The 135,885-nt window shown below is 56.6% G+C and overlaps 5 protein-coding genes and 3 long non-coding RNA genes across 34 annotated transcripts; 3 read left to right on the forward strand and 5 right to left on the reverse strand.

Moving 5' to 3' along the window:
- Window positions 1–507: 507 nt before the first annotated feature.
- Sec14l5 (SEC14 like lipid binding 5) lies at window positions 508–36,791 on the forward strand. Of its 3 annotated transcripts, XM_078024564.1 has the most exons (16): window positions 511–804; window positions 1,500–1,604; window positions 18,970–19,119; window positions 19,365–19,496; window positions 21,339–21,467; window positions 21,999–22,176; window positions 24,872–24,984; window positions 25,754–25,943; window positions 28,100–28,188; window positions 28,275–28,345; window positions 29,510–29,681; window positions 30,635–30,769; window positions 31,722–31,856; window positions 32,265–32,492; window positions 33,148–33,320; window positions 34,532–36,791. In XM_078024564.1, the coding sequence occupies exons 2-16, from the start codon at window positions 1,542–1,544 to the stop codon at window positions 34,641–34,643; spliced, it is 2,070 nt and encodes a 689-aa protein (XP_077880690.1). In that variant the 5' UTR covers window positions 511–804; window positions 1,500–1,541; the 3' UTR covers window positions 34,644–36,791. The 3 variants fall into 3 exon arrangements, with proteins under 3 accessions (XP_077880691.1, XP_077880689.1, XP_077880690.1); XM_078024563.1 differs by having other exon boundaries at window positions 509–804; window positions 33,148–36,791; XM_078024565.1 differs by lacking the exons at window positions 24,872–24,984; window positions 25,754–25,943 and having other exon boundaries at window positions 508–804; window positions 33,148–36,791.
- Window positions 16,453–22,157, reverse strand: LOC144367581 (uncharacterized). Of its 2 annotated transcripts, none has more exons than XR_013427119.1 (2): window positions 22,023–22,157; window positions 16,453–20,844 (listed from the first exon to the last, which is right to left on the reverse strand). It is a non-coding gene; the product is annotated as an uncharacterized LOC144367581 (long non-coding RNA). The 2 variants fall into 2 exon arrangements; XR_013427118.1 differs by lacking the exon at window positions 16,453–20,844 and adding an exon at window positions 20,952–21,435 and having other exon boundaries at window positions 22,023–22,120.
- On the reverse strand, window positions 26,833–33,253 carry LOC144367580 (uncharacterized). The gene is made up of 2 exons (XR_013427117.1): window positions 33,181–33,253; window positions 26,833–32,608 (listed from the first exon to the last, which is right to left on the reverse strand). It is a non-coding gene; the product is annotated as an uncharacterized LOC144367580 (long non-coding RNA).
- A 4,725-nt stretch (window positions 36,792–41,516) lies between the features above and the next one.
- On the reverse strand, window positions 41,517–49,802 carry Nagpa (N-acetylglucosamine-1-phosphodiester alpha-N-acetylglucosaminidase). 2 transcript variants are annotated; one of them, XM_078024566.1, is made up of 11 exons: window positions 49,669–49,802; window positions 49,138–49,593; window positions 48,058–48,197; window positions 47,033–47,141; window positions 45,926–46,054; window positions 45,348–45,553; window positions 45,211–45,258; window positions 44,542–44,643; window positions 44,397–44,460; window positions 42,530–42,561; window positions 41,517–42,294 (listed from the first exon to the last, which is right to left on the reverse strand). In XM_078024566.1, exons 1-11 carry the CDS (start codon window positions 49,752–49,754, stop codon window positions 42,080–42,082), a joined length of 1,587 nt encoding a protein of 528 aa, XP_077880692.1. In that variant the 5' UTR covers window positions 49,755–49,802; the 3' UTR covers window positions 41,517–42,079. The 2 variants fall into 2 exon arrangements, with proteins under 2 accessions (XP_077880692.1, XP_005327208.1); XM_005327151.5 differs by lacking the exon at window positions 42,530–42,561 and having other exon boundaries at window positions 41,517–42,290.
- C10H16orf89 (chromosome 10 C16orf89 homolog) lies at window positions 49,781–68,772 on the reverse strand. 20 transcript variants are annotated; one of them, XM_078024571.1, is made up of 10 exons: window positions 68,622–68,666; window positions 66,859–67,825; window positions 65,233–65,382; window positions 63,355–63,505; window positions 62,210–62,324; window positions 60,581–60,716; window positions 59,666–59,770; window positions 58,542–58,625; window positions 51,732–51,890; window positions 49,781–49,916 (listed from the first exon to the last, which is right to left on the reverse strand). In XM_078024571.1, the coding sequence occupies exons 2-9, from the start codon at window positions 67,064–67,066 to the stop codon at window positions 51,736–51,738; spliced, it is 1,104 nt and encodes a 367-aa protein (XP_077880697.1). In that variant the 5' UTR covers window positions 67,067–67,825; window positions 68,622–68,666; the 3' UTR covers window positions 49,781–49,916; window positions 51,732–51,735. The 20 variants fall into 20 exon arrangements, 15 of the variants coding, with proteins under 15 accessions (XP_077880697.1, XP_077880696.1, XP_077880698.1 ...); XM_078024570.1 differs by lacking the exon at window positions 49,781–49,916 and adding an exon at window positions 50,137–50,266; XM_078024572.1 differs by lacking the exon at window positions 49,781–49,916 and having other exon boundaries at window positions 50,644–51,890; window positions 66,859–66,992; window positions 67,706–67,825; window positions 68,622–68,772.
- On the forward strand, window positions 50,100–54,359 carry LOC144367584 (uncharacterized). The gene is made up of 2 exons (XR_013427125.1): window positions 50,100–50,239; window positions 51,804–54,359. It is a non-coding gene; the product is annotated as an uncharacterized LOC144367584 (long non-coding RNA).
- A 5-nt stretch (window positions 68,773–68,777) lies between the features above and the next one.
- Window positions 68,778–78,258, forward strand: Alg1 (ALG1 chitobiosyldiphosphodolichol beta-mannosyltransferase). 2 transcript variants are annotated; one of them, XM_005327152.5, is made up of 13 exons: window positions 68,778–68,985; window positions 69,657–69,734; window positions 69,844–69,947; window positions 70,973–71,121; window positions 71,962–72,051; window positions 72,389–72,499; window positions 73,120–73,241; window positions 73,349–73,387; window positions 73,624–73,683; window positions 73,957–74,067; window positions 75,008–75,122; window positions 76,277–76,352; window positions 77,081–78,258. In XM_005327152.5, the coding sequence occupies exons 1-13, from the start codon at window positions 68,778–68,780 to the stop codon at window positions 77,210–77,212; spliced, it is 1,395 nt and encodes a 464-aa protein (XP_005327209.2). In that variant the 3' UTR covers window positions 77,213–78,258. The 2 variants fall into 2 exon arrangements, with proteins under 2 accessions (XP_005327209.2, XP_040133974.2); XM_040278040.2 differs by lacking the exon at window positions 68,778–68,985 and adding an exon at window positions 68,993–69,148.
- Window positions 73,593–86,748, reverse strand: Eef2kmt (eukaryotic elongation factor 2 lysine methyltransferase). 3 transcript variants are annotated; one of them, XM_078024577.1, is made up of 8 exons: window positions 86,593–86,748; window positions 84,703–84,765; window positions 83,020–83,100; window positions 81,923–82,024; window positions 80,912–81,045; window positions 80,570–80,835; window positions 79,426–79,572; window positions 73,593–74,116 (listed from the first exon to the last, which is right to left on the reverse strand). In XM_078024577.1, the coding sequence occupies exons 1-8, from the start codon at window positions 86,686–86,688 to the stop codon at window positions 74,064–74,066; spliced, it is 942 nt and encodes a 313-aa protein (XP_077880703.1). In that variant the 5' UTR covers window positions 86,689–86,748; the 3' UTR covers window positions 73,593–74,063. The 3 variants fall into 3 exon arrangements, with proteins under 3 accessions (XP_077880703.1, XP_077880701.1, XP_077880702.1); XM_078024575.1 differs by lacking the exon at window positions 73,593–74,116 and adding an exon at window positions 77,557–77,922; XM_078024576.1 differs by lacking the exons at window positions 73,593–74,116; window positions 79,426–79,572 and adding an exon at window positions 79,835–80,076.
- Between the last annotated feature and the right edge of the window lie 49,137 nt (window positions 86,749–135,885).

Raw genomic sequence — 135,885 nt, forward strand, 5'->3', positions numbered from 1 at the left:
TTTAATGTCTGTCTCCCTGTGGAATGAAGACCCACGAGGGCAAGGAAGTCTGGTGTGTTCTCTGGTGACTCTTCAGCGCCTGCAGGGCCCGACGCAGAGCGGGCGCTTTGTGGACACGCGCGGAACGCCTGGAGGGGCCTCCTGGGCACGGCCAGCGGAGGAAGGAGCGGGCTCCAGCCCAGGGCTGCGGGATTGAGCGAGGGACGCTGCACCTGCACTGAAGGGCTGAAGTACACTGCGCCGCAGGCACTGGCCCGGCGGGGCGCAGAGCCCACCTGGGGGCAGGGACCTCCCAGCCGCCCCGTTGTTCTGGAGGCTGGGCGCCTTAGGGGCGGGACGGAACACAGGGCCGTCCGGAGGCGTGGCCAATCCGGAGGAAGGGTCGGGATGAGGGCGTGGTCAAACAGGGGACATGCAAAGTGAGGGCGGGGCTAAGAGGGGAGGGAGGAATCCGTCCGGGGCGGGGCCAGTAAGTGAGCAAGGTAAACCTGGGCGGGGCCGTGGCAGGCGGCGTGGGCGGGGCCAGGGCGTGGGCGGGGCCAGCCCGATCTCCGCTGTCCCGGGTCCTGGAGCGCTCCGGGCCCGCAGGTTTCTCTCCAGTCGCTCGGGCTCCTCCCCTGCTGGCCGGACCGCCGGGTGTGCTGGGCTTAACGCCCCTGGCCCGGCAGCCGCGGTCGGGCTCCGCCCCAGGCGCTGTGCTCCCGCTCGGCGACCGCTGGAGACCCGGCGAGCTCAGCTCCTGGGCCAGGCGAGTGCCAGGACACTGCCCCCCGGGCTGTGTCCCCAGAGACTCCAAGAGCTGAGGTGAGCAGGGTTGCGGGGGCCTGTGCGTGCATATGCGTGTGTGCCTGCTTCTGTGTGGGTGTGCAAGTGCGTGTGCGCATGAGTGTGTGTGCACGTCTGTGTACATCAGGGAAATTCTGTGTCCGTGGATTTGGGTAGGTGTGTGCTTCAGTGAGCTGCGTGAGTGTGCAAAGTTGTGTACCTGTGCATGGTGGTCCTGTGTGGGAGGGGAGTCACGCATGTGTGTGGCATAGACAGTGCAGGTGAAATTTGGTGAACCTTTGTGTATGTGAGCGTGTCTTGGGGGGAAATAGGAGCGCAGGATACTTGGGGGGCTATGTGTCAGGATGTCTGTGGCAAGCTGTCGGAGCATGTGTGAAGAGAATGGTGGGAGTGTAGGAATTGCGTGTGTGCGCGCTTGCGTGTGTGTGCGCGTGCATGTGACGGTGAAGGGTGATTCTGGGGACCCTCCCTGTGAAGGGGTGGGAATGGAGGAAGGTTTGGAGTGCTAACTGCCCTTGGAGGGGTGAGTGTAGTCTGGGGTCTTGGGTAGTGGACAGGACAGGTGTTTGAAGCCTGGCCTGGACTACCTTGGAAATCATATCAGCTGCCTCACTTTGAGGGCTGGGGAGAAGTGTGGGTGGGCCAGAGGGGCTGGGGAGTGTCCCTGCTTGGTGTGAAAGGAGCTACTGTCTCACCAGTCACCCCTCACCCAGGCTCTGTGCTGGCCACCATCTGGGTGGCTTCCAAGTGTGAGCATGGTGCAGAAGTACCAGTCTCCTGTCCGTGTCTACAAGTACCCTTTCGAGCTGGTCATGGCGGTGAGTGACCCTGCATTTTCGGGCCCCCCGAGGGATAGTGGGAAGGACTCAGGAAGCCAGCTATGGTGGGAAGAAGAGGGAGCTCCCTGGACCCCCAGATGGGAAAGCATTATTGAGTTACTCAGCTACCCTGGTGAGTCAGGCTTCTGACCAGTCACCCTCCTGCCCCCACACTGTCCCTTCCCACCTTTTCAGAACTTCTGGAATCCCTGCCCAGTGACCAGAACTTAAGAACTGTTTGTCTTCCCCTAGTTGAAAGCTTACCTCGCGCTCTTACTTCAGACCCTTCGGCCGGGAAGCAAGGATATGGGGGGGGGGGTAAATGACTGGTGTCCTTTTTGTAATAACAATAGCTGCATGCACTGAGCATCTGCATTGCTAACTCTTCACACGCAAGGTTCCCTTCAATTTGTTAATCCCAGTTACCTCTACTAGACGGAAGCTCGTCCAGGTTGAGGGGTGGCCCCAAATTCTGTCCCAGGGAGAGGTGGAGTCAGGACTCAGATCAACTCAGAGGGGACTCCAGAGTCCTGATTTTAACCACTGTGTCCCCAGCGTCTCCTTCCTATCCCAGACCCTCTGTGTGTGCCCTTCAATGAAGCTGAGACCAGGAGGTGAGAGGGGGTGAATGAACAGGTGGGAAGGGTCTGGCCCAGGGCGTCCAGGACACGTCACAGAAGCTGTGCCACCTATCAGTGTTGTGTGGCCAGCTAACGTTGGTTGCCTCCTGGATCAGTGGCCTTTGTGTTGTGGGACAGGCGCTGGGGACAGGCTGACATAGGATTCCTTCTTATTGTCATTGTTCTGTTTCTTGGAGCTTCTCTTTCCTGCTTGGAAAAATGAGGGCAGCGCTATGGGTTGGGGTGAGGAGTGAATGAGATGGTTCATGGTGCCCTCAGTGGCGAGGCCTTGGGCTGGTGGGAGCCCCCAGGGCAGGCTGCTCCCAGTTACTCCACCAGGCCTTATAGAGGCTTGTCTCCAAAGTGTCGAGACACCTGAGTCCACCCCTGTCTGCCCCACCTGCCCCTGCATCCTGGGGAATCCCAGCTGCACAGTTCCCTGGCCGGGTGACCTCTCAGAGCCACCACTCTCCACATCTACAGGGGGATCATCTGCTTTCCAAATCCGGTCAGCACAGGGAGGGTCAATTTATGGAAGGCTCCAGTAGTGCAGGGTCTGCTGGGTGGGAAGGCTGCTGCAGGAGGCCTGGTGATTGCTGTTGTCGTCCATCTTTCCTTCTTTGTCATGGGGGTGGGACTCCAGGTGGGCGATGAAGAGACCCAGGGGTACAGAGTTGGAGGGGCTAGGTCCCTACTGCTGCTCTACGGTGTTCTGGCTGCGTGTCTTTGGAAGGTCTCTGAACTTCTCTGAGCCTCGGTTTCTTCATTTCTGAAATGGGGAGGGTTCAATGTTCCTCATGAAGTTGTTCCAAGGATTAAAAGTGGTCTTGGGCATGTGTCTACATTGCCCGGCACAGGGCCCGGTCCTACCAAGCAGACAAAAAAATGGCAGATGCTTCGTCCAAGCCTCCTGGCAGCACATGTATTCTAAAGACCTGAAAACTCACCGACTCATTCAGTAAAAGAGAGAGACGTAACCTTCTGGGATGGTCCAGGGAGCGGTGAATCCTGGCCACCAAGCTAAGACACGTCACCATAGAATGAAAAACCAACTATAGCACAGGCTTAAAAAATGTGAACTCAGTTTTGCATGTTCAGGGTTCCCAAAAATATTTACAGTCATTGTACTTTAAAAAAATCACATGCCGGTGCACTTGCTGGGCCTGTGTGAGGCACTGGGTTAGATTCTCAGCACCGCATATAAGTAAATAAAATAAAGGTCTATCAACAACTAAAAAGATAAATAAATAAAGAATGTATATTTAAAAAACCACATACCTGTGGATGTCTTAATATGACTGGCACCACGGATCACCTGCCTTTCCTGGAGCAGGTTAAACCTGCACTGAAAGACTTCATCCTGAAAATGCAGGGTGGCTCAGTTAGCCCCCATCTGCAATTGTCTCCAGGTGTTAATGATCTGGGCACCTACAGTAGAGGCTTGTGGATAGGTATTTTTATTTATTTATTTATTTATTTGTTTATTTTGTGTGTGTGTGTGTTGAACATGGACACAATACCTTTATTTTACTTACTTATTTATGTGGTGCTGAGGATTGAATCAGGGCCTCACATGTGCAAGGTAAGTGCTCCACCACTGGGCCCCAGCCCCAGCCCTGTGGATAGACATTTTTTTAAAAGGTGCTTTCAGGGCTGGGGTTATGGCTCAGTGGTGGAGCACTTGCCCCACACGTGTGAGGCGCTGGGTTTGATTCTCAGCACTGCATACAAGTAAGTAAAATAAAGGTCCATCAACAAGTAAAAAAAAAAAAATTTTTAAGTATTTTCTATTAATTATTATCCATACCGGTGTTAATTTATTTGTACTTTTCAGAGGGACTGACACAACCATGTCTTCTTATCTTCTGTATAGTCCTTGTCTGTGAAACGGTCCCAAGCCACAGAAACACTGGTCACAAAGCCACTTTGCCGACTGTTTACAAAACATTATTGTCCCCAAAATAGCTGCATAACTGCACATAACTTGCAGGCGGTGTGGGCACAAAAGGGGTTTTTCTGCACTTAAGGTCCCTCTTTGTCTCCCAGCTAAACACTTGCCCTCAGTTTGGATCAGATGCCGGGGAAGTTCCAGATGGACTCAGCTGTTTCCACTGCATCCAAGTGACCAAGGAGCTGGTCTTCTGGGTTTTGTTTAACAAAACCAACTTGAGATTCAAAGTGTCCCTTGCTTCTTCAAAAGTCCACCAACAGTGACATAAATAACTGAAATTGGGCTCATGGAATTGGTTATAATTCCACTGTGAGGCGACCTTTCAAACCCTCTCCAAAAAAATATATTTTTTCTTAAAAGTGTATCTAGGGGGCTGGGATGTGGCTCAAGCGGTAGCGCGCTCGCCTGGCATGCATGCGGCCCGGGTTCCATCCTCAGCACCACATACCAACAAAGATGTTGTGTCCGCCGAGAACTAAAAAATAAATATTAAAAATTTAAAAAAAAAAAGTGTATCTAGGGCTGGGGTTGTGGCTCAGTGGTAGAGAGCTCGCCTACATGCATGAGGCACAGTGTTTGATCCCCAGCACCACATAAAGATAAACAAACAAACAAAAAAACGGAATAAACAAAATAAAGGTATTGTGTCCATCTACAACTAAAAATATTTTTTTAAAAAAAAAAGGTGTGTCTCACCAAGGCCAGGCGCAGTGGTGCACCCCTGAAATCCCAGCAGCTTGGGAGGCTGAGGCAGGAGGATTGTGAGTTCAAACTTAGCCTCAGCAACTCAGTGAGGCCCTAAGCAACTCAGCAAGACGAATAAATAAAATACAAAAATGGGCTGGGGATGTGACTTAGTGGCTAAGCACCCCTGGGTTCAATCCCCAATGAAAGAAAGGAAGGAAGGAAAGGAGGGAGGGAGGGAGGGAGAGAGAGAGAGGGAGGGAGGGAGGAAGGAAGGAAGGAATCTAATCAAAGGAATGGATCTCTCTCTCCAAATTCCTGCATGGGAGTTGACTCCTGAAGGCGGGATTCCAGGGCCTCTGCTCCTTTCTTGATGGCATTCTATATGGATGTCCCAAAGAGTGGGCTGGTGTTCCCTTGGCAAGCAGAGAAAGGAGTCCAGAGTGGCTGGGGAGGGTCCTTGGCCTCTGAGTGCCTGGTCCTAGCAGGTGGGCGGAGGGGGTGCTGTCTCTGTGGAATCTAGGTTATCCTTCCTCTTTCCCAGACGGGGTGCTGGTGAAGAGCCAGAACCACCCTGCTGGGTCCCTGCCCTGGCCGGGGCACACTCCCTACTTCCTCTGAGCTTCAGAATCTCTGGGAAACCGTGGCCACTGAAGCACCTGGGGAGGAGCAGGCAGAGTGGAAGTGAGGATTCAGTCAAGGGCTTGGTGCATGGACGGGGCTCACTGGGAAATGTGTGTGAACCACGGCTTGTCCTCGTCCTCGGCTGGGGCTTGAATGGCTGCTTGGGAGTCACTCCCACACGGTTTGCTCACCCATTTGAGGAGGGGAGTCCGAGGTGTTAGTGGAGTCATGGACCTCCGCCACCCTCACCACATCCATTTTGGTGCTGGGGACTGAGCGCACAGCCCATGTGTGCTGAGCCCGCTCTCTGCCAGGAGGCGCGAGGCCCCCAGCCCTTGAGCACTTTGATCACCCCCAAAAGCAGCTCCCTCCCACCCCTTGGCCATGTGCCCCTCAGCTCTCTCCTTCCCCTGACCTGCAGCCTGTCCCCAACCCCAGGTCACCGCCCATCACTTCTGTCTCTGTGGATTTGTTTTTTTTCTGGACGTTTCTTATCAAGGGCATCTGACAATACATGGAGCTTTGTGTCTGCCTTCTCACGCTTAGTGTAATATTTCTTAAAAAAAAAAATCTCTTCATTGAGATATGATTGACGTATAAGAAGCTGAGTTTTTGTGTTGATGGGCCTGGGGATGAGCATCCGCCCAGGTGTATGATGTTCTCAAGGCTCGTCCACCGAGCAGCAAGGATGGTACTGCATTTTTCTTCACGATCAAGGAGGCTTGGCTGCTCGGCTACGGCTCGTTTGTTTATCCATCGACCAGTTGACAGACATAGAGGTTGTTTTCAATTTGGCGCTTTTGTGAATGATAATGCTGCTAGTGAACGTCTTTGCACAAGTCTTTGCATGGATACATTCCTTCCAAAGAGATCTCTGCTGTGTTTGGTGTTTTTTTTTTTTTAATGGATTTAAACAGGTTCTTTTTTTTCTTTCTTTCTTGTTTAAGGAGGATTTATTTTGGCTCACGGTTTCTGACCACGTCAGCTCTCTCCATTGCTGTGGACTTGTGTTCTATATTATTTTTATTTTTGACATAGGGTCTCTCTAAGTCACCGTGACTGGCCTTGAACTTGCGATCCTGAGGCCAGCATGCTAAGGAGGCTGTCCTTTAATGCTGCGTTTGCCAGGGCTGCCATAACTGGGTGGCCCAGAGTGACAGGCATGTATTGCCCACAGTCCGGGGGGCCTGGAATCTGATCTCAGCAGGGCCATGCTCCCCCTGAAGTACGAGGGGAGGGCCTCTCTCCTGGCTTCTGGTGGTTCCTGGTGGTATCATAAGCCTCGCCTACACAGGGGTATTCTCTGCATCCAAGCGTCCTGCTTTGATAAGGACACCAGCCACGTTGGATTTCTAAGGACACTCTAATGACCCCCTTCTAAACTGATTACCTCTGTACAGACGCTGTCTCCAAATAATGTCACATTTATAGGTGGCAGGGGTTAGGATGCCAGCCCATCATTTTAAGGGACAGAGTCCAGCCCATAATAGTCAGCAACTGGCAGAGCTGGGACTGAGGGAATCTGACCCCGTGGACTGCACCCTCACCAGATGCTCCGGATTCTGGCTCCGACATTCCGTGAACATTTAGGCATCAGCCTCAGTGGAGTGGTTCAGGAATCCCTCTCCTCTCTTGTCCAGCCAGCACTCTGGGGGGCCTTGGGACTCCAAATCCCGGTGGCTTCAGGTCATCTCTGAATCTGCAAACCCGAATAAGGGAGCTGCCTGGGCTAGGGTTCATTAAGCAGTAGGTGTTTTGTGTGCAGAACGGTTACGGAGGTGAGGTTCTGTCCCTCAGCAATTAAGTGTTAAAATATTTAAAGACCTGGCCGTGTCGTATTGATAACCAGCCTCGTTGATAAAGAGCGACCTGGAAAGAGAAATTTGTTTTCAGCCCAGGCCCAAACGAGTACAGTTGGAATCGTTGTTATGGACAGTGTTGGGATCTTGTTGTGAACGCAGTTTTAATAAAGCAGCAGGGGCCTTATTTAAATGAGTTTAAATGAGTTCCCTGGGGCCAGCCTCTGATCTGCTGCTGGCAGATTGAGGGAAGCACCGGCCACCACCTCGCTGCGCTCTGATTTGGGCTGAGAGAACAGACACTGTCTGCTGCCCAGCAGAGGGATCTTCTGGTTCCCAGAGCCCTGAAGTGAACTGGGGGGCCCTCACGCATTACTTCCCATGGGCATTGCTTCACGCCTGTGTGCACGTTGCACCCCATATTTACAGGGTTCCATTGGCACAGAGTTCTCCCTGTGCCAAGTGCTGTGCTAGACAAGGGGCTACCAAATCCTTGTTTCCTAGCACTTTTTGAAAGGCATCCTTATTCAGCTACTTTGTTTATTTGTTCCGATGGATCTTTTCCATGGAAGCTCCAGGAAGGTGCACTCTGTCTGTCTTGCCCTAGCCCCCACCCCACCCCCCCTTTTTGTCGTTGGAGCTCTGGGGATGGAGCCCAGGGCCTCCTGCATGCAGGGCCAGTGTTCTGCCACGGAGCCACACTTGGGCCTTGTCGTCTTGACATGGTTAGTCATTGCAGGAACACAGAGAAGGGCCACTGGTGGACACCAGAGGGTCATTTAAGTTAGCCTGGCTGAGAGACTCAGAGGGAGGGGTGCAAGGCACACGAAGGCCCCCTGGGCAGGACTCATCTCACTGAAGAAAGTCGAGGCCCAGCTGGGCACCAGGGTGAGCTGGAAAGTGGCAGCGGGTGTGGGCAGGGGCTGGTGACCCACCTCATCAAGGACTTTGGCAACTTTGGAAAGTTTTCAGTCAGGGAGCACAGGGGGCGGGGGGTTGGGATTACGAGGGTCTCTGGCTGCCTGGCAGAGAGTGGACTGAATAAGGGGTTCCCTCCTGGAGGCCGGGGTGCAGCCAGGAAGTGGAGGTGAGGTCCCAAGGCATTCCCGAGACACCTAGGAAGTCTGAGACAGCGTCCTCCTCTGAGGAAGACCCCGACGCACCAGGTCACCCTCAGGCTGCTCTGCCTTTGCCGATCATGGCTCTCCCTGAGCTGCAGGGGCCCCTGCTGACCCTGGAGGTCCTGAGCCATTCCGGAGGTGCTGGTGATGCTCAGAGGCAGGTCTGGGTGCAGAGGGTGGGAACAGGCAGCTGGGCTGGCACATTCTCCAGGTGCGGAGAAGCCAGGTGCTGAGAAGGTGTCTCTCTGCAGCTAACTGTTCCCCCGGCTGCAGCTGCAGTCTAGGGACCTGTCAAGACCAGGAGAGGTCTTCCTCTGCACCTTGTGCATGCTCCCTGCCTCGACAACAGAGGGACATACTGAGATGTCAGTCTCCTGCTCAAAGGAGAACCCTCCAGAGCTCAGCCTCTGCAGGTGGCGTGTGGACAGCAGCAGACAGGCACCCTTTGAGCTGTGAGTGTGGACACAGGCCTGCTCCCTCTGAGGCCAGGGCTCCGTGCCTCCGCCACCTCCTCCTCCAGGTGCGGACAGGAGGACAGTTCAGCTTCCTGTCCTTTCCCGGGCACCTGCCCCTCCCCTCCTCCCTCCTTCCATCCTGTTTCCTTGCTTCTCCTTTCCAGGCTGAGACACTGCTTGGCTGAGTGTCTACACTGTCCCAGGTGTCCTTCGGGCCTCAGGGAATTCAGTGGTGAGCCAAGCAGACGTGGAGACAGAGGCGCCTTGGAGACAGAGGTGCCGAGGTGACAAACACACATGCAGACGTGACCTCCCCATCCTCATCAGGAGGAGCTCGATGACTTTGATGACTTTTTCTTCATGTTGGCAAAATACACGTGAGGTGAACGGTTCCCCTGTACATTTCAAGTGTGTCCTCAGGGACACTGAGGAAGTGATACCACTGTGCAACTGTCACCACCACCCACCTATGAAGTCTTTTGCCGCCCCCAATTGAAACCCTGTCCCTGTCAGACACCACCTCTCCACCGCCTTTCCTCCCTCCTGGGAACATCTGTTCTACTTCCTGTGTCTTCCAAGGGAGCCAGAGCCCAGCCAGGTACCTCATAGAGGACCCCTTGGTCACTCCCCGTTTCCTCTGGGCTATTTTACAGAGCACCATGCTTTCAAGTTTTCCTTCTTTATGGCTGGGTAATACTCCATGTGTGGTGTCCACTTGAGTCATCTCCACCTTTCAGCAGCTGTGGACATTGGTGTGAAGGATCTGCTCAAGTCTGAGCTGGTCTGCTGAGCTCTTGTCCATTAAACCTACTGTATAGCGGCTGTGGCAGCGCACACCTGCAATCCCAGCAGCTCTGAAGGCTGAGACAGGAGGACTGCACTCTGCTAATGAATTAGCTAAGTGTGAGGCCAGCCTCAGCAACTTAGCAGGACCCTGTTTCAAAATTAAAAAAAAAAAATTTAAAAAGGTCTGGGGGTGTAGCTCAGTGGTAAAGAGCCCCTGGGTTCAGTCCTTGGTACAAAAAAAAAATGTATTAAAAAAAAACCCCTAATATATATGACATTCAGCAGGCGCGGAGGTCTTCAGGTCCTCGTGTAACCTCAGGGCAGCCCTGGGAAGCCTGTCCTCCTATCCCGCCTCATTCCTCCTCCTCTTCTCTCGAAGGTGGCAGCCTCAGAGGTCGATTCAGGGCACAGCTGACAGGTGGCAGAGGCAGGGCACCAGCTTCAGGGCACTAGCTGACAGGTGGCAGTGCCTGTGTTCTCTCTGACACCCCCTGACGCCCTCCCTCGCCCCTCCACCCCCGACGCCCCTCCACCCCCGACGCCCCTCCACCCCCGACGCCCCTCCACCCCCGACGCCCCTCCACCCCCGACGCCCCTCCACCCCCGACGCCCCTCCACCCCCGACGCCCCTCCACCCCCGACGCCCCTCCACCCCCGACGCCCCTCCACCCCCGACGCCCCTCCACCCCCGACGCCCCTCCACCCCCGACGCCCCTCCACCCCCGACGCCCCTCCCTCACCCCTCCTTCCCCTGATGCCCCTCCCTCACCCCTCCTTCGCCCCTCTAAGCACCCTGACGCCCCTCCCTCCTCCCCTTCTTCCCCTGGCGCCCCTCCCTCGCCCCCTCCGCCCCCTCCCTCGTCCCCTCCGCTCCCTGGCGCCCCCTGGCGCATGGCGTCGGACCGGGTGGCCTTCAGCTGCCGGCCCCACGGCGGAGCTTGCCCCGGGCCTGGCCCAGCCACCTCAACCTCGCCGCCTCCCTTCACCAGGGGGATGGCCCTGCTGCCTTTGTGTCTGCGGTGGCCCCGGGGGCGCTGACCGTGCGGCGACGCCGAGGACCCTCGAAAGCGTGTGCTGGAAGCCAGGGGCAGGAGGCCAGGCCCTGCGTGGTTCCACTTCCAAGAACCGTCCAGGGAGGGGAGGCCTGGAGGCCGGCAGTGATGAGTGGACATCCCGGGAGGGAGGGAACGGCTGATGGGCCACACGTCGGAGTTAGGGACCGTTGGCACTTTGTGGGTGCTCGAAGCACGCGGAGCTGTATACTGTCAGGCCAGGCCCTGGTGACCAGAGGAGGCAGAGGAAAAGCAGCTGCACAGGCTTTACTGAGACTCCCTCGGGGCAGACCCTCCCGTCCAACAGAGCGTCACGGGAGTCCCACCCAGGCTCAGCGGACTGGACTGGAATTTTATCGGGCTTAGGCAGGAAGGGAGGGCTTGGGACAGGAAAGGGAGGTTTTTAGGGCTCCTTGTCCTCCTGGGGTTGGTCGGGGGATCTTGCTGAGATCCGCGTCCTTCCAGGACCCGACAGGAGACCCCGCTGATTGACAGGTGTCTATCACTGCTTGTCTGGCGGCACCTGATTGGTGCTTCTTTCCCTGCAGGTTGCCTGGTGCTTTGTTCCCTTGGTCACCTCACCCGGAACTAACATATACCTTACTTTTTCAGTGCGGGAGGGCAAACCTAGGGCTTCCCAAATGCCATCCCCATGCCCCTGAGTTGCATCCCCAGCCCTGAACTGTATGCTCTAAGAGGGTGAATGACATGGTACCAGGATTGTATTTCCATGGAAAAAAGAGCTGGAGGGGAGCCGGGTGCACCGGTGCACACCTGTGATCCCAGCCATGTAGGAGGCTGAGGCAGGAGGATCTCACTTGGAGGTCAGCCTGGAAAACTTAGCAGGACACTGTCTCATAATAAACTAAAAGGGGCTGGGGAGTAGCTCAGTGGTGGGGAGCTCGCCTAGTATGCAAGAGACCCTCGGTTCAATCCCCAGTACATTAAAAAAAAAAAAAAAAAGTAGAAAGAAAAGAAAACGTTGGTCCGTGAGAAACATGATGCGCATCTGTCCTGGGGTCCTGGGTCCCCGCCAGCCACAGCAGGCAGGGGCAGGGGTTGCCCTGAGTCCTGTCTGCAGGGGGAGGAGGGCGGTGGAGCCCTGGGCTGGTACTGGAGGTGCAGTAGGGGAGTTCTTGCCACTCTGGGTGGAAATTTGGGGGTACAGCCTACTCCAGCTTCCTTTGACTTTGGACGGGGAAGAGCAGGAAGGAGGGAGGGAGGGCAGGGAATCAGCTGTCAAGCGATTGGCAGGAATAGCTCTTCTGCACTTTATAGAATCTTGTTCTTTTTTAAAATTTAAATTTAACAAATGCTCGTGTAGAAGGAGCCTAGTGCCAGGGACGGTTCCGAGCCCTTTATGGAAGCTGACTCCTTTACTCCTCTGACAACCTGGGGGGGGTACAGTGGGTCCTTGTCTTGCTCCCCTTTTTACAAAGGCTGATAAGGGCCTGAGAACTCCCGGGCGTGGTCAAGGCCACACTGCTGGACAGAGGCCCAGAGTCCCCCCTGGAAGGCCGGGCTATCCTGCCACCCACCCCTTCATCATAGGGGTGTCTGGTGTGCGTCCGTGATGTGCTGGGCATTTTGGAAAGCGCCTGGGCGGCTCGGTGGGGGGGTCCAGGACTACATAACCCCAGGCTCCCCTCCACGTGCTCAGGGTGTCCACCCGGACTCTGCAGGACAGAGCCCCGTAGGAGGCAGCTGACCGGTCCCTGCCTGCCCCACCATGGCCTCTCAGGGTCGGGCTCTGGGCACAAGCTCCGAGCGCCTCCCACCTGGCAGCGGCGCAGTAACTGGATCCTTGGGCTGCCCTGTGTCCCTGGGAGGGCCGGAGCACGTGCTTGTGCCGTGGGGAGAGGCTTGGGCCTTGCTTGTGGGCGGTCAGGACAACTGTGGGGACAGAGCCGGCAGCCGAGGCTCTGCGGCAGGGGCAGAACTGTCACATGAGCTGGTGCCACACAGGAGGGGACCTTGAGCTCTCTGACTTTGCCAATGGCAGAGGGTCCGCTTGGTCCCAGAATCTCTGCCAGGTTTCCTCCCTGGGCAGGGGACCCAGGTCCCCAGCTCTCAAAGGCCGCAGCCAGGTCTGACAGGAAATAAGTGTAGTCACTCCTGAGCACCCAAAGAGGCTTTCGGTTCCAGTGAATCCACGTGAGTAGAACGTCTGTCAACCGCTCCCCTGCCAGGACACAAGACCCTGGGGGTGAGAGCACTCTCATGTCTGATGGCTGTGGGCAGGGCCCAGCCCTCTCGTGGGTGGTGCTCAACAACCTTCTGGGGCTCCCTATTCCCTCACCTCCCAGGGAAAGTCCCTATCCACTCAGCAAGGATTTGGATTGTATCCAGTCAGAGTTTATTAAGTGCTTTCTCTGAGCCAGGCACAGGAAAGGGAGACCAGGTGATAAGCTGGCCCCTCAGAGGGGCTCACTGCTGAGTTGGGGAGACAGACACATTCCCAGACATTTGGGGGACAGTCCAAGGAGCAGGGTCAGAGGAGGGCCAGGGCTGGGCTGAGCGTGCATGAGCCTGCCACCTCTTGGCTTGAGAGGCAAAGTCAGAAAGAGCTTGTAGCTGGACTGCAGGGGCACACACCCAGCTGGGCCCCTCCCGGGCTGTGCAGCTGTGGGCAGGTGGCTCATCCTCTCTGAGCTTTGGTTTCTCCGCCTGTCAAATGGGGAGGTGAATAGGACCCACTTCCCTGGATTGCAGGAGGATGCAGGGGGCGGTGCTCAGGAGGGTACACACCCCAGCGACCCCACCAAGTGCCAGCTAGTCCTGTTACTGCCATGGTGGTTAGGCGTGGACGCCGGGCAAAGGCCTCCTTCAGGCACTCCTGTGGCACCCGTGGGCCACCTGCAACCAGCACCCGACTGATGTGTCGGGCTGCAGAAGGGCGACGGCAGGTTGTCCCACAGCCTCCAGGGAAGGGAGCCCGGATCTCATCTCCGGTTCCCCCAGCCCCACCCTGATCCTCCTCCTCCCCTGAGGGCGCAGCCCAGTGGGACCTTGCAGTGCCCCAGCAGGCTCTGCCCCCAGCCTCCGCTGCTTCTCATCTGTGGTGGACGCTCCAGCTCCCGTCTCACCAGGGCCTGGGGGGACTCGGGGTGCTGCTTGCCCTCTGCAAACGCCAGGAGCATCAGCACCCTCCAGGCTGCGGGTCCCAGGTCCCCGCCTGCTGGACCGTGGCTCTGGGGTGGCTCTTTCCTGGTGCTGCCTGGGCCCTGGGCCTACACACATGTGCGCCTCTGTGGCCGGAGCAGCCACGGGGCAGCCGCCGGTGCCCACAGAAGGCAGTGCCCCTTCCCGTCGGGGAACCCGTGCCCCCCCCCACCAGCCTGTTGTCGGGGCTGCAGGCTGAGCGCCCTGGAGAGCCTCGGTGCCACAGGAAGTGAGTCAGGGCAGCTCTGAAGGCGGCGGCGGGCGCTGAGCGTGGGGCCCCCTCCCTCGCTGGACACCTTTCCGGGGCCGTTTGGGCCGGGGCCAGCTGATGCCCTTTCCTAGGTGGCCGGCTGGCATTTCTGTCGGAGCAGGGAGCCCGAGTGTGAGTGGTTTGGTGGAAAGGCTGGGGCCTCCGGGCCTCGCCACACCACCCGCTCGCTGGCTGTGGGGTGGCCGGTGGCGGCAGGTCAAGGAGTGAGCAGGCCAGCAGGCGGCTGTGCAGGGGGGCTGGGAGGGGCCCGAAGAAGGGCCCAGGCTACGTGCCAGGGGCCGGTGACTCCCTCCCACCCCGTCACTGTCACGTGAGCGGACTGGTGTTAGACCACTGGGAACAGCAAGCCAAAGGCCCCTGAGGGTGACGGGGTGCGCTCCAGAGGTGGCCAGAGGGGCTGGGTGCAGCGGGCAGATCAGCAGGCCTGTGGGCCATGGGAAGGAGCGTGGGGTTCGGACTGGGCATGAGGCTGTTCTGAGTCTGCCCCCCATCTGCAAAAGAGCAGGAGGAGAGGGACAGCCGGAGCGGGGAGACGTGTGGGGCTGGGGCCACTGCCTGACAGAGCAGAACAACTGAGGGCGGAAGGGAGACGATGTGATGGACAGCCCTGGAGACGACGGCCAGCTCTGTTCCGAGCTGCCCACGGGAGCAAGCCCCACTGCTGAGCCGGGGGTTCCTGGCTGGCACAAGGGAGGGAGGCCTGGGCCCAACCAGGACTCAAATCCAGCCTCACCATTCCATGCTGTGTGACCTTGGATAGATTCGTAAGTCTCTCTGGGCTTGGGTTTCCTCCTCTGTCAAACGAGGACTCTATTCAGAGGAGGAAGTGGAACAGCGCACAGCTGGAGGAGTGCAGTCTGGACTTGTCAGGCTGACCCCACCAAGACTCCATCTGGCAGGGTCCTCATTACCACCCCATTGAACAGGAGCAAGTGGAGGCTCAGAGAGGGCAAGCAGCTTGCCCAGAGTCGCCTAGTTAGAAAGTAGCAGAGGCTGGTACTGAGGCTGACGAACTCTTCTCCCCTTGGACTTCCCACGATGTGGGCCTCTCCCCGGGTCAGGGAGGTGGAGCTTGAGCCAGCTCAGCTCCTGCACCTGCTGGGCCACCCTGAGCCCTGGTCCCTGTGGTGTGCTGGTCCCTGGGTTCTGGCTGAGATGTCCACCCTGGCTTCGTCCCTTGTGAGACTCCTGTGCCCGTTTTCCAGCCTAGAGGGAGGAAGGGGCTCGCCTTGTCTGGGGCCGCTAGAGCTGGGCTCCAAGCCAGGCCGTGACCCACCCTGCTCCTGCCCGCTCTGCTCTCAAGAAACGCTGCCTCCGCGAGGTCCAGGGCGGCCTTGGGGGTCTCAGGGGCCCTCCCTTGCTGGCTGCCCACCCCGTGCCAGGCCCTGGGAGGCTCCTGGTGCACCTTGCAGGGGCCAGAGCTCCACACTGCTGTGGTCGTCAAAGCAGCGGCTCTGAGCTCCCCACCCCGGGGGACAGGAGCTGGGTTGGCCCGTGGGCCCAGGGCTTCCCAGGGGCACCTCCATTTCCCCCCAGTGCCCTTCCTGCTCTGCCCGTCTGAGCTGGGTGGGTGAAGCTCCCCTCCCAGAGCCTGGAGGGAAGGGGGAGGAGTCTGTCCTCAGACAACCGACTGCACTATTCTGGGAGCTTGCACTGAGCCTAATTCCGGGGCGCGTGGGTGGCTTCAGGCTAAGAGCAGACCCCGCGATGCCTCGGAGGCCGCCAGCCCCGACCTGGCACTTCCGGGACTGGGCGGACTCATCCTCCTCGAGTGTGGCTCGTGGGCGCGGGGGTCCCCTCTGGTCACTTTCACCCAGGTCTGCAGGCCCCCAGGAGGACCCCACATTTGCAGAAGGGGCAGAGTCTGCTGTGGACCCACGGTGGCTCTGGGGACAGCAAGGCTCAGGGAGACACCGTGGCCTGTGGACCCTGGCATCAGGGCCTGGGCCTCCCTTCTGACGGGCATTACCCTCCTGGCTCAGGACAAGCCCTGAGTGACCCAAGGCGAAGCCAGGAGGGAGCAGCCCCAGATGCCTCCTCTGCACCCATCCTTCAGTTCCCATGGCGACCCTGAGCAGCAGGCAGAGGGCTCAGGTGAAGTGTGCAAGGTCACACGGCTCACAAACGGGGGGCTGGGCTTGCACGCTGGCCGGGGCCCAAAATATGTAAAATCTGTGCATATGTAAAATGAGCGCCTTCTTTAGAGGGCCTGTATCTTTACATATGAAGCATCTTCTGAATCTATATATACAATTACATGTTTAAAGCTGCGTATATAAACATTCTGTCTATGCAGGTGATAAATATATAAGTATAGGCCATCTATGCTTAGAAAAAATTACATACTTATGTTCACACGTATCTTATATGCATCATACATGTTCTTGTACATGCGTGGGTATATGTACATACGTGCACATACGTACACGTATTGGCATGTGTTTTTCAGAACAGTTTCGTTGGGCTGGTGGTGGGGCTCAGAGGTAGAGAGCTCTCCCAAAGCCAAGCCCCTCCAGCTGCGCTGACGCATGAGTCATACCACACGATTCGTCCCTGGGAAGCATGCGACTGCATGGCTTCCGCATAGTCTCAGCTGTGTGCCGCCATCGCCACAGTCTCAAGATGTCCTCGCGACCCCCAGTGAAGCTGCAAGGCCCTGGCCCTCATCTCAGCCCCACTCACCCCCCACCAGCCCCTGACAACCAACCACTAGTCCTCTTTGCCTCCGTGGATTGGCCTGACTTTTCATGGAAGCCAACTCTCATAACCCGCAGGCTTTTGTGTCTGGCCTCTTTCCCTCGGGACAGGGTTTTCAAGGTCCGTCCACGTGCAGCATGTGTCGGTGCTTCATTCCTTTTTATAGCTGAGTAATATTCCACCATAGGGCTGGACCACAATTCCTTTATCCTCTCCACAGTTTAAAGGACATTGGGTTGTTTCTACCTCGGGGCTCTTCTGAATACAGCTGCTACAAACACGAACGCACACATTTCTGTGTGCACATTTGTGTCCATTGTCTTGAGTGTGTGCCTGGGAGCTGGCTCGCTGGGTTGCAGACAGTTCGCTGTAGGAGGAAAGGTCAGGCTGGTTTCCAAGGGGCTGCATCATGGCAGGTCCTGCTGCAGGCAAGGCAGGAGGCCCAGCTCCTCCACGTCTCCCAGCGCTCGCTACCGCCTGCCCTTTTGCTGTTGCCACCCTGGTGGGCGTGAAGTGGCACTTCTGCAACGACGGGCCATGTTGAACGACTTCCCACGTGCCTCTCCGCCACCAGTGGTGTCCCGCTCATGGAAAATGTCTGCCCAGGTCCTCTGCCCAGTTTTAAATTTATCTCTTCAATGTTGAGCTTTAGTAGTTTTTTGTAGATTCCAGATACAAGTCCCCTATTTGATACAGATGTCTTATATATATACTGTCTACGTACAAATAGATCTAAACACGTGCAAAAATTCCCCCCTGATCCCTCAGTCACCTTTTCTTTCCCTTGACGGTGTCCTTTGTGATTTTGATGTCACAGCTAAGAGATGACTGCCTCATAAAGACTTATTCCTGGGGGTTTTGGGTTTTGTGTTGATTTTTGAAGAATGAGGATTGAATGACCTTGGGCGTTCTGGGTGGGCGCTGTACCACTGAATGACACCCCAGCCCCTCCCATGTTTTCTTGTAAGTTTTATAGTTTGAGTTCTTACAGTCAAACCTTTGCTCCATTTTGAGTGGGATTTTGTACGGGTCCTGAGGTTGAAGTTCAATGTCATTCCTTTGCATGGGGAAGTCCTGTTATCCCAGGACTATGTCTTCCGCGTGGATCTGTCTCCACTCCCGGTCCAATGTCAATCAACATGTGAATGGAATTCCAATTTCACTCCTGTGATCTCTATGTCTGCCCTCGAGTTTGTGCGATGGCTATTCTGGTTGGATTACTGTGGCCTTCTAAGAGGTTCTGAAATTAGGAAGTGTGCGTCTCCCGCTTTTACTCTTCTTCAAGATTGTTTCTGCTCTTCTAGGTCCTTTGCGTTTCCACACGGATTTTAGCCTCAGCCTGTCAATTTCTGCAAACAAGACAGCTGGGATGTGACTGGGTTTCCTTGAGTTTGTGGTTCGTTTTGGGGAGCCCTGCCGTCTTGGCAAGGTTACGCCTTCCAGTCAGCGAACAGGGACGGTCTTCCATCTATTTACGGCTTCTTTACTTTCTTTCAGCCCTGTTCAGAGTGTAAGTCTTGCACTCGCTTTCCTGGGTGCATTCCTAAGTCTTCGTTCTTTTTGGTGTTATTGTAAACTTCACTGCTGTGTAGACAGCAGAACTGATTTGTAAACCGCTCTGATTTACGCCTTGCCACCGTGCGCAGCTTACTTACGGTCCGGTGGTGTGTGTATTTGGGACTTTCTGTGTGTAACATCTTGAGTCTGATTTGGGAAAAGCACTTGCTCTTTCACCCTGGAGTGTGCTGTTGGCTGTGGGTTTCTGCTGAGGTCCGTTATTCGGCTTCCGTGTGGGGAGTGGTTTTCTCATGCATGGGCGTTGGAGTTTGTCAAATGCTTTTTTTGGATAAATGCCTTCTCTTGAAACGTCCCAGCAGACCCGTCCTTCTTTCTGAGGGTGAAAAGTCAAATGCAAAGCCTCAACGCTATTTGCCAAATCACTGCTTGGGCCCGGCCCCATCGCCCCCCCAGGAGAAGGCGTCTGTTAAGATGCTGGTGGTGTCCGCAGTCGCCACCGCTGCTCCTTCCCGGCGGGGGGTGCCTTTCTCTGTCCTGGATACCCCCTCCCAGGAAGGAGACCACAGCCCTGCGAGGGCGGTGAGGGATGCGCTGGCCCCGGCCCTGACCCCCGCTCTGCCCCCAGGCCTACGAGAAGCGCTTCCCCACCTGCCCGCAGATCCCAGTCTTCCTGGGCAGCGAGGTCCTGGGCGAGTCCCGCAGCGCGGACGGGGCAGTGCACGTGGTGGAGCGCAGCTGCCGGCTGCGCGTGGACGCCCCGCGGCTGCTGCGGAAGGTGGGCGGCTGGGGCTGGGGTGGGGTTGTGGGGGGTGTGTAGGGGGTGGTCTTAGGGTGCAGAGTGGGGCCCAGACTGGTGGAGGTGGACCGGTGGGCGGCAGGGTGGGTCCGCAGGTCCAGGTTGGCGAGGGATCTAGGAGCAGGCACCGGGTGTCCGGGAGCCACCTGGGTGGTGGGGGCCACCCGGGACTCGCGCCTCTCTTTCCTCTGGTCCTCCTCCTCGGGCTGTTGGTCCCCCTGCAGATCGCAGGCGTGGAGCACGTGGTCTTCGTGCAGAAAAACGTGTTGAACTGGAGGGAGAGGACGCTACTCATTGAGGCGCACAACGAGACCTTCGCCAGCCGCGTGGTGGTGAAGGAGAACTGCAGCTACTCGGTGAGCCGCCCGGCCTCCCCTCCTGCTCCCTCCCGCGCCGGCAGGTAAGACAGGTGCCCTGCGCGTGTCCAGCTCAGATGAAAAACCCATTTTTTTCCCTCAGTGTAAGTATGCTTCAGTCTTGTTTGGGATATATTTACACCAAGGCATTGAAATTCCAAGGTGACTGGTGTCTTGTATTTTATCCACGAAAACTGGCAGCCTTCAGGGATCTGTGGCTCGGTTTCTGCATCTGTAGGGTGGGGTTGATAAGTGCGCCCACCACATAGGGGTGGTGAGGGCTACAGCAGGTGAATCGTCGCTCTCCAAACCCCTCAGACCAGTGCCTGGCACCACTGAGTCCCATGTAAAGATGGTTAGTTTTAGCAATCATAGGTATTATTCTGTGAGCGGCTGTGGAGTGCCGGGCACCCTGCCCAGTGCTGGCACCGGGAGGTGGACGGGTCTGCCTGCTCATTGTCCTCATGCGCCTTCCACTCCAGTGGGCTGTGCAGGTGGGAGGAAGCCAGACCCCTGCTAGGAAGGACGCAGCAGATGGCAGGAGGGGTGCCCAGGGTCCCTCGGCTGCTCAGGAGGTGTCACCGAGGCTGAGAGCTGAATGTGGAAGGAGCAGGCTCCTGAGGGCTGGGAGCAGAGTTCTGGGCTGGGAATGGCCTGGGTGACGATCTGAGGGGTGGAGGCGAGGCTGTGGGGCCAGGTCCTGCTGCCACAGGGCTAGAGTGAGGAGTCTGGAAGGTGTGGCTGGAGGGGACCTGCTCTGCCACTACTGTGCAGCCTGGAGGAGTAGCTGCCCTTCCCAGGCCACACCGTCCACATCTGTGAAATGGGCATAGGCAGATCCTGTCTGGCAGGTCCTCAGGTTGCTGGAAGGTCCCAGGAGTTAAGGTGGGTCAGGTCCCAGGCTGGATCCCAAGTGGCAGTCCTCAGGATGGCCACACAGCGTGGCAATTGCAGAGCATGTCGGTGTTTTCCACAGTCTTCGCCCAGCCTTCTGGGCGGAGGGCTCTGCCCATCCATCTGCCACTTGGTGCTTCATATGAGGAGGCACCCATAGATGCCTGTTGCTTTTCCTTTCTGCACCTCCAGCCCCTCTTGGGACCTCCTGGAGATGGGGCCCAGGATGTTGAGGCTCCTGTAGGCACCTGTTGTTGTTAACCACAGTGACCTCTGCCTCGGCAGGCCAGCTGGACCCAGGCTGCCTGTGGATGTGGGTTCCCCAGCCCTGGCCTGCTCCGTGGGGCAGCCCAGGACCTGCACATTCTGCAGCTGCCTGGGGAGCTCTCGGGAGCACTAGGTCCTGGCCCCCGTGGTCTCCACCAGTGTGTTTTCTTTATTGACATCTGTGCATCTGTGGATATACAAGGACACTTAGAAAGTACATCCTTGTATATAAAATATACATATAAATATCTAACATACAACATGTAACTATTTAAGGTATCTTAAACTCATATATAATGTTGATATGTAATTTATTCATACACTTATGTAAGGGATGTATTATATGAAACATCATTTACATATAATTTTTTGGAGGTGCTGGGGATGGAATCAGGGCCTCACGTGTGCTGGGCGAGTGCTGGATCCCCAGCCTGTTTGCACATAATTTTATGGTCTGTGTGTATTTTTAAGGGGCAGGGGCCCAGCTATCAGCCCACACTCTCTGGCCCCATGAGCCAGCTCTCTGCTCCCTAACACCTCAGACTTTGCATGGTTCCGGGAGGGGGCCCCTGGGTGTGGCTCGGTGGGACGTGCTGTCCACTGCAGGTCTGCCTGGGGAGAGCCCCTGGGGAGGCCAGCAGCCCCACAGTGAGACCTGGCATTCCTGCGCCTGGCTTCCAGGTCCACCCCGAGAATGAGGACTGGACTTGCTTCGAGCAGTCGGCCTCGCTGGACATCCGGTCCTTCTTTGGCTTTGAGAACACCTTGGAGAAGATCGCTATGAAGCAGTACACGGCCAACGTCAAGAGGGTGAGAGGGCCCGAGGGCCCGGGAGGAGGGCGCAGACCCACCCTGACCCTGGCGCCCCCTGTGACACTGGGGAGAGCCCTAACCTTCCTGGGCCTGTCTCCCCACCTGCCAACGGGCGCTCTAGGGCGGCCTTGTCACTGAGACCAAGGACAGAGAGCTGGCTGCAGTAGGATGCCCTGGTCACTGTCCCTGTACCCGGGGATGTGGGGGCCCTGCAGTGAGCTCAGTGCGCAGAGGAGGGGCATTCTGCAGAGCCTCTTCCTGGCTAAAACTGTCACTGCTGGGTTGGAGACCTCAGGCCCACCCTGTGATCGCCTATTACATAATGACACAGGTGACAGGAACTTATTAGTGTTTTATCTGCGTGTTATATAAAACCCTGCTAGTTGGGGCCGCTGCTCCGCACTGAGAGGTGAAGCCCGGCGGCGTTGGACAGCACCTCTCCGTCCCTTTCGGCCCCCAGTAGGCCACTGTCCGCGGAGGGACCCAGCCAGGTGCGCCAGTGCGGTGACCCCGCCATTGTGTCCCCAGGGGAAGGAGGTGATCGAGCACTACCTGAAGGAGCTCATCTCCCAGGGCACCTCTCACATCCCCCGCTGGACGCCCGCCCCGGTCCGGGAGGAGGACGCCCGCAGCCAGCCCGGATCCCGGCAGGCAGAGGGGACCCTCAGGGCCCTGGGCCCTGCCTCGGAGGCGGTGGGAACTGACGGTAGGTGGCCGCTGCTCCGCCCTGGCCCCGGTGCTGGGAAGCGCCCCGCCGGGTGGGAGGAAGAGGGAGGAGCAGCGCGGAGGGTCTGGGTCCTGCGTGACCTCGGACTCCTCCTCCGTGCCCCCTCCACCCCCGGCTCCGCCCCTGCTGACCTGGGCGCACCGCGCTGCCTGGGATTAAATTACCCGAGTAATGCATGATCGTGGTAGAAAAAACTCAGACCACTCAGAAGATGGGCAGTAGGAAGTATGCCTTCCTGCTCCCTGGAGGCCCAGCGGAGGCCTGGGTTTCTATTTGGCGAGCTGCTGCGGTAGGTGTGCGGACCTGTGATGGTGGACACCCGCACACACGTGCGCACCGTTGTCCATGCCTGTGTAACACGTCGAACCTAACTCGTGGGGCGCATTCTGTAACCCCCTGGATGTTTTGATGTTTCTCATCTGCGCTGGATGCGGCTGGTTACTTTTCCCGGCAGCGAGAAGGCCTTAACAGTTCACGGTATCGTGATGCGGTTCCCTAACTCGATAATAAACATCGACTATTTGCTATTTTAATTCGGCCTATTTAGATGGTCCCCGATGGATGGACATTTAGGTTGTTTCAGTTTTTTTTAAAGAATACAAATAGTGATCTGGGTGTGGTGGTGCGCACCTGTGATCCCAGGAACTGGGGACAGGCGGAGGATCACAGCCTTGGGAAGAGGACCCCACGATCCAGGCCAGCCCCGGCCGCTGGGTGAAGCCCTAAGCAACGCAGTGAGACCCTGTCTCAAAATCACACAAAAAGACCTGGGAGGCAGCTCAGTGGTAGGGCACCTGCCTCGTGTGCGTGAGGCCCTCCTGGGTTTGCTAGGCCCCAAGTTTGATCCCCAGCGTCACTCTCTCTCTCTCTCTCTCTCTCACACACACACACACACACACACACACACACACACACACACACACACAAATAGTAAAAATTAAGAATGTGCCATACATCTTTGGACTCAGAGATTTTAATTTTTTCACTTAAAAAACCTGGAAGGGTGTTACTAGGGATGGAACTGGGGGTGGAGCACTCGGCCACTAGCTCCCTCTCGCGCCCATTTTATTTCTTATTTTGAGACAGGGCCGGGATTGCAGGCATGTGCCACTGGATCCAGTTTCTACATAAGTGTTTAAAAAATTTTGTAGAAACAGAGCATAACATTTAAAATGTGAAGTTACTGGAAGGTTTTGTGCAACTGAAGTTTTGGTAGATTTACCAATTAGGCCTCTGAAGAGGCTGTGGTCATCGCTCCCACCTAAAGTGTGAAGCTGTGTCTACTCACCCTGACTTTCCACCAGAATCTCACTAAATATTTCAAACTTCTGAAAGGCAGTAAGAACGATCCTTTGTAGATTAGTGATGCGTTCTTTCATCACGATTGAGGTCAAGTATTGTTTTCATGTTTAGGGACTATTTTCCTTTCTTTGGTTGATTCCTGTTCTTGAATTCTTATTGGTCTGTAAGAGCTCTTTGTATATTTCAGCAATTAGCCCCTTTGTCGCAGTTCAGTCTTCTATTCATGTGGAAATTGTTCACAATAGAATGTGAGGGTAAATGAAAAAGAAAAGAAAAATTCTAACAAACCGGTGTACAGAACAGTACAAACGCAGAGTCCAGTTTCCTTTTGGGCCACTGACACGTGGAGGCCTGCCCGATTCCCAGATACTTGAGTAACAATACCGTGAATCAATACTACATCTCGAGCTGCGTTTAGAGGGAACAAAATCCATTCATGCAACAAGAATTTATTCTGCACCGACTGTGTGCACTGGCTGGCTGCTGTTGTACGTGCCCTTTTATATTTTTACACGCTCCTGTGTGTGTGCTCTGTGGTTCGTGCCCTGTACCCTGCCTGTCCACCCAGGCCTGGCCTCCACTCTCATCTGTCCTGTCCACCAGCATGCTGGCACTCAGGGTGGCTGGCAGAGGGCACCTCAGGCCCTTCCACCCTGTTCTGAATCACTGGGCCTTTGTGCTCAGAGGGAGAAAAGGGCCCTCACATCTGCCCGGGGCCGGAAGGACGTGGGGCCCCGCCTGCCTCATGTCTTCCGCTGCCCCTTTGCTGCTGTTGCCCACAAGAGTTCAGCCGGCCCCCATCCCTCCTGCAGTTTACCCAGATACCTCCCCGCACAGCCGGCGTGACCCCCCCCCCCCGCCCGCCAGGGTTGGTTTGGGGAACGGCTGAGAGGTTTTGCTGGGCGGGCATTCAGTTTGCTCTCTCACTGTGCCATCTGTCCACAGAGAAGTGGCGGTGCCCACAGGCTGCTGCTTGGCTGAGATACCAGGAGGCCGTGGGCACCCGCCTCTGCTGCTCAGGGCTAGGAGCCGGGCACCGGACCTGGGCTGAGCCGGGCTCTGTGTGCTGGCCATGGGCTGATCTGCCCAGCAGGCTGATCCACGTGGTCCCCAGGCCCCCACACATGGCTCGGCCACCTGGGAGGGTGGGGATCATCCTGGACTAAGCTTCCAGAACCACCTGGACCCGGGTTGAAAAATGAAGGACTTTGGGGCCTGCAGGGCTGTGTTCGGAGCCGGAGCCCTAGCCTGGCTTGGAACCATGTTCCAGAGCAGAGGTGGCCAGTAGCACAGGAGGGCAGAGAAAGGGCAGCCGCGGGGCGAGGGACGCAGGGTCTCCCTTGTCCTGAAGACCCCATCCTCCTCCTCCAAGGGGACAAGCTGGACGCAGACTACATCCAGAGGTGCCTGGGCCAGCTCACGCCCATGCAGGAGAGCTGCCTGATCCAGCTGCGGCTCTGGTTGCAGGAGACCCACAGAGGCAAGGTGGGTGGGCCTGGGGGGCGGCCAGAAGAGTTCACTCAGCCACGTGAAGACCTCCCAGGATCCCTGGCCTCAGCAAATAGATGTCATTAGCGACTCCCTCCCCCCCCCACCCCCCACCCCCGACCTGCGCCCCACCCCCAGTTATGACAACCTTGATGTCATATGTGTGGGGGGGGCATGGTGACCCCCAGTGGAGACACCGCTGCATAGCACCACATTCCCGATACCCTTCTGTCCTTTCCCATGGGACTTAGAGACCCTGCGAAGGTGAGTGTTGACTGCCCGTGGGTGGGTTTTGCCTTGTCACCTCTTAACTAGGATGCACGAGGGTCCCAGGTGCAGACTTTGTCCTCAGCTCTTCCTGCTGTGGCTGCCAGCTGAGCGGCTGGTCTTTCTCTCCTCCACCTTAGGGGACAGGCAGGGTGTGACTTTAGTGCGGGATGGTGTCAGTTTACACCTCCAGGAGTCGGTACTGAGCCTCCAGGCCGGTCCACACCCTGCTCCTCTGGCTGGAGAGAGGGCAGCTCCTGGGGCTGGTCCTGCAGGACTGGCTCACTGGGGGGGGGGGGGGCTGAAGGAGGACCAATTGCCCCAAAGAGAGACCAGGTCCCGGCAGGAGCAGGGAGGGCTGAGAGGCAGCGAGTGCGGAGGGTCCTGAGCCCTGGCTCTCCCTCGGGGTTGGGGACGCTCTGCAGGTGAGCCAGGGGCTCCTTCTGGCACCTGACCTGTGGGCGGGGTGTCCTTCTCTGGCTCTTTCTCTGGGTCTCAGATTCCCAAAGATGAGCACATCCTGCGCTTCCTGCGCGCCCGCGACTTCCACCTGGACAAGGCCCGGGAGATGCTGTGCCAGTCCTTGAGCTGGCGGAAGCAGCACCAGGTGGACGTGCTCCTGCAGACCTGGCGGCCCCCCGCCCTGCTGGAGGAGTTCTACGCGGGAGGCTGGCACTACCAGGACATAGGTGAGGGTCGGGGGCTGCCAAGGCACTTGGAGGAGGGGCCGTGTGCCAACGTCTGGTTTTCCCTTGGGCGCTCGGAGGCCTCTGGAGGTGACGCCCAGCTGGGAAGAGGTGCAGATAGAATAGAATTTGGGGCCTGCCCAGGCGTCCCCCTTTGCTGGGGTCCCCGAGGGTGCAGGTGATGGTTGCCGAATGTCCCAGGCGCTTCTTAGGGCAGCCGTGGAAGACCGTCACAGACCTGGTGGCGAAGACAGCAGAAATGTGTTCTCTGGAAGTTCTGAGGCTGAGAGTCTGGAGTCAAGGTGTCGGCAGGGCTGTGCTCCCCCAGGGCTAGAGGGGAGGGTCCGCCCCTGCCTGTCCCAGCCTGGGCCGGGGGCCTGGGCTCCTTGGCTTGTGGCTGCAGCCCTCCAATTTCTGCCTGTCTTCGGTGGCATCTTGGCATCTCTCTGTGTCTTCTTCTCTAAGGACCCCAGGGGCTGAATGTAGAGCCCACCCCGGATCCAGAACGATTCCCCCCTTCTTTTGGTATTGGGGGTTGCACCCAGGGGTGCTCTAGAACTGAGCACATCCCCAGCTCTCTTTTATTTTGAGGCAGGGTCTCACCACATTGCTGAGGTGGCCTTGAGCTTGCCACCCTCCTGCCTCCACTGGGGTCCCAGGGTCTGTGCCCCCCACCTGGTCAGGAGGCCAAGGCTTCCTCTTGATGTCCTTAACTGAATGCATCTGCAAAGACTGTTTTCAAATAAGGGTCACACTTTGGGTTTTGTGTGTGAGTGTGAGTGTGAGCGTGTGTGTGTGTGTGTGTGTGTGTGTGTGTGTGTGGTGAGTGTAGATGACATTCCACCTGCCACAGATACTGTGTCTGTTTTTTCAAATTAAAGCCAACAACTACTGGGCTTTTCATGGTCCTTTATGTAAAAACTCACATATGCTGATTGGGGGAAATGCCAGGCTCTCTCGAGCCCTGGTTGGCACGCTGGTTGGCACAGTGTCTTAATGCAGTCCTCGGTATTCATGGATCCCCCGCTTGCTAAAATGTCTTTGTAACCTCCAAATCAACAGTCACAGCTCCGTGGCAGCCCTGTCAAGGTCATCCAAGGACACGTTCAGAGGGGTGAGAATTTTGGGTGGCCAGGTGTGCACGTCCCGGCTGGGGCTGAGCAAGGCGGTGCAGCCTCCAGGGTTTGGCGCTTGTGCAGCACACGAGCCGTTGGTGGCTTCTAGAGGGCGGTGATTTTGCAGTTTTGGGTTTTTCGTGGGCAACTTTGCTGCTTCGTGGGGCCAGAGGGCTGTGCTGCCCTCGGGTGCCCAGAGCACGGGTCCTGGGTGCAGTCGGGGAGGATCCTGGGCTGTGGGCTCCTGTGTGCCCCTGGCCTTGGGTTCAGTGCTGACGACACCCACCCATCGAGTCCCATCGTCCTACACAGGACACCTGTCAGCAACGAGGACAGCACTAGGTAGCTGAAATGGACGTGGTGTGCGCAGAGTTCTGTTCTCTGGAGAGAGCAGGGAGCCTCTGGAGTCTTGTTAGACCCCCGTGGAAATGGCCTAGCTCTGCTGCGGGAGTTGGTTCTGCTGAGTGCCCAGTGGAACCAATGGGGACGGGGACATGGGGAGTGTCCTTGACCCCCAACAAGGCCACTGACGTGGACAGAAGGGCCGAGTCTCCAGGCTCCCGCCGCCTGACCCGCTCCTGCCTGGACGAGGCTGATCGTGTTCTGGGACTTTGTAGGTGACATGAGTGACGGCATTGCCAGTGTGAGCAGGTTCCTCTCCTTGGCTTTCTTCTGAGGCTGAAGAGCGCATGCTTGAGGCTCAGTGTTGTCTGGCCTCAGTGTCCCCTCCTGGGGTGGCTCGCTTCCTGTTCTGAGCAAAAGAGAGGCGGGAGAAAGGCTTCAGGTTGGAAAGAGCCGCCAACGCGGAGCGGGAGCTGCCGAGGCCCCCGCGGGCGTGTCCCTTGTCCTTATTAGAACACGCCTGTTGTTGGGGTCTTTGGTGAGGGGTCTGCCCCCTGGAGGCAGCAGGTGCTGGCCAGGACATGCGTCCACTGGGCCTGGGTGTGCAGGGCCCGGTGTCTCCTCCCTGAGGATGCCACATTCCAGTGGTGGCCTGGACCTGCCCGGGTCACCAGTGTCCCTTCTGTTTGCTTGTCCCCAAAGATGGACGTCCCCTGTACATCCTCCGCCTGGGCCAGATGGACACCAAGGGCTTGATGAAGGCGGTGGGAGAGGAGGCGCTGCTGCAGCACGTGAGTGTGTCCCCCTCCCCCAGCTCCGGGGCCACCTGCGGGAGGGACAGCAGAGCCGGTGGCTCAGCACGCTGTCCTCCCTGCAGGTCCTTTCTGTCAACGAGGAAGGACAGAAGAGGTGTGAGGGGAACACCAAGCAGTTTGGCCGTCCCATCAGGCAAGGACCTGGGCGTGACTCCCCAGTGGACGGGGCAGCTAACACATTGCGCTGAGCGTCACCGTCCCCACCTAGCTCCTGCGGTGATGTTGTGAGGGGCTGCAGTCACCCTGACTTTAGAGGAGACAGCCGGGTGGCGGTGCTCCCTGGGGTCACGGAGGGATTGGTGGCCGAGCTGGCTCGGACCTGCCCCTGTCTGGGTCCGGCTCTGTCCGGCTCCCGACTTTGGATCCTGAGAGCAGCTCTGTGGCCCGAGGTCTCCCTCCATCTCCCACGACAGCCCCACTCCCCGGTGACCAAGCCCAGCAGCGGCCTGCTGCCCCTTCACTCCCTGACCCCACCCCTGGGTGGAGGTCGCAGGCCAGTGTGTGCGGCCAGCTGTGTGCGGCCGGGCCCCCCAGCCCTCGGCCCTCCTGGTGCCAGCACTGACAGGACCTGCCACCTGCAGTTTTACCCCCACCCCCAGGAGTCTTCCCTTTGTGACGATTAAGTTCCTTTCTGTCTGGAGATTTCTTAAGGACGGGGACATGGGGCGGGGGTGGCAATCTGTCTGTCAGGGTCCTGGCCGGAGGCAGAGTCCACCCCAGATGGTTTGAACGGGGAGTGTCACAAAGGACCCCCTTGCAGAGGTGTGAGCAGGGCTAAGGGACATCCAGGGTGCAGAGGGTCCCAGGGACCGGCCACTGCAGTAAGATGGTCATTTCCCTAATGACTCACTACTGATGGAATGGAGGCACAGAGGGGTTAAGAACTTGGCCCAGGCCACACAGCAAGTGGCAGAGCCGGGATCTGAGCCTGGGCCACCCGATGCTGCCGGGCAAGCTTCCAGAGCCGCGTGGGCTGTATGTAGTGGACAGCATCTTCTCTCAACTAGTAGGGACCAGCTCCTGCAGAGAGCGCTCCAGCCCCCATCTCATTTAGAGCTGACCACCTTTGCTGACTCTGAGAGCGGCAGGTCCCTGCCCAGGTCTCTCCAGGTGGAGGGGAGGCCTGGGTCCCGGGGCTCAGCTGGGCATCCAGGCTCCGGGCCTCTTCAGCGCGCAGCCTGCCGACCGCGGAGGGTACCGCAGCAGTGTCCGGCGGCCCCTCTGCTCCCACCCGCCTCCCTGTCCATCCTGGGACGAGGCAGAGCCAGGTGGAGTGAGGGGTGCGTGTCCACCACAGCTCCTGGACCTGCCTGCTGGACCTGGAGGGTCTCAACATGCGGCACCTCTGGCGGCCGGGGGTGAAGGCGCTGCTGCGCATGATCCAGGTCGTCGAGGATAACTACCCCGAGACCCTGGGCCGGCTGCTCATCGTGCGAGCGCCCCGAGTCTTTCCCGTGCTCTGGACGCTGGTAAGAGCAGGAGCCTGGCCAGGCCCCCCTGGGAGGCTGAGATGGGAGGATTCCTCTGCTCCTCCCACTGAGTGGCCTTGTTTCAACTTTTGTAAATGGCAGCTTTATCCAGATAAGACTCTTATGCCACGGCCTTCACCCTCTTAAAGTATGGGTTTCAGCGGTTTCACTATATTCACGGAATTGTACAACTGCTACCCCACCCAGTCCCAGAACGTTTTCCGGGACCCTCATGCCCATTTCTCCTCCTGGCCCTGGGGGTCACCCTCCGCCTACCTCCCTGTGGGATTTGCCTGTTGGGAGCTTCATGTCAACAGGCTCGTCCACTGTGAGGCACTTGCTGTCCGGCTTCTTCCCTGAGCACAGTGTTGTGGAGTCCAGCCGTGGTGCGGCCTGCCCTGGCTCTCTGTTCCTTTTTACAGCTGAATAATATTCCAGCATGTGGATGGAGCACATTTGTGTATCCCTTGCCTATTTCTTTAATGGGATGGCAACCCTCAGCATTGTACAGTGTTCCCAGGCCTCCTGTGAGCTGATTCCAAGGACAGTTTGGACCTTGGATTATTGGGATTTTAAACTTTTGGCCAGGACCCACAGTTGTAGTCCAGCACACGTGCGTGCACACATGTGCACACGCACACCCTGAACAAGAGACCTGTGAAGTGGTGTGCGTTCCTTGTCTATGCCAGTCTCTTTACTAGTCTCTTCTGTTCTTTTCCACTGAAAACAGGCTAGTCGAGCAGGTGTGCTGTGCACCTCTGTAATCCCAGATACTCAGGAGGCTGAGGCAGGAGGATGGAAAGTTTGAGGCCAGCTGAACAATCTAGGGAGTCTCTGTCTCAAGATGAAAACTAAAAAGGACCGGGTGTGGGTCAGTGGCTGAGCGCCCCGGTGTTCAATTCCCAGTACCAATAATTGATCAATCCATGCCCTCTGCCTCACCCCCACTGCAGGTCAGCCCCTTCATCAACGAGAACACCAGGCAGAAGTTCCTCATCTACAGCGGCAGCAACTACCAGGGCCCTGGGGGCCTGGTGGACTACCTGGACAAGGAAGTGATCCCCGACTTCCTGGGGGGAGAGAGTGTGGTGAGGCCGGTGCTGGGCTGGGCTGCAGGGTGAGGGCAGTGGCCCGGGAGGCCAGGAGTCCAGGCTGGGGGGGAAGGGCCCCTGGGTGGCCGCCGTGCTGTCCCCTGCAAGCCAGGCCGCCGAGTGGCACGGGGCATGTTTCGGAAGCTGCCCAGAGAGGCGACACCTGCCCTTGGCTCTTTCACACAGTGAGGCAGCATCTTCCAGAAGCCCAGGGACCAGGCCAGTCCCCAGACCCTCCGTGTCCCCAGAGGTTGCTCAGCAGCCGGGCTCCTCTGAGCCCTTCCACGCAGGGTGGTGACACCCAGTGCCCACGGCCCTGCCCTGGAGCTGGTGCGCCCAGACCTGCCCTGACCAGGCCGCTGCCCCCTGCGGTGGGCTGCCGGGCAGGGAGACCCCGAGTCCCAGCCCCTTCCTGCAGGCGGGCGGGCTCGCCCTCTCTGTTCACCCAGCAGCGCACAGTAGGCCTCCTGGGCTCCGCCGGCCTGCCTGACCTTGCCTCCTGCTGTGGCCTCCCCCTGGAGTGAGATGGGCATCACGGTTTGGGATGGCAGAGGGTCTGCCGAGGCCCAGCCGCCCGGGGGCCTTTGGCTTTGGGAATCTGCAGAACCCACGTACCTTGATGGGTCCACCTGACAGCTGAAGGGGTGCTGGGGGAGGGTCCCCGATCCCCGCCAGCTGTGTGGGGGGGATCTGAGTGTGACTCTCAGGAGCGTGCCCTGTGCCCTGAGCAGCCACCCTGTGCTCTGTGATCTTGGACAACCGGTCTTCCCTCTCTGAGCTGCCATTTCCCTCCTCTGTGATGTGGGGAAACCGTCCCGACCCTGCGGGGGTTCTGGGGGACAAACGGGGTCACTGTTCTAGGCTGTCTCAGGGCTCACAGGACTCGGTGGCTCAGGCCGGCCAACCTCCAGGACCCTGACCTGCCACCCATTTTGTCTGTGACCCCCAGTGTAATGTCCCTGAAGGAGGACTGGTCCCCAAGTCCCTCTATCTGACCGAGGAGGAGCAGGAGCAGGCCGACCAGCTGCGGCAGTGGAGCGAGACCTACCACTCGGCCAGCGTGCTCCGCGGGGCGCCCCACGAGGTGCTGGGGCCTGGCAGGGAGGGCCCTGGGCCGTCACCCTAGGCCAGGTCCTCGCAGGCGGGTGTGGGGGGATCGAAACCCAGAGGTGACGTCAGCCGTTGGGCCTCAGCCTGACCCAGGGAGCTCCGGAAGGGGAAGAGGTCATGAATGGCCTGCTGAGAATAAGGGGCCAGGCCTGAGTGCCGTCCCCTCCCGGGCCCCCCGGTCATCCCAGGGTGGAACCTCCCAGGCCTTTCTGAGAGAAGTTCCCAGACGAGGGACGGAGGAGCCTTAGCAGCCCCTTCTGCCCTCCAGGAGGCCGACCTTGGGACGGGGGGCAAGACCCCTGCAGCACCCACCGCACCTCCCATGCCCACTCCCAGCTGTCCCGTCCCCTGGGACTCCCAGAGCTGCTCTGTCCCCACACAGGTCGCGCTGGAGATCCTGGAAGGGGAGTCGGTCATCACCTGGGACTTCGACATCCTGCGAGGGGACGTGGTCTTTAGCCTGTACCACACCAAGCAGGCGCTCAAGCCGGGCCCGCGGGAGCCTGGGGCCAGGGCCAGCGGGCAGCTGGTGGACAAAGGCTGGGTCCTAGGCACGGATTACAGCCGCGTGGAGGCTCCGCTGGTCTGCCGGGAGGGGGAGAGCATCCAGGTTGGCACTCCCGTGGGTCACTTGCTCCTTCATCCCGCCGTACTGGACGGCCACCCCCTGCTGGGCTGCGGGAGAATACAGCAGGACAAACCAGACGTGCCCCTGGCCTCAGGGACCTGGCAGGACAGCAGGGGAGAGATCATGGTGTCCCCGTAGCAGGTGCTCAACCACCAATGTAGCCGGGCGGCAGGGAGAACAAGGGCACAGGCCAGCTCCACAGGCCTAGGGCCGGTGCACGTCACGCCTTGCTGCCTGCATGTCACACCTTGCCCCCGCACTCACACTTGCCCCCTGAGCCCTCCGCCCACCTCCCCGTGATCCCCCTAACACTCTAAACACTCTAGCCCTCCTGAGAGTCGCCTTCTAACAACTAACACCGCCCTGCACACTCTCACACCCCCCCCCCCCCCGCCACCTGTCGGAAGCACCCGAGAGCCCCCGCCCTTCTCTAAATCCTCCTGGTCTGCAGACCCACTGAGCTGGTCCCAGGATGTGGGGCAGCCGCAGGGACGGCCTCGGGAGGTCCTTGTAGGACAGTTTGCTGGTGCACTGCAGAGGGGACAGAGGGCAAGAGCCTCTCTCTCCAGGCCTGGCCACCCGAAGGCTCGGCCCCTCTCCCCCTCTCCCCGCACAGAGCATGGCTGCTGTGTTTCAGGGCTCCCATGTGACCAGGTGGCCTGGGGTCTACCTGCTCCAGTGGCAAGTGCACAGCCCCCCTGGCAGCATGGCCTGCAGCCTCCCGGGCGATGTCCTGACCGCTCTGCACAGCCCGGGCCCCAGGTGCAAGCTCCTCTACTACTGCGAGGTGCTCGCCTCCGAGGACTTCAGGTGGGTCGGGCCTGGCCAGGGCGGGCTGGCCCTGCAGTGCTGGGCGTGGCGTCCTCCTGGGGCTCCCGGGCTCTGCCCTAGCGGTGGGCCAGTTCCTCCAGGGTGGGCCCAGCAGGGATTTGAGGAGCCCTGGTCAGGCCCGCTCAGCCGCAGAGCCTGCCCTCCTCACGAAGCCCTGCAGGAAGCCGGGTGCACCTGGCCCTGGGAAGGAGGTGCTGGAGGGCCCCCAGGGGGACGCGTGGAGACGGGGCGGGCTGGGCGCCCTGCACCAGTGTAAGAGTCCTTCAGTGACCTCATGAGAGATCAGTCCAGGGCTACTTCCTGCTGCCCTCCTGGGTCTGGCACTGGGGCACTCCCACCGCGTGGAAGTGTGGCGCAGACGGAAGAAGGGAAGCCACGCCCAGCCTGGGCTCTGGGCCCAAAGCCACATGGCTAAGAAGTGCTGGGGCTTAACAGAGAGGGACCTGGCAGAGGGTGCGGTGGGGGGACCCTCTGGGAAGTGACACTGGGTGGAGAGCCACGGGGTGTGATATCGGTCACCAGGGGCCTGTTCAGCACATAGATTCTGGTTCAGACCCTAGCAAGCCCCAGGCGCCAGGGTGCAGCTGGTCCCCACACACGTTGAGGAGCAAATCCCTCCGGCTGCCCAGGACAGCCCCGTAGCAGCTAGCCCCCTGTGGCAACGCAGAACAGCAGGTAGAATGGAACACACGAGCCACGCTCCGGCCACTCTGTGGCCTCTGTGGCCAGCGGCTGCTGCCAAGGACAGCACACTGGTAGGACATTTCAGCCGGGCAGAGGCTTCTCCAGGCAGCTCCGACCTGAAGTCCAGGTGAACCAGGTAGCTGGGACAGAGGGAAGGTGCTGCCCGGAGGCTCGGCACCCACAAAGGTGTGTCCAGGGTGCTGGGAGGAGGCCAGGCTCGACTGCGAGGAGTGAGGGGTGAGAGGTGGGGCCGGAGCCTCCCCGGGCTGTGGGGGCCCAGGACCGTGGTAGGGATCCAGGGCAGGGAAGCCCCTGGATCCTCTGTGGAAGGCTGGGCTGTGTCCTGAGGGAGCGGGGCGCAGGGAACTGGGGGCACAGATCAGCTCCACAGACAAGTGCTTCTCCCTCTGCACTTGGCCGGGCCCTGGCCGTCGGCAGCCTTGAGGAAGGAGCCCTGGGGCTCAGCTGCAGCATCAACAGAGGGTGACTTGTGCCCTTCCCCCCAGGGGCTCCATGTCCAGCCTGGAATCCTGCACCAGTGGCTTCTCCCAGCTCAGTGCCGCCACCTCCTCCTCCTCCTCCGGCCAGTCCCAGGGCAGCTCCCTGGTCTCCAGATAGCCAGGCGCGGTCCTCGGGGCAGCCCGCTGGCCTGGGCCACCTGGAAGAGTGAGAATGAGAAGCAGCTGGCCAAGGCCTGGGACCACGTGGGCTGCACCTCTGGTCCCCAAAGCCGGGTGTCAGGACGGGACAGCGAGGACCTCATCCTTGGCCAGTGTGGCCCGTGTGCAGCTCAGGGCTCCTGTGGTTGCCAGGACAGAACTCCCCTCTGGACACAAAAGACCTGCCCATCTCAGCGCCGTGGGTCTCGCAGGATCTGGGGCTCAGCCATGGCACCAGGCGCAGCCCCTCACCACCACTTGCTTGCTGGCCCCGTCGGCTTCCTTCTAAGGAGGGCCACCCCGGAGCAGGGTCTCCGTCCTGCTAGGCACACTGTCCCTTCCCCCAGAAGGGAACCGCTCACTCCCAGAAGTTCCAGTCCACCTCCCAGGACTGCCTCTCAGCAGCCAGCTGGGGACCCGCGTCCATTCGTGAACCCGGGAGAGTTTCTGGGGGTTGGAGAAGGCGGGTCCTGGGGTCATGTGCCCAATCTAGACCAATCACTGTGACTTAGCTGGGGTGCGGCGCATTGATTGGCCAGCCTGGATCACATGCACAGTGCTGGAGCCAATCACACGGTCTGAAAAGGCAAGGGCTTCAAGGAATACTGGCCCAAGCCCCAAGAAGGGGAAGGTGCTGGGCCTCCGGAAGGGATGGTCCCCTGAGTGTCTGAGGGACAGCAGCACTCTGAGTCCCCACTGGGCCCAGGAGCTGTATCCAGGGCTCGCCGTGACCATATCCAGGTTTGCTGGGGGCCTAGCCCTGACCACCAGTGCCTTGAAGAGGGTGAGGAAGTCCAAGGCTTCTGCCAAGTTTTAGGCAGTGATGGGGTGACACACACGATCTCCATACCCCTCTGGAGGCCTCTTTCTGTCCTGGGGAGCTGTTCCATTACGACCTTTTTAAATTGTAACTCAGAGAAACCCACTGCTCAGTGACTTAAACACAAAAGGGTGACCATTCATGGATTCATAGTACCTGTCCAGTCCAGGGCTGACTTCAGGTAAGGCTGGATCCAGGGTCTCCACATGGCATTTGGACTCCTCTTGGTGGGGAGGCTATTGTCTGCCCTGGGGCAGATCTGACTCAGGAACCAGCTCCAAAATTGACCTGACTTTCCCCAGTTACTGCCTTGGGTCTCCTTGGGACCTGAGGACATTGTTCCTTTCCTTTCCTGGGTCCCCAAAAGGCAACAGGTCACGGGTCTCTGAGTGCTAGGCAAGTGCTCTACCTCCGAGCTACCACCCCACTCCCAGCAAGGATTCTTGGCTGGTCCCTCTGAACCCAGCTAAAACTGGCTTAAGCAACAAAGGGAATTCCCTGGGTCTCGGATTTAGGAATTGGCTCCGGGAACGGCTGGATGCGGGAGCCCCGTTTCCCCAGGCCTCTCGACTGCACCCAGGCCTCCTGACCCTAACCTCTTTGCACCCTGGCCGCCTCCTTTCTTCCACCTGGTGAGGAAGGGGCTGCCAGAGCCCAGACTTCTTCACACAGGCTCCCGACCCCATCTCCGCTCTCGTGGAAGAGTCTGGCTGACCCTGCTCAAGTGGCAGGTTCACTTCTTGGCCGTGCTGCCCAAGGCACAGGGGGTCCCGTGACTGGCATCCCCTCTAGAAGCAACGGGGCTGCGTGGGACCGTCCTTCCGTGCACCAGCAGGCGTCCGTGGTGGTGTCCTGCGTAGAAGTCTCTGGAATCTGCGCTGAAGCCTCTGCAGCAGGCTGCCCCTGCCTTGGGGAGGCCTGTAATTAAAAGTAGCTCAAGGAAGGGACTGCCCAGCTTCTGGCTTTTAAACTCCCCCGGGCCACCAGGGCTGGACTTGGCTTAGGCTTCTTGCTCCTCCTGGCTCATCAGCCCCTTGCCGTCAGGACAGAGCCGACCCGTGGCCACGTGACCATTAGACCAGGGTGCAAAGCTCAGCCTTCCTTTCATAGCTGTGTAACCTCGAGCAGGTGACTTAACCTCTCTGTGCCTCAGTGTCCTCATCTGTAAATTTTGGGGACAGCAGTGCCTACCTCATGGGGTTGTAGTGGGACAAAAGTGGTCACAAAGTCCCCAGCACGGCGTCTGGAACACAGAAAGCGCTCAATAAATGTGCGCGGTAGTTCTGATTTCTTTGTGCTTCTTGTCCCAGTCCGGGCTCCTTACCGAGGGCGCCCTCACGGGTGTTCATGAGGCAGCCGGCCTCCAGAGGACGTGAGGCCAGGGTGCCGCTGCCTTCTGCGGTGTGTGCAGCCGGCTCTTCCCTTCTCTGGGCAGAACCACAGCTCTGAAAGGGCACCTTTAGTCCCTGCGCGGCTTTCCTGAGCCGGGAGGTCTTCCCCAGATGTTGAGCTGGGCATGATGGCACACACCTGTAATCCCAGTGACTGGGGAGGCCGAGGCAGGAGGATCGCAAGAGCTAGGTCAGCCTCAGCAACTTGGCGAGGCCCTCAGGATTAAAAATTTTAAAAAGGCTGGGATGTAGCTCAGTGGTAAAGCGCCCCTGGGTTGATCCCCAGCACCGTGCAAAACGGCAACCGATTTGCAGCAACCGAAGGAGATAAGTGGTGTCGTTCCTCTCCGACCCTGCCCTCTGGGGAAGCTCCTCTCCTCTGTAGAACTGATGGCTCCTTTTCAATGGAGTCCGTTTTGGGGGTGAGGTGCCTGTTCTTGTGCCTGGTCATTCCAGCCAGAAGCACTGGCCATTTTAGGCTTGGAGCAACTTCCACTGTCTTCTCCCTGAGCCTGGCGCTTGCCCAGGGATTGTTCAGGGATTCCTTGGCTATTGTTTGCAAGACTAAATAGAGCATTCGGGAAAGAGCTGCGTCACCGGGGGCTTGTACATCAGGAAAGAGCGGCGTCGCCGGGGGCTTGCACACCGGGAAAGAGTGGTGTCGCCGGGGGCTTGCACCCTGGGAGAGAGCGGCGGCACCGGGGGCTTGCACACTGGTGCACAGGGACCAGCTTCTTAGGTGTGAAGCTCAGGCACACTGCATTAGCTTCCTGGGGCTTCTGGAACAAATTACCCCCCTCAAAAAAAAAATGAGGCTCAAGACCGCAGCCCTTCATTCTGCCCCAGGTCTGGAGGCCAGAGTTGGAGCCAGGTGCCCTCTGGGCATCACTCTCCCTGCGGTGACCAGGGCAGGGTCCTTCCTGGCCTCCCCTGGTGGCCACATCACCCCACCTGCCTCCTCAGGTGCCTTCTTCCCTCGGCATCTCTCAGGAGGACACTGGTCACGGAGGCAGGGCGTCATCTAAAGCTGAAGCCGCCGTCTCTGCTGAGACCCTCACTGCAGACGAGCTCTCAGCCGGGCTCTGGGTGAACTTGGGTTGGGGGTGCTGGTCGACCCATCAGAAACGGGCGTGGGGTTTATCCACGCTGCTGGCGCCCGGGTTCCCCAGGCTCGCTCAGCACCGCCACCTGGGATGTTGCGGGCAGGGTTCCTGAAGTCCACCTGCCACTCTTCAGCTACTCGGGGGACAGTGAGGACCTGCAGTCCTTGTATTTATTTATTTTGGTGCTAGGAATCGAAACTTTACCACGGAGCTACATTCCCAGCTCTTTATTTTTATTTATTTATTTGGTACTGGGATCAAACTCAGGAGCACTCGACCACTGAGCCCCATCCCCAGCCCTATTTTTTGTATCTTATTTAGAGAGAGGGTCTCACTGAGTTGCCTAGCTCCTCTTTTGCTGAGGCTGGCTTTGAACTTGCGATCCTCCTGCCTCAGCCTCCCAAGCTGTGCCTGGCTCCTTTTAATTATTCATTTTGAGGCAGTTGTACCTAGGTTGAGGGCACTGCCTGCCCTTCCCTGGGGGGTCTCCCAGGCACTGGACCAAGGGCGCTGGCTGCTGTATACCTCATGGGACTGAAAAGCCTCCCCCGTGTTGGAGCTGGAGGCCGGGACTGTCACTGGGGGAGTGGGAGGTGCGGTGGCCTCGGGTCACTGTCTGCCCAGCTCTGGGACCTGCGCTGCCCTACATGTGCAGTGAGGGGAGACAGCTGTCGCCTGCTCCCAGAGCGTGCTCATCCACTCGCGGTGACTTCTCCACCGTGTCTCCTGCACTGTGGGCGACGGATCTCAAGGGGCGGCCAGCTGACCTGTGGGCGCTGCAGTATTGGGATAGGACAGTGGCACTGGGGACAGCTCCTGAGGGCGGGCAGAGCTGGGATCAGGGCTGAGCTGTGTGTCACCGCTGACGTCTCTGGGCCTTTGCTCCTCCCGGGAGGCCTCCTGGGGCCTGGGCCTGAGAGGCCAAAACACACCCAGGGGTCCCGCGAGGCCCAGAGGCTGTCCCTGGGGCACAGACCCTCGGGACCTGGGAAGGGCTGGAAGTCGGGGAGGCTGTGCCTTTCTCCTGGCCCCCCTGCCCAGGCGGGACCCGCAGGACGGTTAGGGAAGCAGAGTTTCAGAGCTTGAGCTCATTTTAGGGAGTCAAGATTTTTTAAAACGCGGATCCCCCGAGAACCTGGAGGGAGGCGTAGAGGCTCCCGTTCCCACCCACCTCAGGGCTCTGGGGGGCCCTCAGCGCTGCTCAGGGGCCGCCAATCGGTGACTCTGTGGGGTCTCCGCTGAGGTGAGGTTCTGTGAGGGCTCAGCCACTAGCATGTCACCAAGGTCACCGTCCGCACACAGGGCCCGGGGCTCTGAGGCAGTCTGTGCCTCTGCTCTGGGGTCTTCCTAACACCGAGATCACAGAGGGGTCCTTGGTGTTAGTGCCCTGTGTGCCCCCCCCCCAGGTGCCAGCATCCCAGACACTGCTTTGCCTCTTGCTCATGCTCCAATGACGCTATGCCTGTGTCAAAAAATGTGCCTGTCCTGTGACAGCATGAGTGTCACACTTTTTGGGTTGCAAGAGCACCCAACACAAACTGCCCCAAACAAAAACGAAACTTTATTGGTCCACATTCCGTGGTGGAAGTCAGGTATGGCTGGACCCAGGGGCTCACATCCCCCCCCCCCCCCGTCCCCTCCACACTGCCTGGCTCTCCCCATTTCATGGTTCGTCTTCTTCACACTGGGTAGAGCTGCTTTGCTCTCCTCCATGCGGCTCACACCCTGGAAGTTGGACAAGTCCAGCAGAGGTTCCGGGGTGGGCTCCGACTGGCTGATCCCAAGGCCGGCCTTGAAGGAGTGGGGCACAGAGTGCCCACGACACCACCTGGTGGCCAAGGGGGAGAGGCAGCGCCGGCTTCGGGTGCAGGGGACCACTGCACCTCTTCTGCTCCCTCTGGCTGGAGCTCGCAGTTCGGGGGGGGGGGGGCAGCTGGAAGCGCCCAGGCGGGGACCCCCAGGAGCAGCCCTGCTGGTAGACAGTGCTCCCCTGCCCTAGGGTGGACCCCAAGGCGCGAGGCAGCTCTGTTCTGTGGAGGGTCCCAGCAGGACTGCGCCTCTTCCCCACCGTGCCCTCCTGTCCCCACCAGAGCTTCCTGGTGACCTGAACCAAACCACTTGTTCCCATCTCCTGGTTCGATTTCTGCCCAGGGTTCGGGAGCATCCAGCCTAAGACAGGGCTGTTACTGAAAGAAGAGGAACTGGAAGTGGGGCAGGAAAAGGCAATAGATGTCCCTGTGACAAAGCGTTTAAAGTTCTGCAGGGACAACCCAGGGGCCGGACTGCCCAGTGTGTCCTCACTTAATTGGGGACCGCTCCAGCTCACCATGCCTGGCTCTGTTCAGGGGCTGCCGTCTCCCTCTGGGCCTGGGTCCCACAAAGCACAGCACTGTCCCTCGCCCAAGAGCTGGCGGCCCAGCAAGGACCAAGAGGTGTCCCCTGCAGGCCAAGGGTCATTCGGGGCTGCCCATCACTTCTGCTGCTGCCTCTCGCACCTGGGGCTGCTCCTGGGACTTCACATCCTCTTTCCCACTTCTGTGTCTGGACTCAGTGGGTCTCGACAGTCGAGAGCCTGCAACTGCAGGGCGCTCCAGAAGAGGGCATCCCACCTGCAGCCAGGTCTCGGAACTGCTCTTAGGCACGCGCCAGGATCCCGACTCGCGGTGACCTGCCCTGACTGAAGGTGGCCAGGCGAGGTCAGAGCAGCTCTGGATACCCCTCCTCCCTCCGGGACCTGCCTCCTCTGGAGGACCAGGCGCCCCGCAGAGCCCAGCTGTGAGCTGCTGCCTTGGCAGCCCCGGCCTGGTCTATCAGCCCACCAGACACCCACCCTGGCGCAGGTTGCTGGAGCCCGCCAGGGACCCTGGCATCAGCAGTGACGTTAGAGGACAGCAGCAGCACCTGGCCATTCTGTGCTGCGAAGTTCTGGGGCGGATGGCTGCTCAGCAGGTGACTCGGGCCATGCTGGGGACTGCGCGAGGACCTGCTGAAAGCTGTGCCCCAACCCTCCCAAAAAGGGCTTGTGAAGCGCAGTGACACTGACAGGGCCCTGGGCCCACCGAAGGCCTCCAGCAGTGAAAGACCTACTCACAGCGGGGCAGACACTGCTGCTGGTGCAGCGGCCGGCGGGCAGGGCAGCCCAGACCTGTGGCCTGTCCCCACTCCAAATCCTCACCCGTGCATTGGCCAGGGTTGCCGGTGCCCTCTTGTAAGGAAACCAGAGTCTGGAGTTTGTGACCTTGACCTGGGTGACTAAAGTAAATTCCACAAGACAGAGCAGGGCCAGGCCAAACCCCACGTCAACCACGGTCCAGGTCTGCAGTGCCAGCACCACCCGGGCCCACCCAGCTCGGGTCTGGTTTCACCAAGTCCCCAGCCACGGTGTGCACAGTCGGCACGCAGCGTCAACACAGCCACTCAGGCTCAGGCTGACCCTGGGGGCGGCAGGCTCAGAATCCCCGTCTGCTCAGACCCAGGGGCCAGCTCCGGGAGTCAGACCTCAGACGCCCCCTGGCGGCTCCCTTCAGGATACCTGTTTATTCAAGGGAGAGAACCTTCTGGAGGCAGGATGACCCGGCCTGGCCCCATCTCATCCCTCCCAGCTCTCCCTGAGGGCTCCTGGGACAGGAACAGAGTTCAAGCCGGCAAATCGCGAGTCTGCAGAAAGGGGCTCTGTGACGTGACCAGAAAGGCAGGCTGATCCCTTGACTCCACCCTGTGGGGACAGGAACTGAACACAGGTTCACCAGGGCCCTGTCCCCAGGATGCGGGGGACTCTGGCAGTGCACAGGCCCTCCAGGAGGACAGGCCTCTCGGGCAGCAGACACAGGCAGGCGGGGGAGGAGAAGCAGTCTTCCGGGCAGCCCTGGATTGCTGGGGTTGCATGTGCCATGGCAGGCGGACAGGTGGGCGCAGGCCAGGGCCAGGTGGGAGGTGGCACAGGTGCCATGGAAGCTTGGCCATAGTGCTGGCGCTGAGGCATCTGCAGGGTCCACGTCGGCGGCCTCAGAATCCCTCCTGCAGAAGCTGGTCCGGGTGGACAGTACAATCCTCCAGGACAGGCCACTGGGGCAGCTTGGGGTCAGTCCTTGAAGGGGTCATGGGTGTCCCCAGCCTGCTCCTTCTCCGAGGCCAGGAGCTCCCCATTCATCTCCTGCAGTGGGTGGTACACGTAGTCCCCGTCCAGGTGCCGTTTCCTCTCTGCTCTGGAGCCAAGCAGCAAGGACACGTTGGCCACAACACTGAGCAGCAGCAGGAAGACCAAGGCCAGGGTGAGGGCCAGCCAGGTGGTCCTGGGTGGAGAGAGAGGGGCTGCTGGGGGTTCAGGCCAGAGAAGCAGGGGAGGGTTCCCACACTCCAGACCTAGGAGCACCGAGCCAGATGGGTGGGGTGGGGGAGGACGGGGACATGAAGACTTGTGCCTGAGCAACAGGGGCGGTGGCTGTGGGCCCAAATCCCCCGATACTTCAAACCATTAAAACTTTTGAATGATGGTTTGGGGCTGGGGCTCAGGGGCGGAGCACTTGCCTAGCATGTGTCAGGCACTGGGTTCGATTCTCAGCACCACATATAAATAAAATAAAAATAAAGAGTCCATTAACAACTAAAATAAAGTACATAAACTTTTGGCTGTAGCTCAGTGGCAGAAGCATGAGTGAAGCACGGAGTTTGATTCTTAGCACCAAATAAAAATAAATAACTTAAAGAAAAACATGAATGTTACTCATTTTCAGATTCTTTCTATCTATCCATCCATCCATCCATCCATACACACACACACACACACACACACACACACACACACACACACACACACACACACACACACTATTATTTTGGTACTGGGGATTGGACCCAGGGGCACTTATCACTGAGCCACATCCCCAGCCCTTTATCTTACTGAGACAGGGCCTTGCTAAATTGCTGAGGCTGGCTTGTAATCCTCCTGCCTCAGCCTCCCAGGCTGCTGTGATTACAGGAGTACACCACTGAGTCTGGTCAGGTATGGCTTATATCTTAGCCGCCAAGTTGTGTGCCAGATAAAACCAGGGAGGACACTTCCTGCCCGAGAGGCCTCAGTCGACAAGCTGTGCTCCAGGGGACACTGGCAATCAAGGCTGGGCTGTGCAGGCAGAGAAGGGAGAGCCGTCCCTTTCCAGGTTGGGGAGCTGGCAAAGAACAGGCTGGGTCTTTGGATGACGGTCTTCAGGTCTCACGCTGCAGCCCTCAGGGCACAAGCATCCACCTGCAGATGCTCAGGGGACTGCAGCCCCGCCCGCCAGTCCCCCACTTCCCTTCCCTGGCCGCCAGGTGCTGCTGGGTTTCAGGTCGGCAGGGCAGTGAGGCTTGGAGTCTCACTTCTGCAGGAGCCTGGACCTGCAGCTGGGACTCCAGGGCCTCCGCCTGTCCCTGCCCTGGTGCATTTCAGACTGCACCTCCAGTGACGTAATCCTGGGCCTCCAGGTCTGGACCCTCAGACTCACTAAGTCAGGACTCCAGGGGGGACCTGCCATGTGCCCTTCTGAGGAGCTTCTGGCTCCCTCTAGGACAAGGCCGGAGGAGCTCTGCTTTCACACCAACGCCACCTCCCGTCAAGGGAGCATCAGTGCCTGGGACTGGGCTATCAAGGTGACAACCACCTCCAGAGTTGGAGGGCACATGTGCCCAGGACTACGCTATCAAGGTGACAACCACCTCCAGAGTTGGGGGGCACATGTGCCCAGGACTGCGCTATCAAGGTGACAACCACCTCTAGAGTTGGGGGGCACACGTGCCCAGGACTGGGCTACCAAGGTGAAAACCACCTCCAGAGTTGGAGGGCACATGTGCCCAGGACTGGGCTACCAAGGTGACAACCACCTCCAGAGTTGGGGGGCACATGTGCCCAGGACTACGCTATCAAGGTGACAACCACCTCCAGAGTTGGGGGACACACGTGCCCAGGACTGGGCTATCAAGGTGACAACCAACAGGAGAGAGGGCCTCAAGGAGAGGAGAGCAGCGTCCAGGATCATGGGGAAATGAGGCTCTTGGCTCTGCCCAAGACCTCCGTGGGGGCGGGGCAGAAGTCTCTGGACCAAGCCCTCGGGGTTGAGGCCAGGGATAGAACAGAGAAAGGCAGCAGCAGCTCGCCCTGAGCACTGAGGCCCAGAGGGACAGGATCTCATGTTCAGCAGAGTCTGAGCTGGGAAAAAGAGTCCCCAGTCTTTGCAGCCAGGGCGATGGAGCCACAGGCCTCCTCCACTCCCACGAGCGTGGTGGCCCAGGAGCTCTCACAGCTCTCTGGACTGTCGAGTGGCTGCGGTCAGCTGCCACCGCCCTGTGCTTGCAACGGAGACACACCACCTGGGTGAGCGGACACCATGTCCTGGCCTCCCTCAGTCCACTGAAGCACTCACCTGGTGAAAAAGGACAGCTCTCCTGCCTTCGGGGTGGCCTCGGGTGGCTGGAGACACTGCTTCACTGTAAAGAAACCAGAGACAGGCTCAGGGCTGGGGAACAAAGGCCTGCCCTCCCATCTGGGGGCCCCGGGAGGCCCTGTACCTCGGGAGACACTGCAGTTGCCAGTCTGTGGGTCGCAGGGACACTGGTGCTCACACTGGCAAGGCCTCTGGCAGCCTGGACCATGCCAGCCAAGGGGACACTCTGCCGAGAGGAGACGGGAGGACAAGGATCAGGCTTCAGGGGCCAGGGCCTCCTTCTGCAGGACACGGTGTGGTCGGCCCCTGCTCCTCCCAGGCCAGTCCCTGAAGGTGACCTTATCTGGAAACAGGGTCTTTGCAGAGTCACTAAGTTAAGAGTCTCAAGAAGACATCATCCTGGACTTAAGGTGGGTCCCAAAGCACACAACTCCAGGTTCTTGAGAGAGCAGACTGGACAGAACAGGGAAGTGGCCGTGGGCAAGGGAGGCCGAGACAGGTGCTGCTGCCCCAAGCCCAGGGACCAGGAGCCCCCAGCAGCTGCTTCCCAGGGACAGGAGGAGGGGTGTGGCTCTGCCCACACCTGGGTTTTGAGTCCCAGTCTCCAGAACTGTGAGAGGACACATTTCTGCTCTCCTGGCCACCTGCCTGGTGGTGTCCAACAGCCACAGGAAATCAGACAGGGATTCACACATGCGGCGAGAGCAGTTTCCCAGATGGAGGGCGGGGCAAAGGCAGCGGAGCAGCTCCCTCTCCCCGAGGGCCAGCGGGCAGGGGCGGCCGGTGGCCTCACCTTCACTGCAGTTGGACCCCATCCATCCAGCATCGCAGTGGCAGCCGGCTGCCAAGACAAGAGCCAGGAGGCCAGGTGAGAGGTCAGGCCAGGCACTGGGAAGACGGACCCCGTCAGGCCCCCAGGCCCCCACTCACTCTCCGTGCACAGTCCGTGGCCGCTGCAGTTGGAGGGGCCACAGTCCAGCTCGCTGCAGGCAGCGCCTCGCCAGAAGGGCCCCGTGCACACGCAGCGGCCCTCCACACAGGTCCCATGGCCGCTGCAGTCCGGTGGCTGGCAGGAGGGCGCATGCACACACACCACGGTGGACACATGCCGTGGACAACGCCACTTGTTGTCCTGGCTGCAGGGGGGATGAAGAGGATGAGAAGGGGCCACAGTGCTGGCCCAGCAGGTCTCTCAAGTCCCCAGCCAACGAGGGCTCCCCCCCACCCCCAGTCTCACCTTCTGGCTGTTTACAGGCTCCTCCTCAATCCCTGCCAACCTTCCCACCCAGCGCCGTGGTGTATGCTGTGTCCTCTGCCTGGAAGCCCCGCCCCCACCCCCAGCCACCTCCTCACCCTCAATCTCTGCTCCTATTCACCATTTGTAGGGAGATCTTTCTCAACTGGCCCCTGCTCAAGGGCGTGGGCAGATCCCAGGGTGGGAATCCTGAGTCTTACGCTCACACTCACTGGCTGAACCAGACAGTCAGAGGCAGGCTCTGTGCCCTCACCAATGATCTGACGGGTAACTGGCCAAGGTCCCGTTGAGCACAAAGGTAGCAGAGCCACCTCCATCCAGGTTGATGGCGTTGACCACGTCGAGTTTCAGCAGGAACTCGGCCATCTCCCACAGGTTGATGCTGCAGCACAAGAACAGTGCCACTGAGCGCAACTCCTCTTGCCTTTGACAGTGCACGGTATCGTGCCCGCTAGGGCAGGTACATCTCTGAACAGGCCCCCAGCAACGCCCGCCCTAATCCTGGGCAGCTGTGAATATGAGGCTTCATGCCCGTAATCATGCTGTCAGGTGGCCCAAGTGTCCTTGCGGGGGACATCCCGACTTCCCTGAGTAAGCCCAGGGAAACCACAGGAGCCCTTATAAGCAGAGAGCTCTCCGGCTGGCAGCAGAGGAGGAAGTGAAAGCCATGTGACATACAGGGGGACGAGAGGGACTGGACACACCTCTGTGGCCTGGAGACTGGGGAGGGTTCTCATGAGGAGGACAATTCAGGAAGCTAAAGGATCCCAGCTGGGGACCAGCAAGGGAACAAAGGCTCAGTCCTGCACAGAAGGATTCTGCCAAGCACCCAAATGTGCCTGGAAGAGGACTCTTTCCCAGAAGTTCCAGATGAAAGCCCCCACATCTTGACTTGGTCCTGGGACACAGAATATTCTCAGTCTAGCGTTTCTGATTTCTAACCTACAGAAAGAACTGGGATCACTGCTTAGGCTGATATGCTTGTGCTAATCTGCTACGCAGCAGTAGTAATGCTACACTTTGTCTGTGAGGACGAACCTGCAGCTCAGAGTGGCTGAGTGACTTACCTAAAGCCACAGAGTTGGCCACACTGAGCTGGAACCGGAGCCAAGGTCTTCACCTGCTAATCCTGTGGCCGACGGGGCTTGGAAGGGACCCTAGCACTGAGGGACTGAGATGAAGTGTGTGGAGGAGAGAAGTTCTGGGAACTGAGGAGACCTAGGTCCCTCCTCCTGTCAGAAGGCAGGACAGAGGGTGTGGACATGTCTGAAAATGGTTGTGTCAGGATGACTGCCAGTGCGCTGAGGTTTCTCAAAGCAGACTCCGCCTAGGTCTGGAGGCCCTAGTTTCTGGAACTTACCCACGCTGCTCTGTCTGTCCGTCTGCATGGAAGAGCACCAGCTGCCCCTTACGGTCATGGCCCACAGCTGTCCTGGCCGACATCACATTTATAAATTTGCTAAAGGAACCTGGAGGAGAGGCAGCCTGGCTGACCACCCGGCCCCTCAGAGGCCTCCTGGGCTCTGTCCTACTTCTTGCCACTCTCCACCTCCAGGTCCAGGCCGCCTGGCCTGTCCCCTGGATGCATGATGGCTGTCTCACTGGTCTCTCGGCCTCCCATCTGCCCTGTCCCAGTCAGTGTCCATGCCACAGCCTGAAGGCTTGTCTTCAGGGCACCCCAGGAGGGGTGAGCTCCAGCAGGAACCCCTGAATGACTTCCACTACTCAGAACAAAATCCCAGGCTGCATGACCTCTCCAGGGCTGTCCTGCCTCATCTCCTGGGACAACCTTCACCAGCCCCCAGTCACTTCTCATCAGGAACACTGCACTTCCTGTCCCGCTCACTGAGAACCTCCTCCTCCTGAGTTCCTCCCATGGCTTGCCCTTCTGTTCTAAGAGCACCTCCTCAGTGAAGCCTTCCCTGACTGCCCACCCTAAGATAGCCCTCAAGTCAGGGCCAGGGCATCCCCTTCTCCACGCCAGTAGCCTGCTCTCCAGTGGCTCCCAAACCTGAGTGTCCATTAGAATCACCAAAGTGGGGGGTGGTTCTTAAAGCATAGACCCTTGGACATCACCTCCAGGGATCCTGAGGCTGTAGGTAGGAGGTGGGTGGGCTCACGGCTTTGCATTTAAACAAGCTCCTGGATGATGCTGAGGTTGCTGATCCACGAATATCCTGTCCCTTTCTCCCAACTTTTTCTTTCTTAGCGCTCGGTTCTTTTCAGTTTATCATAATTGTCTCTTTAAAATATCATGAAGCACAAACTAGCTGCTAAATAAACACTTGTCTAAAGACTTAAAAATAGGTCCTCCCATGTCTGGTTCTCAAGAGAGCTGCTGCTCAGCCTCCCCTTCCCCACACTGTTCGCCTCCTCACCCCTCACCTGTCTCCTGGGTCTCATCGCACTCGGTGGCCTGGCTCTCATTGATGTAGATGCTTCCATTGCGAATCAGCCACACGACCCCACTCAGCAGCTGCACAAATGGATTCTCAGTGTCCAGCAGCTCCTCCTCAGACAGGTACCTGGACCCAGGGAAGGCGTGAGGCTCACTCACCAACTGGGCTACCCGTGGGTGGTGGGGCTGCTTTCCCCTTCCCTCCTCATCCCGGCTCCCTGATTCTTCCTCCTGCCCCAGGAAGGGCCTGCACCTGAGCATAGCTATGGTGCTCTGCAACTCTGTGGAATCCTCCTGTTCCAACAGCCAAGACCAATAGGACTGAAGTTGGGCAGGGTTCTGTCACAACTCTGCAAACAGTCTATACTTCACTTAATAGAAAAAGCCACCCCATCGATCTCAAATCCATGGGTGGCCTTCAATCTCTAGGCTGTCACTCCAGCAAAGCTACCCCTCGTGCCTGTAACAGGTTCTCAACTGGCCTCCTTGTTTCCCCAATCCAGCCTCTGCCCAGCTCCCCCAGAGTTAGTCTTAATCAGTCTGTCACCCTCTGATAACAGGCTCCTTTTGTGGGTCCCTCACACACAGGCACCTCTCAGCCTTTGTGCCTGCTGTTCCCTCTGCTTGGAATGCTTCTTCTTGAGTTCTGACCTTGGCTGATCAACCCTCAGGTCTCAAGTCCACGGTCACTTTCTCAGGCCTATTCCTCACCACCCTACCTAAAAAACCCAATTTCCAACTATGGTGGGTTCACCCTGATGGTTTGAATCTGAATTCATCTTCACTCTTTACCTGACCTTGGTTTACTTTTCTTAGTAACGGGGACGGTCTGTTAAGGAAGGCAAAAGCGTGAGTGCTCTTCACTGCTATCCCCCCCAGGGCACGTCACACTGCCTCACGTGGAACAAGCACTCAAAGACACAGCGAGAGCCACTTTACTATCCCCATTCTGCAGAGGAGGAAAAGGAGGCTCAGTCCGGTTAGGTGACTTGAACACAGCTGCAGAACTACAACCCAAATCTCAGGCCCTCTGCCCGCGACAGCCACGGAGCTCCGTGCCTCCTCACCCGGTGACCAGGGTCCCGTCGCGGCGGATCCCGAACTGCGCGTTCTGCAGCCCCCCGGAGCTGCTCACCCGCCGCCCGTCGCTCACCACGTTCCCCAGGCACTCGCCCGTGCTCATGCGGAAGAACCCGCCGTTCTGGGCGACGCGGCAGCCGGCGGACCGCGCCGTCTCCTCCACCGTGGCGCGGCGCCTCTCGGAACAGCCTCCGGACCCGCCGGGCTCCAGCACGGAGAAGGTGCGCAGGGGCGCGGCGACCCGCGTCAGGTGGCCGGCCACCGCGCGCCCGCTGAAGTGCGAGACGAAGGCGCGCACGCTCGGGCTGCCGGCGCCGGGGCTCGCGGCGGGCGGGGGCCAGCTCTCGTGCTCGCGGCTGCCGGAGCGGACCCGCGTGCAGTCCCGGGCGAGGCGCGCGCGCGCGCGGGGATAGGGCAACAGCAGGTCGTCGTCGCGGGAGGCCCTGCGGGCACGCGCAGGTGAGCACGGAGGGCAGGGGTCCCCGCGCCGCGCCCGCCCGCCCGGCCAGCCCACTCACCCAGCGCCAAGGCCGCCGGACGCTGCCCCGAGGAAGCCGAGCAGCGCGACCAGGAAGAGAAGCCCTCGACCCGTGGGCGGCGCCATGTTGGGGGTCGGGCCTCCGGTCACGTGGGCCCGCCTCACGTGACTCGAGACCCTCGGGTGGCGGCTTCCCCCTCGGAACGGCTCAGCTCCTTCCTGGTCTCGCGAGAACGCTCTTCCCAGGCCGTGCGGGCTCTTAAAATCCGGGCGGGTCGGGCCGAGTCGCTGGTGGGAAGACACTTCTTACCCGACGTGGTTTCAGCCCCGGGGCCCGCCCCGCCCCGGGCAGCAGCCCCTGCAGCGGGAGCCGGCGCCGGCGGACCCCCGGTCTGGTTCCCGAGGACCCTGTTCCCCGCGCCGCGTCCTTTCCTACGTCGCAGTCCCGCCCTCAGCGTCTCTGCACCCGCGTGGGAGACCCCAGCGCTCCTACCCTGCAGCCGAGGACCTGGCAGGTGCTCAACACGAGTGAGGAGGGCTGCGGGGCTCAGTGGTAGAGCGTGGCCCGGCCCGGGTGAGGCACCGGGTTCGGTTCTCAGCACCACATCAAAGTAAGAAAAACAAAGGTCCGAGGACAACTGAATACACACACACACACACACACGAGTGATGATGGTGGCTCTCTGGAAATCCCTGGTTGGAGTCTAATTTAAGGTCTTCCTTAGATAGTGACAACAGAGGTAAAAGTAAAACATTACCTCTGCATGAACTCCACTTCTTTGAAAACTAAGCTCTATTCTTTAAAATAGCCGAATAAGTTGATGTTTCCTCTTTATTTTAAAAAAAATTATAAAGAACTCCCTTATACAGTTTGCTCAGATTTCTCAATTGTTAACATTTGCCCTATTTAATATGGTTACTTTATTCATACACCTTTTTTCCTGAGCAAACTGCAGCTATGTTGCAGACACGGTCCTTTACCTCAATACTTCACTATGACCTTCCAGGACTATGACATTTTCCTTTTTTTTTTTTTTTTTTCCTTTGGTGCTTAACCACACTGAGTCATATCCCCAACCCTTCTTTACATTTTATTTAGAGAAAGGGTCTCACTGAGTTGCTAAGTGCTCGGCTAAGTTTCTCAGGCTGGCTTTGAACTTACAATCCTCCTGCCTCAGCCTCCCAAACTGCTGGGATTACAGGCGTGTGCTGCTGGACAAGTGAAATTAGGACGTTTTGCATTGATAATACTTACATTGTTTAATCCCTAGTTCATCTTCAAATTTTGCCAGTTGTCCCTGTAATGTCCTTTGTAACTGTCCCTCCATCCCAATCCAGGATCCTGGTGGGAGCTGCATTTAGTTATCCTCTTTGGTCTCCCTTAACCTAGAACACTTCCTCATCCTGGCTTTGACTTATGGCCTGGGCATTTTGGATGAGAGACAGGCAAGGTCAGCTACATTATTTGTGGAACCTTGTGTACCACAAAAACATGGGGTCCTTGCTATAAAAAATATTTAAAATTTCAGGAGGGCATGATGATGCACACCTATAATCCCAGAAGCTGAGACAGGAGGTTCACAAGTTTGAGCACCTTAGCAAGAGCCTGCCTCAAAAAATAAAAAGTACTGTGGAGGTAGCTCAGTGGGAAAGTGCCCTGTGTTCTGTCCCCACCCTGGGTTTACTCCCCAGCACCCGCCCCCCAAAAAAAGGAAAAGTAAAATGAATGTGAAAGTGCAGGCCTGCCCTGCTTGAAGGTACTCTTATGTGTAGAACAGTGGCCTTCAGCTGTGCCTAAACCTTTGTATTTCATTTTGTAAAACACTAGTTTGCTATGAGCTCCTCCATTTTGAGTACGAGCTAAAGTAGGATGACTCCACACTTTTTTTCTACAAGTAAACAACCACCATCTGCCTGTACAATCACAAGTGCAAATTGATGAATAACATATATGTACCAACTCATCAAACTAAACCAAGGAGTAGCTGCACACAGGGACGTCCCAAATCAGGAACCCACCCAAGTTGAGCTTTTCACCGTCAGCAGATGTGAATCCCTCACTAAGACCCTTAAGCTGATCACAGCATCCCCTGACCCTGTTACCTGGTCACTCCTTATGAGACTTGCCCAGGTAATCGCCACAGGGATGAACTTCTGATTTCTTGTCCCCGTCAGGCTTTAGCAGAACGTGCTTTCTCCTGCCTGTGATGGTGCTTTCTCCTGGCTGTGATGACCATGCGTGACCCACTTCAAGTTGACTCTCTGAAACGGAACTGCCACCTGTCAGAACCCTCTGCTTTGAGCACTCTGCAGACCTGCCTTGTTAAAACCCTTATCTGGCCACCTACAGTGACTCTGCACTCATATCTCTCTCTGCCTGTGCTCAGCATCCTGTCACCCTGCAGGCTGCCTTAACCCTTTCTTAGTGTTTCTGTGACCATTTATATGTCACCGTGTGAAGTACATACGATGTGTGACTTGAACGTTGTACATATTAGAAATTAAGATTGGAGGCCAGGCGTGGAGGCACACGTCTGTAATCCCAGCTGCTCTGGAGGCAGAGGCAGGAGAATCGCAAGTTCAAAGCCAGTCTCAGCAGTTTCGTGAGTTGCTAAGCAACTCAGTGAGATACAAAAATGGGCTGGGGATGTGGCTCAGTGGTTGAGTGCCCTTGAGTTCAATCCCTGGTACCACCAAAAAAAAAAAAAAAAAAAAGTTAAGACTGGAATAAAAGACCTGTTTGTCCAGTTTATGACTACCAGCTGACCCACACCTGCTTCCCGCCTGTGAATTTGTCATTTGATGAACTCTGACATTGTGGAAAGACGTTTTGCCTAAGTTAATGGCATAGTTAGCTCACAAAAGGTGGCGAGAACAGAGGGTTAAAGCAGCCCAGGACCCTCTGCAGGGTCCTGAGTGAAGCCTGGGAGCCGGCCCTGGGGGCAAGAGCCTCTCAGGGCTCTTGTCCCATGACAGTGTCCAGGTTAGACAGGGCCTGGGTGCCTGGGCCATGTGTGGCCATCCTAGGAGCCCCGGCCAGCCTAGTTGGCCAGGCCCCTCTGTCCACACAGTACCATCAATGCCAGGCCCCTCTGGGGGCCACTGTTGTGATCCAGTGTGTGACAGGGTCAGATGCCAGAACCTCTGGTAAGACCTTATTTGAATATTGGAACTTTGCAGACATAATCAGTTAAGATGAGGTCACACTGGGATGGAGCGGACACCAATCTGATTGGCGTCCTTATGAGAAGCGACCGAGACACACAGAGAGAAAAAGGCCACATGAAGACGTGGCAGAGGCTGGAGTGGGGGGTGCAAGCCAAGCACGGCCTCCCTCTCCCCTCCCCCTCTCTCCCCCAGGGACCCCCCCCCAGAAGATTTTTTTTTGTACCTGGGATTGAACCCAGAGTACTGAGCCACATCCCCAGCCCTTATTTATTTATTTTTAAATACTTTTTTAGTTGTAGATAGACACAATATCTTTATTTTGTAAGTGTGTTGTTTGAGGATCAGTCTCAGGGCCTCATGCATGGGAAACAAGTGCTTTACCTCTGAGCCACAATCTCAGCCCCTATTTATTTATTTATTGAAATACGGCCTTGCTAAATTGCTAAGGCTGGCCTTGAATTTGCAATCCTCCTGTGGTGAAGGCGATCCCCCACTCACTGTCTTGACAGGGTCACAGTGAGAAAAAGTGTTGGCAAAGCCGCTCTCCCACTGTCTTGACAGGGTCACAGTGAGGATGAATGCTGGCAAAGCCACGCTGGTTGGTGGGTAACCGAAGCCATGAGACCCTTTTTTATGTAATTGGGACTTTGCATTTTCATGCTTATGTTTCTCACAGGAGGCATGAGTATGTTAAATGCCAAACAATTTAAATTTCAGATGGCTAGAACAGAACAGGTAGTTCATGCCTTGGAGGCCGTTCTACCATCCCTCAGCATATCAAGGACAAAATAAAAGGCTATTCTTCTATCTCAGTACATTGTGGACAAACCTAATATCAGACAACAATCATCCTCTGAAAAACAAACTCTTTGAGAACTAGTGCACATTGACTGAAAAACAAACTCTTTGAGAACTAGTGCACCTTGACTGAGAAACAAAGAAACTCTTCGAGAAAGCAGCTCAACCAGTTTTATGAGAATAAATTTAGGAATCAATTAAAATAGCTTTATAAGACACAGTTTTAAAATAATGTTAAAAATATTATTTTATTTAGATTCTTAAGTTTAGAAATTCTTAAGTCTTTAGTTGTATAGGTTTCTGATATGTTTTAAGGATGATTCATAAACTTTAGGACATTTTAAATATAAGATTTAAAGGGACTTTTTTAGATGGGAATTTTAGATTAAAAATAAAGTACAGGTGTACTTTAGGTTAATGATTGGCTAGGAGACTTAGAGTCTGGTTACGTAGTTTGGCATTAGTTAATAAGGAAATAACATATCTTGGGAAAAATAGTAAATCTTGGGAAAATCTGAAGGGTGTAAATTGGTGATATGTTTTATTGATGATTCTGTACTTTGATGATTGTATGGCTGGGGGTCATATCCTGGAAGGATGTACATTGGTGTGCTCTCAATCATGGTTAAGGAAATGTCATGTCTTGGCAAAGTTTTAAATTATATAATCAATGACGTATTGTGAATCTATAATGATGAGAAAAATTGTAATAAAAAGGGGACCCAGAGAAAGCAGCTTTAGCTCTCTCTCTGAAGATTGCTCAAACGGAACGACTCCTGTCTCATCATTTCGCCGACGCCACTCCTCCTTCAGGACTCCCTGGACCCCGCTGGGGCTGGCCCCAGACACTCCTGCCTCAGCCTCCTGAGCTTTGGGATTACAGGCGTGCACCACCATGCCCAGCTAGCATCAGTCATTTTAACAAAGGCCAGTCTGTGAACAAATCAGAAGGGGGCTTTGTATCAGGTGTGAGTTGCAGGGACCTAGCTGCTCCTGATGCCCAGTGAGTTTGCTGGGGCTGCCGTACCAGGGACCGCCATAGTCTGTACGGCCTCAGCCACAGTGTTGTGTGGCCTCAGAGTCCTGGAGGCTAGAAGTCAAGAGATGAAGGTGTTGCCATGTTGGCTCCTCCTGGGGGCTGGGGAGGATCTTTCCCATCCTGCCTCTCAAGGATCCCTGGCTGGCAGAAGTACTGCTGAGCTCCACCTGATCCCCGCCCGCTTCTCCTGGGGCTTTCTCTGTGTGTCGCTTCTGTGCCCAAATGCCCCCCTTTCCTAAATCCAGCGGTCACACTGGATTAGGGGTCTCCTACCTCAGTGCGACCTCATCTTAACTAATGATCTCTGCCAAAACCCTGTTTTCAAATGCAGTCTGTTCTGCGGTCCTGGGGGTCAGGACCTGAGCATATGAATTTGGGGGGACACAGTGCAGCTTGTAAAAGGCACGCTCCACAAAGGAGTGTGAGGAGGATGTGAAGGGGAAGGCTGTACAGTGACCGGGCCACCGCCCCATGCTAAGTAGAGGTGTTCTGTCTGTCTGCCACACCCTGTCATACAGCTCCAAGCCCTGGGGACCCTGCAGTCTCAACCTTGGTGAGCCCCAGCGTTCTGGGGAGCCTGCCAGACATGCACGTCCCAGCTCCTTCCTGGCTGGCTAGAAGAGGGCCCAGGAATCTGCACGTCTTGCTCGATCCCCCAGGTGATTCTGATGGAGGTGGCCACAGGCCACACACTGAGAAACCCACGTAGGGAGGGGTGGTGGCAGGTGGGGCGAGCCCATCTGAACACAGGACAGGAAGCCTCAGGTCTACGCGGTGTTCAAGGAGAGGTGAGAGGACTCCTCTGCCTCGCCTGTGCCCTTTCAGCACCACTGGTGACAAAGGTGGTTCAAGGGGAAGTGGTCATGGGGGGGGTGTCTCAGGCATTTTTCCTCCATTAGGACTCCCTTTCCTGAAGGTGACTTAAGCAGGTTTGCCTGTGGTCACCTCCTGCCCCGTTTGGTAACTAAAGCCTCCTGAAGTGCAGCAGTCAGGCCCCAGGGACGTCCACGCCCCATTCAGGAAGGATGGGGTGGGCATGGTTGGCCCCTAATGTGCAGCTGACTCCTGGCAGGGTCACATCTCTTGCAAGGCAACAGAGAGAAATCCTCCAAGCACTGGGGGGCCAAGGGGCACGCATTCTGGCTTCTGGTTCCCCAAGACAACCAGCGCCTCAAAAGAAGGCACTCTTCAGGAGCAGGATGCTCGGGGCCCACGGGCTTAAACACCACCGGCTGTGGAGCGGGGCGTGGCAGGAGTGGGGCTGTCACAGGGTGGCCAGCACAGGATGCACTGAAGGCCTTCCAGCCCGAGGACAGGGCTGTTGGCTAGGCTTCCCCCTGGAGTGGAGGTGCCACACATTCTGTGCACCACCCGTCGCAGCTCCCAGATGGCGGCTGGGCCACAGTCCTGAGTTCTGCTCTCAAAGGCTAAGCCAGGTCTGAGCTCTGGCTCCTGTGCTGAGGAGCCCTGGGGCTGGGAGTGGGAGGCTGAGGAGCCCTGTCACTTGGCCCTCTGTGCAGCAGGTAGCACCTGGCTCCCAGCATGGGGTGGGCGCTGCTCTCAGTCTGCTACTCACATCATCCTTGCCGCAGGGTGGGGCTGTCCCAATGTCACTGAGGAGGAGACCGAGTCACAGAGAAGCCCGTGACTTTCTCAAGCACACAGAGCTGGGGTTTGAAGCCAGGCAGCCTGGGCACAGAGCCACACTGCTGCCCACTGCTGGTGTATGATGCATGATGATGTGGCGTCGTGACCTGGTGGTGTTAGTCCCCCCTCTGTCCCTCTCACACATGCCCCCTTGCCTTCTGCTGTGTTATGACGTGGCACTAGATGCCTACTCCATTCCCTTGGATTTTCCAGCCTCCAGAACTATAGAACAAATAAACTTCTGTGGTTTATAAATCACCCTGTCTAGGGTATTCTGTTAGAGTAGCAGAAAGCAGACTGAAGCAGTGACTCCCTAGAATTCTCCTTGAGTGAAACTGGAGACTAGAAACAGAGACCAGAGACCGAGAGGCTGGTGGAGACTTAGAACAACGAGACTCAACTCAGGATGGTGCTCTAAATGTATTCACGTGCCCTGCCTTCCCTGCCCTTCTCACTCAGGGCTTCAGACAACCCCAGATAGTGACAGTTTCCTGCTGTGGTTTCCTCGGCTGCCTCCTTCTCAGGATGTGGCCTCGGCCCCAAGACCCACAGAAAGGCTGAAGGGGCCTGTTCATCCTGCAGGAAGCAGGGGTGGGAGCGTCCATCCTAGGAGCCGCTCAGCGGTGGTCTTGTGAACAGAGGCAGCTCTCCCTTTGCCGGTGGGGATTCCGCCAGGACATACAGGAAGCCCCCCAGGGCTGCGACTGCCACGGCTGTGCTGTGGCAGGAGCAGCCATCTGCAGGAGAGGGGCCCTGCTGAGTGCTGGCTCTTTCTTCAACACGCCAGCATGAGCGCTGCCCAGACGTCCCCCAGCCAGCTCGCCTGGCGCCCTGGGAGGCTGGCACCCACCCATCCCCCTGCTGCGGACTGGGGGCTGCCAGGCCCCTGCAGTGAGGGGCCAGCTCATCTGTGAGTTGTGTCCCTCCCTCCCAGCTGACCTAAGAGGACAGGAAGTGAATCCTGGCTGCTGTCTTGGGAGGACTCTCCTTTTGTGGGGGAACCTCCTTCTCAGCCAGGTGGGATCTGACCTGAGGCCCCACCCTGGTCCAGATCCCGCTCCAGGGAGACTTTTCTGGTTTGGGTACGGGGGCAGAACCCAGGGGTGCTGTGCCACCCAGCCATGCCCCCAGCCCTTTTTAGTTTTTATTTTGAAACTGGCTAAATTGCTGGGGTGGCCCTGAACTCACGACCTGTCCTCCTGCCTCAGCCTCCTGAGCCACTGGGATCACGCCACTCCTGGGCCTTTCCTAGGTGGTGGAAAGGCCTGGGGCTTTGGGATTTCTGTTGCTCTTTCTGGCCCTCAGGACAGTGCCACAGTCAGGCTGTCAGTCTCTGGGGACAAGCAGCTATTTGGGGAGGGACCACAGCCCCCTGCTAGCCTGGACACAGGCAGCCCCCAGTTCCTCTGTTAGGCAGGCCTGGCCAGGGAACCTCTCTCTTCCTGTGTGACTTTGATGGTGGCCACAAAATGGGCTCCTGGGGTTTGCGTCTCTCTTCCCCGCCTTGGCTACCTGTGGGAAGATGCTGAGGCCGTGTCAGGGCTGATGGGCAGGCATTTGGTGGCTGGAATCCTTTACCAGGGTCCACTGGAGGCCTAGCTGAGGGCCGACTAGTCCACCTCCCCCTCTGGTTTTGCCTTGCAAACTTTGCAACTTTTCTTCCTACCCCTCTTCCCTCCGCGGTCTTCCTTGTCTTCTCCCCGAGCACATTCTGCTCTCAGTCTTCTCCACACTGCTGGGCCCACCCTACGATCTCATCACAGCCAGGACACTGGTGGGAGAGGGGCACTGTTCCTCATGGCCCTGGACAACAGGCGTAACTTGGGGCAGCTCTGGGGTCACCAGGCTCCAGGGCCACCAGGCCTGTCCGGTCACTTGTCCACTGGCCCTCAGGCCCTCTCTGCCTTTCCTTGCTCAATCTCAGTACACAGAATCCCCTCTGTTGAGGTGGCTGATGCAGGTTCTAGTCTCCTGCGCAGACCTGACCAAGTGGGGAACCTCTGTGATCTTCAACAGGCCGTGAGTGCCCCTCACGTTCTTCTAACTGGTCACAGTATCTCTGGACCCCACTTCCTGAGAGGAGCTGATGAGCGATGCCCACCCTTCCCTTTGCCTCCCGGACACGGAGGCCTGGCGCCCAGGGCCTCGGTGTGCAGGGGCCTTTTCCCACCGAGGGCACCCGTGCCAGAGGAGAACGAGCGTCTGCCTCGGCTTTCTGGGGTGCCCTGTCTTCACGCCAAGGCCCGTGGGCGCTCCGTTACCTGTGAATTGCTTCTCTCTCCTCTTCACTCTTAGAACGTGCGGGCGGCGTGGAGGGGCCGTGGGGGGGTCCTCCTCCTTGGCAGCTGGAGAAGAGACACAGTTTTAAACATTACTTAATAAACTTCATCCCCTCTTAACAACGCAAGCTGTTCAGATCTTCTCTGGAATTCTGAGGCTATTCTAGAAGCTTCTTCCTGCACCTGTCTGCAGATCCTTTCATGTGGCCTCGACTGATGATTTCTTGAACTGTAGTTCCCAGCCCGTCCCCGGGTACGATGGACGTGCGCATGAAAAACACAAGTTCCTGCCCCGACTTGCTCCCTGTGGAGGTCTGGGGCGTGGGGACTTCTCAGTCCATCAACTCTGTCCTAAAAACCACATCCCCTTATTTCAAAAGTGTTGGCTTCTTTGGGGATCCCAAGCTTCTCAGGAGGACACCAGCATTTCCTGGGAGCCTCCGTGTGGGTCCTGTCTGTCCTTTCACACTTGGGAAGGTGGCTGATGATCGCATTTATTTACGGAGGAAGAGATTTGGGCCTAGAGCAAAGTGACGTACTCCAAAGGCCGAGGGGCTGGCAGGGGCCACCTACAGCCTGAGCCCTGGGCCGCTCAGCTCTGAGGTGCGCCGCCTCCTCCCAGGAGCTTCCCCTGCCCCCGCTGCCCACAGAACCTTCCCGGGTCCCTCTCTTTCCTCACCCTCTCGAGAACTGGTCCCTGCTTCACTTAGTGGATGCTGAGGAGGTTTCTGCCTCTTTCCCTCAGGCCCCAACGCCCCCCCTCCCCCCCCCGAGCCCAGGGTGGGCCCACAAGCAGGTGGTCAGTAAGCACCGGCTACCTGGTTGACTTTGCTGAAGCAACAAAACCCTCAGGCCCTCTCGGCCTTTCCTTGCTGTCCCCAGCACACAGAATCCCCTCTGTTGAGGTGGCTGATGCAGACCCGACCAAGTGGGGGACTGCCTCACAACCTGCAAAACTTTGGCTTCCAAAGCTCCAAGCCCATTTCTGCCTGTGTGTGAGCCCACGCCTGCACAGGCGTGCCATGACCTCTCCGGTGCCCCAACACCAACACGTGCTTTCCCACCTGAAACGCATCCCTCCCGGCCAGGACAGCCCTGCAGCTCACCAGGCTTCCCGAAGCATCCCTCCCAAGGCCTCTGCCAGCTGAGAATGGCCTCCAGCCACCGGAGCTTGTAGAAGTCGGAGAAGCCGCTGATTCCACAGAGCATGACTGGAAGCCAACAGGGGCCCTCTGCAGACCTGCCCCCCAGGCCAGCTCCTTCCCCTCTCCAGGGCCACCACAGGGGAGGAAGAGCAGGAGGTATGCAGGCCACACAGGGGCCAGGGGCGGGAAGGAGGCAGCCAGAGACCCCCCTGGAGGGGCCCCCGGGGAGGGAGTTGGACAATGGAGCCAACGAGTGGCCACGCAGGGGCTCCCCTCTGCCTCATCTCTAGGCTTTGGGGTCTGTTTTCTTTTTCCCTTTTCTCTCTCCCCCTCCCTCCCCATCTCTTTTTTATTTTACTGGGACTGAACCCAGGGGAGCTTGACCTTTGGAATACATCCCCAGCCCTTTCCTTCTTTTTATCTTGAGACAGGGTTTCACTAGTTTGCTTATTGCCTTGCTAAACTGCTGAGGTTGACCTGAAAAGTAATCTTCCTGCCTCAGTCTCCTGAGTCACTGGGATTACTTAGTGAGCTCTGTCACTGGGACAGCTCTTGGGGGAAGGAAGTGGTCACGCAGTGAGATAAGACATTCAGCTACATCTGAGTTTCCGGTAAACAAAGAACACATTTTCAGTATATCCCATGTGATATTTAGGATATACTTATACCAAAGTTTTATCCACTGCTTATTTGAAGTGCATATTTAACTGGGCACTTTGTATTTTTGTTTAACTTGGCAATCCTACTCGTGTGTGTGTGTGTGTGTGTGTGTGTGTGTGTGTGTGTGAGAGAGAGAGAGAGAGAGAACGCGTGTACGTGTGAGTCTGACCACCCGTGAACTCCCTGCTTTATCCTGAGGGCAGAAGGCCAGCGCACTGTTTTCCATGAAGAGGTCCCTGGTCGGGTAGGCGTATCCGAAGGCCTCAGCTCTCCGGTTCAGCTCCATCATGTTGGCACAGAAGACACTGATGTAGTGCTGACTCTGGTGGAACAGTCCCTCTGTGCATCCTTGCTGGGGACAAACACCAGGGACAGGGAACACACACACACTCAACTCGCGGTTCTGAGATGTCTTGGGGGCTGTGTCTGGGCCAGGACTTCTCCTTCCACCACTTTCTCCTTCTCCACCCTCTCTCTCAGCCTGCTCCATCACTGAGGCCTGAAAGCGCTGGGCTGAGGCCTGGCTCTGCCTTAAGGTCATCAGAGAGGAAGAGGTCACTAGGAACGGCACTAGAGGGTCTCTGGCTTGGGTGGACAACCCCCCAGAAGGCACGCTGCAAACACTCCCTTATGGGGCAATCAGGGACTAACCCCTAGGGCAGCGTCAGGGCTACTCAAATACAGGCCCTGGACCTGGCGGATGATTCTCCGGCACAGGAAGAGAAGAACAGGAATCGAGAACAGGCTCTAGAACCTTCTGTGGCAATGGTGAGACTGACTTTTTACCTGTTGAATCTAATAACATGGATCTGTAGCAGCTTGCAAAGAAATGTTAATTTAAAAAACCCCCATCAAACCAAGGACTCCTGGGCACTAATGTTTTCGGAATGAAGATCATTAGCTCTAGTTTTCCACATCAATGTGTGCTGAACCCAGGGGTCACACGTATTAAGCACACAGCCTACTACTGAATTGTGACCCAGGCCCTTAGAGAAACATTTTTAAGGCACTTTTATCATTATTATGATTATAATTCTGAGGTTTGGAAGGATGTTGGGTGTGGAAGAGGTGGAGCTGGATGTCCCTTCTCCCAGGTTTCAGTCCTCAGGACCCCAAGGACAGGAGCCCCCCAGACCTAGAACATGTTGCCCAGCTCCATGACCACAGGGGCTGCTGTGCATCCCGGAGGCCGAGACACCGGGGGAGCGGCTGGGGTTGCTGGGCACCTTTCCCCACCCTGCAAGCCTCGGGTTACACCCTCTAAAACCCGCTCTCCTTTCCTCCAAGTTCAAGTGTTTTGAAAAACAGGCTAAAACCAACAAACGAATATAAAGCCTTAGCCTCATTGGTATTTCAAGTTGTTCCCTAGCGTCATTTTACCATAGAAATTGTCAAGGAATTTCCAGGGTGGGGCACACCAGAACCACAGCAAGGCCACCTCTCCCGGCTCCCTCTCCCTGCTGGCCCTGGTGAAGGACACTGCTGCCACTCACCAGGGGCCTGGCTTGGTCTCTCCTGCAGGGAGCGTCCTCTTCCACTCCTTTGTCCTTTGCAGGGTTCCTCCCCGCCTCCTCTATTTTATTCTCTCTGTTTTTCTGAGGTCCTCAGATCCAGCTCAGCATGCAAGGCTGTCTCTCTGTCAGGCCAGCAGAGTCCCCCGCCCATCCCCACCATCACCATCTAATCGGCTCAGAGATGGAGCCCAAGGGGGCAGCTGACTCTCACCTCTCCCTCCTGAGGGCTGAGGCACAAATCCAAAAAGCCACTTAATTTCCTGGCATGTAGCAGACACACTACCTGCCGGGAGCCCTTCTTGTCTTCCCTCCTGTCCCCCCTGACACTCACCATTCTGGCCCAGAGGAAGAAGAGCAGCTGGTGGGACAGCCTGTAGCCTGAGCAGTTGGGCTGGGTCACGAGTGTCCTGCAGAAGTCTGGGATCCTGCAGGGCTGGCTGCTGTTCCTGGGGAGTGCAGTCGCGTCTGTTAAGGGTGGTGCTCCACTGCCACCAGGTCTGCCCCGGCCGATCCCCCAGCCTATTGTATGAGCCTTAGTAGGCTCCAGGCTGGGCACAGCGGGTGCCAAATAAAATACAGGTGTCCAGTGTCTTGATCTCCTAAATCTGTACCTCTACCTCGGGAAACAGCATGTTGGAGCTGTCTTGAGTTTGGAAAGCCACCAAGGGCTGAGACTTCTATGACTCTGTGGAGTCCTCAAATGACATCTTTCCCATCATGGCCCTAAACAACGGACTCTCGGATCTAGGCAGCCTGGGGTTCTGACCCCAAATGCTCCTGCACCCTATGACAAACCTGCCTCATAAAAAGAGGTAGCAGGGGTGGGACCCTCACCAGAGGACTGCTCCTGGGCGGACCCAGCTGTGGCCTGGCCCAACCCCTCTCTGAAGGATGCTGAGAGGAGGGGGCACTCACTGCCCACTCTGCTCTGTGACCCTGCACTGGAGGGAGTGCTGCCCTGGCACTTGCTCCAAGTCCACCCCACAGCAGAATAAAATGGCTAGTGAGCTCAGGCTCAGCTCTGCCTTCCCAGACCCACAGCCCCGCAGCCCCGCAGCCCCTGGGGAGACAAGACTGTAAAACAGCTGCAGAGGTTCTGGGAGCCCACAGCCATGTACGAAGTGTGCAGTGTGCAGGGGCAGGGTGGACCCTGCGGTCGGGGTGAGTGAGGGGGCGGATAAGTGGCTGGAGCCAAAGCTTTGCAGTGGAGTGGATGGTGCCTTCGAGAGCCTGCAAAGAGGACCCTGAGGTTGGATCCTAGGGGACTGGGACCTGGCAGGGTGGCAGGAGCTGCCGCATGCTTTGTCCTGGAGCAGTGGGACTCAGGGAAACTTCAGGCTGGGGAAGGAGTCCCCAGGCATTGTGGGGCTGACTCTTGGATGAGCTGTGTGTGTTTTTGCATAAATTCCCTGGATGCAGCCTGGGGGTGTCGGGAGTGAGTGAAATTTTCATCCAGTGGGGTCCTCGGGCACCCACCCGGTTCCCAGCAGCTGCACCAGGCATGCATCGCTGCTTTCCTCTGAGAACGAGTCCTCGGGCTCCAGCACGGGGTAGACCAGCGAGGTGTTGGTGTGTGTCCAGGTGCGGGGCAGCTTCCAAAATCCGGGCTGGAGACTCGGCCGGAACTCTGGCAGAGGGGAGAGGTGGGAGGTGTGAGCCACCAGAGCGCTGCCACCTGGGCCACCCAGACCACCACAGGGGGAACTGGGTAGCCCCAGGCACTGCCCATAGTAGCTGCCAGTTCAGCTCTGAGCCCGCCTTCTGCTCCGCCAGTGTTTGAATCCCCCAGAAGCTCCTGGGTGGACCCAGCTATGATCTGGCCCAAATCTCTTTTTAAACAAAACACACACACACCACACACATACCACACACCACACACACTATCACTCCTATACAGACACACAAAACCCCCAGGACATTTTTTCCCTAAACAATGGGTGCAGTGTTGGGATAGGCTTTGATTGACACCAGGGCATCCCTCTGCAGCTTAGACACACTGAAAGTGCTGGCAGACTCCTTGGATCCCGTCACACAGTGGAGCTCTTATAACACAGGCAGCAGCCTGGATCGACTTCAGGAAGACAGGCTGGGCCGGCGCTAGGGCCCAGGTCTCCCATCTCGCTTTCTTCATCTGTAATGTGGTGACAGCTCTTATTTCTGAGGGGTGTGTGCATAAGGATTAAAAGAGGATGGAGAACTCAGCTGCAGAGGGGCCAGGAAGGCTGCAGAGGGGCCAGGAAGCTGCTCCTGCAGCTAGCTGGGCTGCCCTACAGAATGAGGAGCGCAGTGGCTCATGACCCCCATCACCCTGGCAAGTGAGAGTGAGGAAGGGGGACCCTGGAGAGGAACTGGTTTACAAGTGCCCTGCCCCCAACAAACAACTTCTTTTTTGGGTTCTGGGGATTGAATCCAAGATACTTTTACTACTGAGCTACATCCCAGCCTTTTAAATTTTTTTGTTTGGAGACAGGGTCTTGGTAAGTTGCTTAGGGACTCAGTAAGTTGCTGAAGCTAGACCTGAAGTTTTGACGCTCCTGCCTCAGTCTCCCAAGCCGCTGGGATTGCAGGAGCGCCCCACAGTGCTCAGCCCCTGGTGAAGACATAAGAAAGCACAGAACTGGTGCATGCAGACCCGACTGCTGCCCTTGCAGCAGACCTAACATGATTTTAGACACATTTTTGACTGAGTGCCAATTGATGCAGCTGCAAGGAGAGATGGCACATAGTTCATGGGAACATTAACTTCTAGCCCCAAGACTAGGATCCTGACCTCCTTGCTCCTCTGCCTATGGGGCAGCCCCTTGCTGTATGAACTGATGCAAGAGGTCATTCTTACCTTCTCTTTGTTGGCTGGGTTTGGCTTCTATCCTGTCTGAGCTAAAGGATCCACTGATCTGGAGACAGAACAACTGAGGCCAGGCTCTAGGATGGGTCCCTCTGTAAGGGTCCCTCAAGCCTGGTGAGGACAGCGCTTGGCCTTAGGAGGCAGAAGACCTTGTTGTGTGGCTGGCACAGCACTAAGGTTTCAGGGGCAAAGGAGCACCTTCTCTTTTAGAAATTCCACCCGGGAACAGTCCAGACCAGACCTCCCCTCTGGTGCAGGATGGAGGGCCATGCCTGGGCCTGTGCTGACCTTGCCTATGTCCTGCCTGTCTGTGTGGGTGGGAGAAGGCCCTGGACCCTGGATCCATGTCAGGGGTGACTGGGACACTCCCAGCTCTGCCTGCAGTTTGCTGGGCAAAAAGGGGCAGTGGCAGAACCTCCCTGTCCCCACCAGGAGGAGCCCGCCCAGGGGTATGGAAGCAAACACCCCAGCACTGCCTTCCTGACGCACTGGGCCCGCTCCGCTATTACCTCTAAGGTATCTGGGGTCACTCAGCTCCAGGTAGAAGATGGATCTGCGCAGGAGAGCCGCCAGCTTGTCTGCCAGCTGCCTGGTGCGCAGGCTCAGGGGCCGCAGCAGGGGGTCGGCCGCCCACTCTTCCTGCACACCCCGAAGCTGTGCTGCGAGGGAGAAGAGGGGAGAAGAGGGGAGAAGAGGCGATCACTGCGCCGCCCCCCTCCCCCCACACCGTGGGCGGCCCTAACGCTGGCCTGGCCGCTGGCCGTGAGTCCCTCTGCCTTGGGCGCTTAGAGGCTATGGCAGGGCCAGTATTGGCCATGAATCTGAGTGATGGGTAGGGCTCCAAGGGATAGAAGATGTTTCAGACAAGAGCCTGGTCTCTGAGGCAGTGCCCCACTGTCTCAAGTCCTGATTGAACATTTTTGCATCGGGTGACCAGAAATAGTCATTTGATTTCTCTCTGCTTCACTTTTCTCATTTGTGAAATGGGGACAGTGACGGTTATTACTTCTTGGGGAGAGGTGTTAAGAATGAAATGATCTAATGTGCAGTGAGGATGCAGCACTACCCGCCTGCAAAGTAAGCACTTAATGAAATTTAGCATTGGCATTAACCAAGGAACTCGGGGTCTGCTGCCTACCGGGAAACCAGGGAGGGGCTCAGGGCTGGTGGGGCAGCTGAGGGACCCTTTGCTTTTAGGTCAGTGTGGGCTCCTTTACCACCTAAGACATGTTCGTGGTCCCTAAACGTTCTGTTCAGGTCCTGCACCTCCTGTGCTTGCTGGGGAAGCCAGCCCTGGGGGTCAATTCATTGATTTCTACAGGAGTTTGAGACAGGGCTGGGGTCAGATGAAGGAGACCCTGGGTATGTCTCTTTCCTGGATTGGAGGGGAGGGGACAGAGTCTTGGGTCTCCTCAGGGTCCTACCTAGAGCAGCAGGGGTGGGCTGTGAGGAGGCACACTGCCCGGGCTGCACCTCCTGCCTGGGTCTGGTGGACAGACAGCTGCACCCTTAAACAGAGGAGACTGACTGGGGCTGCCTCCCCCAGCATTGGCTGCCGCCAAGCCCGGGCTCTTTGTTGCTTTGGTCAGGGTGGCCTGCAGGAGGAGCTCGCTGCAGGGGATATGTGTGTCCCTGCTGGCCCTGGCCTGTCTCCAGCCCTCTCCTTAAGGATTTCATATCTTGAAATTGAACAAACACTTGGCTGTTTTCTCAGGACCTTCAGGTGGCTTTGGCTGGAAGTGGAGGAAGCTGAGAGGAACCCTGAGAGAGTTCCTGCTTAGCCTCATGCAGGGGAGTGGCCTTCTTGGTAAAAGGCTTTCTCTGCACGCCCCCGCCCCCCGCCCTTGTTCACGGTATGGCAGGAAGGGCTGTCAAATGGATCATTTCCTTCTGAGAATATAATTTCCAAATCTTTGCTCATGTTGCCATTAAATCCTTCCTCCTTCCAAAAGACTCGATAACAGCGGGCTGAGCCCCAAAACCAAGAAAAGCAGCTCCTACCCCTCCCCTTTCTTTATAGCCACAGCAGGCTATTCCCACACCAGGTGGTCACCAGGCCCTAGGGGTCAGAGCAAGGCAGGTGACAAGGAGAACTGGTTTCCCAGTGACCATCCTGGGGAATGGGGCTCACGCACCTTCTAGCACCCGGAACCCCACCACACCGTCCAGGTTGACTCCGGGTAGCCTCTCCTCCAGGAACAAGGTGGCTCTCTCCAGTGCAGACAGGATCAGGCCCACGATGGTGACCTTGCCCTCTGTGGTGTCTGGCCTGGGCAGTGAGGAGGGCTGTAGTGGCTGCAGAGCCAGGAGCAGGAGCAGGAGCAGCAGCCCTGGCCTCGCCATGACTGGCCTTCTGCGTGTAGCCGGTCACACCTGTGGCACTCTCACCCAGGTACCTCTGCACGCCTTCCTCCGCCTCCTGCTCCACCGCCTTCCCCAGCAGACCCGTGGACAAGTGGCCGGGCAGGACTGATCTGCAGCTTGAGTGGCCTGGGCAGAGGGCTCTGGGCAGGAGGCAGCAGGAGACAGATGGTGGGGGTGGGGGGCAATCCTTATGTGGAGCCCCTGGCTGTCCCCTGGGGAGAGGAGCCCTTCTGGTTCTTCTTGCACCTGAGCCTCCAGCTAGGTCCTTGATTGAGCAATAGCAATAGCAACTCAGAAATCAAAAGCCCTGCAAGGCAGAATTTGTTTGTTTTAAAAAGTTTGGAATGAGTTAGTGGGAGGGCACATCCGGCTCTGAAAGCTCCCTCATGGGGGCACTGTTTGAGGAAAGTAGAATTCCAGCTGCAAAGGCGAGCCACGTGGGCACTTCAAAATGTTCTCATAGCCACATTAGAACAGCAAAATGCAGGTAAAGCCACGCTCTATCTCATTTGAGTCAATCATTCTAGTATCTTATTATTTCAACATATAGTCAATATAAAAATGGCTGACATCATTTTTCTTGTACTGAATATTTGCAATCTGGTATTTTACACTCACATTTCAATTCCACCTCTGCTGAGTCCTGAGCTGAGCTCTGGGGACACTGGCACCACATCAGCACAGGCCATCTTGTCCAGGGGCTACTGCTGACATTCAGAGGTGCTCACGTCTGTTGGACTGGAGGGAGGGTGGCTTCACCAGTGTGTTCTCGGTGTTTCTCAGCAAGAGGACAGTTTTCTGAGCAATAAGGCTATCACACGGACACGATAAACTACTGTGGTTACTTTGGGAGGTGAAATTGAAGGGCCAACAGGGAAATTTCCCTTCTTCCTATGGATACTTAAAAATAATTATGGCTTTTACTGCCTTTATATACTTATCTCTCTCTCTCTCTTTCTCTCTCTCTCTTTCTCTCTTTTAATAATTGAAAGGTTTTCTTCAAATACTACATACATCCTGACAAATACATTCTGACAAATAATTTTCTGCTGGATGAGTCTTCCCAGATGGAGCTGCTTCGGCTCATTCTCCTGACTTCTAACAGCAAAGACTGATTGGTGTGAGAGCACCCTGCACTACGTACTTTCAGCACTTGGTTCCTTTCTCATTATCACCTTATGAGATTCCACCAAGTTCTTGTCTCATTTACCCCCTCCACTACTGGATTGGACCCAGGAGTGCTCTACCACTGAGCTTCATCCCTAGCCCTTTTTTTAAAAAATAGCCCTTTTAAAAAAAAAAAAAATTCAAGACAGGGCCTCGCTAAGTTGCTGAGGCTGCCCTCGAACTTGCCATTCTCCTGCCCCAGGTTCCCAGTGGCTGGGATTATAAATATGCATCATCTCGCTTGGCTTCTAACTGTATTTTGAAATTACCCTAGAACGCTGGAAAAAAGTTCCTAGAGCCTCATAAAGAAAGATTTACTTTGATAGGAGAAATACAGAGTTCGGGAACCCCGCAGGTGTGTACGCACCATTAACTCTTGGCGCCCAGGGGCTCCTTGGCAGTTCCCCGGGACCCACTTAGGGAACCACCTCCACTCGCCGCCCCTCCTCTCTTCGCCTCGCCCCTGCGCCTGCGCAAAGCGTGCCTGGGGGATCCGTCACATGACCGCTGCCTAGCGGCCAAGATGGCGCCGTCCAGCGTGGCTCTCCTGGCGCTGTGCCTGCTGCTGCCGCTGCTGCTTCTGGGCGGGTGGAAGCGCTGGCGGCGGGGGCGCGCGGCCCAGCACGTGGTCATTGTGGTGCTGGGCGACGTGGGTCGCAGCCCCCGCATGCAGTACCACGCGCTGTCCTTGGCCAAGCGCGGCTTCTCGGTGATCCTCATGGGGTTCTGCAGTGAGTGTCCGGGGGCCTGGGAGGGAGGCTGTTCTCTCAGTCTGTCCCCTCGGCCCCGAGCGCCCTGGGGGGCCGAGGTGGGAGCGGCGCTTCTGTCACTGCTCCCTTGGTAGTCCTCAGACTGGAGGAGCCCGGTTCCTGGTTGCCATATGTTGTGACTGTGGTAAGCGACTCCGTCGCAGGGTCTGATTCTTCTAGTGAAGTGGAAAGACTGGAACTGGACTGCGGTTTCTGTGACATCTGCGTGCAGCTGTCCTTGTCCAGCTGTGTGCAGGCGGAGGTGTCTGCTCCTTCACTACGCTCCTTGTGGAGATTCCAGAGGTTGACTTCTCCCCATCTCATGGAACAGTGGAAACAGCACCACTGCTTTAGGTCCCTGTGTGAAAGTGGGGGTGGAGTGGGACTTCCTTGACATGTCTCTGCGGTGGGAAGATTCCCCCACCCCAAGCCTAGATCAGTTTAATTCAGTACTTACTATGTGACAGGCATCATATTAAGTAAAGGTGGGTAAGATTTGAGCCTTCCCACCTGCCATTCTAGTGGAATCTGGACGGGATTTGGCCCCCTTCTCTGGCTACTGAGGAACAGAGAAGGGTTTTGAAAAGGCCTTTTTCCAAAACCTGACTTTAAATTAGATTGCTTCATCCAGTAAAAGGGACATTCTCTTTCAGATTCCAGACCCCACCATGAGCTCTTGCAGAGCGACAGAATACAGATTGTGAAGTTGATGGAACTTCAGAGTCCCACAGGTAGGGTGCTGTCACCTCCAGGTTCCGTTACATTGGTTGGGGTTGGGTGTGGGGTAACCTGCAGATGGCCAGGAGCTCCTTCAGTAGTGATTTTTTTTTTAACTTACAGTTGGCCCCCCGGTTCTGCGGTATGGAGTCAAAGTTGTTTTTCAGACAGTGTACTTGCTGTGGAAGTTGATGTGGAGGGAACCAGCAGCCTATATCTTTCTTCAGGTATGTGTCAGCGCTTGCCTCCCTCTGTGAGAACAACTGTTAACATTACTTTCTAGCTTTTTAAAAATGCACAAATTGGGCTGGAGTTGTAGCTCAGTGGTAGGGTGCATGCTAAGCATTGGCAAGATGCTGGGTTTGATTCCCAGCACCAAACATAAAAAATATGCACTAATTGTTAAAGTGCACATTTGTGTGTACACAAACATTATAAAACCATGGGCAGGACTCTGTGAATAGGCTTCTATAGCATGTGTCTGTTATTTCTGGTATCCGTCCATGCTATTTTTCTGGTCATAACAGAGTCTTACATTGCATTTCGTACTTATCTAAGTGTTTCACTAGGGTTCTGTCTCCTTTAATCCTCTCAAGAATCCTAAGAAGTGGATTCTGGTATCACGTCCATAATGATGAGGAAACTTAAAATTTCTGTAAGTAGCCCACTGTTACACAGATAGGAAGTAATAGAGTCAAGACTTGAACAGAGGTAGTCAGTTTGGTTCTAGAGTTAAACTTTTAACTTCTTCCCTTTACCAGTTTTTAAAGTCCAGAAGTACCTTCTGTTAGTGGGCTGCACTCACTTCCAATATGTGATGAACTGCAAGCTATTTAGTTTCATCTTGAGGGACATCTGGATTCTTTCTGATTTTTTTGCCTGTATACATAGTATGGCTAGAGCACAGTGAGCACGCATCTGTGACTGGGCCTGAGAATACATTGCTGGCAATGGAATTGCTTGTTTAAAGTTGATGTGCTTGTAAGATGCTGTGGTATGATCCTGGCTGGGTCCCCACTGATGGGGACACCCCCACTGTGTTTACCATCACCCACTGATGTTGCGCTTCCTCAGAATTTGCATTCTGACAGGAAAATGGTATTTCTTTGAGAAGCTTGGAGTTTTTCTAGTCTGCAGTTCTGTTTCATGGATGGTAGAGAGCTGCTCATTTGTTATCAAGAATTCTGAAGATCACTGGTGCTCTGCCATGAATGTCTGGGTTTCCTTCTCTTTGTCTGTTTCTCTTTCCTAGAACCCCCCAGGCCTGCCGAGCATTGCCGTCTGCTGGTTTGTGGGCTGCCTTTGTGGGAGCAAACTGGTCATCGACTGGCACAACTATGGCTACTCCATCATGGGCCTGGTGCATGGCCCTAAGCACCCCCTTGTTCTGCTGGCCAAGTGGTGAGTCTGGGTGAGGTGTGAATGCTTTACCCAAACTCCATCAGGGCGGGGGAGCAGGTTGGACCTGGAGCAGGGAGAATCCTTGTCCTACGCTGAGCCCCACTGTAATGTCCACTTTGGTGTGTTTTTCCAGCCTCAGGCTGCAGTGGACTATCCTGAGGGCCTTGTTTATCCGCAGTGGTGAAAGCAGCTGTGGCAGCTTTAATAATTACTGCTGTGTGCCAGGCCTTGGGCTGAGCCTTTTATGTACTTTATTCCATTTGGTCTCCACCACATCGCAGTAGAGGTGCCTGGTGGTCATTGTCCTTTTACAAGTCAGGGAGGCTGGGCTGTAAATGATGATGCCTTCTTGTCAGGCAGTCCCACTCCAGAGCTTTCCCTGGTGGTGCTCAGTAATCCTAAATTGCTGCTCCCCTTTCCAGCTCTCTCCTGTGACAGGGCTTCCATCTTGGTTTGCGGTCCGCATGGTTTCCATGCTTAGCATTTGCTAAACTCCTTTGTACACTCAGAGAGCAAGCTGCAGCCTTGCAGCAGTAGCACGGGGTGGTGAGATGCAGCCTTTTTATTTATGCTTTTTTGCCCAAGATAGTAGTGGATCTCCACTCCTTTAGGGGTAGTTGGCTTCCTTTAAAGTGACTGCATTAAGCTGCACAATGACAGCACTTAGGAAGATGTGAAGATGAGAGGGCATGGGGAGCTCAGGGTGTGCAGACCTGTGGGTTTGTGAGCCCCAAGCTCTGCAGCCTCTTCTCTGTGAGGGGTGTCAGGTCGTGTGGACACTGGCATCTGGGCCCAGCCAGGGCTCTCTGTTAACTCTCTGACCTCTATACGTCCCTGCAGGTATGAGAGGCTCTTCGGGCGCCTGTCCCACCTGAACCTGTGTGTGACCAATGCAATGCGGGAAGACCTGGCTGAGAACTGGCACATCAAGTATGAAGGGCCTGGGACACCTTTCAGCCTGTGGGTGGTGCTGGGTCCCAGGAATGGCCGAGAGCTTCAGTCTACCGTATCATGTTGGAAAGGCATTTTGAAGTACCCTGGGCCTTAGAGATAGTTGCTGGTTTGGGGAGCTAAGTGGGGTGAGGTGGCTGGAATTCTTCCAGGAAGAATCCCTGGAAGTTCTGGTGTTAGAATGTCTGTGTTTCCCAAGGAATTCTAAAGCTTTTGTCATAGAGACCTGGATTCCCGAAGTGCCCTTTTTTTCTGGATCCTTCTGGGTTCTCTGTTCCTTAGCCTCTCTCTGCCCTGCCCCTTCCTCTCCTTGCAGGGCTGTGACTGTCTACGACAAGCCGGCTTCGTTCTTTAAGGAGACACCGCTGGACCTGCAGCATGAGCTCTTCATGAAGCTGGGCTGCACCTACTCTCCGTTCAGGGCCTGGTGTGTCTGTCCTGCTGCCTTCTCCGACGCTCTCTGCTGCCCTGGCCCTTCCATCCGCTCCTGCAGACCTAATCCAGGGGTGGGCATGGAAGCAGAGACCTGCTGCCTGTTTCTGTGAACTGAGTCTGACTGACATTGTCTGTGGCTGTGGTGAGCCACGCAGCAGAACCGGTTTCGCAACCAGGAGTCTGGGGCCCACAAAGCCTGAAGAATCCAGCCTCTGGCTCCTTAGGAGATATCTACTACCTTCCCCTCCTGCCAGTGGGTTCCTGGGCCTGTGAGGGGTCTATGGACCTCTGTGTCTTCTGGGTGTCCCTCAGGGCTAAGGAGAGGACCCGTGTAACTCTCAACATGTCCTGTCTGTGCTCCTCAGTAACTGGTGTGCCATCTGGGGGAGGCATAGTGTCCTTGTAATGATGAGGAAGGGTGGAGCAGTGAGCCCAGGGGCAAGCACTGGTGGCTTGTTTTGTGGTAACCTTAGCACCTAGCTGCCAGCAGTGGTTCTGTGGGGTCACCTGGGTGCCAGCCTTTGGGGGCTTGTGGTCCTTGCTGTGAGGGAGTGGCTGTCCTGACCCCTGGCTTTCCTGCAGCGACTCACTGCCTTTTCTCTGTTCCTGCAGCTCAGAACCCTCGGGCCCTGCCATAGAGAGGTCGGCCTTCACGGAGAAGGATGCTCGCACTGGGGTGGTGACACATCTTGGTGGGCGGCCGGCACTGCTGGTCAGCAGCACCAGCTGGACAGGTCTGTCTGACCTGGCCTGTGTTCTGGCCCACCATGGGAGGGGGGCATATGAGTTGGGAGAGGGGTGTTTGGAGACAGGCCTGACACCTGATCTGTTGTCCTTGCAGAGGACGAGGACTTCTCCATCCTGCTGGCAGCGTTGGAAGGTAGGTGCCGCTGCATCAGCAGCTCTGGGCTTGTTGGGGCAGGGGCCGCGCAGCTGGCCGTGCATGGCAGGTCTGCAGCCTGCTTCTGCCCCAAGGACCACAGGGTGGACCTGCCTGCGGACAGTAGGGAGGGGGATGTGGGCAGCTCTGTGGCCTCCCTGAGGGAGCAGCCCCTCCCCCCTCCCCTGACTCATGTGAAAGGACACCGGTTCATGTTTCTTTTATTTTTTAAATAGTGTTTGAACAGCGGGCATCTGATGGAGACAGCCTTCCTTCTGTAGTCTGTGTGATAACAGGTACCACCTGGGACTCTCAGGCTGCAAGTGTGACTCCACTTGCAGCACGAGGCCAGCTGGCCTCAAGCCAGGGCTGGGTCTTGGTGATGAGGGCACATGCCCCATGGGGACTCAGGGTGCTGAGGTCGGCTCTGGAAGAGGTCCAGGGGCCCTGACTGGGGCTGTTGAGGGGTGCAGCTTCCTGGAAGTGGCTGCCAAGTCCCAGTGGGAACCTCTGGGGCTAATGGTGTGCAGGGACCAAAATGGGTCCAGTACAACGGGTGTCCTCTGCAGGCAAAGGGCCGCTGAAGGAGCACTACAGCCGCCTCATTGGCCAGAAGCAGTTCCAGCACATCAAGGTGTGCACGCCGTGGCTGGAGGCCGAGGACTACCCGTTGCTTCTAGGTGAGAGCTGAGGGCAACAGGGGGGCTCCAGAAGATGACCAGGCTTCTTCTAAAAAGGGACAGTGAAGATTTTAGTTGCTTCTGTGGCATAGTCTTTTTTTTTTCTTTGAAATTACAACTTAGAAATGTAAAAGCCATTCCCAGCTCAGAGGCTCTAATATTGACAGGCCTCAGGCTGGACTGGGTGGCCACCAGGGACTCCAGCCGAGCTCCTGAGATGAGTTTCCTGTTGTGCCAGCTCCTCCTGCCTGATCAGGCTCAAGGGTCATGTGTGCTCAGTCCCCAGCCCTGGCTGCTGTGGGGCCCACTTTCCCTACATGTTGGCTCTCAGAACAGGCTTCTGTCTCTGCTCCAGGAGGGGGCGGGGCCTGGTGCTTGAAGATTCCTCCTGCCTTCTTTTCCCATGGCAAGTGGGTGGGCCTGCTGAGGTCAGTTGTTTATTTGGCTTTATTTTTACAGTGTTTCTTGTTGGATCTGCTGTGGATTCCTTTAAACAATTTATTTTTTTATATAAAAAATTTTATCATGGATTTTAAAAACTGAGGTCGAATACGTGTAACTAGGCTTGCCATTTTAACCATCCAAGTGTCTGTCAGTCTGTCAGTTGTTGGACAACCTTCACCCCATGTCCAGAGCACAATACTACCACACTGCACAATAACTACTCACAATAACTACTTCTTTTCTTTTTAAAGTAAATGGTGGTTAAATAGAAAAAGCAAATCAAAGAGTAAATAAAAACACTAAGACCGTGGCAGTTTTGGACAGGGTGATGGCTGCCGGCAATTGGGCAGCCCTGCTATGTCTCTGCCCTTCGCCCTGGCACTTGGCCAGAATAAGCCACTTGTTTTCTGGGACATTGTTGTGGGGACATTCTTGATTTCCACTCTGGGAGGATGTGTTCCCCAAACTTTGACTGCCCCCTTTTCTCCCCGCGCAGGGTCAGCGGACCTGGGTGTCTGTCTGCACAAGTCCTCCAGTGGCCTGGACCTGCCCATGAAGGTGGTGGACATGTTTGGGTGCTGCCTGCCTGTGTGTGCCGTGAACTTTAAGTGGTAGGGGCAGAAACCCAATCTCCTGGGGTCGGGTTCTCAGGTCAGCTGCACAGGGTAGGCAGCGTGGCCAGGACTGCTGTGAAGTGCCCCGTCAGGGCCAGCTCCTGTGCAGTCCAGGGAGGCTGAGAGGGGCTGTGGCTGTTGGGGTCAGGCTGAGCCCCACTCAGTACAGTTGGCTCTCTGTACCTACTGATGGAACCAAGCGTGGGTCATTGTAGCTAGGTCGGCAGTGGTGAGGCCTGTACGGAGCACACAGATTTTTCTTGTCCTTATTCCCTGCACAATACAGTGAATGACTGTTCACGTAGCTTGCATGGCTTTAGGTGTCCAAGCAACCTGGAGGGGACAAGAGTATGAGATCCGTGCAGGATACCGACACCACACCATTTCACAGAAGGAGCTGGGGCACCTGGGGGAGGGGCTCTGGGAATGAATCCCCTGCAGATGCTGAGGCATGACAAGTTGGCTTTGGCTTGGGCTCATGCTGAATAAATCTTGAGCATTTGCCCCCCTCCCCCTCAGTCTCGCTCACAGTAAGGAATGTGGCTGCAGTCGCTACCTGCTTTACGTGGTTCTCTCCCTCCCCTCCTCCTCCTCCTCGTCCCTTGGCTGAGCTTGTAGCTGTGGTGGGATTACTGCAGGGAGTGTAATTCTGTGACCCCCCCTTTCCTTGGCCAAGGTGGGTGCTGGAAAGGGCAACTCCAGACCAGGTCCTGGAGGCAGTGGCCCTGCATGGGCCAGGTCCTTGCCTGTGCGGGGACCAGCCTCTGGATGGGAAGTTCAGGGGCCAGACCCTCTGTGAGCTAAGCTGGGTCTCTTGGGAACAGACCTCCTGGTGACCCGTCCCTAATGTGCTGAGCCCAGCACCAGGGCCTTGCCTGTACCCTGGTTCTTGGGCATGGAGCATAGGAAATGATCCTTGAGTACCTTGTCCTCAGAGGGCGTGTGACACCAAGAGCACCTCCCCTGGGGCTTCCTCCACATCTGCCTTGCGTAGAGATGTGTCCTCCCACTTCCTTCTGAAGCTCTGTTTCAGAACAGGCTGGGCCAAACCCCGCCCCTGCCCCCAGTCTCGCCCCAGTGGGGTGGGCCAGCTGGGCACCTCTGGACACTGCCACGGCTGGGTCTCAGGCCTCCCCTGGTTCTCTCTGCAGCTTGCATGAGCTTGTGAAGCACGGGGAGAACGGCCTGGTCTTTGAGGACGCAGAGGCGCTGGCAGCTCAACTGCAGGTAGGTGTCCCCTAAGCAGGCCGGGGGCACAACACTGAGCTAGCTCTGCTCCCTGCTGCCCACAGGACCTGGCGGGTGCTGGGCTCTGGAGGGAAGGCTGAGGGAGGCAGTGGGTGGTGGAGTCAGGGCCTGCTTGCCTGTCTTTGGGGATATGGAGGCTGCACCTTAGGTGGGAACCGTGCTGCTACGTGGGGAGGAGCAGACGAGGTGAGCGGGGTTTGTGTGCCGCCTGGGATGTGGTGGTTCTGCAGAGGACACTGTTTCTCTTTACAAAAGTTAACCACTGTCATTCTTGGAAGGTGAACAGCTTTCCCTGAACAGGTCTAGGTAGGATCTAGGCCTTGTCATGTTCAGGGGAACTGCTTTGTGAACAGCTGCAGACCATCTGTACACAGAGGGCTGAGTTCCAGTGCAGCTGTTTACAAAGTCAGGTGGGCTGGATCCGGACTGCAGCTGTAGGGTGCCAGTCCCCTCGGGAACATTTGGGTAGAGCCAGAACCTGGGATCACCTGCCTCCTTCCTAGCAGTCAGGTGGGACTGTGCCCTGTGCAGGACACCAGGCCACATGTGCTCCAGGGCACAGGTGTGGGAAAGTGGGGACAGCCCTGGGGAGGGGCAAGTGGGGGACGGGTGCTGCTGGATGAGCAGCCTGCAGCTGGCAGGCTCGGGGAGGGCTGGCATGGGTGGGTGCCACCATGGGCTCAGTACTGGTCTTCACTGTTCTGTAGATGCTTTTCTCAAAGTTTCCTGATCCTGCTGGAAAACTAAACCAGTTTCGGAAGAACCTTCGGGAGTCGGAGCAGCTTCGATGGGACGAGAGCTGGCAGCGGACTGTGCTCCCTTTGGTCATGGACACGTGACCCTGCAGGCCCAAGGCCAGCGTCCCTGATCAGTTGAGGAGTGGTGCACCATCCTGGGGATGGAGAGACACTGCCTGTTCTTCCCTGTCCCTGCCTGCTGCCCTGCAGCCACCCAGGCTTTTATGTAGTGACCCCAGTGGTCAGGCCAGAAGGACATCTGGGGACTGACGGGAAGCTGGCTCTTCCTGGTTTCTCAGGCGCGCGGAGCCTGTCTTGTCTTCTGTCTGAGCATGCTGCTCTCCTGGTACCTCCTGTCCCCTCTTCATCCTCCCAGCTTCTGCCTGTCACGCTCCTCACCTGGGTTCCTGCAGCCTCTGGGGTGAGCGCCCAGCTGTGGAGCCCTATTTGTTAAAGATGTTTTTATTTTTTATGAAGGCAGTTCTTGCTTTTGAGTCAAAGCCTGGTTTCGGGCAGATGGCGATTTCCTCACAAACCAGAGCTGAGGACGGGAGGGGCACCCACAGCTCAGTCTTACTCCGTCAGGATAGTTTGTTTCCTGACTTGGCATGTGGCATTCTTCACTCAAGTCCAAAGGAAGTTTTATCAGCTTTCCCCGTGAAAGCTCTTCCCACTGCAGTGACTTCATCTTCACATGTTCAAATGGCGAAGCTACAGCAGGAGTCTCAGGACTGCCATCTCCAAGTGCTCTTCATAGGGGAACAGTTTCTGGCTGTGAGGAGGCATTGCCTCCCAACGGATCGCGGCCCGGCCTGCAACAGAGCGCACACCTCAGGACAGCAGCGCTGGGCCTGGGGCTGTGTCTGTTTTCCTTGGCTCACGGACCCGGGCTCACCCAGGTGCCCAGGCTACCTCCAGGCACTCTGGGTTCCCTGTCACTGCACATGTGCACATCAGTCTGCGAGGGTGGGGGGAGCTGACTGACCCCACGTCTGCCTGGCTGCTCCGCCAGCACCACTCCTCACACGGGCCAGAAGAGGCGCATTGTCTTCGTGAGCAGGGTGGCTGGCGCTGCGAGCCAGGTGGCTCTTAGTCATAGTTATAAGTGAAAAGTCACTATTTATAAAGTGAAATAAGGAAATCTGTAATTCTATCATCTAAGTATAATAATTTTTGGTGTATATTCTAGAAATTCCCTAGGCAATAAGATATATAAAATAACCAGCCCAGGTGTGGTGGTGCACACCTGTAATCCCAGGTATTCAGGAGGCTAAGGCAGGAGGATCGCAAGTTTGAGGCTGGCCTGGGCAACTTAATGAGACCCTGGCTTAAAAAAGAGCTAGGGTGTGGCTTGGTGGTACAGCATCTCTGGGATCAACCTGCAATTCCCAAAAACCAAATGACAAAACTACCACAGTGGGACTTGTGCTCTGTGTGCCGATTGGCACTTTGCTGCTTTCACTTGAAACACGTTAGAGGTGTTTTCCTTGCTCTCTCTTGGGGCTGCACAGCCTCCCTCAGTATTGAGTGCTCGTGGAGGGGCATCTGGGTGTCTTTCTGCATGGAGGTTGGGCAGGGGAGTCTGGACAGCTCCCAGGAGGGGCCTTGCTGGGGGTGCAGTTGGTAGACGGTCCCCCCTGCACCAGCTTTTGTGTGGAATGCTCTGGCTGGGCCTGGCATGCTGGGGCTGTGGGGAGGTGGCAGGGGGACACAGGCTGGGTGATCTGGCTGAGTCCATGGAAACTGGTCTGCCAGTGTCTTCACACCTGAGACAAGATCTAGGCTGACCCATGCTGGCCCACAGGGCATTACCCGGGGCTGGGAAACAGCAGTCCCTAGGCCACCTCTGCAGCCAGGTCCTTCTCTTACTTGCACTGGGTGTCCATGACCGTGGCTGCCACACTGCTGAGGGCTCTGTGTGCCAGGTACTGCCCTCAGTGTGTTCAGGCTGCATCTCCATGGTGCAGATGGGGGGACAAGTGACAGTCCTGCTCCACGAGGGTGGAAGTGGGACTACCTTGAGCTGACACTCAGTTGTCATGTGGTTCAGAACCCAGCTGGCATCTCTCTCTGCCTGCATTTTACAGGGAATGAGGCCCTAAGGCTTATGGAACCTGCCTGAAGCACACAGTAGGGCTGTGGTCTCTGACCTCTGGGGTCACCGTGTGGGACTGCCCTGGCCTGAGTGCCCAGGCCTGGTGTGTGAGACGGGCTTCCTGGCTTTTCCCAGGGTTCCATTCTCTTACCTTCCTGGTTTCTGCCTCCCTTGATCCCTCACGGGAATAGCATGGTGGCCTGTGGCCTGGGGGACTCACCTAGCTCGGTGGTGAACAGCTGGTAGGTCTCTGGGTTGCGCATGGTGCAGGCCACATAGACGTCAGGAACCTGGTCCCTCTGGCAGGCAGAGAGCCTCTGCAGGACCCCGACCAGTGCGAGGGTCACTTCTGGGCAGTACAGCACGTCTGTGATGCAGAGCTCTGGTTACTCAGGGGCCTCAGGACTCAGAACCCAGTGGCATGGCCAGGCTGCTGCCGACCCTGGGGAAGGGTGAGGGCCTGCAGGGGCTGTTAGATTAGATCTATGCTGTTGTGCAGGAAGATTGCTCAGGTGACAGGAAAACCCTCAGGACACGAGCCAGCGGGGACTCCCTGGCCTCGAGGGAGTACTGCTGGGAACCCCCGGCAGCGCCTGTTCAGAAGCTGCTTGCTTAGTGACGCTGTCTGAGCTCTGCTTTGAGCTCTAACCTGTCAGCTGTAGTGGGCATGATGTCAACTCGGAAAGGGGACGTAGGGCTTTTGGTGGCCTAACCACTCTGCCTTCTCTTAAGGACACTGTCCTTGTACCAGAAGTGGTTAGCCTCTTCCTGTGGCCTCGGAAGGCCTGGGGTCTGGACCCAGGCAGAGAGGTGTAGACAGAGACAGGCAGGTCGCCCAGCATGGTGGTGGCGGTGAATCCCCAGGACAGCCCTGCACAGAGAAGACAGCCGGCACTGACAGGTGGGGCTGCTCAGTTCTTGTTCCCCAACTGCCCCTGGGACCCCCCTCAAGGCCTGATGTGGGACTGGGTGCTGGTGACAGGTGGGAGACTGCTGTGGCCCTGGAATGACCAAGGGCTGCCATGGCTGGCTCTCCCGTCTGAAGACCTACGGCGTGGTGCTCAGAGCACTGGATGCCTGGTGGTGAAGTGGCAGCATCTCTGAGGGGCAGGGCATGTGGGCTTGTGTGCAGCCCCCCTGAATGGAGGACCTGCATGGTAACTGAGGCCTCCTGAGCGTCCTCTGCAGGGCGAGCCTCAGCTCAAGCCCTGGTGGACAGCCAGGGCACTCCTGATGGAACCACCCCAGCGGCAGCACCTGGAAGGGGCTCCGGATACTCTAATGCCTCCCGGAGGCCCGGGTGCCTCTGCTCCCCACCTGCAGCACCTGCTCCCTGGCCCTCAGCAGGGCTGGCCGGGGCTTACCTGCTGCGATGACAACGTCTGGCTGGAAGGCGGAGAGCTGAGGGACCGTTGCCTCATCCCAGTCCAGCTGGGCCACCGTCACCAGGGGGCTCTCTGAGTCGGCAGTGGCCTCTGGCTCCAGTGGGAGGCCGTTGAGAAGCACGTTTCCTCGGAGCTGCTCGAGGACACGGCTGTGACAGTCACTGAAGGTGTATGCTCGGGGGTGGCATGTCTTGCAGATGACCACACCTGTGAGGCCAGCGCCACTGCCCAGCTCTAGCACAGTCCTGGGTGGGCAAAAGGGGGCCTGTCAGTCTGTGCCAGGGCCAACCTGCCTGGTGCCTGCCCTGTGCCTGAGGTCACCTGTGCCTGAAGGCTGCTGGGTTCTCCATGGCCCACTCTGCGAGGTAGAGGGCTGCATCCCACGTGACCAGGCCCGTGGTGCCGTGGGAAACGATGGCTGTGCTCTCCGAGAGGGTGACTGAATCTCCTGAAGGCTGCACGGAGAGACGGGGGGATGAAGCCAGCCATCTGGACACGGGCTAGTGTTAAGTCACAGTGGCGGCCACACCACAGCCACCACCCAGCAAGGGAAAAGAAACTTCCACGCAGCAACCGTGGTGCAGCTTGGGCCAGTCGGCATGTGGGAAGTCGAGGGGCAGGCTGGACGCCCCCACAGGTGCCCCCAGGCCCAGCTCTGATGGCCAGGGCCATTCAGCAGAGGGGTGGCAAGGATAGAGTGTGGGAGGGAGACCTTGGGTTGTGCCCAGTTAATGGACAGGACTAATGCTGGTGTCTGCGGCCCACAGAAGAGTGAGGTACACAAACTCACGGACGTGACTAACAGGCGGGATGGCAGTTACTGTGCTGGGACTGGCTGGGTCAGGTGGAGGGCCTCGGGCTGCTGCCAGGGTTCTGTCCCACCACCAGAGTGGCGGTCACTGTGGCTGCTGCCGTGCAGTGACTCTATAAGCTCTGTATTTCTTGCATGTGGTTTTCTGTAGCTGTTTTATAATAGCAGCTTAAAGCAAACCAGTGAAGCAACCCCAACCTCCTCCTGGCTATTGTGTGCAGAAGGGGTTTCCATGTGACAAGAATAGGAGGGGCAGTCGGGCCAGTGACGGTGGTGGCAGTAGAGTGAGAAGAGACTGCTCTAGAGACTGCTGTCCTGGGAGGTCCCCACAGTCAGGTGTGAACTGAAGGCTGGACACAGGTCCTTGCTGACGAGTAACCGAGTGGCTGCCTGAGCCAGGTTCTGTTGTTTATTGGAGTGCTTGGTTTTAGGCGAGGCAAAGGAGGGTCAGGATCAACCCTGGGCCAAGCCCCGCTGTCACCCGCTGGAGCACAGCTGTTTGGCCTGTGCACATCTCCTACCAGCACATAGCTTCGGTGGCACTGGGTGGGCTCCTCTGTGGTCAGGACCTCTGCCAGCGCCTCGTACAGCTCGTCCAAAGGCTCTGCGTGGACAACCTCGTGCTGCGGGGGAAAGACCCTCAGAAATAACACCAGATTCTGTCTCTTTGCCTCTGCGCCAACCTGCGGCTGTGTTAGAGGGGACCTGCACCTAAGTTAGGAGATTTGGAGTGAAATGACTCAATAGAGAACAGCTGGTATGTAAATTCTCAGTTGTGGGTAGCAGGGTGCAGAGTGAGGGTGGCACAGTCTAGGAGAGCGGATTCCACTGAGAGGAAGCTCTGCCATTTTCACATGGAGGAGATCTGAAGGGAGTCCAGCAGAAGCCACAGTAAAGTGCCCACAGGGCAGCTTGCCTTCCAAGCTGCTTCCCAATGGCTACCCCAGACCCGGGCTTCCCAGGTCAGTGCAGGGTCCGCTGGAGGGCAGAGGGCACTTCAGGTGGTGCTGAGACCACCACAGAAGCACCATGTGATGAGGCCCGGGGACAGGGGTGATGAGAAGCAAGGGTTACTTGTGTGCTAAGCTCAGTGAGGTGTGGCCCTGTCAGTTGGTGGCAGCTGAGGCGTGTACTACTGTCGCGGAGGAACCGACGCTTCTAATGCCGTCTAGCACTGAGCCCGACGGGCACACGTCCTTTGCCACTCAGGAAGCCCGCTCAGTCAATGGGGAGAATTCAGTGAGGAATCAGCTCTGAAGGAACTTCCAATAGAGGCTGGCGGGCCACCCAGGGCTGGCAAGGGCAGGGCGCTGTCAGAGCCTGCCACACGGGCAGGATGGAGGGAGGAGGGACTGCCTGGCAGGATGAGGACCTGCCTGGTGGGAGGGGCCCAGAGGAGACACAGTTGCTGCCAAGACCCTGCAAGCAGGTGAGGGAGAAATGCCCAGCCTTGCCTACTGCACAAATCCCACTGTCCAGGAGGCCCCTGCCCAGCAGGTATGAAGAGCAGGGAGGGACATGAGCTCCAAGAGGCAAAGCCCTGGCGGGGAGCCCCCTCTGCAGAGCCAGCCTAGTTCCACTTGTGGTCTGGTTACAGGAGACACTGCCCACCACTGACCTTTTTGATGAGCTCCAAGAGAAAGCTCTGGGTGTACTTCACCGACGGTGGGTGCCTTATACACACAGGATGTTTCACTGTCTATGAAAAAAGAAAAAAAAAAAGTTGGTTGCTGGAGACACCCTGTATCAAGTGTCCTGTGAGCTTCAGGCAATTAGAGGGTGAGCCCAGTTACCCACTGCCTTGACAAGGGTGTGCAGGGACACAGGGCTATGGCAAGATGTACCCCAGGCACCTGCAAGACTGAGCCTGAAGATTTAAGCTCTCTCCTAAAAATGCTCCTACCCTAGTCACACAACTGTGGTTTCTAACACCCACTCTGGGCAGGGACACAGGCACATGACTGGCTCCCTTCCTTCCAGGGTAGCCAGTAAGAACTGGAGTCTGAAGGGAGGACAGTGGTCAGATTTTCTGGCTTCACAGAAGAGGCGAGAGTACAGCAGTGTGAACCAGACCTGGGCACCTGTGCTCCTGGAGGGAGAGTCCTAGCCAAGAAGCAGGCCTGGAGACCAAAGAGGGAAGAGGCCAGGGCGGAGCCTGGACCAGGGTAGGCGGAGGAAGGTTCTCTGGGATGATGCCTCAGAGGCAGCCTCGAGAAGGCAGGAGCAGGAGGAGCAGCAGCAGCCTGTACAATTCCAGGCAGCACAGCTGGCACTATGGGAAGGAGCAGGAAGTGACTGGTGCTTGGGGAAAGGCAGGTGTGGAAGTGGGCCTGGGGGGAGGCAGGGCTGCTGCCAGGAGGGACCCAGAGCTTCACAAGGGCCACAGGATACTCACACAAGCCCTAGGGGCTTTCTAGGAGGTCCATGTTAAGATTGATTTATTAGATTTAATGGACAACCACAGTAGGTTTTTTTCCTTTGCTTTGCTAGGAACTGAACCCAGGGCTCGCAAATGCTGGGCAAGTGCTCTAGCACTGAGCTGCCCTTGGCCCCTTAGTAGGCTTTTAAAGCAGCTGTTTGTTTATGCTCTACGCCTGTGGGTGTGACACTGGGTGGAAAGAACAAAGCCCCAACCGCTGCACCACCCTCAAGTCTTCCCCTGCTCTGGCTGCGTCTTCTCCATACTCACCCCCAGCACAGGAATTTCTGACCTGGGCTCCTTGGATGGGTTTTGTGTTGGGGGGAATGTCTGTGTCACCCCTGAATTTGCATGCAGAACATATGCTTCAGATGTGTCTTTCCAGAAAGGGAGACTCTAACTTTGGCCTTTGAGAAGCCTCATGACCCTGAGAAGTTTGTGAACTGCCCTTGACCCACATGGCCAGGGTCAGGGTGGGGCACACCTCTATCCTGTGTGGAGATGCACTTCAGAGTCCAAACCCCACTTCAGCAGAGCAAGGGTCCCTGCATGGGTGTGAGAGATAGGAGTTGGTAAGACGGGGTCTTTACTTTGCTTTAATGCAAAGAAGAAAGTCTCTGAGCAGCTACCACTTGCTGGGGGCTGTCCCTGTACCTGTCAGGTCTGTTTTCACTGCGGATGGTTTAAAAACATCCCCCAGCTTCCCTCCTCTCGAGCAGATGTCTTCATCCAAGAAAACAAAGGAGCCAGAGCCGTCGGAGGCTCTGACATTACGTGCAGCGCTGGATGGATTTGTTCTTTGAACATGGTGTTTTCTAAGGGTACGTGTGCACTTGTAGCTCTTCTGCCCCGATATGTGCCCAGTGATCCTGGGATTCTTACCTTCTGCAGAATATCCAGCAGCAGCTCAGAATCTGATGACGTCCTTAGTTTCTCTTCTAGGCTCTATTTGGAGGGGAAAGAGAAATCTCAAGGGCATTTTTGTAGGAACATTAAACATGCAGTAGAACATGCTGGCAAAGCACTAAGTGATCTCTTCCCTGGGACGTGGAGTCACTTGGAAATGGAAGCCATGAGGCTAAGGCCTGACCTTCAGATGTCAGAGGTCACACCGGGATGAGTCACGGGAAATGTCAGGGGCTGACTCTTGGTTCCCATTAGCCCTGGCTGTTCAGTGGTCACCTGGGTCACAGAGCAGCTCCACAGCTGAACTGGAAAGCCATGGCATGAGGTTGGATAGGCTTGTCTGGGACCTGACATCTGGGTTTAAATGAGATTCAGAATGTGCAGATGCCAGGTCCAGTCATGCTGTCCTCCTTGTCCGGGGACTCCAGCCCACCAGTGCGCTCAGGCTGCAGTCAGGCAGATGGCCTCCGCCAGCCTTGGCTGGTATGTAGTCCCAGGGCCCCTTGCCATGCCCTAAAAGGCCCTCCCAGCCTGGATGCTCTGACTCCATCTCCCACCACCTGCCCCATCTGTGCTCAGGTGGTCCCAACACCGGACATTCCTTGAGGCTTCTTAGTGACCACTGTGTCACCGTTCAGGGCCCAGGTCAAATGATGATTTTTGGGGAGGCCTTCCCTGAATCCCCTACTTTGATGAATCTTCCTCCCAGTTCTCCATTTTCCTGTTCTATTGGTTTTCTGGCCACACTCATCTCCTGGCTGCTTCTTACTAGTTGTTGATTTATCCTCTCTCATCTGAGCAGGTCCTCATGTCTAATGTGTACTGCTGACCCCTGGCTCCTAGAAAGCTTTCAAAAAAACATTTGGAAGCTGAATAAAAACACCAGGTAACACTTGTGTGCATTTACCACAAGCTAAGCACTGCTTCAAGGGCTTTTATACTCAAGTGATTCTGAGTACAAAATAATATGAGGTTGGTATCATTCTATCCCCCATTTTACTAACTAAAACTATGGCACTGAGAGATGTAGTCACTTTTCCATGGTCACACAGTGCACTGGGGGTTAGGTCAGGATTCAGGTGTCTCTCTGGCCTGCCTCTCATCTACCGCATTCTTTTCTTTTCTTCATGAAGCCTTTGCTCAAACTGAGCGACAGTAAGAGGCCCCACCGCACGGGTGTTGGGGGTGACCCCAAGTAAGTATCTAACACGGTTTGCCAACAATTACTCTCCATGTGAATGGGGACCTACGGATGCTGTTAGGCTTTCAATTTTGGCTTAAAAAATGTACACGTCCCTCCTCAACGGAAATGATTCGAGTGCTAAATGTTTTATGTTGATGAAATAACACAGGAGACTGGCCACCACTCCATCTGACGGGCAGGCCCGGAGGAATGGGTAACCAAACAGGCTCACTCCAGTGAGCTCAGTGCACAAGATCATCTACCAGGCGGGTCCACTAAGCCCCTCTGTGGGCAGCGGGACCACTCGCAGGCCCAGGACACGGGAGGCCCCCCCTTGGTCTCCTGGCCTAAGCTGCGGGAGTTGTCCCTTGCTCGACACCGCGGAGGCCACCACTGGTGGGGTCCTGCGACCAGGCCCGCGCGCCGGAGAGCGCGGCTCCTGCCGAGGACGCCCACCTTCCCGGAGGCGCGAGGGCAGCACTCCCAGGTGGCCGACCGCATGAGACAGCAGGAAGCCGGTCGGGCACCGCCCGCGACCCTGGAGGCCCACTCGTCAGCGCGCCGGGAGGAGCCCGCCTCCCTCCGCCCGGCGGAGCGGCTCGCAGGCTGGGGGCAGAGGCCCGGGCTGGCTCCACCCCGCCGCGGCCGAGTCGCGCCCCCGTCTCCCCGCGCCCCGCGCCCACCTGCCAAGGGAAGGAGCGCAGCGTGCGCGCCGCCAGGAAGCGGCGCTCGAAACTCTGCAGCAGGCGCGCGGTCCCCGCGCTCTCCTCGGGCGCCATGGCGGGGCGGGGCCGGCGTTGCCGGGAGACCGGGCGGAAGCGGGGCCCAGTCGGCCGGAGGCGGGGCTAGGGGCGTGGCCAGGGGCACCCGGGGCGGGGCTTGGAGTGCGTGAGGCGGGACGCCCCGCCCACATGGTGGGCTTAGGGCGAGGCCGAGGCCAGACGAGGGGCAGGGCCAGGAGGCGAGGCTTGGGGCGGAGCTAAGCGTTGAGGGTCTTGGGGACGCTTGGAGTGGGGCAGAGGCGGGGCTTGGCGAGGGGACTTGGGAGGTGTCCCCGTGTTGCTGGGGTTCTGGAGGGTTCGAGGGGGGCCCGGGAGCCCAGCTGGCGGCCTGTGGGCGGAGCTGTTGGGCCTGGGTTTGCAGAGGGGGGATCAGGGTTTGGGCCCTGGGTGCGGATCTTCACGCTCCCGAGACTGGGTCTGGGAGCCGGGAGGCGGGGCGGGGTCGCTCCTGGGAGGGTCCAGTCAGCCCTTCGGTGCCTTCAGGTGGGTCTCGGTGGGGGACAGAGGAGCGGGCGCGTGCGGGGCGCCGGGCCGCCCTCTCCTTGACAGCACCCTGCCCATCAGGCCGCCTCTCCTGGCCTGGCAGAAGCACCCCGCACTCCTGTCCTAGCCTTTGGATCTGTCACCCAACAAGTTTTTTGTCCACTAAACGCTACTAAGCGCCCACTGCATGCGTGGCTCTGTCAGGCACTGGGGCTGTAGCTGGGAAAATCCAGGTGTGGGCCGTGCCCTCCCGGGGGACGGGGAGGTGGCCACCGAATCAGTTCTCTCTCGCAGGCCTCAGAGTGAGCACACTGGACTTCCGGCAGGGTTTGGATCTTGCAGGGAAAGGGGTTTGAAGGAAGAGTGGGAGCTGGCTTCTGGGAGTGGTTTGCAGAGGAATAATGATTCCCCTTCAAGGCAGGACAGCTAGCAGCTCACTGGCACAGCCCCTGCAGTTTGCTCCGAGTTCAAGGTCTAACATGTTTACCTTAGCAGATCTCTCATAAAACTCCATTCGGAAGAGTTCCGACCTTTAATTTGTTGTATATTCTTGCAGAAGGTAGATGAGGGGACAGATTATGCCTTATTATCTCCTTCAGATGAGAAATACTTGAGCTCTGATCAGCTTTTCGAACTAGAGAGGGGAATTAATTTTAATTGAATGAAAGTATTAGCTCTATCTGTTGTTCCTCTCTGGACCAACAACAACAACAACAAAAACCAAAAACAAAAGTTCATCTTTTATTTCCTTAACACTGCTGATTTGAATAAAGACAGCGGACCATGGTTATTGCTGTGTTTTTACCCCGAATGAAGAGTTTGTGAGTCCGAGATGCTGCATAGATCCTCAGTTGCAGCGTTGTGAGGCTGTGGCCTGAGACACTGATGTGCGGAAGCAGGCTGGGTCTTGGTGGTTAAGGAAGGCTGGCCTGAGAGCTGGGGCAGGGACTCTGACTGGCTCTTGCTGTCTTGCCTTAGTAGACAGTGCACACCAATGGGAATGGTTAGGTACACTCATAAACCTGGGCTCATTCTCTGAACATGCATATTAGTTATTAATCACCATTTCTCTGTGGAACCAAATGCCATGATAGTGCTGTGGGGTGCACTCCTCCAATATGAATAAATCCAGCCTTTCCTGATGCCAGACAGGAGCAGATTGAGGAAGGACCCTACTTGGTCACAGGTCTGACCTGTGCATGGAGAAGACGTCTTATCTTGGAGTGTAGGCTCTCAGGAGGGACATGTCTGAGATCTAAATCTGGGGTAAAGGAAATTTACCCCTTAATCTTCTAGGTCTCGCCGTGCAGTGTGATGTGTTCAGGTGTAAGTGACATCCGAGTGGTGTTGATCTGGAGAGCAGGATAAGGCCTTATCTCTGCGGTCCTGCCCTGATGCAAGGGGGAGCATGTATACAAACCAGATGAAGGATCCAAGTTCCGGATTTGAGGCTTTCTATTATGCAATAATAATAACCCAATGCATTTTAGCTGTATGGAATGGTGGCCTTTGAGAAATGATGCTGTGGGCATGGTAGTTCAATCAGTACATTGAGGTCTTTCCTTTCTCTCTCCTATGGCTAATGGGTTCTGTAAAAAGGGGCCAATTGATTTCTTTTTAAAATGTTGCTTCAGGGGGTGCAGACATTTATAGGGCATGTTTCAACTTATAGAAAAATTTTATAGTTCAAATATAAATTACATTAAACGTGGACTCTGTAATGGAATTTAAGGTTAAGTAATGTTTCGACTTTCCTTAGGCTGTTTCTAGCGTCCTGCTGGTCAGGGCGGGGTGTAATAAGGAATACAGTTGGGAGATGGAATCAAGTTCAGATGCAGTCGTACTAGATTAGAGGAGGCCCTGAATCCATCATCTGGCGTCCTTAGGAGAGAGAAATGTGCCACAGGAAATCAGAGACACAGGGGAAGATGTCCACGTGGCCTTGGAGACACAATGGAGTGATGCCGCCACAAGCCAAAGAGCACCAAGGATTGCAGGCAAGCACCCGAGGCCCGATGAAGTGGGAAGGACCCAGGGGATCCAGGGAGCACGACCCCGCCCGGGTTGTAGTGCTTTGTTACAGGAGCCCTGGAAAGCTAATGCTACCCATCTTCTGGGACTCAGTGCAGAGTAAAAGTGCACGCCTTTGCTACCCAACCAGACAATTGAAAATGGTGGCAGCAGATGATGGGCTCTTCTGAGCCCTGGCCCCAGTGGAACTGTGCAGGCTGCAGGTCCAGGAAGCTACCCTCATTCTGGGTTCTCAACATGCCCGATGCTCGGTGGCTGCAGGAAGCGGTTGGCCGTGGGCTATTGCAGAGCACAAGGATCAACCACAGGAAACCCAAGGACCACTCACTCCTTCTTCCGGTGAATGACTGTGTATGTCGCACTAGCGATAAACAGGACCCCGGGACCTCCCAGATTGACACCGAGTCCAGTTGCTGTGTTTTGGAGAGCAGGTGCCCGCAGTCTCTGATCCTGTTTAAAAAAATCAGAGGGTTTTACATCATCTAGTTCTTAAGAGGGTGTTCTGGCTGCTCCTGGGTTGAGCGTGAGTGAATATTAAATATGGAAATGAAATGTACATTTTAGCCCCAGAAAGTGCTCACTGTAGAGAATTCTCAGAGGGCAAGTCGTTGAAAGCCGATTTACTAAATGACCTCTTCGCCAAATGACCCATTTGCTTAATGACCACTTTACCAAACGACCAATTTGCTAAAAGCCAATTTGCTGAAAATCAGTTTGTGGGATGTCCAGCTTCTCAGTGACGGACAGTGAAGCGCCTGACCTGCCCCAGGTTCCTGACAACGGCTGCAGAATAGTTGGAGCAAAACTCTAAAACTCAGAAGGAGAACACCCTCAAGGATTTGGTGGCCTCTTCATTCATTTAACCTCTTCCCTAAAAAAAAACAGGCCGTTTCCTGTAAGGTCCTAAGAGCCAAGCTGTGGGCAGTGCCCAGAGGGGAGAGGCTGAGTAGCTTTGTGAGTGTAATGCTGTGAGCACCCCGGAAGTCCCTGGATAGCAGTTCAGTCTTAAGTCGGCCAGTGTTTGCCAACAGCCCTCCCAGGAGGGTGGCGCAGAATTCCAGAGAAGGCTCCGTTCCCCTCTACGTGGCCCCGTGCAGCGTCTTGACCTCGTGAGGTTGGCCAGTCTCACTTCAGGCCCTTCCCTCCCGCTTTTCAGCAAGGAGCGGAAGCGTGAGCTTCCCCCACTCTGGGCGGCCCTCCCTGCTCCTGGAGGAGCCTGTTTTCTGTATGGAGCAGGACATCCTCGGGGCAGCTGGCATGCTTCCTGAGGGTCAGCAGGGCGGGTTATACCCCGACTCCGTCTGCGGTGCCCATGGAAATCAGGAGGCTTCCTCAGCCCCGTGTTTAGAGCTGCTCTCCTCTTGCTCTGAGGGCTCCGAAGCTGCTGGGGAACAGGACGGTTCTGCTTGAGTTCCTTCCGTCCCTTCCCGCCAGAGAACCCTTTTATATCTTTCATGTTTTGGTACTGGGGATTGAACGGGGAGGGGGGTTTAACCATGGGGCCACATCCTCAGCCCTTTTCATTTTTACTTAGAGACAGGGTCTCGCTGAGTTGCCTGGGGCCTTGCTGAGTTGCTGAGGCTGGCTTTGGACTCCCGGCCTCCTGCCTCAGCCTCTGGAGCCGCTGGGATGACCGGTGCGGGCCACCGCGCCCGCTCCCTTTTTGATTCTTTTCTACTCAGGACAGAACAGACGGCAGTCACCCAGGAGATGCTCCTGGACTCTCGCCACCAGCAGCAGGTGAGACTCAAAAGCAGGCGCTGGGTACCCCGTCAGGACCCAGTGCCCAGAGGATGGCCTCGCATGCTCCAGAGAAGGGACAAACGCCTCCACTGGAGCTTCAGGGCAGGCAGGGGGATGGGCCTCTGGGGCCTGCAGTTTAGGCAGGAGCCTGCGCTGGGAGGTGGGGACTGTTAAAGGGCAGGGCCTAGCTGGAGGGCACGAGGTCACTGGGCTGCCAGGAAGTGAGCCGCGGCTCCACTGTGGCTCCCAGACTTGAGGACCACCTCACCACAGGCTCAGAGGCGCCAGAGACAACTGACCTGGACCCAAGCCCCCAAACTGGGAGCCAAATTGAACCTTCCCTCCTGCTGAGTTGCTTGTCTCAGGTGTTTTGTCACAGTGCCAGACAGTTGCCCAACAGCCCCTGAGACCCAAGGATTTTCTGCCCGTTGGTCAGTTCAGCAGAGATGGACCCGCAAACAGCTGCCCGCTCCCTCAAACTGTCTGGTCAGTCAGGCACTCCTCCTGTAAGTGCCCCCAAGTCACTCTGCACCTGTTGGGTCACAAACTCGTGAACCTGGTTTACAGACACTGGGTGTCAGGGGAATGGAGGCCTGGGCCCTGGGCCGCCGTGCACCGCGGGGTTCTGGGTGCATGAGGGATCCGGGTGGCTGAGTGACAGAGAGTTACGTTTTACCTGAACATGGGCACCAACCTGGGTGAGAACCCCCAGGGCTTTCTGACACCTGTTAAGTGGCAAAATGAAGATGGGGTCTGGCTCCTGTTCTCGAGGGTCCTTTGCACCGTGCCTGGCCAGGGTCTGTCTCCCCTGCTTCCAGCATCAACCAGACATCGTTGCTGCCGTGACCATCGTTGGTGACAGTGAACCAGACACCTCCCTCGCGCCTCTCATCGAGCGCTGGTTGCACTGTGTTCCTCCGGAGGATGGCGTAGTGCCTGTCCGTAACCGTGGGCGGGAGTGTAGTTCACATGCCACGTGGTTCACACATTCTAGGGGCTCGGCTCAGTGCATCCCCAGCCTGTGCGTCTGACACCACGATCGAATTAGAACACTCTCTTCACCCCAAGAAACCCCGTTTCATCAGGGCTCATCTGTCACTCTCCCGACCCCCTCTACCTCCAGCTCTGGCCACCATCACTCTGCTTGCTGTCCCTTGGATTTGCCTCTTCTGGACGTTTATCTAGAGGAGTCATGACATGTGGCCTTTGTGTCTGGGCACTTTCTCTTAGCATGACATTTGCAGGTGCTATTCACCTCGCAGCCTGCATCAGTGCTTGCTTCCTTTTGTTAGCTGTGTAATATTCTGCTGTGCGGACACTTCGTATTTTCTTACTCAATCCTCTGTTGGTGCACGCCCTTCCTTCCTGTTGACAAGTATCAATAATGCTGCTGTGAGCATTTGTGTTTTTATGTGAACAGACTTGCTCATTTTTTGACAGAGGCACATGAGGATCAGTAGAGTGATTTGGGGGGAATCTCATTGGTGATCTGTGCAACAGGATCCAGCATGAAGGCTTGGGGTTAACACCTCAACCTTACATTTTACATTTTAAGTCACTTCTCTCTGGGCTCTGCATTTCCTTCATTAAATTGAAGAGCCTGGGAGCACTTATTTTATCCGGTTTTTGGGAAGACCAAGATGGAGTAACTCTTGTTAAATGTTTCTTGTGGTGCCAGGCAGGATTTTTTAACAATTTCTTCTTAGTTGCAGATGGAAACAATACCATATGATTATTTTTTTTTATGTGGTGCTGAAGATTGAACCCTGTGCCTCGAGCATGCCAGGCAAGCGCTCCACCACTGAGCCACCGACGACCCCAGCATTTTGATGCATGGGGTGTTGGTCATTGCTCTTGGAAGAGGGCAGCCTGGGGCAGTGTTGCTTGGGCAGATCTAGGGCAGAAGTGGGGTATCGTGTGTGCACTTAAGTTTTAGTATTTTTTTCTAGCAGTTATTTCCCAGATCCAAGATGATCTTATATTAGAATCCACTCACTCCAGTAATGTCCCCAGCGTCAGCACACATCACCACTGGTAGAACCTGCTCATCTGTAGCAAAATGAAAATGATCTGGAAATCCCACCTTCTCGTAGGAGGTAAGGTGCGGGTGTGTGTCTCCAGCACCTGGCTTCTTGCTCCGGCAGGGGTAGGAGCATCCCCAGTCCACCTCAGGCCACGGTACCACCCTCGACCAGTCCGGGAGCTGGACCTGTTGTGACAAGAGGGTCTCGTGGTCACTGGGCTCCTTTTCCACAGTGGTCCCTCTGTTTTCAGACGTGATGAGGACGTCGAGGTGCCCTGTCGGTGCCTCACGATGGCTCCCAGCAGGTACCTGGTGCTCCTGCCTCTTTGCTGAATCATCACCCTCTTGCTCTCTGTCTGGGGCTGGAATCTGTGTCCCCTGTTACCTGATTCTTCATAGCATAGAGTCACAAAGTCAAAGTCCTCCTGAGCAAACTGGCTCAGGCCAGTATGAATGCTCTCCCTCCGCTCTGGTCGCTGTCTGGGTGAGTGCAGGTCTCCCCCAGGGCCCTGGACGGCCTCCCCCAGGACTGTAGCCCCTCCCCTGGAGTTGTGCAGTGGTGCCCTTCTCCTGCCCTGCAAGTTCAAGGAGAGAGTCCCATCAGGGCCATGTCACCTGTCTTTCTCACAGTAAGCAAAGTTCTGTCACCTGATGTCCCTGCCCCACTCAGAGGCACAGAAAACACAGGGGACTTGGCGTGGGCCGTGGTCGGAACGATGCCGGGTTTCACCAGGATCTCATCGACTCTAAAACACTGTTAGTTGCAGGAGGTGCTGCGATCCTGTGTGCTGCTCAGAAGAAAAACGCCGCCAGAAACCAGCTGGATGTGAGATCCAGGAGGAAAAGGCGGGCTCTGGGCAGGGAGGGAAATGGTTCTTCTTGGTAATGCTGCGTCTTCTGTCTCTCTGTGACTTAGGCCCCTTTGAAGGGATCTTTGCGAGGATTTTCCAGGCAGCTTTAAGATAAAAGTGTCGGGCGCTGAGTTTGGGTGTGTAGCAGACACACATCAGCGAGCACCCACCCGAGACGGGGACTGGAGGAGATGATCCTCGCCCTCTTCCCCCACAAGTCCTCTGACTCGATGCAGGAGACAGGACAGCCAGGACACTTACCAACGGGCCCAGGTGCACGTAGTCTTTGCAGCCACCCCTCGAGGAGGGACGGTCATCCCCATTGCAGACGAGGAAGCCCAGGTGGAGAGGTGTCATATCCTCTGCATCCACGCGGTGGAGCTGGTCTGCCTGGGAGTCTGACCACCGCATAGCTCTGCCTCTGGGTAGGTTCGTGGGGCCAGGAGCTGAGCCTACGTCTCTACAGGGAATAAGGTGCCAGTCTCACCCTCTCCCAGACACCCCTCATTTTTCTTGGACACCTCAGTATCGGAGATGGGAATGACTGGGTCCATCTCCCTCTCCCCCAGCACAAGACCCAAGATCTCATCTCACTGGTTCTGACGGGGACAAGGGCCCGAGGCTGAGTCAGTGGCTCTGGTCAGGGCCACGATGTCCTGAGTGGCCAGACCGGAGCTGCATCCCACCTTGGATCCCGAGGTGGAATCAGCACGTTCCCAAACATGGGCCAAACGCAGAGACGTGGGCCAGGCTCAGACCAAGGCTCCAGGTGAAGGTCCCTGGGTTCAATCCCCAGTTAAACAAACAAACAAACAAACCAAACCAAACCACCCCCCGCCCCCCCCCCCCCCGCCTCCACCACCACCCCCGCCCCCGCCAACAACAATAACAGAAGCTCATCCTGGTCTCACCCGAGATGAACCTACAAAAATCGTTACACAACTTCTTCTCCACCAGGCATGCTGGCACTGGCCTGTGGTCCCAGCAGCTTGGGAGGCTGAGACAGGAGGATCACAAGTTCAAGGCCAGCCTTAGCAACTAAGTGGGGCTCTAAGCATCTTAGCAAGAGCCTGTCTCAAAATAAATAATAAAATAAAGAGGGCTGGGGATGTGGATCAGTGGTTAAGCACCCCTGGGTTCAATCCCTGGTACCCCAAACAAAACAAAACCCCAGAAAAATGAAAATCCAAAATTCTTTCTCTATTGGGTTCCAGCATCTTATTTGTAACCTCTACAGGTAACACATTTTCCCTTTCTGATGATAGAATTGCTACGGTTGCTTTAACTTGCAAATCCTCTAATATTTATTTATTGCATTTCTGATTGGCATTAGACCCAATTCTCGTTCTCAGTGACGGGCCCTTTGTTGAACTTACATATAAATCGACTTTGCCCCCAAATATAGAGTTGACTGGAAGGTGACACCCCTAAAATTCTGTAGAACTGGCTCTTTTCTTATTTCGAGGGAGCTGACGCTGACTTGACGGGGGATCTGGGCGCTCTGAAATCTAGTTGCTCTCCGGATGTTTGCTCTCTCAGTCACAGATGTTCCCAACTTGAAATCGTCTTCTTGTGAAGCGTCCTCAACACACGCCTCCTCCAAAGACGTCCCAAGCTGTCGCCTTGGGAAACTGATTTTTCTCATTTGGTCTCATAGGACTTTTGGGAGCTGTGCTGCTCCGTGAGAGGAGCTCTGGAGAGCGGCTGGTGTGCGCAGCGGGACGCGCCGCACCGCACTTGACTCTGTTTATTTGGGAGCCGCGATCATCAAAAGTGCTGTTTCCAACAACACTTCTGAGAAATAGTCTGAGTCCTTAATTGGATGCAGAAGAGCAGATATTTACTATTCTACCCTTTAATTAGCGGGACCAGGGCCTCCGCAGCAGCAGCCATAGCAGAATCGCCTGCTTCGCGAGGTTCATTATGGTCCCCAGTGGTGTCTGTGCGGCTGCCACTTTTAAGTCGCCTTTAAGGCCTGGACCTTCCTGCAGGCGAATCCTGGCTCCTGAGTCTTGTGCAGAGTCCACCAAGCTCCTGGAAAGCGGTGACTCAGGGAGGTCCCTCTGCGTCTCTGCATTTTCCCTGGTCTCTTCCCGTGGGTGGGAACTCGTCCGGGACCAGCCTGTCAGTTGGGTGCGTGGGAAGTAGGAGTGGTTGGGGGTCAGCTGGTGGAGATGTGGCCCAGGTGAGCGCTAGCTGCCCTCCCAGCCCCTCCCTCTGCACCCTGTGGCAGTGTCACACTTGTCCGTGTGACAGCCTTGCTCAGACCAGCCCTGCCCTTCACTCCTCGGTCCCTCCTCGGTCCCTCCTCCATCCCTCCTCCTTCCGTCCCGTCTACAGCTCAGCCTGCCCTGGGCTGGGCCTGGCCTCCGAGTCTCACGGTCGCGACTGCCCACCTGTCTTGGAGAAGGAGGACTTCCGAACGTGGTGCAGTACCTCAGCCGTGTGACACGACAGGGGACGCTCATTTAAATCCCGAGTCTGCTCCAAATGGACCCTCCCCTGTTGTGCCCTATCGTTAGCGCTGTCCTGCTGGAACAGAGAGATGCTCAAGGGCTGTGGGGGACCGGCGCAAAGGCAGCCAGAAATCCCACCTTTTCTGCATCACCCCCGGCCAAGGCACGCGGGTTCTGGGGTCTTGAAGGACCCCGGCAGCATCAGTGCCACGGAAGGAGAACATTTAGCCGTACTAAAGGTCAACGCGTCAGTTTCCACCCAGGCTGCCTGGGAGGGACGAGGGAAAGGGTGGATCCCGGAGATGGAGGGCGGCCCTGTCTGGCAAGGAGGCCCTGCCCCTCGAGGTCCCAGGGCCACAGCTGTGCTCTGTGGCCGTGGTTTTCCTTCCAGCTCCTTGGGGACCTGGCTGGTGGCCCTACCCTACCCCATGTCAGGGGCTGCCAATGGCAGAACAAGACACAACCCTTTGATGGTCACTTGCCAGACGAGTGGCATGTCACAACCGCTGGCCCTGTACCAGACCCTCTTTCTGCACAGCCACGTGGGGATTCAGCCAGGAGGGAAAAAGCTCCCATTATGAATCGAGCACAAGGAGCCAAGTCCTGCAAATGAATGGCAGCCAACAAGAGCCACCGATGAGGGGGAGGACAGCCGCGGACCGCCACCGGAGCCTCTGCCAGGCCCAGCCTCCACGGCCAGAAGCTGGAGAGGCCGGGCTCCCAACAGCACATCACGAAAGGCTGCCCAGACCTCCCGGCAGCTGGGCCAACCCACGACTGGCCCTGAGATCTGGGGATGAGGGACTGACCACAGAAGGGTCCCGTCGTGATTGAGAGTCCCCAGGGGTTGGATCCAGGACGAGTCCATGTGAGCTCTGCCTCTCGGTGGCTGCGTGGCTTTGAGTGGTCACAGCACGCTGGGTCTCAGCTTGCTCACTGCAGAATGGGTGCCAGCACAGCCCTACCTCGGAGTGGTTGCCCACGGATCTATGTAAACGGTGCCTGGCGCGTCCTCAGGGTGACAGGAGGACAGGATGTATTTGTGTGGTTCAGGCCTGAAAGTTTAAAAGTGTAATCAGAGGGAAAAAACCTAGAACCAACAGTTTCAGGGGAGGGGATGAACCCAAGGTAGGATCGGGTCATCGACAGCCCCCGTGATTCTCCTAGGGCTACACTGTCAAGAATAGCAGTCACTGACCGTTGGTGGTATTTATTTTTAGCTGGAAATCAATTAAAATGAGATTTAATCAATCTTAAAATTTAAAATTCACTTTCTCTGAAGCAGGAGGCAGCACACGACCAGATCTTAAGCGACATTACAGAGCAATAGTAACAAAACGGCCTGACATGGGCACCAAAACAGACTTGCAGACCAAGGGTACAGAACGGAGGACACAGAGGCCCACCCGCATCATATGGCTGTCTCATACCAGACAAGGGTGCTGAAGACGTGCATCGGAGAACAGGCGGCCTCTTCAACAGATGGTGCTGGGAAAAGTGGAAACCCACGTGTAGCAGAAGGAAATCAAGCCCTGGTCTCTCACCCTGCACAAAAGTCGACTCAAAGTGGATCAGAGATTTAGACCCTAGAAACAGAGACCCAAATCTTCACCATGTCGGCCCAGGATCTGACCTCCTGAACAGGACTCCTAAAGCGCAGGAAGCAAAATCAGGAATCCATAAACGGGATGGATTTAAACTGAAAATCTTCTCAGCAAAGGAAATCACCAATTATGTGATGAGAGAGTCTAGCGAAGGGGAAAAGGTCTTTACCACCTGCCCCTCAGACAGACCACCGATCTCCATGATCTATAAGGAACCCAAAAACCTTCATGCCAAACAAACAACAAAACCAAAACCCAAATAACCCAATCGATGAATGGGCTCAGGAACTGAACAGACATTTTACAGAAGACACTTTACAGTGGATCAACCAACATGAAAAAAATGTTCATCATCGCTAACAATTAGAGAAATGCAAATCAAAACTAAGATTTCATCTCACTCCAGTCAGAATAGCAGCTCTAAAGAATACCAACAATAAGGGTTGGTGAGGATGTGGGGAAAAAGGCACACTCATCCATTGCTGGTGGGACTGCAAATCGGTGCAACCACTCTGGGAAGCAGTAGGGAGACACCTCAGAAAACTTGGAGTGGAGCCACCATTTGACCCAGCTCTCCCACTCCTCAGTTTATACCCAGAGGACTTAAAATCACATACTACAGGGACACAGCCACATCAGTGTTTATAGCAGCTCGATTCACAATAGCTAAACTATGGAACCAACCTAGATGCCCTTCCACAGAGGAATGGATAAAGAAACTGGGGTACATATATACAGTGGAATATTACTCGGCCTTAAAGAAGAATGAAATTATGGCATTTGCAGGTAAATGGATGGAACTAGAGAACATCAGGCTAAGGGAATTAAGCCAATCCCCAAACCCAAAAGCTGTTTTCTCTGAGCAGTGGATGCTGATCCATAGTGAGGCTGCGGGGAGAGGGAAGAACGAAGGCACTTTGGTTTGTGTAGAGGGGAGGAGAGGAGGGGTGGGGCTGTGGGGATGGAGGGACAGTGGAAGGAGACAGACATTGTCACCCCATGTGCACGTGTGATCACACACTGGGATGACTTTGCGCCACGGACAGCCGGAGGAAGGAGAAGCTGTGCTCGTCTCTGTACTGTGTGTCAGAAGGCCTTCTACTGAAAAGTAAATACAGAAGAAAATTTAAAAAAATGAATGACGGTTGGCCTCTGGCTCTCAGCAGCTGCACGTCGAGGGCCAGCAGCTCCACGTGGCTTCCCTGGGGGACCGCAGGAAGGAGCTCGGCTGTGGCTGCGTGGCCTCCTGTTGGAGAGCGGCCACCAGCCGAGCCCCTGCTTCAGCTCCAACAGGAAGGACCGGCTTTGGGGGAGCGTGTGGTTATGGGCGTCCTCTCAGCGAATCCCCCCATTGGCCCTGTGAAGCAGGGACAGTGACAGTCTTCCTAGTGCACACGGGGCGCCCCGAGGTGGCACAGCTGGGGAGGATGTGCCTGGGGGACCCGAGTCCACTCTGCTGTGCGCGGGCACCCTGCAGTCTGGGGCGCCCAGGACGGGCTCGGAGTCGGAGGTGAGGTCGGGGCCAGGGGCAGGCTCGGGGTGAAGGCCGGGGCTTGGGGGGACCCAGAGGCTCTCTTCTGAAACACTGGTTTTGGGGGGGCTTGGAGAAAGTGCAGCTCCAGCAACGGGTGTTGGGGTGGGCAGTGGGCAGCCCGTGACAGTGGCACTGGCCCTGGACGCTCTGCAGCCGATGCTCTCGGGGCAGCAGTTCCCAGTCCACCGGGCACAGAGAAGCGTGCGCGGGCCGGCTTTCCCACAGCAGCGCCAGGTGGAGAGACCCCAGTTAGTGCGCCAGGCTCGCGCAGTGCGGCGGATCCCACCTCAGCCCCCATGTTTTCCTTTAGCGGGCGACTTGGGATAGAATGCCAACGACTTGCCATTTGTGCAAGTTGGGCGTGCGCCCCGGGCACCACCCCCCACGGTGTCCAGGAAGACGCGCCCAGAACCATACAGAAGGTGGTCCCCACGGCTGTTAGTGGTCACTCTGTTCTGGAGTTGCTCTGGGGTGGCTCTGGAACCGGGAGAGATTTCCTTTCCGGCCACCAGAGCCCCTCAGCACGACACTGAATATTCTTCCAAGAAGGATGGACTGCTGAGCAGGGGCCCTCACTTCTGTGCTCTTGACCACTGCCTGGTGAGGGAGCCCCAGCCCACCCCTGGGCCGCATCCGCTCCGCTGGACCTAAACGATGAAACGATGGCGTCACGGCCTGTATGTGGGTCGCGTTCGTCTGCAGTGCAGCAGTGAAGTCGCCCATTTCCAACTGACTCACAGGGGGACAACATGGGCAGCCGCCCTGGGATGCCCACCCACGCCCCTCCTGCTTGGCGGGATTTCCTTGGTTCCAAGGCGTGACTTCTTCTTCCTGGTGCTCAACCACTTTGCAATAAAAACCGAAGATGCAAAAGTGTTCATTCATCCTGGGGATCGCCGTGACGGTGACGGAGCAGTGACCACGGCTCCAGGAGAGGGGGATGGAGCCTCTGGACAGCACACAGGCTGCTGAGCCTCAGAGGTCTGCTCTTCATTCTGGCGAGAGCTAAAGGGAATCGGGACAGTGTCTGGGGAGGCTGGAGGGACAGTGCTGGCAGGTGGCCGATGCACCGAGGTGCCCAAGCCCTCCCGAAGCCCATGTGTGGTGGCAGCCCAAGACAGGATTTGGGTTTCCAGGGCTGAGCGCTGGGTCGCAGGCCCCTCCCCAGTCCGTCTTCCATCTGTCCTTCCACAACAGTCCCTGACTCTCCACTGGGCAGTCACTGGTGCTCCAGTCTCAGTCCACTGGTCTGTGTGGGGCTGGCCACTCCCTGCCCTGACCTGGGCGTGGGCACTTGGTGCCCAGAATCCGTCCACCTCTTGGCCTTGGTGATTGGATCTGGGGGGCAGATTCACCCAAGTCAGCGTCCATCCTGGGAGCTCTGGTCCCGTCAAGAAAGAGTAATGGAAAGAAAAGGAGAGGGAGGATGGCAGCGCCTTCTTTTTTAACTTTTTTTTTCTTTTAAATTTGAGGCGGGTCCTGCCAAGTTGCTTAGGGCCTTGCCGAGTCGCCGAGGCTGGAATCGCGATCTTCCCGCCTCAGCCTCCCAAGTCCTGGGGATCGCAGGCGGGTGCCACTGCCCACAGCCGAGAGGGAGCACGTTCTGGTGGCAGCGATCGATGGTGGGCTAGAGTGCTGTCCTGGTCCACCTGCTGTCCCCAGAAGTCCTGACCCCAGCACCTCGGAGGGTGGCCTCGTTGGAAGCAGGACCATTGCAGATGCGATTAGGAGGAGGTCACGCTGTGTCCGGTGACGTGTCCCTGCCACAGGAGAGGTCACACTGAACCACAGAGAAGAGGCCCTGAACTGGGTGGGGGTTGGGTGATGGAGCTGCCGGCCAGGGGACGCCATGGAGTGCCACCAACCTCAGCAGCCAGGAGGGGCAGAGAGGACCCTCGGCCGGCGTGAGGGGCCTGTGCCCTGCCCACGTCACAGCACTGGTCTCCAGAACCACGAGGCAGTGAATTCCCCAAAACCTCAAGCCACCCAGTTTGTGGTCCTTGTCACAGAGGTCCTGGGAAACGATGACACGCCTCCCGTTAACCCTCCCCTCTCCGCCTTCCCAGCCTGGCCTCCGTGGACGCTCACAGCTGCTCCTGGGCTGGACCACCGTCCTGGGGGCTGTCTGGAGGTGACCCGGGGCTCTGTCCCCTGCCCCTGGCTCCCCAGTGTCAGGCTGATGCTCGTCCTCTGGGCGTGGGAGCCCACTCAGGCCTGTTTGTGGGAGGCGGAGCACTACGTCGGCTCCTGTCCCCGGTGAGTGCCGTGTGTGATCTGCTGTTCCCTGGCCGGCAGGCAGGAGGCCAGTAGAATGGAAAGAAGATGAAGGGATTTGCAGATGTCACCGAGGCCCCTGTCAGTCCGCTCTGAGTAACCAAAAGGGAGGTTGTCCAGGTGGGCCTGGCATGATCAGGCGAGGCCTTCCAAGACGGTCTTCGAGTGATTCCTGGTTTGGAGGAGCAGCGGCCCGAGCTCCACACTGTATGGAAATGGGTTCTGCCCACAGCCACCAGAGCTTGGGCGAGGACCCCAAGCCTCAGACGAGCCCCAGCCCTGCTGCCACCTTTATCTGAGCCCTGTGAGACCCTGAGCAAGGACCCCCCTCAGCCCTCCTAGACTCCTGGGGCACAGAAGCCCGAGACAATAAACAGGTGATGTTTTAAGTCACCAAGTTTGTGGCCCTTTGTCATGCACAGGAGAATTCAGAATGTCCTTCCATTTTAAGGGACCCCAGGTGCTGTGTCCAAGTCCCCCCCCCCCCCCCCCGCGGCACTGGAGGGATACACGCGGGGACATGGAGGGAGCGGGAGAGGGGACGGTCTGGCAGGAAGTAAGGCCCCTGAGATGAGGCCAGGTGCAGCTTGCCCCGTCCTCAGCCCTGGGGAGCATGGGGTGACGCCTCCCCCCGCTCTTCCTGGCACCTGGGATTCACGGTCCTAGGCGGAACCCCACTTCCATCTTCTTGAGGTGGCCCTGGGGGGCAGACCTGGAGGCCAAAGAGCCACCTGGGGTACGACGCAGAGTGAGGAGAGGGGACGCTGGAGGTGGCCGCCAGCTTCCTTAACCCCCTCTCCCCTGGCCTTTCCTCTCTCGGCAGCCAGGCCTCCTGCCCTGCAGCTTCAGGGAGAGGCCAGGGGAGAGGGCAGCGCCCTCCTGGCACCGCGCCCTCCAGGGAGCCACGGAGAAGCTGGGCACAGGGAGAGGGAGCCACGGAGAAGCTGGGCGCGGGGAGAGGGAGCCACGGAGAAGCTGGGCGCAGGGAGAGGGAGCCACGGAGAAGCTGGGCGCGGGGAGAGGGAGCCACGGAGAAGCTGGGCGCGGGGAAGGGGAGCCACGGAGAAGCTGGGCGCGGGGAGAGGGAGGCACGGAGAAGCTGGGCGCGGGGAGAGGGAGCCACGGAGAAGCTGGGCGCAGGGAGAGGGAGCCACGGAGAAGCTGGGCGCGGGGAGAGGGAGCCACGGAGAAGCTGGGCGCGGGGAAGGGGAGCCACGGAGAAGCTGGGCGCGGGGAGAGGGAGGCACGGAGAAGCTGGGCGCGGGGAGAGGGAGGCACGGAGAAGCTGGGCGCGGGGAGAGGGAGCCACGGAGAAGCTGGGCGCGGGGAGAGGGAGGCACGGAGAAGCTGGGCGCAGGGAGAGGGAGCCACGGAGAAGCTGGGCGCAGGGAAGGGGTTGCGGGGTCGCAGACACCTAGGGACCCAGATCCTGTGTCCTCAGGAAGGGCTCTCGGTCACCCTCCCGAAGGATCCACAGGGTCTGAGTCGAGGGGCCTGCACCCCAGTCCTGGGACAAGCCCTGGAAGTCGGCGTGACCGGAGCACACTTGGTCATGCGGTTTGCCACCGTCCCTGTGGCCTGACCCTCAGTCGGGGTTCAAGGTGGGCCACTTGATGAAAGAGGGGCACAGCCCAAGCCCAGGTCACTCACCTGAGGGCCACAGGGCCACTCGGCCGAGGGCCTCAGGGCCCTGTCTCCGGGCGCAGACTGACCACCTTTCCAGCCAGAGGCCCCTGGCTGCCTTCCAGAGGTGGGTGCGCCCCAGGGCTCTCCCAGGGGCCCCCGGGCCGGGGCATCGCCTGGCTCTGCTTTGTGCTTGGGACCACCTGCCTCCCAGACCCCCGGACTCCACCTGGAGGCTGGGAGGCTGGGCCTCTTGCTGGTGTCCAGCCCCAGGGGATCTGTGCAGGGCCCTGCAGCTTCAGGAGCAGGGATCCCCTCCTGCCACCTCCTGCCCCCCGCCCTGAGCTGCCAGCCGTGTTCCGAGAGCACAGTTAATAAGTCCCGGGCCAAGACCCTCGTCACGGTGGGGCCGGCCACCTCTGGAGTCTGACGAGGTCTTGGGGTGCTGGCAGCACCAATTTCCATCCATTATTTTTCTATTATGGATGATGACTTTCCACTCTGGAGTCAGATAGAGGTCGGCCCAAGCCCAGCTCATGAAGACAGATGGCCGCCGTCTGCTGGGTTCGGAGGCCCTGAGGCGTGGAAGCAGCGTGTTGGGGATGTGCACTGACGGCCTGGGAGCTCTGAGAGGGACCAGATTTAAAGGACAATTATTTAATCAGAACAAAGACAGCCAGGGCGCAGGCACAGGGCAGGGGCTGACGGCCCGTTTCTGACGGCTTCCGGGGCCGAGTTAGAATCCTGCTTCTGCTCCACGCAGCCGCGTGGCCTCAGCCTCTAGGGTCCCGCTGTACGGTGGCACGCTGTCCTGTCTTCATCGTGAGAGGCACGGAGCCACGGGAAGAGCTTGGCTCCCAAGGAGCAGTTCCCTGGGCCAGGTGTGGGGTGGCCTCCGGGGAGTCGCTCTCACGTGTCCCCAGGGGCAGTGTCTGGTGACATTTCTGCTTGTCACTTTAGGAGAAGGGAGGGTGCTCCTGGCTTCTGGTCGGTGGAAGCCACTTAGCGTCCTACAGCGCACAGGACGGTTCCCCACAAAAGGGAGCTTTCTGGCCCTGACTCCCGCGAGGTGCGGAGGCCTGATTTAGCAAGCTGCGGCACACAGCCACCTGCTCAGTAACAGTCACCTGGTGATGAGTGAGAGGGACAAAGCGGCTGCTGCGTCCAGAATGAAGACGTGATTTTAGGTGGTACGTTCTGTGGTTTGTGGGCAATGCATGCACACGGCCCAGGAGCCAGAAGGTACCCAGGGGCACTGTCCAATCCCCCTGCGCCTCCTCCCGGCCCCCAGGTGCCCTTGCTGGAGCAGCCAGAGTCACCAGTTCCCTATTTCTTCATCCCTGAGCAGCTCCAGGCACACATAGTGCGTCTGCATCATGACGGCATGCACACGTATGCACACGTATGCACACGTATGCACACGTATGCACACGTATGCACACGTGCCGTCTGCTTTCTTCACCTCCTGCTCTTGCCTCGTAAGCCACCCTGGAGACGATCCCATGTCCCGACACCAAGAGCTCCTCATTGTTTCTTTTGGAGATGCCGGAGTGTGCCATGGTACGGACGCACGGTTCTCTACTTAGCCACTCCCCTCTGGAGGGACACACAGGTCACTCTTGTTCCTGTTGCTGTTAAAAACACAAATGCCACGGGTCACTCTGGTGGAGTGTGGCTTTCCACTGAGCAGACGCACGGGCAGGGCCAGGTTCCGCGGTGGAATTGCTAAGGAAGGAAGTCTGTGCATTTGGTTTCATTGGGGGCACCATACCACCCTGCATCGAATCTGCCCGTGGAGAGCTTCTGAGTGTCTGGGAGTCGCTGTCACTGGGAAGAGGCTTCCTTCCGCCTTGTGCAGAACAGGGCCTCGCTCCTGCTCCTGGTGCTACCAGCTCCTAAGTGACTTGCCTCTCTCAGTTTCTCGTGGAGCGGCCCCAGCGGTCTGCTGGGGGGCTGTTGGCTTTATTTATTGGGCTTCTGATCTGAGCCCCAGAGCGGCTCCGAAGGACAGCACGAGCCACCGTCCAGAGCTTGCCGGGCACCTATGGTTCACGTGCGACTTTCAAGGCTCCCGAGCTGCCCCTGCACCCTGGAGTCGTGGCCATCTGGTGAGGGGTGAGGCTCACGCTGCCCGGCACCCACCCTGCCTGGGGCTGAGGGCCACCTCACGAGGGGCCCGTGGACGGGAAGCTGAGGGGAGCGAGTCCTGTGAGGCCAGAGACTCCTGATTCCAGGTCCCCCCACCCCCTCCTGGACAGGCAACCGGCCAGTCCCTCGGCCTCTCTGGACTGGGCTTCCTCCCCTGTGGAAGGGGACGGCCCTGGTCTGGCAACCCCGGGGTGGCAGAGACAACCAAGGCCAGTGCCCGACACCGGGCCAGCACGAAGCCCGGGCTGGGGAAGTGGGAAGTGGGAGCCGCGTGTCCTAGAGCCAGAGTCCCTGGGGTCTCTGGGGGTGTGGAGAAGTAGAGGAATGTGGCCAGCCTGAGGTGAACCCAAGACCTACTGTATACTGTGTGACCTTGGGCAAGTTACTTGACTCTTCTGTTCTTCAAACTCAGTGCTATCATTGGGATTTGAAATGTCCCTGCAGGGCTCATGTGTTGAAGGCTTGGTCACTAGCTTGTGGCACTGGGGGGTAGCTTTTAGAGTTGGGGCCTAGGGGACTGCGGTTGTAGCTCAGTGGCAGAGTGCTTGCCCAGCATGTATGAGGCACTGGTTTTATCAGCACCACATTAAAAATAAATAAGTAAAATAAAGGTCTCGTGTCCATCTACAACTGATTTTTTTAAGCATTAAGAGTTGGGGCCTCACCCAACTCTCATTGAGTCATTGGGGTAAGCCCTTGAAGGAGACGTTGGGACCCTGGACTTCTGTTTCCTGGCTTCACGAGGTAGGCGTCTTTCTCCGCCATGTACTTCCTACCCAGGAGGAGCTGTCTGGCCACAGGTCCAAAAGCAGTCACTGAACTGACCATGGGCTGAAACCTCTGAGACTATGAGACAAAACACACCTTTCTTCCTTATAACTTGACCATCTCAGGTATTTTGTCACAGTCATGAAAAGCTGACATGCTCTCTATCTGTACGACGGGGTTGAGTTTTGATCCTACTTCATAGGGATTAGTAGACTAAGTGCTGTGTGTCAGCTGTTATTACTATCAGTGATCGTCTTTGACTTCCAGAGTCTAGAGCGTTTGTTGTGTGCTGTGTGCTCAATAAATGTTTGTAATACGAGTAGATGATAATGTATTATGGAAATTGGTTAAAAGTAGTAGGAGGTCAACTCAATATGTTTAAGCAAACAAACAAAAGGCATTATCGATTCAGGTAATGGGAAGTCTAGGATAGGGTGGGACGGACTTTCAGTTAAATCTAGGGTTCTGAAAAAATCAGTGAATTTGCCTCCCTCTGTTTCTCGGCTCGGCTTGCCTCTGTGCCTGTGGTGCCCGGGTCGCCTCTTTCCAGCGAGGGCAAGATGGTTTCCGACGGTAGCCAGGGGTCGGGGTGAGTGTGCTTCCTGAAGTCTGCACAGCAGTCCCGGGGAGGACTGAGATGGACAAGCTGTGCCATGTGCCCATCCTCGAATCTGTCATGAGCTTGAACCGGGCCAGGGATGGAATCTGCCATTTGGTGACCCCTCACATGCTCAGAGCAGAGTGGAGAGAGTCGACCCTGCCAAGACCCCGAGGTGCCGCTTAACACAGGGTGGGTGGCCCCAGAGGCCCCGGGCACTCAAAACCCCACATCCTTGTCAAGAAGGCGGGTTGGAAGGCATCCTGCTGATGAATACAGGGTGTGGCCCAAGGGCTGGCCAGTGCTCAACGAGTCTCATTCTAGGTCCGGTTGGCCCTCCGTGCCCACAGGTTCCACATCCATGATTTAACTTCAAGGAAAGAAGTTTCATCTGCACCCGAGTGTTTTGGCTTTTTCTTGCCCTTATTTTGTAAACGATACAGTATAACAACTATCTGCATCACATTGACATTCGTGTTAGGTTTTATGAGGATCCAGAGAGGACTTGACACAAAGGAGGGCCCTGGGGCTGCAGCTCCGAGGCGGAGTGCCTGCCTAGCTCATAAGAACCGTGACGGCCATGGCCAGGGGACCTCTGCTGAGAAAGCCAGGCCCAGGGGAGCTTGGCCACTGGTGCCAGGATTGGGACAGTCTGAGCCAGGCATTCCCTGATTTGAGTGCTCGGTCACACCCCTGGAGGGATCATCCGTGCACATCTCTGCACCCTGGAGATGGAAAGAGCTGCCAGAGGTCGGGCCAGGCCCGGGTGCACACTGGTCACCCAACCACTCTGGAGGCTGAGGCCAGGGGAAGCCAGTCTGGGTAGCAAGGCGAGACTCCATCTCAAAACAAAGCCCAGCCGTCGTGTGCCAGTCTCCACGGCCACAGAGACGCGCTCAGAGCGCACCACCTGGTGTAAACAGTGGCGTTCCGCAGAGGTGGCTGGCTGCAGAGAGTTCGCCGTATTCAGCACAGTCACCGATGTGTGTTGTCCCAACACTGCCGCATCGGGGTCTCTCGTGGGCGAGCTGGGGTTTGGAAGGAGCGGACCCATCATCCACTCGACAGGTATTTGTTGAGCACTTTGGAAGGAGCTGGGGAGAGAAATATGGGGTCCTAGTACTCAGCTCCGGGACAGAGTTTGGCACGAGAGCCCCAGATTTCCAGAAGCACTTCCCAGCCAAGCCACCCTGACCCAGATTCTGCCTTGCACGACCAGGCGACAGCCACCTCCGAGTGTCTGGTGTTTAATTCGCGGGGAGCTGCCACATAGGTGCAGCTCCTTTTGTGAAGCTCAAGGTTGATCCAAGGGGCCACTCAACTTCTACATATTTATGACACAGCTGCTGGGTGGAGGTGGGGAGACCCCGAACTTGTTCCAGGATTTATCTCTGAAGGAGGAAATGGAACTTGGCAGCAGAATTTCACCTGATGGATGTGGGCAAGGGGAGGCATCGTGTTTAAATCCGGTTTCTCCCCCGGCTCCCAGAAGCAGACCCCGAGCGAAGGGCAGGGTTGCAAGCGGTTGTTTGGGAGGTGATCCCAGGGAACCCAATGAGGGGTGGGGAAGTGACGCACGAGGCGGAAGGAGGCCACGCAGGAGGCTTCCACGGCAGAGTCCCGTTCTGGGCTCTGTCTGCTGGGGACCTGGGCGGTGACGGGCAACGCATCTTGCGTTAGCATGCTTTTCATCACTGTCACAAATATACCCAGGACGGACTACAGGACGAAAGGCTCACCCAGCTCCTAGTTCTGCAGGCTCAAGGGCATGGCGTTGGCATCCAACGGGCTGTGTGCGGACCTCGGGGCAGACGGCATCACAGGGAGGGAGCTCATGCGTAAGAAAGGGATCATGTCACCAGCAAGGGGGCCAAACGGAAACTCGGGGGCCAGACTCAGGCTTCTACAGCAGCTGGTTCCTGTGAGGACCAACTCAGGGGTCCCATCGGAAGAACCTTGAGTCCCTTCTGAGGACATGTCCCCCAGGGCATGTGACATCACTCCCAGGATAGCCACTCTGGGACAAAGCTCCAACACATGAAATGTTGGGGGACAAGCCACATCCAAACCACGAGGTGCACCTCAAAGTCCTTCCCTACAAGGGACAAGATGTCGAAGCATTTGTACCCCGACTCCCTCTCATCTCTGGCTGAGGGCGGCTCCTGAGGCCTCTGCTGGTCGGCTTCCCTGACCCACTCCATGCTCACTTTGAGATGGGCCTCGGGACAGTCTCGGGTGCCTGCAGCAGGAAGCATGTACTGGGATGAGTGGCGTCCACTGTGTGGGCAGGGCGTCCGTTATAGGCCTTGTGGGGGGTGATTCCCCATGCCACTCAAGTCCTTCTGCAGGGGTGCAGCTGGGTGCCAGGACCCAGGGAGGGAGCACACGAGATCTCTCTCTACCTCTGCTTTTGTCTGCACATCAGCGTAATTTCTTCTCTCAAAGGCTTTATTTTCTCCAGAGGACTGAGGCCACAGAAACTCTTGTTATACCTCACTCCACAGTTCCTGCCGTCACAGAGAATGACGATCTTTTTCCAGATTCAGTTTGGGAAAACAAAATCCTAAGGAAGAACTGTGATTGGTCTGTTTGAGTCAAATGCTCATTCCTGGACCAATCAACAGTGGCCGTGGGGGCGGGGTCATGTAAAACATGGCAGCCCCACCAGAGCCATGTGGCTGGAATAGGAAGAGGTGAGTCTCCCTGCAAGGGGGTGGTAGTGTGCTGAAAAGCAGTGGGTGTCCGTGATGAGCAGCAAGGATGAGGAGATGGAGTCCAATGATTGAAGATTAATTACTGGGGCTTCAGACAGTTTTGAAATCTCTTATGTTTTGTTGTGAGACTCTCGACATGGGTTTAGGAGAAGACTACCTTGAGCAGAGGATTTCCCCTGCTGCCTGTCCTCTCTGCAAATCCCTCCCCCATCTGTCCTTCCTTCCCTTTCTTCTCCGGAGCAAAGGTTACCAGACGTTTTCTGTAAAAGGTCAGATAGTGAATGAGGTAGACCTCGTGGGCCATGTGTTCTCTTGTAGCGATGACTCATCTCTCTATTGCAGTGTGAAAGCAGCCATAGATGATGCGGAAGTGAATGTGCACACTGGTGTTCCAATAAAACTTTATTTAGGGGCTGGGGTTGTGGCTCAGTGGTAGCGCGCTTGCCTCGCATGTGTGAGGCACTGGGTTTGCTCCTCAGTACCACATAGAAATAAATAAAATAAAGGCATGCTGTCCGGACACAACTACAAAAAAACAAAACAAAACAAACAAACAAACAAACAAAAAAACGTAGCAAGATGTGTAGGCAGGCCAGATTTGGCCTGTGGGCCGTAGTGTGTTGCCCTCTGATCCAGAATGTCCTCTTCAACTTGCACGTCCCCAGTACTTTCGGCCTTGCCTTCACTGGGCCTTCCTTTTCTTCCCCACTGTGCTAACTTCCGAGCGCTTGTTCTCATCGTGTGGCCTCGGGCTGGGTGCGCACCACGCAGGTGCAATGGTGGACATTCCCTCAGTCCACATTTCAAGCAGGAGGAGGAGAGCAAGAGTGACCAGGACTCTTGGAAACCATGGCCTCATGAGAATCTGGTGAGCCTTCCCTGTGAAGGTACAAACATGTGGATCCCCAGCCAGGGGGAGAGGAACCTGCAGTCCGGCCGCTCAAGCCCAGGTTAGTGCTGATGCTCAGAGATGGCCGACGTGGCCGACGGGGATCCCAGGAGGGCGACGTGGTTACAGAGAACCACTTCCCCTCTCAGGCGAGGCTCCAGCCCGCGATTCTGCGAGCAGAACTTCCTGAGAGCCGAGATGGCGAGGAAGCTGGCGATCGGAGGTGAAAAGGTCAGAAATTAAGGCTGTGACCAAGCTGTGAAAGGCGAGAGAGGAAGATGAGGCTGCCAGTCACGAACGATGGGAAATCGTCGGTGGATTGGAGTGCAGGACGGATGCCCAGTGCACCCTCGTTCCCCCTCATGGCCCAGAGCTTTTGCTTCCTCTGGGTGGGAAGAGAATTCCATCCTACGTGGGAGAGAGATTCTAGAGAACATCTCAGAAGAAAGGGCCATGTGTGGGGCAGTGGAGGTCACCAAGCCCTCGCTTGGCATCATGCAGGGGCTGGGAGGAGGAGCTGGCGCTGGACTGGGCACGGGACCTCCAGTGGGTGCCTCTCCTGCTCCCCTGGACCTGCTCCCTTGGTGAGCCTGTCCTTCCGTAGCTTTAGGTCCCCAGCCGGTGGACTTGGATTTCCATCTTGTGCTTAGCCTTCTCCTCTGAAGCCCAGGCTCCCACCTCCAGGCTATTTCTCAGTCCTTCCATTGGACAGGTCACACAGACCTCAAGCCGATCCCATCCGGGGCAGACTCCTGCTTTCCATCCCTCTGCCCCGCGCGGCACCACCGCCCGCCGGCTGTCCTGTGCCGTGCCTGGGCGTGGTCCCTAACTCCTCTTTGGCTCCCTACTCCCATCAGCAAGTCCTGTGACCTCAACTCTATCTCAGGGTTTCCAGTCCCTCCGAGGTCACTGTCAGCATCTTGGTGGAGGACAGTAGACAATGCTGACCACACCCGTGTGCCCTCACTGGTCACTGGATTCCCAGCCGCCTTGCCCACTCCCGTTGTTCCGCTTTCAGCCTGGCGATCTGCTGCTCTTGTGGCTGCTGGCGTGGCTGAGGTCTGTCAGCCGGACCCGATGGCAGGTCACACTGGTTCCAACGGCCAGTGCTCCTCTTGGAGGTGCAGGGGAGCATTGAAGGGGGGACCCCAGGGCACCCAAGAAGCTCTTCCAGTAGCTCTGTGGGCTGCAGGCCGGCAGAGGAAACTAGAACTCACACGAGAGGAACCCCGGGAGAAGATGAATTTTAAGGATCTGTAGCTATTCGAGTTGGAACGGCTCTCTCCCGGTTCCACAGACGGAGGCCCACGGAGGCCGGTGAGCTGTGCCGAGAGCCTAGTGCCTGACCGCTTGTGCCGGAGACCATCTCCTCTTGCTCACACGGTTCAGGGTAATCTGTAACAAGCGAGAGAGAGGTCAAGGTCAGCCAGAGACCCGAAGCCTCTAGACTCTTCTCAGCAAAGCCTTGAGCACTGTCCGGTCCCTCCCAGGTCACTCTGATGTCCCTTTCAGAGGGTCTCTGGGGACTGAAGTGTGGGAGGTACTTAGTGAGGCCACACCCTCCGCGGTGAACAGGGTCCTGCAGGTGGACGTCCCTCCAAGCTCCCGCCAACCTCTGCCCTCAGAAACAGAGGAGCCCTGCCTCTGGGCACATCACTGCCGCCGGGATGGAGAAATGACCCGCCCCTGGGCACCATGAGGGGAGGCTGTGTAAGATGGACTCATGGTCTGCATCGCAGAGGACTGTTGGCAGTGATGTGCTTCTAACAGGGGAGGTGCACTCGGGCCTCTGCCCTTGGAGTAATCCCAGGGATAGTCAGTGGGACATGTCCTCACCATGGCTAAATGGGCCACTTGTGAGATGAACTAAAAAAAAGGGCCACGTGCCACTGAGCACTGGGAGAGATGCTGAGACGGGAGCAGGTGCTGAGCTTGGGCAGTACTGATTAGGAGGAAACAGAGCACCCGGCATGGAGTGCATTTTGCCTAGAGACTCTCTGACCTGGGCATAAGGGTGACCTGTGCCATTTCTCCTCCTCTCCCCACCTGCTTTCACTCCTCTCCTTGACCCGCCTTACAGCTAAGAGCGCCACAGACTGAAGGGGAAAGGATGGACATCGATACACCACATGAATAGAGCTGGGAAATAAACAGGAGCAGCAACTCTGCTGTCTGAGAAAGCAGACTTCAAACCCAAATTAATTAGAAGAGACAAAGAAGGTCATTCTGTACAGGTAAAGGGAACCGTCCAACAAGAAGATGTAACAATCCTGAATATTGATGCCCTAAATGTGGGTGCAACCTATCACATAAAATAGACACTGCTCAGGTTGAAGCTTCAGACAGAATCCAGGACAATAATACTGGGCGATTTCCACCCATCTCTCTCATCATGAGAGGGAGTCACCCAGACATAAACTCAGCCAAAACTTTTGGACCTGAAAAATATGATAGATCAAATGGACTTAACAGATATCTATAGAATGTTTCATCCAACAACAGCTGAATGGACTTTCTTCTCAGCAGCTCATGGACATGGGCTCGTCACAGACTAGAAAAACAGTCCTAAAATTCGTCTGGAAGAATAAAAGACCCAGAATAGCAAAAAAAAAAAAAAAAAAAAAGTAAGGCTGGTGGCTCACAATACCTGACTTCAAATTATACGACAGAGCTATTGTAACAAAAACAGCATGGCACTGGCATTAAGAGACACATAGATCAATGGTACAGAACAGAAGGCATGGAGACAAACCCACACATCTACAGTCATTTGATCCTTGACAAATGTGCCAAAAATATAAATTGGGGAAAAGATAGCTTTTTAAACAAATGGTGGTGGGAAAACTTTTTCCATAAGAGGAAGAATGAGACTAGACTCTCTCTCTCACCCTGCACAAAATGGGTCAAAGACCTAGGAGTTAGACTAGAATCTATGCAATTCCTAGAAGAAGACGTAGGGTCAACTCTCCAGCAGACAGCACAGGCCATGGCTTTGTCAATAGGACCCCAGGAGCTCAGGAGATGATGCCAAGAGTTAATAAAGGGGGTGGCATCAAATTAAAAAGGTTCTGCACAGGAAAAAAAATCATGAATGTGAAGAGAGAACCTACAGAATGGGAGAAAAATCTCTTCTAGCCCCTTTTCTGACAGAGGAGTAATATCTAAAATATATAAAGAACTCCAAAAAACCTTTACACCAAACAAAACAAAACAAAACAAAACAACCAAGTAACTCAATTAATAAATGGACAAATGAATTAAACAGACACTTCTCAAAAAGAAGAACTACAAATGGCCAAGAGCCTATGAAAACACGTTCCACATTATTAGCCATTAGGGAAATGCAATCAAAACTGCACTGAGCGCTCCTCTCACCCCAGCGAGAGTGGCCGTCATCAAGAATATGGACCATAATACACGCTGGAGAGGAGGAGGAGAAAAAGGACAGCGCTGCACTCTTGATGGGATTGTAACTAGGAGGAGGTTCCTCCAAAGACAAGTCAGGGAACCACGGTATGACCCAGATACACCCGTCCTCGGTATTTATCCTGGAGAGTGAAAGTCATCACACCCCGCCCGGCGACACACGCACACCCCTGATCATGGCAGCACAGTTCACAGTCACCTGGCTGTGGGCACAGCCTCGGTGTCCATCGGTGGGCGAGTGGACAGAGAACGCGTGGGTATGTACACGGTGAGGCTTTACTCAGCCAGGAAGAAGAAGGAAACGATGTCGTTTGCGGGAAAATGGATGGAACTCGAGAACTTAGTGTTCAGCAGAATCAGTCAGACGCTGGGTCAAGGGTCATAGGTCTTCTCTCATCTGTCAAACGCCGAGAAGGAAAAGGAAAGATGGGGACGTCTCATGAACACCCCAGGAGATCAGCAGAGGGAGGTACCAGGCGCTGGGAGGGGGGAGGGAGGAGAGACTTTGGGGAGTGAGATTGGCCGAGTGACACACACTCACATTGTGTGCGTGTGAGAATGTGCACAGCAAACCCCTTCATATGTACAACTGCAGGAACGCTCCAACAAGAAAACGGGGAAAGAAGTGGGGCATGGCAGAGGTGGCCCAAGGACCGGGGAGGATCCCTCTTGCCGCCTTGGGCTCCGGAGCTGGAGCGGGAAGGGATGAGTCTGACACAGGTTTGAGGTCAGCGGCTGATTTCCAGGCCCCCCAGGTGGAACGCTGGCCCTGTGCCGCTCACCCCGCCTGCCGTCTCTGGCCTCGGTGCTCTCAGTTCTCGTTTTCTCAGCCATCCTGGAAAAATTGGACCTGCATCCTGGAAAAATTGGACCTGTAAATGGAACCCACCTTCAGGCAGTGGCGGGCTCAGCAGATGGCCCCCGGCCTCCTCATCCTTGGCGCCTTCCCGGGAGGTCATGGGGTGTGGTGCTGGTAGAGCTCCGGACCATTCTTTAGTGACTTGAGAACATTAGGAGTGAAGCTGCTCATTTCCCCTAATGAACAGCTGGCTGGCGTCTCAAGCTCTCTCAAGCGGAAGAAGGGTGAGCGAGGTGGGCCCGGTTTTAAGACCACTTTTTGTTTGGATGCACAGTTTTCTAGATCATTCTCTGCACTTACCTTCCTATACAACAAACATGCACACACTGAAAGCAGAGGAATTCTACTAGTGCGCATCTAACTCTTCAAGCAGCGGTCTCTGTTTCTTTAGGATACAGTCCAGACCTCTTTCCAAGACGGCGCGGGTGAACGGCTCCCTTTAAAAGAGGCCCCATGATGAGGACTTTCCAGTAAGTACAGAAGTGAGGGGGTAACGCGGTGAACCCCCAGCCCGCTTCAGCAGGGACCCCGCTTGGCTGGCCCCCTCCCCAGGTTCCTCTGGAGGAAACCCAGAACACCTCGCGGCTGCATTTATAAATGAGAACCCCACTGCGCTCGGCCAGCGTCCCCCATCCCACTGACGCCTTGCTTGTTCGGTCCCCGACGATGGCCGCTTGGTTCTGTGGGGTGGCGTGAAGACGCTCCTGCCGGGGGGAATGTGGGACAAGTGAGTTTCCGTTTCTCCTCCGAGGAGCCCGGTCCTCAGGGGCCAGCCCTCCAGACCTGGGTGAAAGGCGAGGGAGGCCCGTGTGCCCCCACTGCCTCCCCCCGACCCCGTGGGAAGGAAGGGAGTCTCCGGCCTCAGAGGGATGAGGTCTGCCCACTGTGGGGTGGCCGGCCCCAAAGCCGGGCTCCCAGGGAGTGAGTCGGGCCTCCTGGTTACAGAGGAGCTGCCATCGTACCAGCGGGTCCCAGTGCACGCCAGGGCCACAGACCAGACCAGACTGGTCATCTCCGTTTCCTAGGCTGCTGTCACAGATGACCTCAGTTTGGTGGCTTACAGCAGCAGAAATGCGCTTCTCACAGTTCCGGAAGCCAGGGGGCTGCCGTCCAGGCACTGGAGGGCCACACTCCCTCCGTGGCTCTAAGGGAGGATACTCTGCCTCTTCCAGCTTCAGGTAGCTGCTGAAGTCCTTGACCTGTGGCACATCCGTCCAGCCTCTGCTGCCGTCTTCCCAGGGCCTTCTCCTCTGTGTGTCCCTCCGGTCTCCCCCAGGGACACCAGTCATTACGATTCCCATCACCTAACCCGGTATGATCTCATCTCCCTCCATCACTCACCACCTCTGCAAACACCCTGTTTCCAGATGAGGTCACACTCTGAGGTTCCAGGTCGGCGGGACTTTTTGGAGTGTCCTGGTACTGTCAGAGGCCAGGGCTACCACATGGTGGCAACTGTGGCAGGCAGGCAGTCACATCCTAGGCCCCGAGCAGTGGAGTGTACTTGTTGGCAAGCACCTCAGCTCTTGGTGGTACGTGGAGGATCTGCGAGGAGCCAGAAGGTTGGTGTGCTTAGAGTTGGCCCAGCACTCCACTGGCGACTCCCCGGTTCTCTTGCTTCTTCCCTCATGGTTGCAAAAGGGATGCTGAGAACCAAGCAGGAAATCTTTACGTCTCATTGGTCAGACCAGGTCACATGGTCACCCTAGCTGCAAGGGAGGCTGGGAAGGTAAGCATCTCTTTTTCGCAGCCTCTGTAGAGGAGGCGAGGAAGGAGCTCAGGAGGGGCCATGACCACCCATGGACAAATGACCCTTCGGTCCTCTGAATGCATCACCAAGTTGCCCATGGCCCTCTTCCTCATGCCCCAAGAGGGTCCTGCTGGAGAAACGCTCTTCCACCGGTTTTAGGCGGACCCCTCAGCCCACACTCCCGGACGCAGCGCAGCACGAACCCCGGGGCCATGAATATCTGTGCATCTACCACCGCACTTCAGCCCGTTGGCTCTCCAGACGTGAGGTTGTCACGTTTGGACCCCTCGGAGGTGCTTGTCGGGGCTTCCTTAGGGCCACGTGAAGGCCCCGCTGTTCTCCAGGCCAACCGCGGCCCACAGCGCTTGGGAGGAACAGGGCTGGGGGCGCGTTGCCCCGTGACCCTCTGATCCGGGCTCTCGACTCGGTGCCCTCCCTGCTTGGCATGGGAGCTTCTCTGATGACTGGGGGGCTGTGGAATACATTATTCATGCATCTTTTTATATCACCTACCACGGCACCAGCTGGGGACAACAAATACTACAAACAGGGCACCAATGAAAAAGAATGTGTAATCAGCCTTTAAAAATTCCTTCTTGTCTGCCAAGTGCGGCGAGGGGCCGGGAGGGTAGCAGCTGGCTGGTCCCGCTAATTTAGAGGCGGCTTTGCTTCGAAATGAGGGTGGCTTCACTTCCGCCTCGCCCGAGCTCTGGAAAGGGCAGATCCCGGGAGCCCTGGCAGACTTTATGGGGAGGCAGCGTGTGTCTGATGCCACAAGAGAGAGAGAGAGAGAATTTTAAGGGCTTTTTATTGCCTCAGTAAGTAGAGGGGGTGTTATTTCTGGCTCTCTCTCTCTCTCTCTCTCGGAAACTGACAGAGGAGGGACTTGGTGGTTATTGCTTTTATTTTTTTTCTTCCATTTTATTTTTTAATTGAGGTATGATTTTTATAGAGTGGACTCATCTCAGATGTGCAACCCGATGACTTCTACAAGCATCTCTCTCTATACACCCTCCTTGTGGGTTGGATTGTTTTCCCCAAAGAGAAGTTCTCACCCCCAGCTCCTGGGCACATCTGGAAACAGAATCCTTGTAGATGTCATTAGTTAAGAAGTCACGCTGGATTGGGGTGGACCCGGTGCAGCAGGGTTGGTGTTCCCATAGGACTCTGTCACAGGCCTCCCTGCGCCCGGAGAGCGCATGGGAAGATGGAAGAGGAGGGACTCTGAGAAGAGGCAGGAAGCCATCCTGGCATCACCGGAGCCATCTGGGTGAGCAGGCCCTGGTCGGTCCCCTGACTTCAGACCGACGGCCTCCAGGACCGTGAGCCCAGATGCCTCTGTTACTGCACCTCCAGGACATCAGGGCACCAGTCAGAGCCACCCCGGAGTGCACCCGTGGGAACTTGCGGCACCGTTGGGAGACGGCAGCTTGCTAAGTTGCTGAGGCCTGGCCTCAAACTTTCCATTCCCGGGTTGCTGGGATGACAGGCACGTACCCCTGCCCCTGGCTTCCTGTTATTCATGTATTTTTTTCTCTAAACAGTTACTGGTCACCTGGGATGTGCCATGTGGACGCAGGGATAGGCTCTGGAGGTCCAAAGCTTTAGGGCTCCCTGTCCAGCTGGGAGAATTGTCCGGAGCTGCTGTCTGGATTTTCCAAGAGACACGTCGTGGTGCCATCAAGCTGCTGCTGAGGCTGGCCCAGGTGCAGGGAGGGCACGGGAGGAAGCACCCCCCACCCCCGGGCCCATGGCAGCGAGACCACCCTTTGTCACCTACTTTGAATTCTTTACAGCCCTGATTTTGGGCATGACGAATGTAAAGTGTACAAGGATCTAATGGGGGCTGGGGTGCAGCTCAGTGGTGGGGCTCTTGCCTAGAGTGAGTGGGTGAGGTCCCGGTTCCAGCCCTAGAACCACACCCAGCTCTGACCGTGAGCAGGCCACGTGGCGACGGCGGCAGGTTTGACATCCAGAGGAGACGTCAGGTGAACCCGGGTGACCAGAAACCCTTGAATTCTGAGCCCCCTGCTCTGCAGAGCGCTCCTCAAGGCTGCAGGGTGGTGACGTGGCCACGTGGTGTTTGTACCCCGGCTTTCGTACAGCTCAGCCCTTAGGCCTGGAGGCTCTGGACTCCTCCTCAGTGTCCTCATCCTCGCTGATAGAGAGAGTAAAAGGGGTGACTGAGGCATTCTAAGGTAAAGCCAGGGACTTGGACAGGGTAGCCTTGGCCTACGTGGAGCACTGAAGGTCAGGCCAGCCCCGGGGATGAGACGCATTAAAACCTGTCCCTCCTGCCACTTTGGGTTGTGCAGGGGGAAGCGGAATCTGGAGGTGACTGGCGAAGATACAGATCACGGGCCTGTATGTGGGAGAGATTCCTCTTTAAGCCCGTCTTCAAGGGACACTGGCGGATGCCACGTGGTTAAGGAAATCTGATTTCGCTACCATTTTTAAAAGTTTCTCCTTCTCTGGGTTCCCAGGAGCCCAGCTGCGGCCTAGGAGTCTTGGTGGTGACAACTCTGTTCTGTGCTACTTGAGATCGTGCTGTAAACACAGATCAGTGTTGAAAGTCTGTACGTCATGGTCATCGAGGGAGAATTGTTCCAGCTGAAAGTTTCTTGTTTGTACTGACCAGTGCATTCCGCTGGTACGACATCCAAAAGGTGCCGGGGGGTGCCATCCTTCCACACTCCTCCCCGGCCACCAGTTCCCGTCTCCGTGGGCTGCACTGTCTCCGTCCACAGGGCCTGTTGGTCACCGTCTCTGTCGCTGTCTGCATCTGTCCATTGCCTGGAAACCACAGCCGACTGTGAGCACTGTTTTGAACCTTGATTTTCCACTGAAACTGTTTCACAGTCGATTTTAGTGCTGTTGTAACAAATCACCCAAACCCAGTGCTTAAGACAACAAGTTGTTTGGTGCGCGTGTCCAGGAGGCCACCTGAAATGGACTTCACAGGCCAAGATCAAGGCGCTCCGGCTCCTGGGGACAGCTTGCCTTCTTTGTCTCGCGGCCCCTCCTCTCTGTTGGAAGCCACCAGCCGGCAATAGCTGCACATCTCTCTCTCTACTCAGACCCTCTTCCCTCCCTGTTGGAGGACTTTGTGATTACGTGGAGTTTATTGACGGGATCCAACATCCTTCAACGTTATCATGTCTGCAAAGCCCCATTCTGCCACATAACGCGACACAGTCCCGGGTTCCAGGGATTAATGGGAATGTGGACATCTTTTCTGGGGGCGTGTTGGGGCAGGCCAAAACGGTTATAGTTAGGCTCACTCGCTGAGACTTCTGGCGGGTTACGTTATGTTTTATGTGGTTTCTCGTGAGTAGCCAGGGCTGGGAGCCGGCTGTGTCATGGTCAGTCAGGGCTGGAAACCTGATTCAGTGTGTGGGCTCTAGGTCATGAACGTTAGCTTGTGAGCATGTGCCCCCTGACCTAACCTGTTGGCTGTGTGCCTTCTTTGTTTGGGCCGTATGTTAAAAGGGCCTATGGAAAAAAACTCAGGGGGCAGAATGGAACTGGCTGGGGGCTAAAGCTGAAGCCGGAGGCTCCCGCCACCTCTGAGTAGAGCGTGTCTCCTATCCCAATTGCATCTTCTTCCACCTGCTGGGACACCGAATCTGTTTCCTGGGTCTGAGGCCCTCTGTGACAGAGGACATGATTCTGCCCACCAGAGTTACCTTGAAGAGTGTCCCTCAGAGTGTCCCTTTCCTGTTATCAGTGACATGCACACTATTCCATCGCTCAGCTGTGCCATATTTTACTAAGCCGATCCCCTCCTGTTGGGCAGTTAGCTTGTTTCCAGTCTTTTGCTCTTGGAGTGCTTAGCGGCAATGCTTCATTTGGCCCTTCATTTGGCTTCATTTGCTCACAGATCTGTGGTGTGACTGTCCGGAAGTGGATCCAGTGTGTTTCATAGTAATACCAAGGGTACGTACACCTGCCATTTTATTAGACATTGCTGAATTGATCTAAGAAGGGTTAACATTTTTTATAGAAAATTTCAAAGGTACTGAAAGTCGAGAGAAGAGTTGGATGCCTGCAGTGTGCCTACCCATCCCCCACCTTCAATAGTAACAATGACCAGCTCAAGGCCATCCTGCTTTACCCACATCCCCATGGGCTCCCTGCCATGCCTCAGTGATGGAGCAGCAAAACCCTCTCATGGTGTCGTCCAAGAGAGACGCTTAACAATTTAAAGCGTCTGTTCGTGAGATTCTGTGGGCAGGACTGAACCGAGAGGGTGCTCCATGTGGCACTTGTGCTCCTGGGACGGTGGCCGTCTGCCTGGAGGACCTGTTGTCTGTGCCGTGGGGGTGGCTGTGGAGCTGATGGCCCACCCCGTCCTGCCACCTGGAGACCCCTCCTTTTACCCAGAGGAGAGGCTCAGAGGCTGGTCTGCCGGGCAGTGCTCTGGGAGGTGGAACGGCTAAGAAGAGCTGACTCAGCCGGCTGCTCTGCGCTGAGCGTGAGCCCCGAAGCAATAAGAGGGAACTCGCTGACCTGCCGTCTCTGCACAATATCAGCAAGAAAGAGCCTCTCTGCACACCCAGAACCTGGATATCCTGCCTTATCCAGTTTCCACACCGCCTCGCTGAGAGAGATAAACCCAGATCCGAGAAGAGACCGCTCTCAGGGAGCGGGTGGCTCTTCCGCCCCGACACCTCGCCGAAGGGCTTGTTCTCTGTCAGTGAACCCGAGGGTGCCATCTGCAGCGGCAAGGTCCCCTGCCCGTCAGTCGCTGGAGCTGGCTCTTGCTCTTGTGCTGGCCTATGGGGTCATGGAGTGTGACGAAGCACCCGGGGAAGCCGGGAGGCCCGGGCGAGGCTGTGTCCAGTTTCAAGTAGAAAGTGTGTGAGGTCATGGAAAACAGCTCGCTCCTGGGATTCCGGCAGCCCACCCCTCCCCCTGTCCTGGCTCTGGTTTTCGCCTGCTGCTCCCCACAGTGACCAGGAAGCTTCCAGCACCCAGTGCTCTCCCTGCCTTTGCCTCTGTGCTGCACCCTGCACCCTGGCCTGGCCTCACCCCTCCTGGGCCATTGCAGCACCTCCGCCTGCCTCCCTGCCTCTGGCCTCCCTGCCTCTGGGCTCCTGCCTCTGGCCTCCTGCCTCTGGCCTCCCGCTCCCAGCTGCAGGGCGTGCCCCTTTGGTGCTCACTGCCTCCAGGGGCTCCCTCTCACTTGGCCAAGCCTCAGTCTCCTGCCTCTTCCCCGTAAGCCAGCCGTGGGGCACTTTCTCTTACACGTCCCTCCACCTCGACGGCTCTTCCCAGGTGGTCTGCAGGGCTTGCTCTGGCCCTGTTCAGGGTGGCCTTCCAGGGAAGCCCACCGGTCCCCAGCACTCTCACAGCCTGTTCCCCTTCCTTGCGCTAGGGAGACCTCAGCACTTACCACTAACCAACCTGCTGTCTAGCTGCAGACATGTGTGTATATGTAATGTGTTAACATGGTCATACAGACACACGCTGTTGCATTGATATTTATTCACTAACACGCGTGACTCATCATGACACGTGTCAGTGTGCTAACTGGCTTTCCTTGTTTGTTTTCTGGCTCACTCAGTTGGACGGGGGGCTCCAGGGGACCCACAGTCTTTGCCGTCTGGCTCGCGGCTGTCAGCGGCCTGTGTTGGCCAGCACGTGAAGCCGTGCCTGGAAGCCTGGATGCCTACTAACCATTTGCCCGGAGCGAGGGTGGCCAGTGTCAGCTGGACTGGTGGTACCCACACTGGAATGTTCCGGTTCAGGTTGAAACCTGTGGTGAACGTTGGTGTTTCAGGAAAGGAGGGGGCTTGAGCTTTTCTGGGGTCTGAGATGGATCAGAAAATGCCCAGAGGTTGGCCCTGCTCATTTCAGACCCCTGCGGGTTTGCACAGGGAGAGGGGTGCAGGCTGGGCAGGCGGAGGGTGCGGGGGGCCTCTCCAGGGCAGCTGGCACCGAGGGCACCTGTGAGTCTGGGAGGACGAGGCCGCGCTGCTGTCCTGTGCCTCCCGATCCTGCCTCCCCATCGCCGTGTCCTCCACCTCAGGGTTGGGAACACACACGATGCCACACATTGTCGAATTCAGCCTCGGCAGGGCAGGGTCCTACAGCAGCCGGGACGCACTAGGGTCTCTCCGGGGGCCTCTCCTTCCTTTGAGGTGTTTGCAGTCTACTTCTCAGTCCGGTTCTCGGCTGCAGGTGCCTTTGGCAACTTCGGGGTCAGTCTCTCGGTTCATTTGTAGAGTGACTGATTATTTTCTTTTTCATTGTGCAATATTTCAAACCTAGGAAAGGACAGGGAAAAAGGACCCCTCCGCTGACAGCGTGGTTGTGCGATATTCGCTTTGGTCCCCTTCGGATTTCTTAAGAAACGAGCTCACAGACCCAGCTGAAGCGACACTCTGTTCTGTTCCCGACTTCCACCCTCCTTCCCATCACCTCTGTCAGGGCACAGAGCGTTTGTCACTTGGGGATCACCCTGCGAGGGTGGCTCCTGGAGACGCTCTGGAGTTAGGTCCTGGGACCTCCGATGGCTGGGACACGGTGCTTTGCCCCTGGGATAAGACATTTGCTGCAGAGGTCAACGGTACTTCCACCCCAGGGCACGCCAGGAGTTGTGGGGAGCTGTAGGCAGGTTTCTGTGCAGATGTCTGTCCTGCAGGAGGCTCTGCGCACTCCGAGTCCCCTCTGTCCCACTCCTCATGGAGGAGGAGCTGTATTCACACCCTGTGCTTGCTGCCTGTGCCTCAGCTGCCCGCCGCCACTCTGCCGCTTCACCTCTCCCCTGCTGCTTCTCCGCAGGGACTAGTGGGCTGGCTGCACGGCTTGGCGGCCTAGGAGCCATGACACTGCTGGCCCCTTGGAGCCCAGTGAGACACAGCCTGCGGAACTATGAGCAAATCAAGTTGGGCTGAGTGAGTCACGAGTTTGTGTAAGAGGCTTCAGCCGCCGTGGGAAACTAGTACGTGCCCCGTCGAGAAGGCCGTGCCTGACCACCCTGTCCCTTCTATCTGTGTCCTCCATCTTAGTCTGTCCCGACTGCTGTAACAAAACCACCCTAGACTGAATGGTTGAAGCAACAAAGAGTTATTTCATGCCTCTCTGGAGGCCAGAGGCTGGAGGCCCAGCACCAAGGTGCTGCAGCCGGCGGGGCCTTCCTTGGGTGTCCTCTGGCGGGTGGGGACCCAGGGTGGCAGGAGCAGCCTTGCGGGAGCCCCTTAAGTTATGGCTTTTGTTCATTGAAGGCCAACATTCAAGGCCTCCCAACACCACCCGGGGGCTCAAGTTTCTAGCTCAGGAATCTCCAGGGATGGTGAGTCTACCCTGCAGATGAGACCACTGAGCGTCCTCCGTGGTGAGCGGACTTCTCACCCGCACTCCAGCCTGGGGACCCTGCCTGCCCACCCCCAGGAGGGGCCCCGAGGACTGAGACCAGGCGGGGCAGCTGGAGTGTGGCCAGTCTGTTCTAACGGCGGCCCCCACCCCCGTCCGGGCCACCACCGGCTGGGCTCCGTCCAGCGTGGCTGGTGATCTCAAGCTGGACGACGGCCAGCAGCTCACCAGCACAGGCACACGGAGTTCTGAGGCTGCAGAGGAACCGAGTGACACATTCTGTCTTTAAGTCGTCTCTGTGGAGACGGATGAGGCGGATGACATCTCCTCAAGGTTTTACGTGCACACGGGGCCTAAGGAGGCTCCCACTCAGGTGTGTGCATCCCTCCGTGTCACCCACGGAGACAGAGGTCCCCTGCAGCTGACTCTTTTTTCCTTATGTGTTAAGATGGTGCCTCTAGTGTCCTGAAAATGTCCTTAAAGGCAATAGAACACCATGAGAGACCTTCAGTCTCTTCACCCCGTTCTCCCTGGCTCAGAATCACGGTTCCAGGAGGGAGTACCGCCGGCTGCCGAGGTCCTGCCAGGCAGTGCAGGAGGGAACTGTGGGAGGGGCCACCAAGGCAGTGGGCAGCCAGTGCCTGGCCCTAACCAGGCTGGACAGAGGGGAATGATGGGCTTGGACGGAGGTGAGACAGACCCCCAAGATACAGAGGAACCCAAGATGGATGGAGATTCACCCCACTGCCTTGTTCTCTTGTGCACATTATCTTATGATCTTAAGCACTTTTTTCTTTCTCTCAATTTCAACCTGCAGCCCAAAGTCCAAATAAAGTGTTGCCAGGGCGGTGGTGCACGCCTGTCATCCCAGTGACTCGGGAGGCTGAGACACAGGATCTCAAGTCTAAAACCAGTCTCAGCAACTTAGAGAAGACTTAATCAACTTACAAAATCAAAAGGACTGGGGATGTGACTCAGCGGTAAAACGTCCCTGGGTTCAATCCCTAGTACAAAAGAGAAAGTCTCAAGATGGCCAGTGGTTGGCTTCTGGTTTTGGTTTTGGTCTGGATGCTCAGTATAAGAGGATTAACCCAAGCACCAGCCTCTGTGATGCAGCTTTGCAGGTGTGGGTGCTCCCCTACCTGCCCCCCAGCCCTACAGCATAGCACGTGGATGGGTTGTGCTATAATTCAGTTCTGTGTTGAGCTGGAATAAAGAGGTACGTTCTTATCAATTCCAGGTTGCAATGAAAGCAGAGATAGAATAAGCAAACACTGGCTTCTAAAATGATGATTTGAAAGCAAAACCAAGTAGCTGAATGTATCCAATTGACAAAAGCATAAAACCCCCCACCCCACACACGTGTACCTAGGGGTGTATGTCATTTGGTTATAAATACTGCTCCTACTCATTTCTGTTGTGCTGTCTCCTTAAACTCACAGATGATTTCAAAGGACGCTTTCTGTTTTCCAAACATCTGCTTGTGTTGAGCCGTCTTCTTGCTGGTGATTTCTCATTTTGTTGCATTAGGGTCAGAACATGTGATCTGGACAATGTCAAATATGTAATGCATTTTGCTGAAACTCCGACACTTTCGCTGAGATTTTGTTGGTCTCACATTGGTCTCCTTTTGCAAGTGCGCCAGGTGTGCAAAAGGAATGTGGATGATCTGTTTTTCAGGTGAGAGCATTCATCAAGGTAGCCGCGTCATGGGGGCTGTCTTCCCTTTCTGTCTGCCAGGCCTCGTAGAACCTTAGTACACTAACCAGGGTGGCATTAGGCAATGCTGCTGAGACAAATAAGCCCCAACGTGCCTTAGCACCCACATCTCATCCTGGGGTGGGACTGAGGTTCTCCTGTGGGTGGAAATTCAGGCCCAGCCAGCCTCTCTGTCCTGGAAGCAGGATGGCCTGATAGGCTGTGTCGTCTCCAGCTCGCCGACAGCGTGCTCAACATTTCTTACTCTTACCTGGGATTTGTCTGTCTTTCCAAGTCACTTGCTCATTTGTTGCCCACACGGCTCCAGCTTAACGTTTTTGGTGAGTATTGTATCCTCTTGGGGAAGTAGTCAAGATTGCTGCCAGTATGAATGGACAGTGCTCTACAGATGGGTGGGACAGGGAGTGCCAACACTGTCACGAGGTCTTGAGGTCCCTCCCCCTCCCCTTCATAGACACCTGCAAGTGAGTGGGGGAGGGGGAGGTCACTGGTCCTGCTCCGCAGTGGTGGAACTGAGACCGACATTGCAACAACTTCGACTCCTGCGTCCCATCACGTTCAGCTGGGACCAAGAGACCCGGCGAGAACACTTTAGAGGAGGAAAAGTTTACTTGGCTCATGGTTCAGAGTCTCAGTCCACAGATGGTCGACTCCATTACTCTGAGCCCAGGGTGAGGCAGAAATCATGGAAGAAGATCGTGCAGAAGAAAGCGGCTCAGGACACGGCAACCAGGAAGCAGAGAGCGCGGGTCACTCACCAGGGACAGAACGGAAACCCTCAAGGCTTGCCCGTGACCCAGCTCCTCCGGCCACACCCTGCCCGCCTACAGTCACCACCATTGTCCAGGTCAGTGGGTGAATCACCCTTAGGTTCGGGCTCGCCTAACCCCGCCATTCACCTCTGAACTTTCTTTCACTGCCCCACACATGAGCTTTTGGGGGACGCCTCCCATCTAGACCATAACGCTCGCTCCTCCTTCCCGCCGATTCCTTCAGTTTCTTCCTCCAACGTGCGCAGCGCTGAGTGTGTCAAGATGGTGATTAACCTGAGCTTCACGCCAAGTCCTTTCCTGGTTGGCCTTGGGGGCAAGAATCTCAGGGGATGAAGAAACTGCAGGTGGCAGCGCTTCTGGGAAGGGGTCCCGAATTAGCCCTTTGCCTTCATCTCCTTCTCATTAGGAGGCGACAGGCGCAGGGGGTGCGCTTAACCTGAGACGCAGCACGTCCCGGAGAAGGCTCGCTCCCCGGCCTTATCCGTTACCCTAATGAGCAGGGCGAGGGGCGAGGGACGCGCTCCAGCTATTATTACCTCCACTGTGGAGTTGACAGACACAAGCTCATTATGGCGTTATGTTTTATTCAACAAAATAACTTTAATGTTGTAGCTTAAATTGAATTTGCTAAAACATCTTCATCTCCAGCGTAATGTGCCTCCAGTGCCTTCTTGGTGCCTGGGTTTTCTCCGGAATTAGAGTGCTGAAGCTGTGGAAACGGGGGAAATTATCTGCAATCTGCAAAACAATGCGGCCATAACGCGCGGTAATTGGCCTTCCACGTAATTAAAGGAGCGTTTCCTCATCAGAGCTGTTCCGTCAGAGACCCGAAGGCTATCGTCGTACAAATCATTCACTTAGGAAAAACCTTTATTCCCAGTCGCCTATAAAAATCTGGTTATGCAAACAGATTTGCTTATTCAGTAACATTAATGGCTTCTCACAGTTAGAAGTAATCAAGGTGATTGACCAATGGTCTCCCTTCCCCGCCACTGAGGGGGATTTTTATTTTGACAGTCGGGAGCCTTTTGACTTTGAAAATTATTGGAAGCTGGCATGAAGCCGCCGGGAAGGGACCCTCGAAAACTCACAGCGTGTGTGTCCCCCGCCTGTTAATCAATAGAAAATCACCCCGGCTGGATTAGGGCCCTGGACCTGGCAGGAAGACGCTTAGGGACAAGGGAATTGGATTCTTACCCTTGACGTGACTCCCCCTCGAGTTGTCTCTGATTCTTGTTTGAGGTGATAAATTCCCCCAGGCTCCGTGCAGGAGCTAAACTCTTGTTTGCTTCTGAAGCAGCTCTGGTTTTTTCCTCCTTGGCATGTGGGCCAGGCGAGTGCTCTAGCCCCGACCCCTCCCCTCCCAGCGTGGAAGGCCTTCTGGAGACGCCCGGAGTTATCTTGTTTGCAGGGGTGATCTGTAGGTGTGGTCCTGAGCACCAGCCCGAGGAAACTCCCGACCGACCGGCGTTTTACTGGGACGTGTGGTGTGGCTGGTGGCTGGGACCACGACTCTCTTCTTCTCCTGTCTCCGGGGTCGAGTCCTCTGCACCATCTTCGGGGAGGATTCGCTTCTTCTCCCTTCTCTCCCAGAACTCTCTGCAGAACTCTGGACCCACGTGAGCGCCCGCTCCTGGTCCTCTCGGCTGGCACATCCTCAGCTTGATAGACCCAACCTGATCTTTTATTAAATTGGGAGCCATCTCGCCACAAAGCCATGAAAAGCTAATTTCGGCTTTACTATAAATTACTGCAAACTCTGAACCTGCTTGGAATGCCTGCCCGTGCCTTGAACTCACCCATGCCTGGCTCTCTGACCAGATAGCAGCCCTCTCTGAAACTTAGTGACACCTCATCAATCTTGGCCTTCCCTGGCCAGACAACGACCCTCTCTGAGGCTCTAATGGTCTTCATAAATTCTGATGTTGGGGCCAGCAAAAAATGTAAACTACCATTAGTGTGATGCTTGTCAGAGTCCTGTTATCTGTAACCCCCCCCTTTGTGTAACTTTCTGGGCTATAAAGCTGGGCTGTAGGAAAGGTGGGGCTGCTGTCTTGTTTCTGCCGTTTTGGGAGGGAAAGGCAGTCCGGCCGGTCGAAATAATAAGCTTGCTTTAATTTGATTTTAATTGGAGTCAGTGGTCTTTTCTTGCGTCCTGGTCTAACAAGCTCACCCCCCCCCCCCAAGCTCAGGGCCGTCTCAGGCCGCTGTTACCCCAGTTTCCAAAACACGGTCCTGCGTTCCTCCGCCCTGCAGCAGGGCCGTGCACTCCGGCCTCTCCACCCGCACGGCCACAGGTGGTCCAGCCTACGCCTCGTCTCACTGGCTTCGTCTCCCTGCCATCCACCATCCAGGCTGTCCACTCCTCTCAGCGTCCCCACCATCGCCACTTCAAGTGTCACCTTGGTCGAGTCCCTGGGCTTCCCTCTAGGAGGCACGCCTTCGTCTCCGTGGGCAGAACCTGGCTGCCCCCAGACTCCTTTCTCTTACTCTCCCCGCGGTCATCTCCTGGGTGTCCTCTGCCCTCCCCCAGGAGCCGGTGGCTCCTCCCTGCACCCTCGAGCAGGGGCTGAGGGGGAGGAAGGGAAGATTCTGAGCCCCATCTCCGGCTCTCACGGACAGGTGACCTCGGTGGGCTGCTGAGCCTCTCTGAGGTCTCTCTGCGTCTGTGAAGTGGGACTCACCAAGGTGCCCGCCTCGCGGGGCTTCCAGGAAAATGGGTCTCCAAGTCCCCAGCAACCAACCGGATGACAAAGAAGGGCACAGCCCAGGGTTGGGGAAAAGCTCCCACGTACACACAGAACCCTGCCCTGCAACCTATTCAAGTTCAACACCGCCCCAGGCCTGCGGGCAGGGTTGGCGTCCATCTAGAGAGCTGGAGACGGTGCAGTTGATAGGTGGCACCTCAGGGCACAGGTCACCCCTTGGGGCAGAAGCTGGAGCCTGGCAGCCACACCTGAGCTGGGGCTTTGGCTGGGGGCTCTCGGGTGCCTGCAGACCCTCAGGTGGTGCTTTCTGAATGGGGGGGGAACCATCCCCCTTCTGCTCCGCAGCGAGTGTTCATCCAGTTGCGCTGATGAAAAGTGCATGCAGAGGGGCGTGAGGGGCCCGTGGCAGTGTGAATAATGGCCCTGCCACTCGCCAGCGCGGCGTCCCTCTGCACAGCTGGGCAGGGGTGTTTTGAAAAGCAGCTCAGGCCCCCAGGAGTGGCCGAGTGTAAATGTTGCTGCCACGACATCTCGACATCTCGACATCTCGTAGCCTGACCGGGGTCGTGGGTGGAGTCCCCAAGCCAGGATGCTGCGGAGACTCCTGAACAAGCCTGCCCTCCCTCCTCCGCTGGACTCCACTGGCCGCCCCCACCGCTCTCTCTGCAGTGCTTCCAGCAAGTTCCCCGCTGAAACCCATTTACGGGGCTGTTTGCTGGCCCCCAGGTGTTTGCATTTTCAAATTGGTTGCTAGTTATCTCCAATGAGTTTCTAATTAGTGGAGCTCCAGGCAGGGTCAGGAAATGAAGCGAAAATATGTAAATATTCAGGGGAAGCCGCCCCAAAGGTGGCTCTGACTTTTCCTAGCTTCTTTTTTTTTTTGGCTCCAGTGATTTTCTTATAAACTCTCAGCGGGGCCCCTGGGGCGAGGGGGTGACCTCAGAGGTGGCTTGTTAAAAATATTTTAATTTTTTAGCAGTAGTTTATGTGGTGCTGAGGATCGAACCCAGGATCCTCGCATGGGCTAGGCGCTCGAGCGCTCTGCCGCTGAGCCACAATCCCCGCCCCCAGAGGTGGCTTTTAAAAATCAACCCACTTGAGTTAAGTGTATGAAATACGACATGTCAAGAGCTATGTAATGTTTTGAACAACTAAAAAAAAAAAAAAAAGAATACAAACAAACAAAGAAAAAAAATTGAGTTTGTGATCTAGAGGTGCCTGGTGAAGTCACACCCAATGCCGGGCAGATGAACCAGGTCCCACCCTGTGGATTCTTCTGGAAGCCTGTCACACCTCCATTGAGAGGTGGAGTCCAAGTCCCCTCCCCTTGAATCTGAGCAAGCAAGAAGCAGTGGGGTAGCTCTGGGTGCCTGGGGGCTGTCGGGAAAGGCTGCCCCCCCCACCTCGGCTCTCTTTGGATGTCACCATACTGTGAGGAAGCCCAAGCAGCCCACGGCAGCCCTCCAGCTGAGTTCCCCGTGCCACCGGCTGCACACTCCAGCCATGCACAAGGCGTCCTTGACAGGGGTTCCTCAGCTCCAGAGAAGACAGCCCTGCCCACACTGCAAGGGACAGAAGCCCACCTCTCCTGCTGACCCCCGCCCCCCCCCCACCCCACAGCAGACTGACTGTGGGGACAAAGGATGTGTTTTGTCCTGCAGCCACAAGTCACGATGACATTCGCTCTGCATAAAGTCCTTGCTCTATGAGCATGAAGAGGACTCAGAGCTGGAAAGCCTGGTCCAGTCCCCTCCCCACTCTGTATCATCTGGTGACTTAGGACAAGTTCCTTAAGTCCCTTGATTCTCATATTCCTGCCTGCAAAATAGGGGGGTCATAACAACCTGGGTCCCCTGGGCACCATGATCACACCATCTCCGGATGGGTGGTTCCTTCCTGGGGTTGTGAGTTCCTTCACAAATGTTCATGGAACGCCAATTGCATGCCAGGCTGGGGTAGACTCTGGGGAGAGAGCTGTGAGCACATCCCTGGTCCTTTCCACCCGGAACTTCCAGTCTAATGGGCACATGGACTCTAAACAAGTGAACAGGTTCACAGATGATGACAGATTATGGTTGTTTTTCTGAGGAAGTGACATTTAGGTTGAGACCAGAATGGAAGTCCCTGAGCATAGCATATGCAAAGGCCCTGAGGTCCAACAGAGAGGACTTGGATCCCAAACCTGGACCTCCCTCAATGCCTGGAGATTTCGCATCTTCCCTCAAGTGTCTCTGAGGGCTCCTTCCTGGCAAACATCTAAATCGTTTCTGGTTCTTTTTCGTAGAATTGTACCAGGTCCCACTGTCGGAAATATCCCCGGGCTGCTGGCTCCCAAAACAGAACACAGTGGACAGTGGAGCCCATGTCAGGACCTGGCTGCCAGCCACAGCGGCCATTCCTGCCCACGAAGCCTGAAGAGACCTGACCAGAGTCTCTGGGGCTCGCAGAGTCCACCAGCAGCTGCAGGACCAGGGCTGGGAGTGGGCAGGAGTGGGAGGTGGAGCCAAGCAGAGGAGCCACCCAAACAGAAGTCCCCGTCTTTGTGTCTCTCTTTCAAGTGGCAAAGCGCTGGTCTCCTGTGACCTCCTTCTCCCCGGGAAGGATCTGGTCAAGACGGATCTAGATCAAGATGCCCACAGGGGCGTCAGGCCGCTGCCCTTCTTGGAATGCTTCTCATGGAGACCGAGTGGGTGGCTGTGTCCCTGGCCACCTGGCCTCCTTGAGAGAAGCAGGGACTCCAGATTGGTTTCCCCTTGTTCTACCCTCTGGAGTCTGCCCCGCCCGGGCCTGAGGTCTCTGGCTACAGCAGACGAGCGCCAGCCTCCTCCCCCGGCAGACGCGGGATGCTCTCCCATGACATCACTCTCTGGACGCGGTCCTAATTCACTTGTGGCTTTTATAGCCCGGCGTCTGTCATTTATGCGACCCCATGCAGCCCGGGGCTGGCCTTCCCGTCTCTCCTCCGCCCTGCGCTGGCTTCTTGTTGGAATTAAGCCAGAGTCTGCTCTCCTCTGGGTCCAGCGGAGACCTTGGCTCTGAACTCAAGATGGACGTTTGCGACTCTGTCAATATGTCTGTGGACTCGGCCACATTCCAGTCTCACCGGGTGGGCAGTGGGGGGGATCAGGGAGGCTGGGCGGGAGGGTGGTGGCCCCAGCGTCCTCAGCCGTGTGTGCAGGCGGGCACAGAGGATGTGGGCGGGCTTGGGGCTGGGGTGCTATCCTAGGTGGTCCAGCTGTGGGGGTGGGACCGGCAGCCACAGTTTGGAAACGGTTCTGACCTTGGATTGACTTTGGATTATCTGAGAACTGGGGACAAGTTTCCATCAGAGCCTGAAGGTGTGGTCGTGGACAGAAGAGTCTAGTCTCGGTGGGAAGCTGGGGGACTGAGCAGAGGCGCATCCTGGGGTCACAAGGGACTTATTTGGAATCCTGGTTATGCCCTGGACTTGGTGAAGGGACTCCATCTCTCTGGATCTCAGTTTTGTCTGTGATATGGAGATGGAATCCATATTCACAGGGATCTCGCAGGAACCTATGCTGTCGGTGAGCCTGCTAAGCTCCCAGCACAGCTCTGGGCACCCGCAAAGGGCTCCGCACTCGGCTGCTGTGGGGGAAGACGGGTGGCTGTGGCTTGGTGGGCATTGGCGGGAGGGGGCTTCCACTTGCCCCAGGACCATGGCCAACCCTTCTCCTAGGAGCCGGGAGGTGAGCTGGCGCTTGCTGGCCAGAAGCTGATCTCCTTGGTGTCTGGCGGTGGCCGCCAGCCCCTCTGAGTGGCTGCAGCGACTCCTCATCTCCACAGGTGGCTCCCGAGGCTCCTCCCCTGGGACCCTCGGGTCCTTGCCTCTGCCGAGAGTCCAGGGTGTCCGGCCTGCCTCCTGCCTTCCCCTGGCGGTGCCTCTTTAGGAGTCCTGTGGGCTAAAGGCGCCCACCACGCTCTGAGCCTGGGTTCCCAGGTGGGGAAGGTGCTCCTGACTGCTCACTTTCCTGGTGGGACAGGTTTGGGGACAGTGGGCTGGGGTCTTCCTCAGTGCCCGCTGCTGAGGAGGGTGGAGGGGCAGGGACCAGCCTTGGCTCCTGGAAAGTCTGGTTCTGCGGCGGAGGAGTACTAGCCCTGCTGGGTGTCGGGGACACTGAGTCCAGCCGGGGCTGGGGCTGGGTGCTGGCCTCCCTTCCTGGGGCTTTCTTCCGAAGTGGGGAAGGGAGTGTGTCGGCAGCATGGGGCGGCGAACTCCACCTCTTCTCACTCTCCCTCCCCCTACTGCACACCGTGAGGACCTTGGCGGAAGTCTCTGGCCATCTCCACTTACAGCTTCGTGTCCAGAAGGAAGATAGACGCCCCCTCTCTCAGCTCCAGTTTGGAAACTCTGAGGAAAGCATTGTGATGGGTCCCAGGGGGGTTCCTTGTCTACCCCTAGAGCAGGGGTTTGAGGTCCCTAACACAGGTACCTCCACAGCCAGGGGTAGGCTGGGTCGCACCTGTCACCAGAGGAGGTGGGGGAGTGGAGGGCCCAGAGAAGCCACCAGGAGACATCACCGGGAAGTGACTCTGCACGGTGGAGACGAAGTCATTTCCTGTGACTCGTTTCTCATCCACTCCAGCCCTGCTGTGGATCGAGGCAGGGGACCGATAGATACATTCGTCAGTAAGATATAGGGTTTTGCTGTGGCAGAAATGAGTGCAAAGTTAAAACAAAGAAACCCACAAAGACCTGCTGGTAACCAGGAAATGACCCATTCATCAGTTCTGCCTTCTCCCTTCTTGACTCAAAGGCAGGGATGAATAGGGGGCCAGGGCTCTCCACCCGGAGGAAGATGGAAAGTGGAAACCGCGCTCTCAGTCACCCTGGGAGCGTCTTCTCAGACCTCGAGGCTGCAGAAGACATGGCCTTGAGACCTGGGAAGATCTGCAGACCAGGCGAGGGGGCTGCTGGGGGGCTCCTGAAGTTAGAGGCGCGGTCAGAATCCCCGGCGAGGTCCCCACGCAGACCTGGGTTGGAGATGTGTTCATTTCTTGTCTGCGCTGGGCCGGAGGTTGGGCGGCTGGGATTCAAGCTCGGTAACATGCAAGGTGGGTAGTGACTGCGGGGGGCGGAGCAGGGCACATTTTTAATTAACTATTGATTTTTAGAATTTGTGTTTTGGGGTTAATCAGGTACAGCAGGAACAGATAACTTTGCTTGGCTCCCTTTAAACTCAAGTATATAAATCAGATGTGGGGAGAAGTGTGTATTAGGAACAGAACCTGCTCGTTTATTTATTTGCCCAGAAGTGATCAATGCAGCCTCAAAGTTGAGAATAACAAACGCCACCCGACCTCCTTCTGTTTGTGAGAATCTGTGTTCTATTTCCTCCCTGGGCTTTGGAGTGCAAGGGGTCGCCCTGTGCTCCTGGGCATGGCTACACTGAAGCCCCAGGATTTTTCGGGGAAAGAGACATGGTTGAGCTTCTCCCGAACGCAGGAGCTTCTTCAGGTGAGATATGGGGTCTGGTGCCCAGCCCAGAAAGCCACGCCAAGTGAGATTTCAGACTTGCCGGAGGACGGCGGCTTCTTGACACCAGACACACAAAGCCGTGATGGCATTTGTCACGAGCGAGGGACCCGAGAGGGGATTTTAACCTCGCGGCTCTCTGGCAGCCGCCCAAGGGATCCTGGAGCTCACATGTCCCTCTTCTAAATCAAAACGAGTAAACGGCTCTCCCGGCAGTCCTCTCGGCACCTGGGAATGGCTGTGGCTCTTCTACGTCTGCGCGAGGAGAGGCTGAGGGGAGGCCACCCAGAGCATCGAAGGTTCCTTTCTTGTCACTTCCCTGGAATTTCGGGGAGTCTTGGTGACTTTCTGGATTTCAGATTCGGCTGGATGATAGGGATCAGCGCCTCTGCCCTGGGCGAACCGGAGGATCCTAAGATGGGCCAGTCATGGTTTTCCAAGAGTCTCTTCTCAGAGGTTTTTGCAGAAGTTGATGCGTTTTCTTAGAGAGCTTGTGTGTGTGTGGGGACAAAGGCTTGGGGCATCTTGTGTCCATTTGGATAAAACTTGTCTGGAAATAAGGCAGAGCCGAGGTGAGGGACGAAAAGGGACGAAGACGGCAATATCTAAATTTAGATCCAGCTGACCCTGAAGCGGGGACCGTCCGCTCCCATTCCCTGTGTTCACAAGTCAGTGGCCTTCCAGCAGGTACTCGGCTGAATTGTACTTTGGTCATTTGCAAAGTCAGAGGCTCAATAAAGGTGTTGGTCTAGTCTGGAAACCTTCAAACGGGTTGCTTAACTCAGAGAAAGAAGGAGGTCTCAACACATCAGGCAGAATCATGGTGCTGAACTATTTTCACTAAAATAAGAATATCTAACAGCTCTGGTTAGAGAAGATTCTCAGGAGGATGGGGAATGGGAGATGTTGAAAGAATTCAAAAGGCTTCATCTTGCCGGGGAGAGGGAGGCAGGAGAAGGAGGAGTTAGGAGCATTTTGGTGAGGTCTTGAGTTGCCATCTTATACCATAGAAAGACAGAGAAACATATTTATGAGCACTGAGAAAGTCAATTCCTAAAGTGAAAAGGGGAAAATGAAAAATGGGAAATAAAGGGAAATATGTCGTAAGTATAGAATCAAGAATATCAGAATCCGAACTATCACACTAAACCTAAATGGATTATATATATATATTTTTTCATTAAAAGACAGTGATTGTCAGTTGGGTTTATAAAACCCAAATCCATTGAAACATCTACATACCCGTTAGCTAATACCGCATAAAAGACTAACCCCGAAACAGTGACTTGGAGAAATAATCTTGAGTAATTCTGGGTGACAGGGTGATTCTTGCCATCTTGGTTGGGCTCATCCCGACGTCTTGGGTCGGCTGCGGGCTGGGAAGGCGGGTCTGCTTCCCTGGGTGGACT

The sequence above is a fragment of the Ictidomys tridecemlineatus genome, chromosome 10 (assembly GCF_052094955.1).
Source record: "Ictidomys tridecemlineatus isolate mIctTri1 chromosome 10, mIctTri1.hap1, whole genome shotgun sequence".
Taxonomy (NCBI): Eukaryota; Metazoa; Chordata; class Mammalia; order Rodentia; family Sciuridae; genus Ictidomys; species Ictidomys tridecemlineatus.

Excerpts from the sequence above, each read along its gene's own strand:
- C10H16orf89 (XM_078024571.1), bottom strand. The coding sequence starts at position 67,066 with ATGGCGAGGCCAGGGCTGCTGCTCCTGCTCCTGCTCCTGGCTCTGCAG. Across the intron at positions 62,325-63,354 it reads GTGCAGCTGCTGGGAACCGG|GAACAGCAGCCAGCCCTGCA; the intron begins GTGGGTGCCCGA and ends TGCACTCCCCAG. Across the intron at positions 51,891-58,541 it reads GAGAGAGAAGCAATTCACAG|AGAGTCAACTTGAAGTGGGT; the intron begins GTAACGGAGCGC and ends GTTCCGTTTCAG.
- Eef2kmt (XM_078024575.1), bottom strand. The coding sequence starts at position 86,688 with ATGGCGCCCGAGGAGAGCGCGGGGACCGCGCGCCTGCTGCAGAGTTTC. Across the intron at positions 82,025-83,019 it reads TCTTGGAGCTCATCAAAAAG|CACGAGGTTGTCCACGCAGA; the intron begins GTCAGTGGTGGG and ends TTTCCCCCGCAG. Across the intron at positions 79,573-80,569 it reads AGACGTTGTCATCGCAGCAG|ACGTGCTGTACTGCCCAGAA; the intron begins GTAAGCCCCGGC and ends TCTGCATCACAG.
- Nagpa (XM_078024566.1), bottom strand. The coding sequence starts at position 49,754 with ATGGCGCCGCCCACGGGTCGAGGGCTTCTCTTCCTGGTCGCGCTGCTC. Across the intron at positions 42,562-44,396 it reads GAGCTGTCCTTTTTCACCAG|TGCTGAGAATCGAACCCAGT; the intron begins GTGAGTGCTTCA and ends ATTTATATGTGG. Across the intron at positions 42,295-42,529 it reads AACCCAGTGCCTGACACATG|CCAGGACCACCTGGCTGGCC; the intron begins CTAGGCAAGTGC and ends CTCTCTCTCCAC.
- Alg1 (XM_005327152.5), top strand. The coding sequence starts at position 68,778 with ATGGCGCCGTCCAGCGTGGCTCTCCTGGCGCTGTGCCTGCTGCTGCCG. Across the intron at positions 71,122-71,961 it reads CTTGTTCTGCTGGCCAAGTG|GTATGAGAGGCTCTTCGGGC; the intron begins GTGAGTCTGGGT and ends ACGTCCCTGCAG. Across the intron at positions 72,500-73,119 it reads TACTCTCCGTTCAGGGCCTG|CTCAGAACCCTCGGGCCCTG; the intron begins GTGTGTCTGTCC and ends CTGTTCCTGCAG.
- Sec14l5 (XM_078024563.1), top strand. The coding sequence starts at position 1,542 with ATGGTGCAGAAGTACCAGTCTCCTGTCCGTGTCTACAAGTACCCTTTC. Across the intron at positions 19,497-21,338 it reads AGGAGAACTGCAGCTACTCG|GTCCACCCCGAGAATGAGGA; the intron begins GTGAGCCGCCCG and ends CCTGGCTTCCAG. Across the intron at positions 21,468-21,998 it reads ACACGGCCAACGTCAAGAGG|GGGAAGGAGGTGATCGAGCA; the intron begins GTGAGAGGGCCC and ends TTGTGTCCCCAG.